Below are 144179 nucleotides of genomic sequence, written 5' to 3' on the forward strand. Positions count from 1 at the left end.
AGTGAGTGGCAGTACTGCTGGCTGACTACAAAGGAGGGTACACAGAGAGAGAGCGAGAGAGCTGGTGTGTTTAAAATTGTATTTGTATTTTTTTTAATATAAACCTAATATAAAAAAGTATGTGGACACCCCTTCAAATTAGTGGATTCGGCTATTTCAGCCACACCCATTGCTGACAGGTGTATAAAATCGAGCACACTGCCATGCAATCTCCATTTACAAACAGTGGCAGTAGAATTGCCTTACTGAAGAGCTCAGTGACTTTCAGGAGGAATAATGGTCTGTGGCTGTTTTTCATGGTTCGGACTTCGGCCCCTTAGTTCCGGTGAAGGGAAATCTTAACACTACGGCGTATAATGATATTCTAGACGATTCTGTGCTTCCAACTTTGTGGCAACATTTTGGGGAAGGCCCTTTCCTGTTTCAGCATGACAGTGCCCATGTGCACAAAGCGAGGCCCATGTGCACACAGCAAGGCCCATGTGCACAAAGCGAGGTCCATACAGAATTGGTTTGTCGCGATCGGTGTGTAAGAACTTGACTGGCCTGCACAGAGCCCTGTCCTCAACCCCATCAAACACCTTTGGGATGAATTGGAACACCGACTGAGAGCCAGGCCTAATCGCCCAACATCAGTGCCCGACCTCTCTAATGCGGTTGTGGCTGAATGGAAGCAAGTCCCCCAGCAATGTTCCAACATCTAGTCGAAAGCCTTTCCAGAAGAATGTAGGCTGTTATATCAGCAAAGGGGGAGGAGGAACAACTCCATATTAATGCCCATGATTTTGAAATGAGATGTTCGATGACCAGGTGTCCACACACTTTTGATCATGTAGTGTGTCTTAAAAGACAATTCCGCCACTTTATAACCAGTTAAAAGGAGATGATTGAGATGATTGTGGACTACAGGAAAAAGAGGACCGGGCACGCCCCCATTCTCATCGACGGGGCTGCAGTGGAGCAGCTTGAGAGCTTTTAATTACTTGTATTTTTTTTAAACTCCATTGTTGGTTAGGGGTTCGTAAGTAAACCTTTCACTGTAAGGTCTACACGTTGTGTTCGGCGCATGTGACTAATAACATTTGATTTGATTTATTATGCTGCTAGTATATATACACTACTGTTTTGATGTTTTATCGTGATTGTTAGTCATACTGCACAGTTCCTAGTTTTTGTCATTTTGAAGCTTCTGTATTTCCGTCGTCTACTGCATACTACGATTCCATAGTAGGTTATAGGTTATTCAATACAAAATATAGGCTGTTTGGAAAGGGCATAATGTCTTCCAGAGATGCAACTTTGCTGGATTACATTAGTGGAAACAAAGACTGTTCTCAGGGTAGATCTGGCGGTTTTGACTCGAAGAAGCAACTTTTTTTTTACTGGGATGACAGGGCAGCTAAGGTGAACAGTTATTAGAGTGTGAGTGCCATACTCTTGTTCTGTAATACAAAGTCTGCAACAATAACAGAGGATGGACCTACTACAACTCCAATAAGTAGGGGTGCAGCTCTAACTCTCTCGCTCTCTCTCTCTCTCTCTTTATCAGTGCCCGTATTCTTATCTGCTCCCATCCATTTCTCTACACTCATCCTCCCTCCGGTTTATCTCCTCTCCCTATCCCCATTCAATTACCTCCATATCTTTTCTCCATTTTCCAATATCATCTATCCAATTTACCCCCCCCCCCCACCCCTATCACCATTTTATCCCCCTCTCCTCTCTTTCTACATCTTTTTGCCATTACCTGTGTGTGAGATGGGTCCTACTTGGGGTATAAAGATGCATCTCACTTCCCCTCTCAGTCCCTCTCTGCCCTTTCTACCCCCCCCCCCCTCGCTTTCCCTTTCTGTCCCCTCCTTCCCTCTACCCACCCTTTCTTCATCTGTCTCCTTCCCTCTCCCTCTCCTCAGTTCCTCCCCTCCTCTGTCCCTCTCTCCCTACTGTTACCCCCCCTGTGCAGTATGGTCTTCTAGCGTCCGTGTGGAGTTTTATTGGAGATAGATTGAAACGGGTGGAGCTGTAATGAGATGCCTCTACTGCAGGAGTATGAATCTCCATCTACCTCCATCTACCCATGGTTTTCTGAGGTCCATCATGCACATACACATGCACACACCAGGGGCGAACCGTGACTGTTGGAGCTAGGCCCTCAGTTGCGGAAAAAGATCTGACCGTCATACACATAGATGGCTGTGTATACAGAGCATGACTTGAGACCTTTCTTTTGCAGACCTAATGTAGGAGAAGCAATTCTTTGATGACAGAGTCGAACGGTCCTAAGCCACGCCTCGGCTGCAAATATCGATAGCGGGAACCACGTCAGAAGAAAACGCGATTGCGTCGTTTCCACGAAACATTTGCCAAAACAAACAGTCACTCATATAGAGGCGGAATAAATTCCACCACACAAGTACTCGAATTTCTGTGTTGTTGCAGAAGTAATCCACCCTGGACAAGCAGAACTGCATGTCAAACTCCCTGTTCCGCAGTATTCCAAACAGCACGTCGGAGTATGCAAATATGGAGTAGAACGCGGATAGCAGAAAGCAGAACTCGAAGCTTGTCGGGGCTCATCGTGTATCCATCTGCGCCGAGAACGGTGTCTTCATCAGAGTCAACGGGATGGTCCGCTATGTATTCAAAGAGTTCAATGAGTTCTCCCTTTTTTTCATACACTGTGCAAATTAAGCGTGAGGAGAGGTTCCATCCTGTTGGCGCCACTCTGGGTAGTTTTCGCTGGCGTATTTCATCCAGCAGTTTTGTTCGTTTGACAGGTCTTGATTTAAAAACAAGATGAGAAAAAAAATAAAAAATCTTGCATTTTTTTGTTTACCAACACCTTGTGACATGACCAGATTAAGAGTATGTGCATAGAAATGAATGAACAGAGCTTGTGGGATAGACTCTTTCACCTTGGTTTGTACTCTGTTTATACCATCGTAACACTTTGCCACAACTTTGACCTTGCATTCACACTCCTCTAAAAAACTGATAATTCAAGCAGCAACCACTTCTGCCAGATTATCCTCAGTTACATCCTCAAGATTTGAAAAATCTTTCCTTCCCGCCACCATCAGTAGTGTAACGCAACACATAAGACATTTGGGCTACATTGCTGATGTCTGTCGTCTCGTCAAACCATGGTGGTTACAAAGGGGGTTTTCATGACATCTGTCATTACATTCGCGACTGCGTGTATTAGGTCATTTTGGATTTTGCTGGAAGTGCCTGTGAACACCGTAGGCGTAGCCAAATGGCAGTTTAACGTGCTGTCATACTCAGCCAAGAAATCCAGTATTTCCAAGTAGTTTCCATTATTAGCTGATTCTTTACCCTCATCATGTCCTCTGAATGCTAATTCTTGCTAGCTTAAAAACACAACCATATGAATAATGCGCTTTAGAATCTCCCTGTTGTGCCTGACTTTATCATTGTGAGCAAGTGTCTCATTGCTTCCGCTGCTCGTTAAGAAGAAGGTCTTCTCTTGTTTCAACAAATGTTTTTAAACTCACTGTAGCTCGCCGGTGTGAAGTTGAGTTTTGGTGTCGAAGTGCTGACTTTGTCAAATAAGCTAAATCTTTGAAACCAGTTGTCGTTATAGGCAGACTATCACATTTGACCTATACTGTAGCCCATATGGCTGATATATATATATATATTTTTAAAGGACTGAAGACAGAAAACAGATCACTTGGTTCCATTTCAACATATTTAACATGCATAAATGAAATCACAAAAAACTTTTCAAATGTTCAAATCAAAAAGCTATTGCACAGAAAAACGTGGACAGATGGGCGCATCGCAAATTCAGAACCGCTGGACAGCAACATAATGAACTAAAGCACTGATCATTGGGAAGGAGTTAAGGCTTGATCCATACATGAAATAATGAAACAGGTAGCCTACAAAACCTAAACAATCCATATGTTCAAAACAAAAAGCCTGATTAACATGACATCAATAACGCAGCCACATCCCGAGTCCCCGGTGCCGACACGCTCAGAAATCAAATGAGGGTTTAATATTTCGTTTAAAAGGTCTGACTAAGGCCAAGAGAACAAGAAACACTTCAATTACAAAACAGAAATCCACTTTAGGTAAATACTTGTGATACTTTTAAGGAAAACAAAAACTACTTAGCCTATATTTGAACACCACCACAGCAGCTTTGCTATTCAGCAAATGTACAATTAAGTAGCTTTGTTTTGTTATTTGGCTACATGAAGAGATCGAGGGCCCATCTCCCGCAGCCCATATCTTCCAATGCATTGTGGGAAAGTGTGCATCGAATTCTACTCGATGAAGTGCCGATATGAGTTTAACGTCCTGTATTTAAACCCACATGCTATAAAACTTTCTATCTTCGCATACTGAGAATGCGTCATGCGCAAAATTTGTTTTCCGCTATTCGTTTATTTCGGTAGCGCATCCCCATATCTAATTGATCAGCTGTTGTCAAAGCCGAAATTAGTATGACATACCAGGCAGGCATTGAAAATAGACTAGACTTTCAAAATGTTGCATATTAATCAACTTAATTTTTTCACATACTCAAATGGCCCACTATTTAAAATGCAAGTACGGGTATTTGGATACAAGCCAGTATCTATAGTCCTAGATTTTCCACAAAGTTACACGACCCCAAATCCCCCCCCCCTCACCCTTTTTCCAATCCCCCCCACATCAGCCCGTGCCACTTTTGCTGATTGTGTTGCGATGGGATGATTAGGCCCCCCTCCCCTCATGTCATGGTGCGGTTCGCTGGTTCACACACACTGCCATCAAAGCATACGGTCCTCTGACCGCGCTCCTCCTCCGCTTCTCTTTCTCTCATTTCTCTCTCTATTAACAGCATCACGCTTACTTCGCACTTCTGGGCGCCAGTATGTGATGCATTATGGATGTGTGTGTCTGGCGTGGGATGTGTGTGTGACTAGCGTGTGTGAGAAAGAGCTCTTTGATCTGGAGAGCCTGTCTTAAAGTGTAGAGAACACACACACACCAGTGTTAAAGATGGCCATTAGAAGAGCCACTGTGCCACCTGGGGACTCATCAAATATTGACCATCTGTCTGGAATTGCGGCTCGAGCGGAACACACACTTCTCTCTCTCTCACACACACACACACACACACACAAACACATTCATACACACACACCAGTCGAGTGTAGCGGAGAACACTATGAGGGTGCTTGCTGTTGGTGTAACACTAGGCCAGCTCAGCCTCCCTCCTTTGGGAACTCTGGAGCTCTCTCAATGTTCTTAATGCTTTGTATACTCAGTGTGTATATGGAAGGCATAAGTTTGTTGGTCATGGCAACAAAACGTTTGACAACCCCTTTTCGAGACTGAATCAACTTTTCAAGTACTCCCTGTTGTCCTTTACTATACTCACACACAGCGCGCGTACACGCACACAAACGCACGTACACAGATGCCTACTGTACACATACACACACACCAGTAGAGGCTGCTAAGGGGAGGACAGCTCATAATAATTTCTGGAACAGAGCAAATGGAATGGAAACCATGTGTTTGATGTTGTTGATACCTTTTCACTTATTCCGCTCCAGCCATTACCACGTGCCTGTCCTCCCGAATGAAGGTGCCACAACCTCCTGTGACACTCTCGCAAAATGAACAACAAAATGTACGCACACACACAGCTGCCTACACACACACACACACACACACACACACACACACATATGGTCTATCAGCATTTACACTCATGTTTGCTTATCCCGCCTCACCGTGAGTGTGTTTGCACGTCCGTGTGAGTGTTTTAGTGTTTGTGTGTGTGCATGTGTGTGTGTTTTTCTGAAAGGGTGAGGGGACGGATTTTGGAGTTTAGAGGAGCAGAAGTCTAAGTGTCAGAGCACAAAGTGTCTTTGTATCTGTGCTGAATTATTTGTGATATTGTGACTGTGTTGTGCTTTCTCTACAAATGCAGTCTATAGGCTAAGCAATGTTTTTTATACAAAAATACTTGTTACATCACTATCTGTCTGCTTTCTGTTGCTGCAGTGTTTGTCTGAGACATACTCCAAGGCAGACACACATTCAGATGCACGACACAAACACAGAGGGAACCGTTGTCTGCTATTTTTCTGTCGTTTTCTGTCATGTCGAATTTAGCATTAGTAAGTTATATCAATGTTTCAAGTTTTCAAGTTTACTTAAATTGCAAGCCCTGCCCAACAGTGCAGTATTTCATATAAAAATATTATAACTCAAAACTATTTTTAAAAACACGAGGAATATGTAGAAGAATGTCAGTACCAGTACCAAATGTACAATGTTCAGGGATACTGGAGTATTTGCGGTATATATGTAGATAGATACTGTTTTAGGAGAAAGTGATTTTTTATTATTATTATTAACAGTATGGCAGCAGGGTGTGGGTGTGTGTGCGTGCGTGTGTGTGTACATGCGTATGTGTGTGTGTGTAGGTCTTATAGGCGATTATACAGTACATGTAAAGAGGGCTGAAAAGTGACTGGTATCAGTAATATATAAATACTTCTGGTCATATACTAAAGGTAATACAGTTGAAGTCGGAAGTTTACATACACCTAAGCCAAATACATTTAAACTCAGTTTTTCACAATTCCTAACATTTAATCCTTGTAAAAATTAATTGTCTTAGGTCAGTAAGGATCACCATTTTATTTTAAGTGTCAGAATAGTAGTGTCAGAATAATAGTAGAGAGAATGATTTATTTCAACTTTAATTTCTTTCATCAAGTTCCCAGAGGGTCAGAAGTTCACATACACTCGATTAGTATTTAGTAACATTGCCTTTAAATTGTTTAACTTGGGCCAAACGTTTCAGGTAGCCTTCCACAAGCTTCCCAAGATAAGTTGGGTGAATTTTGGCCCATTCCTTCTGACAGAGCTTGCTCCTGACAGAGCAAGCTTTTTCAGTTCTGCCCACAAATGTTCTATAGGATTGAGGTCAGGGCTTTGTGATTGCCACTCCAATATCTTGACTTTGTTGTCCTTAAGCTATTTTGCCACAGCTTTGGAAGTATGCTTGGGGTAATTGTCCGTTTGGAAGACCCATTTGCGACCAAGCTATAGCTTCCTGACTGATGAGATGTTGCTTCAATATATCCACGTCAATTTTCTTCCTCATGATGCCATCTATTTTGTGAAATGCACCAGTCCCTCCTGCAGCAAAGCACCCCCACAACATGATACTTCCACCCCCGTGCTTCACGGTTGGCATGGTATTCTTGGGCTTGCAAGCGTCCTCCTTTTTCCTCCAAACATAACGATGGTCATTGTGGCCAAACAGTTCTATTTTTGTTTCATCAATCTATTTTTGTTGTACAATTTTTGTCTCCATGTGCAGTTGCAAACCATAGTCTGGCTTTTTTTATGGTGGTTTTGGAGCAGTGGCTTCTTCCTTGCTGAGCAGTCTTTCAGGTTATGTCGATATAGGACTCGTTTTACTGTGGATATAGATACTTTTGTACCTGTTTCCTCCAGCATCTTCACAAGGGCCTTTGCTGTTGTTCTGGGATTGATTTGCACTTTTCACACCAAAGTAAGTTTATCTCTAGGAGACAGAATACGTCTCCTTCCTGAGCGGTATGACTGCTGTGTGGTTCCATTTTGTTTATACTTGCGTACTATTGTTTGTACAGATGAACGTGGTACCTTCAGGTGTTTAGAAATTGCTCCCAAGGATGAACCAGACTTGTGGAGGTCTACAATTTTTTTTTTAGGTCTTGGCTGATTTCTTTCGATTGTCCCATGATGTCAAGCAAAGAGGCACTGAGTTTGAAGGTAGGCCTTCAAATACATCCACAGGTACACCTCCAATTGACTCAAATGATGTCAATTAGCCTTTCAGAAGCTTCTAAAGCCATGGCATCATTTTCTGGAATTTTTCATGCTGTTTAAAGGCACAGTCAACTTAGTGTATGTAAACTTCTTACCCACTGGAATTGTGATATAGTGAATTATAATTGAAATAATCTGTCTGTAAACAATTGTTGTAAAAATTACTTGTGTCATGCACAAAGTAGATGTCCTAACCGACTTGCCAAAACTATAGTTTGTTAACAAGAAAAGTGTGGATTGGTTTAAAAACGAGTTTTAATGATTCCAACCTAAGTGTATGTAAACTTCTGACTTCTACATGTAAACAGGAGTAATAGTGACCAGTAGCAGGATACATAGATTGATACTAATGTTAATGGCAATCAATAAGGGGAATTATACTGGTAGTATTACATTTAATCAATAATCATTTTAGCTGCAGTTTAGGAGTGAGAAGGGGAGTGGGTGTACTGTATGTGTGTAGTGTCTGTAATGACTGTGTGAATGAGGGAGGGAGGGTGTGTGTGAGTTAGTGTGTGTATGTGTTTGCGCGTGTGAGGTAAGTGAGTGAGTGGTGTGTGTGTGTCTGAGTGGGTGAACAGGGAGTACAGGAAGTGGCTATGGGCACACATCCTGGGGTCGTGAGCTAAGGGCACTATGGGGTTGTAGTCGATGAACAGCATCCTCACATAGGTGTTCCCCTTTCTAGGTGGGAGAGGGCAGTGTGGAGTGCAATTGAGATTGTGTTGTCTGTGGATCTGTTGGGGCGGTATGCAAATTGAGAATTTGGGAACAGGAAGGATGGTAGACACCTTGAAATGTGAGGATTACCGACTGGGACAAGGAGAGGTTGAAAATGTCAGTTAAGACACCTGCCAGTGTGTGTGTGTGTATGTGTGTTGAAGCGTGTGTGTGTGTGTGTGTGTGTGTGTGTGTTGAAGCGTGTGTGTGTGTCTGAGTTAGTGAGTGTTTTGTGTGATTCCTCCTAAGTGTTAACCTGTGCCAATGTCTGTATTGCCAGGGAGAGGGAGTGCCTGTGAGTGTGTGTATTTCAGTGTGTGGGTGGTCAGCGCTCTCCTATTGGCTGAAACCCGAGGGGGTGTATTTCGGGGCTGGGCCAGGACTTGTGGGGGAGGGGCCGTGCGTTGAGTCTTTCTCTTTGCAGGGTGCTCAGTCGAGAGCGGTGTGTGTGAGTGTGCACACAACAGAGAGAGCAGACGATAGAAAGAGGGAGCTGTTCTACTCTGGTTTTTATTCATCTTATCCGTTTGTCTCCTCCTGACACCCAGGACTCCTCTGACTCTATCTAACCCAGCAGGGTGCTTTCTGTTGGTGTAACAGTAGACCAGCTCAGCCTCTCTCCTTTTGGGAACTCTGGAGCTCCCTCTCTCACCGTCTGTGTTTGCTCTCCATCGACTGGCTGATTTTTCTTAATTTGGAGTGTGTGAGAGTGTGTTTTACTCGGCAGGATTAGGCAGTCAGTATGCACTCTGGTACAAGCTGGTGCGGTGGAGGGCGTTTCACTCGTAAGTGTGTGTCGTTGCCTCTCGCTCTGTGAGCCGCACTTGAGTCTCATACACTCGTCGGATCTAACGGAACGAGCACCCACTCTTCCCAAGGATTTGGGATATTTGTATAAAGGTTTAGTCTTCCCTGAATTGTGGATACAGAGAGGGCTCCACCTTACAACTTCCCTGAGGAGTAACATCGTCTGAGCAGGTGAGAGAGGCGTACCACTGCTTTCACTGGTTATCCACATGGACTGAGGTGTGTGCTTTCGTGTGTCAGCTTTTAAATCTGTTCATGTTGTGGGTATGGCGAGTGGCGAGTTGCATAAATGGCGAGTTGCATAAACTAGAGTCTGGTTCAGAGGGAGCAGAGCTTATGTGCAGCTTTCTGCAGTAAACCATAAACCGAACTGAATATGTTGACTAGTATTTTCCGCATGGATGTTTGTCCTTGTGGTTCATGGGCAGATTCCATGTTTTGGTGCGTTTGTGTAGGTCAGTGTGCTTTTTTGGTAGTTTTCGTGTGTGTGTGTGTGTGTGTGTGTGTGTGTGTGTGTGTGTGTGTGTGTGTGTGTGAGAGAGAGATCAGGTACATGTGACTGGTCTGTGGGCTATAGCCGTGGAAAGGTTAGAGCTAAATTAACAACATTCTTCTCTGCTGAGCCACAGAATATGGAGACCTCCCCCTTGCAATATCCCCTTATACCCCCATCTGTACACCCCTCACCCTGCACCCACACCCCCTATCACATCTGCACCCTCCCCTCAGGCCCCTGCTTGCACCCCCCCATTAAGGCCCCATTCCCCCACCCACATAACCCCTATCCCACTCCTGCACCCCCCCCCCCCTCCCCCACACACACACACACAACCTTTATTGCTTCCCCATCCTAGCTCACTCCCCTACACACACACACACACCACTCTACCCCTGGGGTCTCGCTCAAACAGCTGTTACTTCCTCGACACTTTAAACACTTCGCTGGTCACAGGTTGAGGAATGGTTCCAAAAAAAATCACAACATTGACCTAAAATGAACCCTACAAATAGCAGTGTTGGGCGATTTGGAAAGCCATAGTCAGTCAATAAATAATTTAATAATACTCGTAGGAAAGGTTTTCATCTTTAGCTCACAATCTGGAGATACTATATGATTAGAAAGGTTTAAAATGTAAAACAAAACAGCACAATTAAAAGATATATGGCACATGGGAACCAAACGAGGGTGGTCTATGGTGATGGGTAGGCTGGGCTGAGAGTGGCTGAGGGGTGGGATTAAAGAGCTTATGGTTGTTAATGTATTATTGTTTTGTGACTGCTTTATGTACATGTACCATGTATGTAAAATATGTATGCTAAATGTGTATGTAATATGTATTTGTAAAATGTATGTATATGTAGCAGAAAAGCTGTCCTCTGAAAGGGGGGGTTAATAATAATAATAAACTAAAAAAATACAAGAAATCGAAGGAAAACAAAAAAATACAAACAACTCTGCTGCTTTTCTGCTCCTCTCTCCTCCCTCCACTTCTCCTCTACCCTTCCTTTCTTTCCCCCCCCCTCCCTCACTCGTCTCCTCCTCCACTTCTTCTCTCCCGTGCTCCTCTCCTCCCTTCTTTCATTCCTCATCTCCCCTGCTGCCATTTTACCATCTACCACTCTCTGGGCAACCGCTGCAACGAACTCCTGTAAAACAGTAACCAGTGTGTGTGTGTGTGTGTGTGTGTGTGTGTGTGTCAGGATATGTTTTATGCCTTAGACCTTGTATTCTCTGGACGAATGCTGTATTACTTCTCTCACTGGGTCCTTTACCTCCCCTCTCTCTCTCTCTCTCTCACTCACTCACTCACTCACTTTCACTACATTTTTCAATTCAATGTAAGGGCTTTATTGGCATGGGACACATATGTTAACGTTGCCAAAGCAAGTGAAGTGGATAATAAACAAAATTGAACCAAGCAATGCAAATGAACAGTAAATATTAGACTCGCGAATGTTCCAAAAGAATGAAGACGTTACAAATGTCATATTATGTGCAAAGTGTAATAGTTAAAGTACGAAAGGGAAAATTAATTAACGTACATATGGGTTGCATTTACAATGGTGTTTGTTCTACTCTAGTTGACCTTTTCTTGTGGCAACAGGTCACAAATCTTGCTGCTGTGATGGCACATTGTGTTATTTCACCCAATAGATATGGGAGTTTATCAAAATTGGGCTTGTTTTCAAATTCTCTGTCTTTCTGTGTAATCTGAAATATGGTCATACATTTAGCAGGAGGTTAGAAAGTGCAGGTCAGTTTCCACCTCATTTTCTGGGCAGTGTGCACATAGCCTGACTTCTCTTGAGAGCCAGGTCTGCCTACGGCGGCCTTTCTCAATAGCAAGGCTATGTTCACTGTGTCTGTAAATAGTCAAAGCTTTCCGTAAGATTGGGTCATTCACAGTGGTCAGGTATTCTGCCACTTTGTACTCTGTTTACGGCCAAATAGAATTCTAGTTTGCTCTGTTTTTGTTTGTTAATTCTTTCCAATGTGTCAAGTAATTCTATTTTTGTTTTCTCATGATTTGGTTGGGTCCAATTGTGTTGCTGTCCTGGGGCTCTCTGTGGTCTGTTTGTGTTTGTGAACAGAGCCCCAGGATGCTTAGGAGACTCTTCTCCAGGTTCATCTCTCTGTAGGTGATGGCTTTGTTATGTAAGGTTTCGGGATCAATTCCTTTTTGGTGGTTGTAGAATTGAATTGCTCTTTTCTGGATTTTGATCATTAGCGGGTATCAGTCTAATTCTGCCCTGCATGCATGATTTGGTGTTTTACGTTGTACACAGAGGATATTTTTGCAGAATTCTGCATGCAGAGTCTCAATTTGATGTTTGTCCCATTTTGTGAATTCTTGGTTGGTGAGCGGACCCCAGACCTCACAACCATTAAGGGCAATAGGTTCTATAACTGATTCAAGTATTTTTAGCCAGATCCTAATGTCAAATTGTATATTCCCTTTGATGGCATAGAAGGCCCTTCTTGCCTTGTCTTTCAGCTCGTTCACAGTGGCCTCCTCTCTCTCTCTCTCTCTCTCTCTCTCTCTCTCTCACTCTCACTCTCACTCTCACTCTCACACTCACTCACTCACTCACTCACTCACTCACTCACATTCACAAAAATTGCCCCAAAAATGTAAATGTCAAATATCAGGTTATCGGCTATGTACAGCGGTGTTATAATGTGCAAGTATAGTGCATTCGGAAAGTATTCAGACCCCTTCACTTTTTACACATTGTTACATTACTGCCTTATTCTAAAATGTATGAAATAAATAAAAATACTCAGCAATCTACGCTCAATACCCCATAATGACAAAGCGGAAAAAAAGTTTTACATTTTTGCAAACGTATAAAACAAATTAAAGATACCTTATTTACATAAGTATTCAGACCATTTGCATCCTGTTTCTATTGATCATTCTTGAGATGTTTCAACAACTTGATTGGAGTCCACTTGTGTTAAATTCAATTGATTGGACATGATTTGGGAAGGTACAAAGGTGTGCGTGTGTGTGTGTATATATATATATATATATGGTCCCACAGTTGACAGTGCATGTCAGAGCAATAGACAAGCCATGAGGTCAAAGGAATTGTCCATAGAGCTCAGAGACAGGATCTTCTCGAGGCACAGATCTGGGAAAGGGTACCAAAAAAATTCTGCAGCATTGAAAGTCCCCGAGAACACAGTGGCCTCAATCATTCTTAACTGGAAGACGTTTGGAACCACCAAGACTCTTCCTAGAGCTGGCCACCTGTCCAAACTGACCAATCAGGGGAGAAGGTCCTTGGTCAGGGAGGTGATCAGTTAGGAGGCTGCAGAATGCACAGAATAAAGCAGCAAGGATTGTTTTAAGGCGGAGATATGGTTCTTCTGTTGCAGTCATGCGCAGTGTTCTTGGTTGGTCACCAATCGACAAGATAATTGAAAAAAACATGCTTATCTTATTTTATAATATACATCATTTAAAAAGGCCAAGTTCTATTCACAATGGTATTCAGTTGGTAAGAGACAGACATTCCGTAAATACTAGGAATAGATTGTCCACCATCTATGCGAAAAAATAAATGGGCAAAAGAACATTTCGATTTAGAGCAATAAAGAAATGGAATAAATTAACTGAGCAAACTATAAACCTTTCAATATATAAGTTTAAACATTATTTAAAAACTATTTTAAATATAGTATATGGAAATGTTGTGGGGCTATAGTAGATGAAGAATCAATATTTTTTTAATATTTATTTTTATTTTTAGATTGAGTATTTGTTGGGTCATTATGCTAGTGTATTATGTATGTTTGTAACAGTGTGTTATATGTGAAAGTGTGTTTGTATTATAAATTGTATTTTAATGTTAAGGACTCTTGGAAGATTAGTCCAAATGAGGACTAAAAGAGAACCTAATCAAATCAAATCGAATCAAATCAAGAACCCAATGGTCACTCTGACAGAGCTCCTCTGTAGAGATGGGAGAAGCTTCCAGAAGGACAAACATCTCTGCAGCACTCTACCAATCAGGCCTTTTTTTACTTTACCTTTATTTAACCAGGCAAGTCAGTTAAGAACAAGTTCTTATTTACGATGACAACCTACCAGGGAACAGTGGGTTAACTGCCTTGTTCAGGGGCAGAAGAGATTTTTACCTTGTCAGCGCAGGGATTCGATCCAGCAACCTTTTGGTTACTGGCCCAACACTTCAGCCACTAGGCTACCTGCCAGCCTTTATGGTGGAGTAGCCAGACGGATGCCACTCCTCAGTAAAAGTTACATGTCAACCCACTTGGAGTTTGCCAAAAGGCACCAAAAAACAAGATTCTCTGGTCTGAAGAATCCCAGATTGAACCCTTTGGCCTGAATGTCAAGCGTCACGTCTGAAGGAAACCTGGCACCATCCCTACGGTGAAGCATGGTGGTGGCAGCATCATGCTGTGGAGATGTTTTTCAGCAGCAGTGACTGGGAGACTAGTCAGGATCGAGGCAAAGATGAACGGAGTAACATACAGAGAGATCCTTGATGAAAACCTGCTCCAGAGCGCTCAGGACCTCAGACTGGGGTGAAGATTTACCTTCCAACTGGACAACAACCCTAAGGACACAGCCAAGACAATGCAGGAGTGGCTTCAGGTCAAGTCTCTGAATGTCCTTGAGTGGCCCAGCCAGAGCCCGGACTTGAACCTGATCAAACCTCTCTGGAGAGACCTGAAAATAGCTGTGCAGCAATGCTCCCCATCCAACCTGACAGAGCTTGAGAGGATCTGCAGAGAAGAATGGGAGAAACCTCCCAAATACAAGTGTGCCAAGCTTGTAGCGTCATACCCAGGAAGACTCGAGGCTGTAATCGCTGCCAAAGGTGCTTCAACAAAGTACTGAGTAAAGGGTCTGAATGCTTCTGTAAATGTAATATTTCTGGTTTTTATTTGTAATAAATTAGCAAAAACGTATTCACCTGTTTTTGATGTTTTTGTCATTATGGGTGATTGTGTGAGGGTTTAATGAGTAGTTTTTTAAAAATGTTAATAAATTTTATTTTAAATCTGTAACTTAACAAAATCATGAAAAAGTCAAGGGGCCTGAATACTTTCCGGAGGCATTGTAGTTAAAGTACGAAAGGGAAAATAAATAAACAGATAAATTTAGGTTGTATTGTTCATGCTCCAGTGGTTTCCCTTTCCTCATGGCAATGGGCCAAAAATCTTGCTGCTGTGATTGCACCCTGCGGTATTTTCCCTAACAGATATGGGAGTTTATCCTCGTTTGATTTGTTTTCAAATTCTTTGCGGGTGTGATCTGTCGGAAATATGTGTCACTAATGTGGTCATATATTTGGCAGCAGGTTAGGAAGTATAGATCAGTTTCAACCTCATTTTGTGGGCAGTGGGCACATAGCCTGTCTTCTCTCGAGAGCCAGGTCTCCCTATGGCAGCCTCTCTGAATAGCAAGGCTATGCTCACGGAGTCTGTACATAGTCAAGGATTTTCTTAATTTCGGGTCAGTCACAGTGGTCAGGTTTTCTGCCACTGTGTGCTCTGTTTAGGGCCAGATAGTACTCCAATTTGCTCCGTTTCATTTGTTTGATTCTTTCCAGTGTATCAAATATTTATAATTTAGCTTTCTCATAATTTGGATGGGTCTTAATGTGTTTCCATTCTGGGGCTCTTTGTTGTCTGTTTTGTGAATAGAGCCCCAGAACCACCTGGCTGAGGAGACTCTTCTCAAGGTTCAGCTCTCGGTAGGTGAACGCTTTGTGGTGGAATATGTGAGGATCGCTTCCTTTTAGGTGGTTGAAGAATTGAACGGGTCTTTTCTGGATTTTGACAGTTAGCGGGTATAGTCCTAATTCCGCTCTGCGTCCATTGTTTGGGGTTTTGCATTGTACACAAAGTATATTTTTACAGAACCCTGCATGCGGAGTCTCAATTGGGTCTTTGTACCATCTTGTGAATTCTTGGTTGGTGAGTGGACCCCAGATCTCACAACCATAGAGGGCAATGTGTTTGATAACTGATTAAAGTCCCAGCGTCGTCCAGGTTTGGCCGTGTTAGGCTGTCATTGTAAATAACATTTTTATTTAACTGACTTGCCTAGTTAAATAAAGATTCACATTTAAATTCAAAGTATTTTCTCTCTCCCTCCCTCTCTCTCTGTGTGCTGATGCTTGTAATGCTTATAAAGGTTTGGCATGGATTCAGTCATTGCACTTCAGCAGTGTGTTTGGTCAGCCCAACAGCTAGCTGTGTGTCCCGGATGGATGGCGTTAACACCTGGGACACGATCAGGAGGCAGACGTTGTGGAACTTTGCAGATAGACATGTCATGAATAGAACTGTATCCACTTTTATATTATGTTCACTCTACCTATTTGTACATAATGTTTATAAACTTTGTGCAAACTCCTCTGTATGTCTTCTCTCTCTACATCGTGTTTATCACTAGCAGCACCGTATTACCAAGTCAAATTCTGAGTATGTGTAAATGTACTGATTTTGGCACGATTCCTAATTCTACACGTCAGAGAGGCGTGTTTGTTCTACATAACGTATTTCTATTCCCTGCTCCCAGTCTGCACTGATTGAATTCCAACTTCAGTCTTTTGCTTCACCGACACAACTCTGGATATCCGTGGGTTCTCCCAGTCCATTTCCCAGGTAACCTCTAGTGCCTAATGCAATATGTTAATGTGACGCTCTGATAAGAGCCACTCTTATCATACAGCATAGCTGCCACCATGGAGGAGCTTATCAGCCCATGTTAACTGGTGCAGGCTATCTGGTGAGGTGTGTGCATCCGTGTGTGTGTCTGTGTGCGTGCATGCGTGTGTTTTTTTTTTTCTCAGCCCAACCCTCTCAAAGGCCCAGCCCTCAGCAGCTGAGACGAATGTATGCATGTATGTTTGTGATTCCGATTAGACTAAGTGTCAGTGCCACAAGATATTACTTTTTATGGCAGTATTAGTTTTAAGATGAGTTAAAACTGGACCCTTCTCTTCTCGTATGAATGTGGAACAGAGATTAAACTCTGTAGAGAGATTAAACACTGTGATGTAAATGAATGTGTTTTTGCAATTTAAGGGTAATTGTGTTATTAGCACAGACATGCACATACGTGTGCACACACACACACGCGCTGCTCAGCCAGCGGTGGTCAGATGTACTCTTTGACATTGTGACCTGTTGCCATAGCGAGGGATGGTCATTAATCATACAGAGGGAGGGGGGATAGGCTTCCAGCCTCTCTAACGTTTTAGAGCGGTGGGCCAGTAACCGAATGGTCGCTGGTTCGAATCCCTGAGCAAAGAACTTAACTCCCTAATTGCTCCTGTAAGTCACTCTGGATAAGACTGTCTGCTCAATGACTAAACATTCCCCTCTGCCCTCCATGACCCATGCATGATGTATGACTTCAGAGTGACCCCTCTTTGTCCAATGGGACCCCGCAGTAAACCCTGAAGGTTCAAGCTTGTAAGTACCCTCCCCCCGGGCCTCTTATTACTGATTGATGAACTGGTGGCGTGCTCTCTGGAGTGGATGACAAAAACAATGATGATTTCATGAGTTATTGACTAACGGAGCCTGTACCTCACACTCTTTCTCATACGCCCACATTTTCTCATTAACATTCTCGCTCTCTACCTCGTACACTTTTTCTCCGTGGTTCTTTCTTTCCCTCTGCAATTTCCTCACCATATTTTCTGGCTCTCCCTTCATTTTATCCTGTTTTCTTTAGTTTCTTCGCTCTTTTGCCCAGCGGTAAATTGGCAGGGATGGCGGCAGACATTTCCGTATTAAGCCAAAATCGCTTTACTCCACCCATGGCTGATTTATGAATGACCACGCCCCACCCGCCCTCTCCTCTCTTTTCCCCATCCCTCTCTCCCCTCTAGACGCCCCCCTGTTCCTCTCACTGTAATGTTTTCTCCATTAACCCCACCTGATGGCTGTGCAAGTAATTATAAGTCTATTGACGGCCCTGTGGCCACACACAATGAGAAATAAATAACGTGTTCGCCCAAGCAGAAACACATTAGTTAGCTCTCTCCCTCCCTGCTCCCATCTCACTCACTCACTCACTCACTCACTCACTCACTCACTCACTCAAAACTCAAGGAGCTATAGGCCTTGATTTTTCCACAGAACTGCATTGTGCCTTACATCTCTCTTATTGGCTATTGTATGAGTTCTGACTCGCAGAGAGCCTTGCTCTATTATCTTCCCTTCAACAGCAAGGCTGTGCCCTTTATCCACATGCTGTGTGTGTTCCACTCCTCGTCCACTCCACTTTCACTCCACTCCCCCACCGCCATTATTATATGTACACTGCGTTCGCAAATAGAACTGGTGAATGATGTGAATAGGTTGTTGAGTCCATCTGTATTCTTCTCTGACGTATGTGGAATAGTGTATGTATGACCTATAGCCGTATCATTTTAGAGTGGGGCCATGGCCATATTATCCAGCCTTTTTTTTCCACACGGGGCATCTTCCTATAGTACATGTCAAGCTTACCGCTCTGTTGGTAAATCTAAATGGGCATGTGTATGTGACTCCTTTCCTTTCCTTCACACTTGACTCCTTTCATTCCTTCCTTCCTTTCTTCCTTCTGTACTGGTGAAAGCATTCATTTGGTTGGCGTCACACGCATCACTTTGACTCATCACTTGCTTTTATATCAGTGCAAGATAAAGTAGAGGAGAAGAAGCCACTTTATTTTGAGATGCAAACATTGGTAATATTATTATCGTTTCATAGTCATCTTTTCCAGAGGTTAGGTGTCATAGCGTCCTACATAACGTCAACCCCTGCTCCTCTGGACCTGCTGATGCTGTTAAGTTACTGAGGCAATTTCAAGTTGTTATAACTCATATTTCATTCACTTTGGAGTCATGCCACATTACTTATACTGGTATGATTTATCGCTGGTTGTTAGTCACTAAATCTCCACTGTGTGGTGTTGTGTGAGACATTAGGCAAGCCTAGGCGCCAGAATGATTTGCTGTGGTAGAGTCGAGCATGAAGACTTCTGATTGCTTGATTGATTCGAGGTCGTCGTTTGTTTGTTTACTCACTCGACTGTTTACCTCCGCAGTATGCCGAGAACGCTTGTCAGACTCGTGGCTTAGGGTGTCGGCAATAACCATTAACTAGTGTAGGTCATACTATGCTGTAACTAAGATGGTAAATCAACGTTTTTTACAACTCATTTATCGAAGGCTCCCTTTTTGATTCATGCCATGTTGTGAAAATGTCGTCCGATGCCGTTGTATGCTCAATAATTTAATTAGGAACTCTGTGTATGAAGTGCTATTACACTTCACTGTGCCTGGAGTTTAAGACCCTCTCCAAGTTATAGAGGCTCAAAGAGGGAAGGAGGCAGAGAGAGAATGGGGTTGGTAGAAGTTCAATATGAAATATTGAAGTACTTCTACTTTGTTCCCTCCCGGTACACGAAAGCATGCAGGAGGCCCGTTGAAACAACGTGTTCACATCTAAGTGTTCATCCAACATCCATGCCACATTGTGGTGTATGTGTGTGTACTTTCAAACGGAGTGGGACAAAGCAGAACACAGACACATAAAGAGATTATATAAAAAATAAAATAATAAGTTATATGATTTAACTGTTCCTCCGTACTGGTTCAGATTCTTATGGGCGCGTGTAATCACTATCAGCCAGGATATGCTCTCAATACTTTCTAATTCTGTGTGTGTGCGTGTGCGTGCGTGCGTGAGAGCGAGAGAACTGAGGTCATTTCGCTGCACTCGTTTTTCCTGTAGACATCCAAAGCAAAGAGTCTGACGAGAGAGCCTTGGTAACCATCCCTCTCTTCCACATGGATAAACAGAGAGAAATGCAGGCAAGGAGGGACGAGAGTGGGAGCCGAGTATAAAGAGAGACTGGGGAGGATGGTTGAAATAATGGCCCCCTGTCCAACATGTTCCACTCATCCTGCTCTTTTCATATTGAGTTGGGTGAAAGGTTCCAACAGACAGACCGAGAGGAGTCAGGGTGTGCATGTGTGTGTGTGTGTGAGACTTGTAGAGGTGTTGCCCCTCCTGATGCCCACCATTGTGCTCCGAAGAGATGGGCAGCACTTACTCAGTACCTATTATGCTGAACACTATAGGTGAATGTGAGTCAGGGGTCATAGAGCTGCAGAGACATGCGCGAGACTGACAATGTGGCCGATTATTCCGTTTCGTTCAGTTGATTTTAATCCATGACAACAATGTTAGCTAGTCCTTTAGAATAGGGGATAATTATGTTCTGAATAGGTAACTGGCACCTGCTTTATCCTCTCTTCCCCCTGCTCTATATAACATATGCATAGCTGTTTAAATGCTAATTAGCCACTAATAGCTCTACATGCCCCAATGCCTACATGGCTGAATAGGCTGATAGGCGCTTTACATAGAAATACCCCTGTACTGTTGTGTGAGCGATTGTGTCTGGTGCAGGTGCCCCCAATAGACCAGTACATTCTTCTCAATATGGCCCAGTACATATTTTTTGAAGGTAATTACAGTATAATGTGACACAACATAACTTTTGTTGCTGTACAAGGCACACTTACGTCCTCACAGTTGCATGGTAGAATAAACAACACTGCCACCTCTTATGCCCCAAAACTGCTATGTCGCGTTTTGAAGTGGCGTGATCTGTGTAGTACAATATAGATTGGGTTGGAGTTCCTAATGGCATGACTTTCTGTTGCTGCCCTGTGTGTCTGTAAACCCAGTGGGAAATGCTTTGTCAGCTGGCTGTGTTCCCGACCTCCCTGTACCCGTGTGTTTAAAGGAAAGGTTCACCCATTTTGGAATGTTATTGTTTTTGTTCATCTCTGAGGGATGCTCTATTGATTCCCAGCATCATGTTTTCACGTGTATCTGAGCTGTTGCCTTTCAAGCGTGCAAGAAAGTATGACGTAGCATTGCTTATAAAGCCACTCTCACTACCCCGGAGGTTAATAGGAATATGACTTTTAGATCACGAAAACCCCTGATATATGTCAGATTTCAATACTGGCCGATGTCATAACACAGAGCGTCGTCTTCTCTTGAATGAGCCATTGATCATATTTTTGCGGTTTTCCTACTTTGAGAAATGTGTAATTTTAACAGAGGGCCTAGCACATATCTTCTATTTGTCTGCCTCATCAGTCCAGGGTGCATTGCATGGTGATGTTGCATGGCTGTTGTGAATGTCAGACTCCATTCTGTGAGACATATCGATCTGCAGGTTGAACGTGGTGAGATTGGTGACTCCTCAATTGATAGTGCAGTTTGCTTAGGCAAACTACAGTTAACTAGCTACTTCACATGCTGATACTGACTTTGGTATTATTGTGTGTAACTACGTTTGCTAGCTAGCTAGCTAGCTACCTACCTAGCTAGCCAGCCAGCCAGCTCATAGAGAGAGCATTGCATTGTGGGTTTTGTAGTTGACTTGAGCCGCAACATATTTTCACATGTTGCTAACAACCTTATTATAATGACAAAATTAAACATTTGTTCACGAAAAATAGTGTTCTCTTATATTAGTGTTGTTTAACACTGTAAATGAATGAATTAATGAATTTGTGGTTCTGGATAGGTTTTTCCTTTTATCAAGAATTGTTGATCTACAGTGGTTCCTCCTTTAAAAGTTGCGTTGTACTGCGGCACACCTGGCGTGCTGCCGGAGCATTGTCATTTAATTATCAGTCATTTTTTCTGTTACTGCAAATTATTGCTAGTTTGACCACCAGAGGGCATATTTGAGAAGCATTTGATAGTATTCCATATTGGCATTACCAGAGAATTTTAAACCTTTTTTGTAATAACATAAAATATGGGATTGATTTTAAGAAATGTGGCTTATTTAATTTAATTGATATTATGCGGTTTCGATTCAAAGAAAAACAAAAACTAAACCCTCAGGGTTTCCGTTAAGATGGAATGGAAAATATGGCGCTGTACAATGTGACGGTCGGGAGTAGGCTACAGGATTGGAGGATTCTAAATTGTTTGCCTTCATTAGACAACTTTGTTCCAATAATTCCGTAAATCAGTGATATTTATTACCATAGTAATTCGTTATCGATCCAACTAAATCAACATCTGCATTTTGAAAGAGTATTTTTTTAACCATTATTTTATGAACAAAATGTGTTTATTTGTTTATTAGAATGTCTGTACTACAGAATGCGGGGCACGTGGGAGACCGGGGTTCAAATCCCCATTGAGGAGGAAGGAGTAGGCTGTTCTTGTAAATAATAATTTGTTCTTAACTGATTACATATGTGCTATTTCATAGTTGTGATGTCTTCACTATTATTCTACAAGGTAGAAAAATATTAAACATTTAGAATAATCCTGGAATGAGTACAGTAGGTGTGTCCAAACTTTTGACTGGTACTTGCTGGAATGTAAAATATGGTGCTGTGCAACATGACGGTTGGATGTATAGTACTGGGCTATTTAGCTAAATAATCCCCGCAGGGCACGAGGAAGAAGTATGCTGTCCTTGTAAATAAGAATTTGTTCTTAACTGAGTTGCCTAGTTAAATAAAGGTTACACTAAGAGCATAACATTTCTGCACCCTAATTTTCTAATTCTTGTCTAACCAAAAAATCTCATTGATTTATCAAGACCAGTCCCCATGCTTGTCTCAGAGCAGTGCTAAACAGTGAAACACTAAAATAATTGTAAGCTTTTTCTTCTAAGTTTTATATGCTCTTTAAATAAATTAAACCTACACCATTAACAGCACATTACTCAACAATAGTGAGACTCATTTTGCCTATGATAGGCCTACAGTATATCGAAACAATTTTTTTTCAATGACGTGACTCTCTGCCAATAATTGCATTTAGAGGATTGGAGGACTCTAAATGAATATCTAAGGGGCATTTTCCAGTAGGATCTGTAAGAATATCTAAGTGGCTTTTATATAATTCTAAATTAATTAATAATAATAATAATCGCTTGTTTAAAAAGTAACAATATTTTGGTTCATTTAACCTAGAATGAGCGAGAAAAGGGCAATTCTTGAACACGGTGTGAGACATTCTCACTCATTTGTAAGTAAAGCCAGTTTGTTATTTAGAATTGTTTATTTCTCGAGAAACCTAACTTGATTATTTAGCAGACATCACTTGCTTATATTCATGAAGATGATGAGCGATCGGCAAAGGCAATCTGTAATCTGCTGGCATCACGGCACGACACAGTCAGAAGACAGTTGAAGAAACTTGCGTGGACTTATGGATCGCTCGGTAAGAAATGTTCTATATATAAAGTTGAAGTCGGAAGTTTACATACATTTAGGTTGGAGTCATTAAAACTCGTTTTTCAACCACTCCACAAATGTCTTGTTAATAAACTATAGTTTTGGCAAGTCGGTTAGGACATCTACTTTGTGGATGAGACAAGTAATTTTTCCAACAATTTTTTTACAGACAGATTATTTATCTTATAATTCACTGTATCACAATTCCAGTGGGTCAGAAGTTTACATACACTAAGTTGACTGTGCCTTTTAACAGCTTGGAAAATTCCAGAAAATGATGTCATGGCTTTTGAAGCTTCTGATAGGCTAATTGACATCATTTGAGTCAATTGGAGGTGTACCTGTGGATGTATTTCAAGGCCTACCTTCAAAGTGGATCTTTGCTAGACATCATGGGAAAATCTAAAGAAAAAATCCAAACCTGCCATAAAAAAAGGCAGACTACAGTTTGCAACTGCACATGGGGACAAAGATTGTACTTTTTGGAGAAATGTCCTCTGGTCTGATGAAACAAAAATAGAACTGTTTGGCCATAATGACCATCATTATGTTTGGAGGAAAAAGGCGGAGGCTTGCAAGCCGAAGAACACCATCATGACCGTGAAGCACGGGGTGGCAGCATCATATTTTGGGGGTGCGTTGATGCAGAAGGGACTGGTGCACTTCACAAAATAGATGTCATCATGAGGGAGGGAAATTATGTGGATATATTGAAGCAACATCTCAAGACATCAGTCAGGAAGTTAAAGCTTGGTCACAAATGGGTCTTCCAAATGTCAATGACCCTAAGCATACTTCCAAAGTTGTGGCAAAATGGCTTAAGGACAACAAAGTCAAGGTATTGGAGTGGCCATTACAAAGCCCCGACCTCAATCCCATAGAAAATGTGTGTGCAGAACTGAAAAAGTGTGTGCGAGCAAAGAGGCCTATAAACCTGACTCAGTTACACCAGCTCTGTCATGAGGAATGGGCCAAAATTCACCCAACTTATTGTGGGAAGCTTATGGAAGGCTACCCAAAACGTTTGACCCAAGTTAAACATATTAAAGGCAATGTGTATATATACATACATACATACATACATACATACATACATACATACATACATACATACATACATACATACATACACACATACATACATACAGTTGAAGTCGGAAGTTTACATACACTTTAGCCAAACACATTTTAACTCAGTTTTTCACAATTCACAATTCCTGACAATTAATCCCAGTAAAAATTCCTTCTTTTAGGTCAGTTAGGATCCACTTCATTTTAAGAATGTGAAATGTCAGAATAATAGTAGAGAGAATGATTTAGTTAGGCTTTTATTTCTTTCATGACATTCCCAGTGGGTCAGAAATGTATATACACTCAATTTAGGACCGTTTTTACAAAAACTTCTGCCTTCGTGAAGGCCAACAGGTCACTGAGCAATAGTTTTCCCTTGGGCTAGCTAGCTAGCTTTTGTTTTTGGCTAGTTTGCAGTGCTGCACATGTGTTATCAAATAGGATGTTGCTGCTAATGTGTTAGCTTCTCCCTTTTCAAGAATGACTTTAAACAAGAAGGTATGTATCAAATGATCATCATCTGGTGAGTGGAACTATTTTTTTATTGCAGTGCATTTGCTGTTGTTAACCATCTATTTGAAAATAACTTATCTGTGTGAAACATTTTTGCATTGTAGCAACATGAAATCTTATAAATATCTGTTCAAATACACCCCCAGGAAGACTATGACACTTAAAGAAAGTCTGACAAGCTACCACTTAGATCAGGTCCTTTTCACTTTTTCATACATTCTTAGAATGTTTGGGAATTATGTATACTAAGGCATTTGTGAAAATTCTATAGCAATATAGAGTGGGAAAGCGGCCGTGCATTTGGACAATTTATAGACACTGCAATAAAAAATAAAAAATATCTGTCTTGTCCATGGCCAGAGTCTACACACAGACCGGTGCTCTATAGCCGATCAGAGCTACAGTAGGCCTTTACAGTGCATTCGGAAAAGATTCAGACCCCTTGTCTTTTTCAATATTTTGTTATGTTACAGATTTATTCTAAAATAGATAAAACAAAATAATCCAGATTTTTAGAGATGTTTGCAGATATACTTAAAATTAAAAACGGAAATACCTTATTTACATAAGTATTCAGACCTTTTGCTATGAGAATCGGAATTGAGCTCAGTTGCATCCTGTTTCCATTGTTCATCCTTGATGTTTCTAAATGTTCATTGGAGTCCACCTGTGGTCAATTCAATTGAGTGGGCATGATTTGGATAGGCACACATCTGTCTAAATAAGGTCCCACAATTGACAGTGCATGTCAGAGCAAAAACCAAGCCATGAAGTCGAAGGAATAGTCCGTAGAGCTCCGACACACAATTGTGTCGAGGCACAGATCTGGGGAAGGGTACCAAAAAATGTCTGCAGCATTGAAGGTCCCCAAGCACAGTGGCCTCCATCAGCTCTTCCTAGAGCTGGTCGCCCGGCCAAACTGAGCAATCGAGGGAGAAGGGCATTGATCAGGGAGGTGACCAAGAACCCAATATTCACTCTGATAGAGCTCCAGAGATCCTCTGTGGAGTTGGGGGAGCCTTCCATAAGGACAACCATCTCTGCAGCACTCCACCAATCAGGCCTTTATGGTAGAGTGGAAAGACAGAAGCCACTCTTTAGTAAAAGGCACATGACAGCCCACTTGGAGTTTGCCAAAAGGCACCGAAAGGACTCTCAGACCTTGAGGAACAAGATTCTCTTTGGCCTGAATGCCAAGCGTCACGTCTGGAAGAAACCTGGCAACATTCATATAGTGAAGCATCGTGGTGGAAGCATCATACTGTGTAGATGTTTTTCAGCAGCAGGTACTGGGAGACTGTTCAGGATAGAGGGAAAGATGGACAGAGCAAAGTACAAAGATATATCTTTGAGCGCTCAGGCTCCCCTTCCAACAGGACAACAACCCTAAGCACACAGCCAAGACAACTCAGGAACTCAACTCACAACTTAAGTTTCTAAATGTCCTTGAGTAGTATCTCTGCAGAGACCTGAAAATAGCTGTGCAACCTGACAGAGATTGAGATGATCTGCAGAGAAGATTGGGAGAAACTCTCGAAATACAGGTGTACCAAGCTTGTAGCGTCATACCAAAGACTCGAGGCTGTACTTGCTGCCATAGGTGCTTCAACAAAGTACTGAGGAAAGGGTCTGAATATTTATGTAAATGTGATATTTCAATGTATTCATTTTATTTAAAATTTAAAATTTTACCCCTTTTTCTCCCCAATTTCGTGGTATCCAATTGTTTAGTAGCTACTATCTTGTCTCATTGCTACAACTCCCGTACGGGCTCGGGAGAGACGAAGGTTGAAAGTCATGCGTCCTCCTATACACAACCCAACCAAGCCGCACTGCTTCTTAACACAGCGCGCATCCAACCCGGAAGCCAGCCGCACCAATGTGTTGGAGGAAACACTGTGCACCTGGCAACCTTGGTTTGCGTGCACTGCGCCCGGCCCGTCACAGGAGTCGCTGGTGCGCGATGAGACAAGTATATCCCTACCGGCCAAACCCCCCTTAACCCGGACGACGCTAGGCCAGTTGTGCGTCGCCCCACGGACCTCCCGGTCGCGGCCGGTTACAACAGAGCCTGGGCGCGAACCCAGAGTCTCTGGTGGCACAGCTGGCGCTGCAGTACAGCGCCCTTAACCACTGCACCACCATATTGATTTATTGTAATTTTTTTTTTTGCTTTGTCATTTTTGCTTTGTCATTATGTGGTATTGTGTGTAGATTGATGAGGGGGAAAACAACTATTTAATCAATTTTAGAATAAGGCTGTAAAGTTTTAAAAAATGTGGAAAAAGTCAAGGGTATATGGTATTATATCAGCTGTTGCAAAAGCAGCAGCTACTCTTCCTGGGGTCCACACAAAACATGAAACATAATACAGAATTACATAATTGACAAGAACAGCTCAAGGACAGAAGTACATACATTTTGAAAAAAGGCACACAGCCTACATATCAATGCCTACACACAAATTATCTAGGTCAATTAGGGGAGAGGAATTGTGCCGTGAAGTGTTGCTTTATCTGTTTTTTGAAACCAGGTTTGCTCTTTATTTGATCAATATGAGATGGAAGGAAGTTCCATTCAGTAAGGTCTCTATATAATAATGTACGCTTTCTTGAATTTGTTCTGAATTTGGGGACTGTGAAAAGACCCTTGGTGGCATGTCTGGTGGGATAAGTGTGTGTGTCAGAGCTGTGTTTAAGTTGACTATGCAAACTGTTTGTGATTGTCAACACATTAATGTTTCAGTATAAAATAAAGAAGTGATGCAGTCAGTCTCTCCTCAACTCTTAGCCAAGAGAGACTTGCATGCATAATATTTATATCAGCCCTCTGATTACAATGAAGAGCAAAACGTGCCACTCTCTTCTGGGCCAGCTGCAGCTTAACTCGGTCGTTCCTTGCAGCACTGGACCACACGACTGCACAATAATCAAGATTAGACAAAACTAGAGCCTGCAGAACTTACTTTTTGGAGTGTGGTGTCAAAACACCAGAGCATCTCTTTATTAAGGCCAGACCTCTCCCCATCTTTACAAGCATTGAATCTATATGTTTTGACCACAATCTAAGGTAAGTAATTGAGTCTTGTTCAACAGCCACATTGCCAGATTCAGCCGAGGTCGAGAACTTAAGGAATGATTTGTACCAAATATAATGCTCTTAGTTTTAGAGTCGTTCAGGACAAGTTTATTACTGGCCACCCATTCCAAAACAGACTGCAACTCTTTGTTAAGGGTTTCAGTGACTTCATTAGCTGTGGTTGCTGATGCATATATGGTTGAATCATCAGCATACATGGACACGCATGCTTTGTTTAATGCCAGTGGCAGGTCATTGGTAAAAATGGGAAAGAGTAGAGGGCCTAGAGAGCTGCCCTGTGGTACACCACACTTTACATGTTTGTCATTAGAGAAGCTTTCATTAAAGAAAACCTTTTGAGCTCTGACCAATCGTATCGAGTGGTTTCCATGACGAATTGGACGCTATACCCTAAAATGTTTGGTATAAATATTAGTTGTGAACCTAGCTATGAACCTCCTAAGCGGGTTGTATGAACTTCGAAATAGTCTGACATTAAGTAGAATATAATGGATTGAGTAGAATATAATATAACTTTGTTTCAAGGATGCAAGTCGTAAATACATGTAGTTATTACCAAGGATGAGATCCCCACATTGTAGCATGTACATTGAATATATTCACTGATCATGTACTCTACCTGGGCAAATAAAGGTGCAGGTTAGGTTTGAATGTCTGAGACATTCTTTTTCAGCCATATCCAATACCAGGAGTATCAGACTCCGGTCTTTGAATGATGCTGTATCTGCATGTATGTATTACAATTATACACTTCAACAGTGTTTATCAATCCTGGTCCTGGGACATTGTTACACATTGTAACTATGCAATAGACTAGAAACATGATTTAACTAGTTCAAGGCTGATTTCTAATCCATTTATACAGAAACAGAATTTAAAAAACTGTACACTGCACTTCCTATGCATCATGTAAATACTCTAAAACTGGTTCCTCTCAATATCTAATTTCCTTCATATGCACTGATCTGAGGACACAGGATAGGTGTAGTATTTCATAAAATTAGAGACTTATTTTCAACCAGTAGAGAATGTGAAAAGCTTTCTTGAAAGAAGTTCCTTATCCAAGTGTTATAAATACATAATGCATGCATTATAAATATTATATTTGTAATATTATAAATACAAGTTCAAATTGAACTTCAATGCACATCTGGTGTCCATTATAAAACCCGAGGAAGAAAGAGAAGGTGCAAAGAGGTGTGAGAGAGTGTAAAAGACAGAAACGGAAAGAGGTAAGACAACATATGATTAATGAATTACAGTGCTACTAAACTTAATATTCTCTCAGTTCCTCACAATTACATTATACATTATAGTTCTAGGGTTTCTAGCTGTGTCTCCTTACCAGCCTTGGGCTCCCAGTTGGCATGAAGGTTATCTTAAGAGCGGATGAGGTGGCGATGACGGGACTGGGGTTTGGCATCCTCTCTCACATCCAAACATACCTGCGGACAAGAGACAGACAGATGGATGGAGAGAGAGAGCATGATTAAGCCTTGTGTTTTGTTTATTCTAACACTGTCAGTCATCATAATCATCAGGAGGTGAAATGCAAAACTGACCTTGGATCATTAACTCTGGGACTACTACATCTCTATCTGTATTTTAATGTAAAGCATCTCTTGAATAACACTTCATGCTGACCCGACCAAGTGACCTCACACCTCTGATCATGCCGTGCCCTCTATGTAGCCAGTTTTTATTTTATTTCACCTTTATTTAACCAGGTAGGCTAGTTGAGAAGAAGTTCTCATTCACAACTGCGACTTGGCCAAGATAAAGCATAGCAGTGTGAACAGATAACAACACAGAGTTACACATGGAGTAAACAATAAACAAGTCAATAACACAGTAGAAAAAAAAGAAAGTCTATATGCATTGTGTGCAAAAGGCATGAGGAGGTAGGCGAATAATTACAATTTAGCAGATTAACACTGGAGTGATAAATGATCAGATGGTCATGTGCAGGTAGAGATACTGGTGTGCAAAAGAGCAGAAAAGTAAATAAATAAAAACAGTATGGGGATGAGGTAGGTGAATTGGGTGGGCTATTTACCGATGGACTATGTACAGCTGCAGCGATCGGTTAGCTGCTCAGATAGCAGATAGCAGTTCAGATGCGGGAGGGTTCACCGACAATGCTGATATAACCTAGAGGATTTAGGGAGAAGGGGGGACAGGTGTAAAGTGAAGGAGAGAGACTGTTATTGAGAAAATCAGGTAGTTAAAGAGAGTGTTCAACAGTCATCTGTGTGTGTGGCCTCACCTGGTGTCCACACTAAGTGGCTGCAGAGTACTTTATACTGATAAACATGCACAGACACTCGTGGACAAACAATATAGCGTAGTTATATAAATAATGAAGTGTCTTACTATTCTCCATGGTTGGTCCTTTTGCCTATTCTTTGAAGGTGGAATAAGACACAGTAACACACCTGAGCCTGCGTACAACACAATCCATCAATCAGATTGATACACGAGTGTGTAGGTGTGGGTTATAGGGTGTCTAATTGTTCTATATTTTTCCAATATGGATGACTCTTTAAAGAGCCTGTTTTGTTTTTGTACAGACATCACCCTTACCTAAACAGCACCCTCACCTGAGAAATAGAAGTCAAAGGGAGAGAAACTGGGAATTGAATATCTGCAGTTGACATAGCTAAGTAAATGGAAAAACACAATTTTTTTTACAAGCCTTTGGTCGTGTATAGTGTAGTCTATGGTGTTGCCAGGGTATAACACCATCTTCGTTAAAGTAGGAGGTGAAGATCTCCTACACACGGATTGCCTCCCATGCTGCGATGTTGGCCCCATCCTTGAAACATCCTGCAGCAGACCTCTCTGGCACATGGTGGCAAGATGCAGATCCCCTCCAACCTCATGAATTTATTCAGGACACAGTTAGCTTTCACATGCCTGAATTCCCCTAGGAGGCAGTCCCAGATGGCCCTGGTCACCCAACCATACAGTACCCTACACAGTGACTATAGGCTATTGAATTGAAGGAATCTCCAGTTGCAAGGTATCTGTAGGAATATGGAAGATAATTTTATTATTAGACTTTTACATCAGGTCATTGTGGATTACTGAAGTTTAATATCTCTTATAACAAAACATGATAACATTGGATAGATGCATGCACACTCGTGCACGTGTAGCATGTGACAACAGCATGATCATATCAAGAATAGCATCACAAATGAATACATAAGTACCGCTTGAAGCTTGATGATGAGTTGATCATTTGAATCAGCTGTGTCGTTCAAAAACAAAAATGTTCAACCCTTTGAGTCCCTAGGACTGAGAACCACTGCTCTTCATTGGGACCTCTTCATCTACAGACAGACTTTCATAGATCTCTGTATCCGAGGACAGAAGACATCACAAGAAACAGACTTCATTATTCTCAAAGTAGACAGCACTGAATGTTATGTTACTATTATCTCTGTCCTCACTACTAGGGACTGGAACTACACAAAAGTACCTGCCCTATCCAGATTAGCCTACTCTCTCACTTTGACAGTTGGGGCTGCTATCCTTTCACCCTTCTCCATGGCTGGTAACTAGCTACCGACAAATGCACATATAGATAGCTAATATGAAGTTAGGTAGCTGGTGATATTGAATCGACTTAGCTAGCTAGCTGTACAGTATGTAGAGTTTGTTAGACAGCTAGCTAGCTACATTAGCAGCTCATTTGAGTTAGCCTGCACTGTAGCTGGTGAGCTAATAATGCAGTTTAGAGCATATTACAGTGCCTTGCAAAAGTATTAATTCCCCTTTGGCATTTTTCCTATTTTGTTGCATTACAACCTGGATTATAAATGGATTTTTATTTGGATTTCATGTGAAATGAAAAAAAAATACTTAAATAACGTACACCTGTGTTGCAATCTGTGTCACATGATCTGTCACATGATCTCAGTATATATACACCTGTTCTGAAAGGCCCCAGAGTCTGCAACACCACTGAGCAAGGGACACCACCAAGCAAGCGGCACCATGAAGACCAAGGAGCTCTCCAAACAGGTCAGGGACAAAGTTGTGGAGAAGTACAGATCAGGATTGGGTTATAAAAGATTATCGGAAACTTTGAACATCCCACATAGCATCATTAAATCCATTATTAAAAAATGAAAAGAATATGGAACCACCTCAAACCTGCCAAGAGAAGGCTGCCCACCAAAACTCACGGACCAGGCAAGGAGGGCATTAATCAGATAGGTAACAAAGAGACCAAAGGCAACCCTGAAGGAGCTGCAAAGCTCTACAGAGGAGATTGCAGTATCTGTCCATAGGACCACTTTAAGCCGTACCCTCCACGGAGCTGGGCTTTTTGGAAGAGTGGCCAGAAAAAAGTCATTGCTTAAAGACAAAAAATAAGCAACACGTTTGGTGTTCACCAAAAGGCATGTGGGAGACTCCACAAACATATGGAAGAAGGTACTCTGGTCAGATGAGACTAAAATTGAGCTTTTTGGCCATCAAGGAAAATGCTATCTCTGCCTTAAACCCAACACCTCACATCATCCTGAGAACACCATCCCCACAGTGAAGCATGGTGGTGGCAGCATCATGCTGTGGGGATGTTTTCATTCGGCAGGGACTGGGAAACTGGTCAGAATTAAAGGAATGATGGATGGCTTTAAATACAGGGACATTCTTGAGGGAAACCCGTTTCAGTCTTCCAAAGATTTGAGACTGGGATGGAGGGTTCACCTTCCAGCGGGACAATGACCCTAAGCATATTGCTAAAGCAACACTCGAGTGGTTTAAGGGAAACATTTAAATGTCTTGGAATGGCCTATTCAAAGCCCAGACCTCAATCCATTTGAGAATCTGTATACTAGCGGAACCCATCCAACTTGAAGGAGTTGGAGCAGTTATGCCTTAAAGAATAGGCAAAAATCCCAGTATTGACTTTGGAGAGGTGAATAGTTATGCACGCTCAAGTTTTCTGTTTTCTTGTCTAATTTCTTGTTTGTTTCACAAGTGTAAATCAAATGATTCAACCCCCCCAAAAGTCAATTTTAATTCCAGGTTGTAAGGCAACAAAATAGGAAAAATGCCAAGGGGGGTGAATACTTTCGCAAGCCACTGTGCTATTTACCTGTGAGTAAATTTCTGAAATGGAGAATGGATTAAACTATTTACCCATTTAATAACCACATCATACAAACGTACTATGCTGGATTCTGGATGCACAATCGAACGTGCTGCTAAATGCTGCCAGCACACCCACAAGCAAGCCACTCTGGGCTTCTGGAGCGGCACACAGCAATTTACCACATAATAATGTATCCAGGGAATTAGTCATGGATTTTTTTGTTTTACCTATTTTTAAACCTATTATGAAGTTGGTTTTGTAGCATAAAATGGGAATTTGATATTTTTTGACTGATGTTGTGATTGTCTGTTTTTTCGTATCTGCAAAGTAGTTAAAACGGCGTCACTTCCACTTTAAACGTTAGGTCACCAATTACTTTGTGTGCCAAATGTGAATTTTTTTTTTTTTTTCGCAATAGGAGGTAATAGTTGTACATTTCAATTGGGAAATGCTTAATGGTTGTGTTTTTGGATTCTTATGATTGGGACCTTCTGGCTTATTATGTATGAGTTTATGGACTGCTTATTGTTTGACATCATACTGTGTGTGACTGCTGTCTTTCCATCAGCACTATGCGATGGTGTAGTGGTGCCTGGAAGTTCCCAAATGACCCGCCCAGCGAAGCAAAGGCACCCTGTGTGGAAAATCTTGTTTTCCAATAGAATTTTCAGATTTTCACTCTCAAAATCAGACCTTTTTTTATATACAAAAAGATACAGAATTTGATGGTCTAAGGCCACAACAATGCTTAAACCACATCAATCTGATTGGGTGGGCCTGTCGGGGCCTGGCTCCCCAGTGGGTGGGCCTTGTCCACCTAGGCCCCATCCATGTGTATGCCCCTGACGCAAACAGTGCATGATGACAATTGCGCAACACAAATAGCCTAGCAACCAACACTCCAGACTAAATCTTTTCAATATTTGGTTTGCATACCCATTGTTGCCGTAGTTAGCATTTACTGGTAGAAAAGTGCACAACTTTGGTTTTAGAAGTGGGATTTTTTTTTTATCCAGCCAGATAAACACTCCAAACAGCCTACCTGACCACCCAGAGGCGTTTGTATGGTCCTAAAGCACACCGTTGCCTGGTTTTGTATCACATTCCAATGATAAAATGGGGGGGGGGGGCTGGGGGGACAAAAATGCAATTTACAGTACCTTGCGAAAGTATTCGGCCCCCTTGAACTTTGCGACCTTTTGCCACATTTCAGGCTTCAAACATAAAGATATAAAACTGTATTTTTTTGTGAAGAATCAACAACAAGTGGGACACAATCATGAAGTGGAACGACATTTATTGGATATTTCAAACTTTTTTAACAAATCAAAAACTGAAAAATTGGGCGTGCAAAATTATTCAGCCCCTTTACCTTCAGTGCAGCAAACTCTCTCCAGAAGTTCAGTGAGGATCTCTGAATGATCCAATGTTGACCTAAATGACTAATGATGATAAATACAATCCACCTGTGTGTAATCAAGTCTTCGTATAAATGCTGGGAGACTCTGTCCATAGGACAACAATCAGTTGTATATTGCACAAATCTGGCCTTTATGGAAGAGTGGCAAGAAGAAAGCCATTTCTTAAAGATATCCATAAAAAGTGTTGTTTAAAGTTTGCCACAAGCCACCTGGGAGACACACCAAACATGTGGAAGAAGGTGCTCTGGTCAGATGAAACCAAAATTGAACTTTTTGGCAACAATGCAAAACGTTATGTTTGGCGTAAAAGAAACACAGCTGAACACACCATCCCCACTGTCAAACATGGTGGTGGCAGCATCATGGTTTGGGCCTGCTTTTCTTCAGCAGGGACAGGGAAGATGGTTAAAATTGATGGGAAGATGGATGGAGCCAAATACAGGACCATTCTGGAAGAACCTGATGGAGTCTGCAAAAGACCTGAGACTGGGACGGAGATTTGTCTTCCAACAAGACAATGATCCAAAACATAAAGCAAAATCTACAATGGAATGGTTCAAAAATAAAAATATCCAGGTGTTAGAATGGCCAAGTCAAAGTCCAGACCTGAATCCAATCGAGAATCTGTGGAAAGAACTGAAAACTGCTGTTCACAAATGCTCTCCATCCAACCTCACTGAGCTCGAGCTGTTTTGCAAGGAGGAATGGGAAAAAATGTCAGTCTCTCGATGTGCAAAACTGATAGAGACATACCCCAAGCGACTTACAGCTTTAATCGCAGCAAAAGGTGGCGCTACAAAGTATTAACTTAAGGGGGCTGAATAATTTTGCACGCCCAATTTTTCAGTTTTTGATTTGTTAAAAAAGTTTGAAATATCCAATAAATGTCGTTCCACTTCATGATTGTGTCCCACTTGTTGTTGATTCTTCACAAAAAAATACAGTTTTATATCTTTATGTTTGAAGCCTGAAATGTGGCAAAAGGTCGCAAAGTTCAAGGGGGCCGAATACTTTCGCAAGGCACTGTATGAATGTATGTGTGTGGGGGGGTTAATCTTTAACTGAAACGTCTTTCCTACCCTACCGGCTACCACTGTCTTTCTTCTGTGAGCTGCTCCATGCCAAAACCAGTTCAGAGCTGCACAGTCTTGCTCCCTGCAGGTTATATTCTGCTGAAACTAGGCTACGTGTGCTTCACACAGTTGAATATATTTCACATGCTTTGTCATTGTGTAGGCTACTTTGTTCATGATTGCTCTATTGTACTACATAATTGATAAGTCGTATACCTCCACTACACTACTTTGATACGCATCAGTAGGGATTCAGAAGTGAGTGTACACAATGCCCACTGAAAGTAAAATGTGTATACCCTCCACTACACCACTGGCCTTTGTGTTTTACAAAAAGTGCATTCTCCTACATGAGTGCGCTGGTATTATGGCCGCTGTCCTTTCAGAATCACAAACCTGTCACACACTGAAGGCCTATAGGTTCACCACTGTACTAACCTGTCGCACACTGAAGACCTATAGGTTCACCACTGTACTAACCTGTCACACACTGAAGACCTATAGGTTCACCACTGTACTAACCTATCACACTGAAGGCCTATAGGTTCTCTACTGTATGGACCTGCCATACACTGAAGGCCTATAGGTTCACCACTGTACTGACCTGTCACAAACTGAAGGCCTATAGGTTCACCACTGTACTGACCTGTCACACACTGAAGACCTCTAGGTTTTCCACTGTACTGACCTGTCACACACTGAAGACCTATAGGTTCTCCACTGTACAGACCTGTCAAACATTGAATACCTATAGATTCACCACTGTATGGACCTGTCACAAACTGAAGACCTATAGGTTCTCTACTGTATGGACCTGTCACACACTGAAGGCCTATGGGTTCTCTACTGTATGGACCTGTCACACACTGAAGGCCTACAGGTTCTCTACTGTATGGACCTGCCACACACTGAAAACCTATAGGTTCTCCACTGTACTGACCTGTCACACACTGAAGGCCTATAGGTTCACCACTGTACCAACCTGTCACACACTGAAGACCTCTAGGTTCTCCACTGTACTAACCTGTCACACACACTGAAGGCCTATAGGTTCACCACTGTACTAACCTGTCACACACTGAAGACCTATAGGTTCTCCACTGTACTAACCTGTCACACACTGAAGGCCTATAGGTTCACCACTGTACCAACCTGTCACACACTGAAGGTCTATAGGTTCTCTACTGTATGGACCTATCACACACTGAAGACCTATAGGTTCTCTACTGTATGGACCTGTCACACACTGAAGGCCTATAGGTTCTCCACTGCACAGACATGTCTATAATAGATAAGGCTCTTAAAATACTAATGTTTCAAGAAAGGAGTGTATATATTTGGCGTGGCAAAGCAGTTTTATGAGCTGACCGAATGGAAGCTGATAATTATTAGTTTTTTACTCGGCTGGTCTCTGTTAAGTCCTCACTGTCCGAGACCTAGTCAAGACCAAGTACAATTGTATCCGACACCGATACATTTGCACATTGGTGTTGGATACATTTGTACTCGGTCTTGACCGAGTCTTGAGTACTACAAGTCTACAACACTGGGTTTAAGGATTCAAAACAGTTGTCTGAAAGTGCCTCAAAACATGACGATTGTACATCACATGTAGACAATGCTTTTAAACTTGGATTACTGGTGAAATGAAACTTTGGGGCTCAGTTAGAAACAGTGGCATGTATTCATTCATGGATGTCAAGGGAAGCCAGGCTTCCCCAAAAAATGGTCCAATAAAAAAAATCTCTGTGCTTCATTCATTTCCCTTCAATTCGCAAGATGCTGAATGTATCTCACTGGAAAAAGCACATGAGTGAGAGAAACAGGGCCCCTATGTCTCTGTATGTGAAGACCATCTACAGTGCATTCAGAAAGTATTCAGACCCCTTGACTTTTTCCACATTTTGTTATTTCACAGCCTTGTTCTAAAATGGATACAATTGTTGTTTTCCCCATCACCAATCTACACACAATCTACACACTTTTTTTGAAATTTTTGCAAATGTAAAAAAAAAAATCTGAAATATCACATTTATGTAAGAATTCAAACCCTTTACTCAGTACTTAAATTAAGTACCTTTGGCAGTGATTACAGCCTTGAATCTTTTTGAGTATGACCTTATAAGCTTTTGCAAATTAATTTCTTAAAAATCATACAATGTGATTTTCGGGATTTTTGTTTTAGATTCCGTCTCTCACAGTTGAAGTGTACCTATGATAAAAAATTACAGACCTCTACATGCTTTGTAAGTAGGAAAACCTGCAAAATCGGCAGTGTATCAAATACTTGTTCTCCCCACTGACTACTCAAATAGAGAGGGATGCTATGTTAGCTAGCTGGCTATGACTATTCAACATTAGAACTTCCAAGTCAAGGCAATCTTTTGGTTTTATTAATTTATTGCCACGATGCTAAACTGCTTTCAGGTAGATGCAGGCAAGAGTGTGCAAGGCGGTATTGAATGGAGGTACCTGTGCACCGACCTGTACACCTACATTGTCAACTTTAATTCATAGCTAGGTTGTAGCCACCTCATGATGGAGGTGATACAGGGAGTATCATGTAGTAGTCTCAACCTATACATGTTACATTGAGTTGGGTGAATGGAATATGAATGACGTTCATCCAACATGCTGTAATAGAAATAAGGCCATGCTCAAAGAAATGATCATCCTCCCTCATCTTAAACAGCAACGACCGCCACTGGTGCACCATCACCCAACCTCACCCCATCCCACTCACACCCCAAAATATTTGTCTGCCCCTCTTTCCCATAAGTGTGGAAAAGTCTGTTCACAACCAGGCTACTTGTGATTCCCTCCCTTCCTCCCTAATCTCTGTCTCTCCCTGTCCCTCCCTGTGATAATTTGTTTTGTCCCTACTTTCACTTTCTTTATCTCTTCTCTCTCTCTCTCTCTCTCTCTCTCTTTCTTGTGAACCCAAAATATGATCTGAATGCCATTTCTCCTAAAGTGGCATAAAGGATGGCAGCGTGGCTGAAGAGAGCAGCTACAGCTAAATTCTTCTCTGACTACAGGGGCCAGGCAGGGGATGCCGAGTAAGGACAAAGTGACAAGCTAAATTGAGGCACAAGAAATAATTAAATATTTCAGGAAGGTCAGGGGGAGCAGCTGCTTTCTGCATGGGATTGGGTGTGTGTGTGTGTGGATGTATGTGTGGATGTATGTGTGTGTGTGTGGATGTGTGGATGTGGATGTGATGACTGAGGTTTTATGTTTGGTTGTTCCTATAGTTCCATTCGGACTGACATTCTGTGCAGAGAGCAGCACAGAGGAGAACATAGGCAGGGTGACATATGAAGGGAGGCAGGGTGACACAGAGGGAGGGAGGGGCAGGAAGATAGGGGAGGAGAGACAGAGGATGGAATGGAGAGGCAAGGTAAGGCTGAAGACTTAAAGACCTGCACTTTCATCTCTCTCTCTTTAACTCTCTCTTTCCTTATTCAATTCAATTCAATTCAAAGGGCTTTACTGGCATGGGAAACACATGTTTACTTTGCCAAAGCAAATTAAATAGATAATAAGCAAAAGGGAATTAAACAATATTGGTGCGGTAGGTAGCCTAGTGGTTAGAGCGTTGGGCCAGTAACCAACACTAGTTCGAATCCCTGAGCTGGTAGGTAAAAATCTGTCGTTCTGCCCCTGAACAAGGCAGTTAACCCACTGTCCCTAGGCCATCATTATAAAAAAGAATTTGCTCTTGACTGACTTGCCTAGTTAAATAAAGGTAAAAAATGTACAGTATGTACATTACACCCACAAACATCCCATAGGAATACTTTTCAAATGTCATATTATAGCTAAATGCAGTGTTGTAACGATGTGCAAATAGTTAAAGTACAAAAGGGAAAATAAATAAACATACATATGGGTTGCATTTACGATTGTGTTTGTTCTTCACTGGTCACCCTTTTCTTGTGGCAAAAGGTCACAAATCTTTCTTTTGTGATGGCACAATGTGGTATGTAATATATATGGGACTGTATCAGAATTGGATTTGTTTTCAAATTATGTGTGTAATCTGAAATAAATTATGTCTCTCTAATATGGTCATACATTTGACAGGAGGTTAGGAAGTGCAGCTCAGTTTCCACCTCATTTTGTGGGCAGTGTGCACATACTGTAGCCTGTCTTCTCTTGAGAGCCAGGTCTGCCTATGGCAGCCTCTCTCAATAGCAAGGCTATGCTCATTGAGTCTTTACATAGTCAAAGCTTTCCTTAACTTTGGGTCAGCCACAGTGGTCAGGTGCCACTGTGTACTCTCTGTTTAGGTCCAAATAGCATTCTAGTTTGCTCTGTTTTTTTTTAAATAATTCTTTCCAATGTCAAATAATAATATTTTTGTTTTCTCGTGATTTGGTTGGGTCCAATTGTGTTGCTGTCCTGGGGCTCTGTGGGATCTGTTCATGTTTATGAACAGAGCCCCATAACCGGCTGGGCAGTGTTAATAGTGATGATGTGATTGGTTTCATAAGCACTTCAACCTGGTCTAAAAGACTTGCATGCATGTGTGGATATAAAGGGGTCTGAGTCATAGCGATAGTGTGTGGTATGTACACCCCTCCACTTCTACACTTCTCTGCCTCTGTTCCTTCTATACCCACTGTGTACGTGGTCTGTATTTATATGGCTGTAGCAGGGTAAGCCCATGCGTGACTGGGGCTGTTGTGGGTGTCTGGTTTCGCAGTGAACAGATAAGGCTTCTCACCCACTTCTAACCAGACTAAGTTACCTGTGTTCCTTGGTTATTACATTAGAACAACGAGACAGATATTTCAGCGGATGGTAGTGAGAGGAAGCCCAGTGGCCGGCAGTGGGAGAAGATGGAAAAGGGGGGATTTTGTCCAACATTCTGAAAATGTTCTCATCAATGTTTATTTATTAACCTTTGTTTAACTAGGCAAGTCAGTTATGTCATGACTCTCCTGTGACGATCTGAAGGATCAGGTTACAGCGGGTCCGCTCTACAGCGTGCTCTCTCTCGTAGAGGGGGAGAGCGGGAAGTCTGCTGTTTTATGACGGCCATTAAATATGCTGCCTCTATGCTCTGTAGTGTTTGAGATTGGAATGTAAAACTATGGAACACCGAGAGACCCTTGCACATCAAAAGTTGCAATATTTAAACAGTATTTATATTTTTGAGAATGGGAGTGGTCCGCGGACACTTAAGGAACAATCCTGTCAAAGTTGTTTCATTTGGTGACCTCATGAAAGGCAGGAGACCCATATTACTGTATCTCTGTTTCTTTGTGTTTTTAATTATCAGATTTACATCTAGATGTTGGATAAAATGAATGAGTAAATATGAAACTATTTGTGAAAAGATGTGATGTTAGACTTCTAAATGATTGTATGTATTTTTATATGAAGTTTAACTAGTCAGTGGCCACGCCCCGTGAGGCCATGGAATCGGCCATTTTGCCAAACTGCTTCCTACAAAATGTACATTAGGTCAGAGAACGCCGGGACAGGGTCCCCACATTGGAATGGATACAATTCTATAGGCCATTAGGCCAGAAAATATGGAGCTGCCGCTACATGTTGAAGTGGTTAATAACACAACTCTATAGGCTCAGGAGACCAGAGGGTGTGTAGTGTTACACTGCTGGAAATGGTTCAACTCTGAGACTATCGATCACTACAGAATAAGATCAAATCTTAGACGTATAATTACTGGTCTGCAGCTGGAAATTACGTAAACCTAGTACGAGAATACCGTCAACCGCGGGAAGCATCTATTCTATGCAACGACCATCTGTACGCCTGATCTATCCATTACGACAGACACTATCCAGAATTGCTGAGAAAGCGACAACTACGAAAGACATTGACTCTCTGATGAACTGACTCTCCAGCAGACAGACCGGCGATTCCAACAGAGAAGACAACATACGGGCGTAAATATATACATTGCAATTATTTTCGAATGAGCGGCCGTTCATGTGCAAATGATTAGCATTTCAATGAATATAATTATCAACTGTATGTAGTGAATCCATTTTGTCTTTCCTGCTTTTTATCTGTCCCCACCCTTTCCATTGTCTACCAAGCCATCATACCGGTATAGCCCACTAGTGACTTATCAATGTATTGTGTTAGTACCCATATAACTATATTGTTTGTTTATGTATTTCTGTGATTTGATTAGTTAGTTCGTAAATAAATAATTAAGCCAATTTGTATATCGCTGACTCATTATGGAAACTAGGGTTTGTGCAGATATCCAAGGGTTTGCGACGTTCAGTAATGAGAACTGATGAGGTAATGATGATACATTAATACAAGACTGTACTCGATAAGATGAAAATATCTGAAGAGTCGATTCGGGAAAAAGAGACTCTATAAACATTTTCCCGTGGTTCCCCGACTTCTTAGTTAATCATGATTAGTTTAATCACATAATAATAATTACACATAGAGAATTTATTTGATAAAAAACAGTCTTCACAGTCAATGATAGTCACAGACTCGACAGTTAAGAACAAATTCTTATTTACAATGACGGCCTACTGGGGAACTGCCTTGTTCAGAACAGATTTGTACCTTGTCAGCGCAGGGATTTGATCCAGCAACCTTTTGGTTACTGGCCCAGCGCTCTAACCACTAGGCTACCTGCCACACCAATCAATGAAACATTTGATCTTAATACAGTTTTCTGTTCCCAAAACTAGAATCTTTTACCCTGTTTTTTTTACCCTTTGCCTAAGTTTTTTTTTTTTAATTGCGTTGTTTAGAATGAGTGCAAAGGCGAATTGAGTTATTGCACACTCTCACTTCAGAGTAGGCGTTTCCTAACGGGAATATGCAAATGTATGCTAGAACGCGCCAATAGGATCTCGCTAGCAAGTGCTTGGTGATGCCCACCTCCTTGCTTGTTCTGCCCACTATGACTCATTTGTTCCCATTTGAAACGATGTGCTGTGGTCTATCTTGGTTAAGTTATAAAGAATCTTTGCCTTGTTACAGGGGAGGGCCTCCAGAGAACAGACAAACTCACTCACTCGCTGGTGGAGGTGAAAGGAAGCTTAATTAGAAGCCAGTTCAACTATCTTAAAGTAAATTGCTTGTGCTGGGACGCACACTAAAAAGATCAAAGAAAGAAAGGGGGAAACAAAATAATGATAGGGACAGGGAGAAGGAAACATGGCAGATGGGCAGCTGAAAGGTTATGCTGAAAAATCTGTCAGTGCCCTTGAACAATGCACTAGAACCCTAATCGCTCCAGGGTCGCCATTGACAATGGCAGACCCTGTGAACCCACTCTCCGAGGGTCTCCGGGGGAGTTGGGATGTGCAAAAAAAACACATTTCCAATTCACACACGCGTATAATACACACACTTGTACAATAATATATAATGATATATATAGTATAATACACACACTTGTACACTTGAAATAGGACAAATATAAGCACCCACACACGCACTATCAATGTTATCCATAAATAATGCAGACTGTATTTTGCCGACGCTTCTAAATTCAGCGCCCCGAGCGGACTGTGTGTGGACGAGTCAGAGCCCGTCAGGCTATGTGTTTGTTTTCTTTGTGTCTGTTTTGTCTCTGTATATTCTATGCCTGCCTGTGTGTGTGCTTCTTTGAGTGTTTGTTTGTGTGTGAGTGCGTGAGATTGCTGTCTTTGAAGACATTTTAGCCTAATGCAATTCCATCTCAGTGGAGGGAGGGGGTGACTTCAAGCTAATTCTCTGGTAAATGTCAAACCCAGGTGCTTTGAATACATGTTTACATCATAGAGTGTTTGCCTGTGTACACATGTGGTTAACATTGCTGTGTGACCAACAGGAACTCCCCTTTGAAATGTTATGGACAAACAGTTAACATTTAACTGTTAAGTTTAGGCATTCATTCCAGCGGGTTAGGGCTAAGGTTTTTGGATAGGATTAACACACACACACACACACACACACACACACACACACTGGAAGCACAAGGTGCTGGGATTCAGTCAGGGTGTGTGTGTGTGTGTGTGTGTGTGTGTGAACCCTCCCCTTTTAACACACTCTGATACCTTGACTGTTAGTTTGGTGAAAATCTCACCTATTATCGCCATAGACATCACACGCCAGTGTGTGTGTTTGTATATGCGTGTGTCTGTCTGTGCATGTGTACTTGCGCTTGTGTGTGTCCCCTAGCCTTTTGTCTGCTGCTGTTCCCTTAGGGGTGCGTTCAGAGGCTAGCATTGATTCACACTTGACACCACATCCAGCTGCATCCACAGAGAGTGGGGTGGATCGGTGACAATGTGTTGAATGCAGCTGTAGTTCTAAAGGGTTGCTAAGTTGGACCGAGCTCATTCTGAAAATCCTCCAGGTATCTCCCAGAATAGCTTTACTGCTCACCATGTGGTGGAGCCCTATTCTGGGAAGCCCCAATGTAGCAACCCTAGATTGCTAGCACACTGGTGTGGTCGTTGTTGCGTCGCTAACTGCATTGTCAGTGGGAGATGTGCTGTGGTGTGTGCTAAGCTAAAGAGGTGGCTGTGGGAAATTGCTACTGTTGCGCTGTATGCTAAGCTAATTTAGTGTTGTGCTGCTTTGGGAGCTATGGCTACTGCTGTGATCTATGCTAAGCTAATGTAGCACTGTGCTACTTTGGGGAACATGGGTGTAATGGAGTAGAGAGAGATTACTGTTCTACATTAGCTTCATTATCTCTGTGGTCGTTCCTGAAGAGACAACAATTTTGCGTTAGCTTGTGTGTGTGTGTGTGTGGGCTAGTCACGCATGGGATTTTTTGAGGGATACAGACACATGGGTCGCACTCTTAACACACACAATTGGTCTACACACCAAACTCACTCACTGCTCTCAAACTTGGCCAAACTATAAATCTCAATTTGAGAGGTTTTATTCTGGATTTGTATATTGGAAACTTAAAAGAAAATGTATCCTTATCTTTGGCCTGTTAACTTATCGTGACTACATCCAAGCTCTCTTGCGCACAAGGAAGTAATGTCATTCGAAACAGCAATGTCAGTTTTTCAGTGTTTGCTGCTAGCAGTAAGAAGTCATCTTTTTAAATCGCCTTGTTGGAGCCACTGCTCTCCCTCTCCCATTCTCTTATTCCCGCTTCTTACTCTTCTTTATCTCTCTGCCCCTGTCTTCCCCTTGTTCTCTCTCTATTTTTCTCTCTCTTTCTCTCTCTCTCTTTTTTCTCTGATTCTTGCCTCTAATTAACTTGTGTCCGTATGTACAGCCAAGACCCTGCTTGATTGATGATGAGTCAGAGTATCAGACTTGAATGATTGGACTGCTTGATTAGAGGGCAGTGCTGTCTCTACAATCTCCCTGAGTGTGTTATCTGTGTAATATGTCAAGAGACACTGGTCTTCCCTCCCTACCTATGCCCATCTCTCCCTTCACCCCTCCCTCCCCTCCTCTTCTTTAATCTCACTTCACCCCTACTCTCCCCCAGACAGTGTGGCTCTGTTTGGGTTATAGTAGGTTTTCCTCCCATTCCCCCTGGTCGTATAGAGCTTTACAGCAGCATTTCCATTATGGGCCAATCTGTCCCAGTCATGTCACCATCAGTGGGCTGTTACCACACCGGGCTGCTGTTAACAGGCAAACAATGGCAACACACCAGCTATTAACAGTCAACAGGATGAGAAGAATAGACAGAGACCTCATGTGTGTGTGTGTGTGTGTGTGTGTGTGTGTGTGTGTGTGTGTGATTGCATGCGTGCGTGCGTGTGTGAGTGTGCGTGTGTGTACCTTTAATGCTTCAGGCCCCTGCTGTCAGTGTCTAGTATGGAGACAGTTGTGAGTATGTGTCTACTCCGAGTGCAGCAGGGCCCGGGGCCCAAAGGCAGCCATTTCTGGAGCTTTTGACAGAGGTCACGTCCTCTGTTCTCTCTAAGAAGGAGATGGCCATCTGGAAACACAGCAAGGAGGAGAGAAGGATGGGCGAAGGACATAATACATTTATTCTGTTACTTACTCTCTTTGCTCTCGCTTCCATCTTAAAATACCCCCACTCTTTTCAGCCTCCCTCTCAGTCGCTTATAATGTAGTTCCATGTGACTTAGACACTCTCAAACTCTATAATGAACTCTCATTCACTGTATGTCTGGGCAACATATTTATTTTTGATTTATTTAACCTTTTATTTAACTAGGCACGTCAATTAAGAAATACATCTTATTTACCATGATGGCTTACCCCGGCCAATCCCTAACCCGGACGACGCTGGGCCAGACAACGCTGTGCGCCGCCCTATGGGACTCCCAATCATGGCCGCTTGTGATACAGCCTGGAATGGAACCAGGGTCTGTAGTGACACCTCTAGCACTGAGATGCAGTGCCTTAGACCGCTGCACCACTCGGGAGCCCATGTGATTGAGAGGCTACAGAAAGGGAAGCTTTTGCGAAAAGATAGGCGTTCTCTGGCAAACTTGCACACACTTGAAAGCGCTGTAAAAAAAAAAATATATATATACAATATAACAAATACTAGGATTGATTGATTAAACAAACTCCTGTTGTTGTTGGTACTTTTGATCGACTTCTGTGCTACTTGTCATCCAAATCCCTGAGCATGATTTTATGTTATTTATCTTTAGCTGTAATGCTCACTGTTTCCCTGTTTCTTTCCAGGTTGAGAGAGGGAGGAGCTCCCTCTTGTATTTCCAGGCTGACCCGTGAGGTCTCTTGGTGTTGAGGAGTTGCTTTTCCCATTAAACGAAATTTCAGAGAGCGAACCTGGTGAGTAACCAATGGGAAATCTGGAAGGGCGTGTGCCTGCATGCCTGTGTGTGTGCGTGTGAATGTGCGTTTCAAACTGTAGCCTGCGAGCCTTTGTATGTTGTGGTTCAATCAGCTTCTGTGCAGCAGCGCTAGACAGGTTCTTTCTGCTGAAATAGGTGTTATCCCCTGTCTGTCGCCTGAGATTTGCTATGCAGTCCAATCAGTTTCCTTGGCCTTCTGATTTTGTGTGAAGATAATGTTTCATACACTGATCTTTACAGGAAACCTATTGATCGTAACAGTTTGTTGAGGGCTTCCCTTGAAAAACAGTTTTCCCTACAGCCAATTCTGTCAAATCAAAAGAATTTGCAAAAAACAATCAGATTCCGACAGAAATATGACTGAGACGCAAAGAAAATTCAAGGGTACAAAAATGGTCCGATTAATACTGCCATTGAGAAAATTCAAAACAAATCGAGACAAATCTCTTTCAAGGACAGTCTAGCAAAAAGAAGCATTATTGCGTTCTAAGTACCCGCTATTCAAAGTGCTCTGAACGAATTAAGGGAATTGTTCACAAACATTTGCCCATTCTAAGATCCGATGACAGTATTGGTAATGTGTTTACGGACCCTACCTTGGTTGTATTCTCGCGGGGCAGAAATCTCAGAGATCAATTGGTAAACTCTGATTTCCCCCCCAAAAAATATCCCTGCACAACTTTTATTTGCTCCTCTACCGGATGGAAACTGCAAGTGTAATGGCTGCGTTCCAATGCAATGGCACTCACAAATGTAGATAATTCGAACACTCCCAAATAGGAAAACAGATCCCAATCAAAGGTGTTATCACGTGCTCCACTAAGGCAGTTATTTGTCTTATAACTTGTCCTTGTGGTAAAAATGATGTGGGTAAAAAGAAGCGCAAATTAAAAGTGCAAATCCCAGAGCAACATATTTATCCCGAATCTTTAATTTAAAGACCCTTGCTCCCTTCGGTCTCAACTTTGACTTTGATCTGAAGCCATTCTTGTGATTGTTGTGATTTTGCTATTGTAAATGTTTGTAGGCTTATGTAGCCAAATTGTACCTATGATCGTATGCTATCATTTATGTTTTTTGTATATATTTATATCTAAGAATGAACCAATGATATCAGGCCACACCCGGCCAGGATTGCAGACACCCGTGTGTGTCCTCTGACACTATATAAACTAGTAACCGGCAGTGTTTGTCATTATACCGTGATGAAGGAAGCTTGTCTGTCGAAAATGTTGGATATTAGGTTATTAAATGATTGCATCTGAGCTCCTTTTCTTTTTCTAGTGTTCTACTCCGCTAGCCAGACCTCGTCTAAACAGGTGTTCTACTCCGCTAGCCAGCACCTCGTCTAAACAGGTGTTCTACTCCGCTAGCCAGCACCTCGTCTAAACAGGTGTTCTACTCCGCTAGCCAGCACCTCGTCTAAACAGGTGTTCTACTCCGCTAGCCAGCACCTCGTCTAAACAGGTGTTCTACTCCGCTAGCCAGCACCTCGTCTAAACAGGTGTTCTACTCCGCTAGCCAGCACCTCGTCTAAACAGGTGTTCTACTCCGCTAGCCAGCACCTCGTCTAAACAGTTGTTCTACTCCGCTAGCCAGCACCTCGTCTAAACAGGTGTTCTACTCCGCTAGCCAGCACCTCGTCTAAACAGGTGTTCTACTCCGCTAGCCAGAACCTCGTCTAAACAGGTGTTCTACTCCGCTAGCCAGCACCTCGTCTAAACAGTTATTCTACTCCGCTAGCCAGCACCTCGTCTAAACAGTTGTTCTACTCCGCTAGCCAGAACCTCGTCTAAACAGGTGTTCTACTCCGCTAGCCAGCACCTCGTCTAAACAGGTGTTCTACTCCGCTAGCCAGCACCTCGTCTAAACAGGTGTTCTACTCCGCTAGCCAGCACCTCGTCTAAACAGTTGTTCTACTCCGCTAGCCAGAACCTCATCTAAACAGGTGTTCTACTCCGCTAGCCAGCACCTCGTCTAAACAGGTGTTCTACTCCGCTAGCCAGCACCTCGTCTAAACAGGTGTTCTACTCCGCTAGCCAGCACCTCGTCTAAACAGGTGTTCTACTCGGCTAGCCAGCACCTCGTCTAAACAGGTGTTCTACTCCGCTAGCCAGCACCTCGTCTAAACAGGTGTTCTACTCCGCTAGCCAGCACCTCGTCTAAACAGGTGTTCTACTCCGCTAGCCAGCACCTCGTCTAAACAGGTGTTCTACTCGGCTAGCCAGCACCTCGTCTAAACAGGTGTTCTACTCCGCTAGCCAGCACCTCGTCTAAACAGGTGTTCTACTCCGCTAGCCAGCACCTCGTCTAAACAGGTGTTCTACTCCGCTAGCCAGCACCTCGTCTAAACAGGTGTTCTACACCGCTAGCCAGCACCTCGTCTAAACAGGTGTGCGATTCTTTCGCCTCCAGGTCCCCTATCTGTCAGCCTGCTGTCTGCCTGGCCTCCATTGCTTTGATCCAAGCACACTTAGCATGGTTTGGCTTTATATTTGTCCTCATTAAACATTTAAAACACAATCTATATTCACAGCCAGATGTGGTGATGTGTGGGTAACTTTGTGTGTGTGTGTGTGTGTGTGTGTGTGGTGTGTGGTGTGTTGTGTGTTGTGTGTTGTGTGTGGTGTGTGTTGTGTGTGGTGTGTGGTGTGTGGTGTGTGTTGTGTGTGGTGTGTGTGTGGTGTGGGTGTGTGGTGTGTGGTGTGTGGTGTGTGGTGTGTGGTGTGTGGTGTGGGTGTGTGTGGGTGGGTGTGTGTGTGTGTGTGAGAGTGAGTGATGAAGTCCCTGCAGTTATATCCAGGGGCCAGGTGCATTTAGGGTCATGAAATATTGTGTGGATGAAGGGCGGGTTGAATAAAGAGAGAACAATAAATGTATCATTCATGTGCAATTTATATTTATAGGCTATATTGAGGCTTTTCTTTCATTATTTTGGGCTATCTGGCATCATTAGTGCGTGAGCTTTAGGGCCTCCTTAACAGCTTCTACCCCCAAGCCATAAGACTGCTAAACAGTTAATCAAATGGCAACTCGGACGATTTACATTGCCCCACCCCTTGGTTTTTACACTGCTGCTACTCGCTGTTTATTATCTATACATAGTCACTTTACCCCTACCTACCCCCACACATTGACTCGGTACTGGTGCCCATATTTTATAATTTAGTTTCAATTTTATTTGTCACGTCCTCTGCATTCAACTGACCTAAACGTTTGGAAATGATCATTTAACTTTCTCGACCATAGCCAATAAACAGTGTTCAACTCACATCTGAAGGCTGGGGGAATTTAGGACCTACTGCGGATCACTAAAATATCCTAATGATTATGATCACACTCCCTCAATGAAATATTATGGCGACACTATACCAATTTTTTTTTGCAATGGTTTAGAAACTTGGGAACCAAGTCATCAGTGTGGCCCTATCGAGTCATCAGTGTGGCCCTATCACCTGAACATGTTGAAATACTGTATCTTCGTGCCTAGAATAAAAACCTCCAGGCTTCCGTCACAATTTACAAAAAAAAAAAAATTAATAATTTCAGGGGCCAGTTTAGAATAAACTAATCCCGTCCGAATCGTCCTCAGGAATAATGGACATTCTGAAGTAATAATTACATAGTCAACATTCTCTAGTAATACTAGTCCCGTGTGAATAGGTCTTTGGTCACGTGTAGTGCAATGCATACATGAGGCAAGTAAAGGGAGCAAGTGTTGAGGGAATAGGGAATGTTTTTCCTAAACAAATGAGGGCTTTCGGTGACAGAACTTTTCAGTCAGAAATGGCTGTGCTTATGTTGCAGCTTCAGCAACACGGACAGCGCAATGAAGACTGATGTTCTGTGGTGGTCGATGCAGCAGGGAGGAGAGGGAGACACAGTTACTCACTGTCTTTATTTTTTAACAACACAGTGCAGCAAGTCTGAGCCTGGCCCGGCACAATCAAATCAATTGCTGTTCGGACTCCCCCAAGCAATTTGTCTGTCTTAATTATTTAATCAAAGAGTGTGCTTAAAGCATCAGACCAGCTCAGTGAATATGGTTGATTCGATTAAAACACATAGGATGTGTCAATATATGGAAAAATCGCGTTTAAAAATGTTGACTCATTAATTGGTCGAAGGAACAGACGACTCTTGGTCGACTAAGATATATTTTAGTCGGGGACAACCCTAGTGAGCATGCATACAGTATGTGGGTGGGTGCATGTGTTCATCCTTTGTTAAACACACTCTCTCCCGGTCGTGCTGTGTGACAGGCTATATCCTGTGAGAATCATATAAGGTCTCTGTCAGGGCATTGGATCATAATCAAATTGAGCTCTAGGTGTAAACGTTCACACTGATATGTGGGTGGTGGGAATTTGATGTGGTTCACAGGCTCTCATAGGTCCGTAACTCTACTAAACACACACACACACACACACACACACACACACACACACAGCATCAAACTGGTCCTCTCCTCACAGGAGCCAGACACATCATTGCAGAGCTGACCGGTTAGGCACAATACCTCTCTCACCCTGACCCCTACCTCTTTCTGACCTCAGAACCCTGACCAGTGAAAGTGGAAGGTGAAAGTGGAAGTGAAAGTGGAAGGCGCTTATTGTCTTTACCACTGCCTGATTGGCTCTCCCACAGGGCTTAGAGGGTCAGGTGGTGTTCTGACTAAACACTTTGCACACAGGAGAGGGTAGAGTATCTCACAATATATCAGAGCCTGCTGTGCTGTGTGCTTATGGTCAGTGCCATGCAATGGGGGTTGTGTATAGGCCTCACTCAATCTAAACAAACAGTTAGCATTTATCCCTGTCAATAACTACTGGTGGACTCACACACAGGACAATTTAAAACTTCCACCCCACTGCCTCCCATCTCTATCCCTATAACACCCCTGCCCCCCACCATCCCTAAAACACATACACCGAGTGCAGAAGACATTAGGAACACCTGCTCTTTCCATGATATAGACTGACCAGGTGAATGGTAGAAGGTGCCAGGGGCACCGGTTTGAGAGTGTCAAGAACTGCAACGCTGCTGGGTTTTTCACGCTCGACAGTTTCCCAGGGGCCACTAACCTTTATTGTTTAAAGAACTTAGGAAAGAGATCAGTGTGGGTTTTTTTTCACTATGTAATCATGGAATTGGGTTGTTCAATGACACATTTATTTGTTTAAAATCTATCATATTTTATGGTTTCATTTCAGAGAGACAAATAATCATGTTTTAAAAAACATGCTATATATCTGCCTCACTCTCAAGAAATAAGTAGTACTGCTAAGTTTTACAGAGTGAAATGTAACAAATAACGACATTTTTAATAAAGAACTGTACAAATGATACAATTGTAACATTGAGGTGTATTTATTTTTTGAAAAAATAGTTACAGTAATTTCAGATCTGTATGTATAACATTTACATTTGACATTGTAGTGATTTTGTCACACCCTGATCTGTTTCACCTGTCCTCGTGATTGTCTCCACCCCCCTCCAGGTGTCTCCCATTGTCCCCATTATCCCCTGGGTATTTATACCTTTGTTCGCTGTTTGTCCGTTGCCACTTCATCTTGTTTGTCAAGTCAACCAGCGTCGTTGTTCTCGGCTCCTGCCTTTCCCAGTCTCTCCTTTTTCCTCTCCCTCCTGGTTTGACCCTTGCCTGTTCTGACTCTGAGCCCGCCTGCCCCTGACACTGAGCCTGCTTGCCAACCTGTACCTTTGCCCCACCTCTGGATTATTGACCCCTACCTGCCCTAACCACGAGCCTGCCTGCCGTCCAGTACCGTTGCCCCTCCTCTGGTTTACTGACCCTTGCCTGCCTTGACCTGTCTATTGCCTGCCCCCTGTTGGAATATTAAACCATTGTCAATTTGACGTGTCTGCGTCTGGGTCTTACCTTGAATTCTTGATACATTTAGCAGATGTTTTTAGCCAGAGTAACTTACAGTTGCATTCATCTTAAGATAGCTAGGTGAGACAACCACATGTCACAGTCAAACATACAGGATACGAACATCCCATTCCAACTTAACAATGGATATATACCGTAAAAGAAGATAAACGATTTCGATACACATCTAAAAATCTATGAATCAAACATTTGAGAACAGTCATATTTTACACATACATGAACATAACCCATAAGCAATCATTTCTGATGAAAAAACACAAATGTGAAAAATTGGTTGACATTGCGTTTTGGAAATAAACTCTTCATATTGAAAGAGGAAAAAATAGGGAAGAGATTAACAGAGAGGAGTTGTGATTCGTACAGGCTCATAATGGAAGTCTCTCCTATCCCTGAAGTAAGCATCCTCGTCCCTTCCTCACCACCCCTCTCTACACTTCTGCTGTCCTCATTGTCTCTCTTCCCCTCTTTCCGTCTGTTACACTTCTCCCTCCCCTCTCACCATCTCTAAACCTACCTCCACCCATTCTCCTCCCTCTCTCCTCTTCTCCCCTTCTAATGGCCCTTACCCCCTTCATCTTGGCCATCTTATCCACTCCTCCTCTCTTCCACCTCTCATCCACTACTCTTTCAGAGAGATAAATGCCTCTCATCTTCTGCTTTGGAAGGTAAGAAATGGAGCTTCTACTCCACTGGGGAAATAAGCTATACCCCATCCTTCATCACCCTTCTCTCCACTGCACCCCACGCCTCTCATCTCCTCCCCCCCTCCCCCCCATAAACAGTCCCTCTTTCTTCTCCCTTTTCCCATAAGGCCTACTGTCACACTTCCATCTCTCTTTCGCTCTCGCTCTCTCCCTCTCTATTCCTCTATTTTTCTCTCTCAGATGAGAAACCCTCACAGTTTACGCTCTCATACATGGAGATGTTCTCTGATATTACATGTTCTTTATGTTCATGATCTCTGTTTCTAGCGATTCATTTATTTTCTTTGAGTGCCGGCCAGCTTTGGATGATTAACTACCAAGTTAAGTTAATGATGTTGTTGTTTTTTGAAGGCACTGAGTCACAGGTGACTGACTACCTTGTGAAGCTGGTTAAGAGAATACCAAGAGTTTGCAAAGCTGTCATCAAGGCAAAGGCTGGCTATTTGAAGAATCTCAAGTATGAAATACATTTAGATTTGTTTAACACTTTTTTCATAGTTTTGGTGTCTTCACTATTATTTAAAACAGTAAAAATTAAGAAAAACCCTTGAATGAGTAGGTGTTCTTAAACTTTTGACTGGTAGTGTATATGTACACTGCCGTTCAAAAAGTTGGGGTCACTTAGAAATGTCCTTGTCCATTTAAAATCAAATTAATCAGAAATACAATGTAGACATTGTTAATGTAGTAAATGACTATTGTGGTTGGAAAAGGCCAGCATCCCTGAGACGCCTCTTCACTGTTAACGTTGAGACTGGAGTTTTGCGAGTACTATTTAATGAAGCTACCAGTTGAGGACTTGTTTCTCAAACTAGACATTCTAATGTACTTGTCTTCTTGCTCAGTTGTGTACCGGGTCCTCCCACTCCTCTTTCTATTCTGGTTAGAGCCAATTTGCGCTGTTCTGTAAAGGGAGTAGTACACAGCGTTGTACGAGATCTTCAGTTTCTTGGCAATTTCTCGCATGGAATAGCCTTCATTTCTCAGAACAAGAATAGACTGACGAGTTTCAGAAGAAAGGCCTTTGTTTCTGGCCATTTTGAGCTTGTAATCAAACCCACCAATGGTGACGCTCCAGATACTCAAATAGTCTAAAGAAGGCCAGTGTTATTGCTTCTTTAGTCAGAACAACAGTTTTCAACTGTGCTAACATAATTGCAAAAGGGTTTTCTAATGAGCAATTAGCCTTTTAAAATGATTACCTTGGATTAGCTAACACAACGTGCCATTGGAACTCAGGAGTGATGGTTGCTGAAAATGGGCCTGTGTACACCTATGGAGATATTTCATAAAAAACTGCAGTTTCCAGCTACAATAGCCATTTAGAAGATTAAGAATGTCTATACTCTATTTCTGATTAATTTGATGTTATTTTAATGGACAATTTTTTTTGATTTTCTTTCAAAAACAAGGACATTTCTAAGTGACCCCAAACTTTTGAACGCTAATGTGTAATATATACAGTACCAGTCAAAAGTTTGGACACACCTACTCATTCAAGAGTTTACCTGTATTTTTACTATTTTCTACACTACAATAACAGTGAAGACTTGAAAACTATGAAATAACACATATGGAATCATACAGTAAGCAAAAAAGTTTTACACAAATCAAAATATATTTAGTATTTTATTTTCTTCAAAGTAGCCACCCTTTGCCATGATGACAGCTCTGCAATCTCTTGGCATCCTCCACTATGCGTCGTGCTTAAGAACAGTCCTTAGCCGTGGTATATTGGCCATATACCACATATCGGCCATATACCCCCCCCCCCCCCCCCCCCCCCCCCCATGCATTATTGCTTAATTATACAACGTTTGGGTCTAATCCTGAATGCTGATTGGTTAAAAGCGCACGCCAGCGCACTCAACCTATTCCACAAGTTACCACCGGATAAATATTGGACTTTAAAATATCTCCCATTTCTTTTAGACTAGCATTTTGTTTTCAACAGTGGAGATATGTATAAACATTGCTGTCTCTCTCTGACATTTGCAACGTTGGTTCAATATTCAAATTCGAATTCCAACTGTCACATAGTAATGAACATGTGGGGGTTGGGAGTCGGGACGAGAGTGAGAGGCAGCATAGCATTTCTCAGCCAGTCGAAATCATGAATCAGCTGGCAGCAAGATTATGGATATGGAGAAAAGAAATGTCAATGGAAAAAAGGTCAAACGAAACCAAGTGCAGCTAGTATGTAGTCTTTCCAGCTTCAGTTTGAAGTTGTTGTGTTAGCTGTGTTGTTGGCTAGCTCCTCTGAACAACAGTATCCTGATGAGTGAGCACATTCTCTATGCCAGGCGAAATCGTGCCTCATTAGCTCATTGTTATGAATGTATCCAAATAAATGCCACTAGAAAATAGCTTCAACAAATTCAGCTACTGTTGTTATTCTGTCTGCACTGATTGACAGGGATAAGAACGTTGCCAGCCAATTTGGCAATGGCACATTTAGAATGAACGACTGGGTCGCGTCTCTGGCAACCGAACCGATAGAACAGCCAGCTTGGGTAGCAATCCTAGATTTGTGTTGGGACTTGTGGAAGGATGAAATAGAATGAATAAATGAATCAAAATAATGTATTTAATGAAAATATGTCAATCATTATTTGAATATGTTGGTAACCCGTTGTATGACAGTGATAATGCCCTTGAAGCCGGTGTTTGGGGGATATATTGGCACGGTTTTGCCGGCCTGAGACGACACCGGTGCCAATGAATCACTTAATTAACCCTTAAGAGTCTAAGCCCTGTCTAAGCCCAAAAATGATGAAATAATTTGATGAAACATTGTTGGGGGCCTTACTACTATTAGCCCATACTATCGGATTGAATAGCAGATTCACTACATGGACCAACAGATAGCCCCAAAAAACATGACAAGGAAGTTTGTTCTGAGGGGTCTGTCTTATGTCTGAGATAAATAAGAGAGATCAGGAAACATTTGTTATTTTTTGGACGTGTGTTTATCCCCTTATTTTTTGGCACTAAACAGTCTCCATATATACTGTACCTCAATTGTTTTTATTTTCAACGGATCCTGGGGGACCTTCAGATGAGTCTTGTGAGGCCTGTGGTCATCCTAGAGTCTCACCTTTTCACAGAGGAGTCAAATTAGAGTGTAGCCCAAACTGTTTGGACGTTACAGACAGAAGTTGGCAGATTGGCTGTGCCGACTTCAGACGAGTGCCAAGACGCATCGTGTTCGTAAGGGTCCCATCTTTCGATAGAGGGTCATAATAGCTTGTAGGCTAAACCGTTCGCACGCTACAGATTATTTTGTTAGAAGACAGATTTTGCTTGCTTGCTGTGCGGTAGCAGAGAGAACAGTCTATGACTAGGGTGGCTGGAGTCTTTGGGAATTTTTAGGGCCGTCCTTTGACACTGCCTGGTATATAGGTCCTAGATGGCAGGAAGCTTGGTCCCAGCGATGTACTAGGCCGTACGCACTACCCTCTGTCATGCCTTGCAGTCGGAGGCCCAGCAGTTGCCAAACCAGGCAGTGATGCAACCAGTCAGGATGCTCTCGATGGTGCCGCTGTAGAACTTTTTGATGATTTGAGGACCCATGACAAATCTTGTCAGTCCCCTGAGGGGGAATAGGCTTTGTCGTGCCCTCTTCACAAGTGTCTTGGTGTGCTTGGACCATGTTAGATTGTTGGTGATGTGGACACCAAGGAACTTGAAGCTCTCAACCTGTTCCACTATAGCCCCGTCGATGAGAATTGGGGGCGTGCTCAATCCTCCTTTTGCTGCAGGCCACAATCATCTCCTTTGTCTTGATCGCGTTGAGGAAGAGGTTGTTATCCTGCACCACACGGCCAGGTCTCTGACCTCCTCCCTATAGGCTGTCTCATCGTTGTCGTGATCAGGCCTACCACTGTTGTGTCGTCGGCAAGCTTAATAATGGTGTTGGTGTCGTGCCTGGCCATGTAGTCATGGGTGAACAGGGAGTACAGGAGGGGACTGAGGACGCACCCCTGGGGTGGCCCCTGTATTGAGGATCAGCGTGTTGTTACCTATCCTTTCCACCTGGGGGCGGCCAGTCATGATATCCAGGTTCCAGTTGCAGAGGGAGGTGATTAGTCCCAGGGTCCTTAGCTTAGTGATGAGCTTTGAGGTTACTACGATATATTCACCCTCTGAATGGCACACAATCCATCTCAATTGTCTCCAGGCTTAAAAATCCTCTCTCTTTCCCCTTCATCTTTACTGATTTGAAGTAGATTTAACAAGAGACATCAATAAGGGATCATAGCGTTCACCTTGATTCACCTGGTCAGTCTATGCCATGGAAAGAGCATGCTAGACCTAGAAGCACAGACAGCTCAGCTGCTGCTGCAGCAGTCAAGTGCAGTGGAGGCACGAATAAAAAGCAGAGACACGGACTGACACCGACAGATGTACTGCCAGTTGTATGTTTTGGCTCTAAATTATAGTGTAATAGTAATTAACCCTTAGGATAGTAGTTAGGCTTTTATAAGGTATTATGAGCCAATGGTCATCTGTTAAGCATTTATTCTGTCATTATTCTTCTTTATCTGGTATATGAGTCTATTCATTCACGACTAGGATGTTGCTGGGCCAAGCATGATCCCCTGGTCTTCTGGTACCAGTGCTGTGGGAAAGGAGGCTTAGCGGAGACAGGTCAGAGGTGAGTGCGGTGGAGGTAGGAAGTAACCAGAGAGAGACAGATGTACTGCCAGTTCCTTAATATGTTGGCTCTATGTGAAGTCGTGACAGACTGACAGTGACAGAAGATACAGAGACAGACTGCACAGAAGGGAGGCAACAGAGGCACAGTTGTCGTGGTGAGTTGTGCCTCCAGTGGTTTCTAAGTGTTGTATTTGTCTTAAACATGAGCTGGTTAAAAGAGGAGGAGGACCATGTTTCGCCGGTCACTGGTACAGTACATTTTGAAAAAAGCTGTACTAGTGTGCTGTCTATGTTATGTGTAAGTAACATGGGGGGGGGGGGGGGGGGGCAGGTGCGTGGGCAGGTGTGGCTAAAATGCCAGGGCAAATTGTTGTGTGTGTGTGTGCACATCTGAGATTGAGTGTCTGTCTATATGCGTGTGTGTTTTGTAGCAGTTATCTGTCTTGCTCGGTGGTGCTGAGAGCCAACCCATTAGTTGTCTCCGCGGGGGAGAAAGGCAGTGATCAGATCAGCCCAGTGTCTGCAACTCCTATGGAGAAGAGATTAGCTGTCTGGCAGTTTGTTTATCCTGCGTTTTGAACACAAGTAGCAGTCTTCCCGGCCACGCCTCCTTTTGAAGATAGAGCAGACAAGTTGCACTGAGAAACGGTGTTTCTCATAGGAAGCATGAAGGCGTTCCCGAATGTTCTTGGGAGGGCAAATACAGCCCCACCCCCCTCCTCACTATTTCCTACGCACCAATTTATGTGGAACATACGTGGGAGCCAGGGAAACCTAAACCATGTCATCTCCCTTCTCTCTCTTCCCCTTCCCACACATTTTATGCTGGTGGGGAAACCCAACCCTGAACCCTGGCCACCCCCCCCCCCCCCCCCCCGTTTATGTCGGACCCCTGTATGGGTGTTGTGGTGGGGGGACTTTAGGTTTACTGGCCAAGGCCCAGCCAGACCTTTAACCTCATTATTAGGAGATAAGCAGAGGTGTTAACCTGCATTAGTCATCTGGTTTGACAGCCACCGGATCCTGAGCCAACATCCCTGGACACTGATCTAAGGTCAGTTCCTTGCTGCCTCTCCTCTAATGGTTAAGATCAGGAATGGCGGAAGGTAAGCTGATCCTTGATTTATAACTGTGCCTATGGGTAACTTCTACCCAAAGCAACCAGAGGAGAAAGAGCACTGGAGACTACAAGAAAGCAGTGAAACCAGTTCAACTGACCTAAAGGTCCATTAGCAATGTGAAACCTTAAAACTGGTGGCTGTAGAAGTACTGTATGAATCACTATCCGTTTCATCAGCGTGTTTTCTTTTTGTTATTGGTATAGAACAGCGAGCGCTGCTACCAGTTGTTTGTGTTGTTTTTACTGGAATCGGACTGTCTTGGTTTAGCTTGGAGGCTCAATGGGAAACTGGTGCTCTAGGGACTGAGATTGAATTTCAGGATGTAACTTTTTTTTCTCTCTCACACACACATAGACGTGTACACACACACACACACACACACACACACACACACACACACACACAGTATCTCCCCACACATACATATCCCTGTGACTGGCCTTGCATGGGTAGAGACAGTATTGTTGTGCTCCTGTGTGAGAGATAAGTAGTGCTGAGACTGTACTCTCTGCTCCTCAGCTCAGTTCAATCTCCCTTCAGACTTTCTCCAGTTATTACTGCCTCTGATAAGGGATCGATCATCACAGCTTAATTTAGAAAGCAGGCCAGACGCAGGCTCCAACTAGCTCTCTGTTTAGCAAAAACAGCATTGTGTCTACTTTAATTAGAGAGCTGAACTCCCCCGTCGCATGAACTCACACACACACACACACACACACACACACACACACACACACACACACACACACACACACACACACACATGCACATACCATGGTAAGCGCACACAGGTGTTGTTAGGCCCGAGACGAAGTCGAGCTAATAATGCAGGATACTTAGTATATATCCATAAAAATAATGCCACCTGTCTACCTGTCTGTCTGTCTCATCCCAAAATGTTCATTACTATGGAACAGCTGGAGATCGAATTTGAATATTGAAACAATGTTGCAAATGTCAGAGAGACAGACCGCGAGGTTTATACAAATCTCTGCTGTTGAAAACCAAACGCTAGTCTAAAAGAAATGGGAGATAATGTCTAGATGCTTTTTATAGCGAAGATCAAGTTTATAAATTGCGTGGCTGGGCTGATGAGATGGTGGATTGCTCAGTGAGATGGAACAGAGTAAATAGGCATTTCAACTTCATAGCTTTAGCTGGTGGTAACTTGTGGAATAAACACTGGCTGAAATGAGGTTTTAACCAATGAAATTCGGAATGTCTGAATGTAATTTTATTCAAACAATACATTCTAATTTGAATTATCCACACCCTACAGGAAGCAGAATAAAATGTGAATTGAAGGAATTCACACACAAACACACACACACACACACACACACACACACACACACACACACACACACACACACACACACACACACACACACACACACACACTGTTTAATCATCCACTCTTTGGAATCAGGTTAGACAATGAGAGAGAGTCTTGCATTCCTGAGCTCCAACCAACTCCTGTCTTTTGTCACAGATGGTTAACCGTGTGCACGGTGAAACCCCTCCCCCTTTCTCTTGTTCTCCTTCCAGCTTCTCTCGCCTCTTTCTCTGAGAGAGAGACTTATTGAAAGCGTGGCTGTCCACAACAACGTGGACTTGCAGCTACACGCTTGGTAGACACTTGACACACAGAGAGGAAACGATTGGAGCTTACACAAACACGCCGGTCGAAAGAATGTGCAAAGGTCACAGCGGCTTTTCACTATCGACTGTGTGGGTCTGTGTTTGTCCACTCGGTGTGGTGTGTATGCCGGCTTTGTTTTCACCGTCAGCTGTCAATGTTCTTGTCAGACCTACAAGCACGTCTCACAGATGGAAAGGTGAGAGAGAGACAGAACAAGAGTGTGTGTGTGAGAGAGGGACGGAAAGAGAGGTGTGTGTGTGTGTGTGTGTTCCTGTGTGAACAGGAGTGAGAGGTGAGCAGCACTCCTCTGTTCTCTCCTTCCGTTCCCCCTTGAGTGAATAGAGCATTTGTGCTGTCATTGTAGCCCTTCTGTACCCTTCTTTTACTTCTGTCCCTCTCTTCCTACAGTATCTCTCTCTGTTGTCGTCTACCTACAGAATGTTTGTGTCCTGCATCTCTACCTTTTTCTGATATCTTTTCTCGCAATTATTTTCCTTAAAGGGACTATCTCCTAAAAGTTTTCCCCAGGAATTTGACCTTGGTGTGCTGTGTTTACTATCTTGGATGTCCTTCTCTAGACTGTGTGTGTGTGTCCTCTGTTATGTGTTCTGTCTTTGTTTTATGTTGTTACTGAGTCATCCAGAGTGAGCCGTCGGAGGCGACAGTATGTTAGAACAACAAAGTAGGGCAGATGGGACGAGGTAACTATCTCTGCAGTTGTTGTTATTTCTGCAGGCCATTGAAGGATACTCAACTTCATCTGTTGTAGCGTCACTCTCTACAGGGGGCTGAGGAGGACGTTGTGTGTGCCTGTGTGTACGCCTGAGCATGTTTGTGAGTATTAGTGTGTTGGCGTCCGTGCGTGTTTATGCATAACCAGGTAAATTATTGATTGTAAACTGAGGTGAGATTAGTTAGTCTGTGATCTAGCGTAACCTTCAGCTTTAGTGTTTATCAAATCAAATCAAATGTTTTTGGTCTCATACACATGGTTTGCAGATGTTAATGCGAGTGTAGCGAGTGTGCTTCTAGTTCCAACAGTGCAGTAATGTCTGACAAGCAATCTAAAAATTCCCAACAACTACCTAATACACACAAATCTAAAGGGGTGAATGAGAATATGTACATATAAGTATATGGCTGAGCGGCATAGGCAAGATGCAGTCGATGGTATATACATGTGATATGAGTAATGTAAGATATGTAGACATTATTAAAGTGCCATTATTTATAGTGGCATTGTTTAAAGTGACTAGTGATCCATTTATTAAAGTGTCCAGTGAATGGGACTCAATGTAGGCAGCAGCCTCTCTGAGTTAGTGACTGCTGTTCAGCAGTCTGATGACCTTGAGATAGAAGCTGTTTCTCAAGCTCTCGGTCCCAGCTTTGACCTGTACTGACCTCGCCTTCTGGATGATAGCGGGGTGAACAGGCAGTTGTTTGGGTGGTTGTTGCCCTTGATTATCTTTTTGGCCTTCCTGTGACATCGGGCACTGTAGGTGTCATGGAGGGCAGGTAGTTTGCCCCCGGTGATGCATTGTGAAGAACGCACCACCCTCTGGAGAGCCTTGCGGTTGAGGGCGGAGCAGTTGCCGTACCAGGCTGTGATACAGCCCGACAGGATGCTCTCGATTGTGCATCTGTTAAAGTTTGGCAGGGTTTTGGGTGACAAGCCAAATGTCTTCAGCCTCCTGAGGTTGAAGAGGTTCTGTTGCACCGTCTTCACCACACTGCCTGTGTGAGTGGACCATTTCAGTTTGTCTATGATGTGTACGCCGAGGAACAACACTTTCCATCTTCTCCACTGCTGTCTCTTTGATGTGGATGGGGGGTGCTCCCTCTGCTGTTTCCTGAAGTCCACAATCATCTCCTTTTGGTTTTTTGACGTTGAGTGAGAGCTTGTTTTCCTGACACCACACTCCGAGTGCCCTCACCTCCTCCCTGTAGGCTGTCTCGTCATTGTTGGTGTTCAAGCCCACTACTGTGGTAGTGATTTAATTGGAAGCGTGCATGGCCACACTGTTGTGGGTGAACAGGGAGTACAGGAGAGGGCTGAGCGCACACCCTTGTGGGGCCACAGTGTTGAGGGTCAGCAAAGTGGAGATGTTGTTTCCTACCTTCACCATCTGGGGGCGGCCTGTCAGATTGTCCAGGACCCATTTGCACAGGGAGAGGTTGAGACCCAGGGCCTCCGGCTTGATGATGAGCTTGGAAGGTTCGATGGTGTTGAATGCTGAGCTGTAGTCAATGAACAGCATTCTTACATAAATATTATTTTTGTCCAGATGGGATAGGGCAGTGTGCAGTGCGATGGCGATTGCGTCATCTGTGGACCTGTTGGGGCGGTATGCAAACTGAAGTGTGTCTAGGGTGGCCGGTAAGGTGGCGGTGATATGATCCTTGATTAGCCTCTCAAAGCACTTCATGATGACAGAAGTGAATGCTACGGGGTAGTCATTTAGTTCAGTTTTCTTTGCCTTCTTGGGTACAGGAACAATGGTAGCCATCTTGAAGCATGTGGGGACAACAGACTGGGATAGGGAGCGATTAAATATGTCCGTAAACACACCAGTCAGCTGGTCTGCGCATGCTCTGAGAACGCGGATAGGGATGCCGTCTGGGCCAGCAGCCTTGCGAGGGTTAACATTTTTTTTCATTTACTCACGTCAGCCACTGACGGAAAGGGCGCAGTCTTTGTTAGCGAGCCGCGGCGGTGGCACTGTATTATCCTCAAAGCGGGCAAAGAAGGTGTTTAGTTTGTCTAGAAGCGTTCTCCTTCCCCTGTGTCCCTGTGACAGCTGGGGTTTAGCTCAGCAAACAATCCTCCATATTGTAAACAAACATTATATGATTATGACATTGACCTTTTATTCAAACTAGAATTGAATGACCTTAACCAGGATTTGCTTTTCTTTTTTACTAAGGCTCTGATTGCTTACACACACTCTCTTGCTGTGTGGAGTCTGTGTGTATGTGAGAGAGTCCTTGCATTCATGCGTGAAGATTAACAGATTTTCACACAGTTCAGAGAAAGCCAAATACACCTTACACACTGCTGAATCACCTTTTTTTCCCATTAGGAGAAGAGTTTCTTTACATTTTTCAAACCATATTCTGAAAGTATTTTTTTCTGGGCCTCTGTGATCGATACCGATGATCTATGATAGATAAGAGAGAGGTAATGAGTCATAGATCATGAATATTTGTCCAGAATCCTTTATTTTGCTTCTTGCTCTGTCTCTCATGTTTCTGCAGGCTGCTGCAGAACTTTAGTTAAATTTAAACAACACACTTTCTCTCTCTCCTTCTGGCCCTCAGTAACCTGAAAACCATTCCCACCTAGAATTCCTAGACTAGAGTCCTAGACTGTAGTCCCTCTTTTTTTTTTTTTACCTTTATTTAACTAGGCAAGTCAGTTAAGAACAAATTCTTATTTTCAATGACGGCCTAGGAACAGTGGGTTAACTGCCTGTTCAGGGGCAGAACGACAGATTTGTACCTTGTCAGCTCTGGCGTTTGAACTTGTAACCTTCCGTTTCCTAGTCCAACGCTCTAACCACTAGGCTACACTGCCACCCCACATGCCATGTGTTTATAGTACTACATGTGCTTTCTATTCACACTACCGTTTAAAAGTGTGGGGACACTTAGAAATGTCCTTGTGTTTGAAAGAAAAGCACATTTTTGTCCATTAAAATAACATCAAATTGGTCATTGTTAATGTTGTAAATGACTATTGTAGCTGGAAATGGCTGATTTTTAATGGAGTACCTACACAGGCATACAGAGGCACATTATCAGAAGCCATCACTCATGTGTTCCAATGGCACGTTTTGTTAGCTAATCCAAGTTTATCATTTTAAAAAGCTGATTGATAGTTAGAAAACCCTTTTGCCATTATGCTAGCACAGCTGAAAGCTGTTGTGTTAATTAAAGAAGCAATAAAACTGGCCTTCTTTAGACTAGTTGAGTATCTGGAGCATCAGCATTTGTGGGTTCAATTACAGGCTCAAATAGCCTGAAACAAAGACATTTATTCTGAAACTCGTCAGTCTATTCTTGTTCTGAGAAATGAAGGCTATTCCATGCGAGAAATTGCCAAGAAACTGAAGATCTCGTACACAGCTGTGTATTACTCCTTCACAGAACAGCGCAAACTGGCCCGAACCAGAATAGAAAGACGAGCGGGAGGCCCCAGTGCACAACTGAGCAAGAGGACAAGTACATTAGAGTGTCTGGTTTGAGAAACACAAACCTCACAAGTCCTCAACTGGTAGCTTCATTAAATTGTACCCGCAAAACACCAGTCTCAACGTCAACAGTGAAGAGGTGGCTCCGGGATGCTGGCCTTCTAGGCTGAGTTCCTCTGTCCAGTGTCTGTGTTCTTTTGCCCATCTTAATATTTTATTTTTATTGGCCAGTCTGAGATGTGTTTTTTTTTCTTAGCAAGTTTGCCCAGAAGGCCAGCAACCCGGAGTCACCTCTTTCCTGTTGACATTGAGATTGGTGTTTTGCGGGAGACAATTTTATGTTAATTTAATCGACAAAAAAATGTCCTTTTCTTTCAAAAACAAGGACATTTCTAAGTAACCCCAAACTTTTGAATGGCCGTGTGCGCTCGTGTGCTTTAACTACCACAAGACAAGTGTGTAAAGACTGTAGAGTGGTTGCGACTTTAAAGGAAAACTCCACCCAAACACTGCCTTTTGGTATTTGTTTCATTAGTCCGTTATTGATATAATCCCAAAAATGTTTTGCATGTCAGCCATCAAGTTTTCAAGATTTGTCACTTTCCAAAATACCGGAAATCTGGCCTGTATGATGCATTTTGCATCATATGATGCTGGGTTTTGCAGTTGACCTTTAATATCTCCCACTGATAATCAAACCCATTGTTTGTGAATTGTTGAGGCTGTGAGCTATCAACTTGGATTGGCACTGGATAAGTATTAATCTTTCCATTACCAGAACAGTAGAAGTGCTCTGAAATAGGACTGAGGGCGAGATGGGAGTAGAGGGGGAAATTAGGAAAATAAGGGACTTTGAGACACAGACTGATGAAGGCTGATTTTAGAGGGTGGCCAGACGAGATGACACATATTAGCTCGGGTTCAAATGACCAACAGACCACTTGACCTTTTCCACTCTGTACTTTCCTCCGTTCATCTTTCCCTGACTTGTCTCCAAGTTCCTCATAAATATCTAAAAGAAATAACAAAGACAAATAGAAACAAATTTGTGTTGATTTGGCACTCAAGCATCAGTTCATTACCCATGCCCCAACACTGTCAACCAAGAGTCAAGACTAAACCAATTCACCTTGGTGGTGTGCAGATTGGTTTATTAATATTATTCTTAACGATTTCACACAAAATAAAACAGAAAAAAATAACAACAATTTGTCCGTAAAACTGTATATTCAAAGTATTATGAATGAATTGTGGTTCATTTGGTTGTATGTCGTAGTGTGACCGATTTGACTAATTACATCCCCAGGTCGCTGCTGTAAATGAGAATGTGTTCTCAGTCAACTTACCTGGTCAGATAAATAAAACATTAGTACTGTACAACGTTGGCGCACCTCTATTTGATAGATTCACGTTCTGACCCTAGTTCTTTTGTGTTTTCTTTGTTTTAGTGTTGGTCAGGACGTGAGCTGAGTGGGCATTCTATTGTCTAGTTTTCCCATTTCTATGTTTGGCCTGATATGGTTCTCACTCAGAGGCAGGTGTTAGTCATTGTCTCTGATTGGGAACCATATTTAGGTAGCCTGTTTTGTGTTGGGTTTTTGCGGGTGGTTGTTTCCTGTCTTCTGTCTTTGTGTCAATGCACCAGATAGGACTGTTTGGGTTTTTCACCTTTGTTGTTTTGGTATTTTGTAGTGTTCACGTTTATGGTCTTTATTAAACATGTTGAACTCTAAACACGCTGCGCTTTGGTCCGATCCTTCGTCCACAGAAGAAAACCTTTACAGTGGGGAGACCTGAGGTCAACCTGCCTCCGCCTCATCTCGTACTTCTGAGTGGGAGACCTTCCCTGGCAGTAGCCTGCCTAGCTCACAAACTACAATCAGGGCGCCCACTCCGACAAGGCTAATTGACCCACAGTCCCACACGGTGACATGATATCATTGTCGTGACGTGCAAATGAGCGATTCGAAATTTGATCGCACAAATTACGAGTTTTATGGTGCGGGTGCCCCGTACCACCCCCGGCAAGATGCCCACATCGCCTCTACGTAAATCCGCCACTACTCACACTCGCACACCCACAAAAACAAAGAAACACACACACTCTTATGATAGCAGTCAGAGCTGCAGCAGATGTGATATGAGCAGCAGAGTCTAACTGTCTAAACTGCAGTTTCATGTTTCATGTGAAAACTCCCTGTTACTGCGAAGTGTGTGAACCATCATATGAGCACAGATTATTGAACGGGGTGATAATTGTGTTTCTTACCCTGCTCTCAGAGAAATGCAGAAGAGAGAAAGGTGTGTGTGTGTGTTGCGTCTCTCTGTCATCTCCCCCGACACACGCCTGAACAGACTCCATTACTGTATATTGCCCCAAGTGACATAAAGCCTGATTTGACCTGATTTGAAGTGAAGAGAAGTGATCTAGGGAGGCTGCAACAACAATACATGATGACACACAGTCAGCCAACCAAACGCTAATACAAACATTCACACACCCACCCGAAATTGCTAATAAATATAGAAAATGCGCTGTAGGCTACAGTCAGAGAAGGAGCAATGATTTTTTGACAGGGGGTGCAGAATCGTTTTTTGCCTAATTTAAATATGTTTCTGCTTATAATTTCTGACATTTTGGTAGGCTATTTGTTAGTCAACTTGTCTGTAATTAGATACATGCAGCTTCCCTTCTGTCAGTATATGTTGCCCTTGAAGACCAAATAAACCTTTGCTCACCAGAATGTTTATTTTAAAAAGATTTATATATATTTAACTAGGCAAGTCAGTTAAGAACAAATTTACAATGACAGTCTACTTGTAAAGCCCCCCTTGGCCAAACCCTCCCCAAATGACACTAAGTCAATTGTGCGCCGCCTATGGGACTCCCGATCACAGCCAGTTGTGATACAGCCCGGGATCGAACCCTGGTCCTTAATGACGCCTCTAGCACTGCGATGCAGTGCCTTAGACCGCTGCGCCACCCGGGAGTCTACACTGTTAAAAACAAGTGCTTTAAGGCCTCCCGGGTGGTGCAGTGGTCTAAGGCACTGCATTGCAGTGCTAGCAGTGTCACCAGAGACTCTGGGTTTGAGCCCAGGTTCTGTCGCAGCCGGCCGCGACCGGGAGATCCATGGGGCGACGCACAATTGGCCTAGCGTCGTCCGGGTTAGGGAGGGTTTGGCCGGTAGGGATATCCTTGTCTCATCGCGCACTAGTGACTCCTGTGGCGGGCCGGGCACAGTGCACGCTAACCAGGTTGCCAGGGGCACAGTGTTTCCTCCGTAACATTGGTGCGGCTGGCTTCCGGGTTGGATGCGCGCTGTGTTAAGAAGCAGTGCGGCCTGGTTGGGTTGTGTTTCGGAGGACGCATGGCCTTCGACGTTCGTCTCTCCCGAGCCCGTACGGGAGTTGTAGCGATGAGACAAGATAGTAACGACTAACATTTGGATATCATGAAAAGGGGGTAAAAATACATTTTAAAAAGTGCTTTGTAACACCAAAACTAGTGGCGACTGAGCCGCCACCAACTTGAAGGAGATGAAACTTTAACTTTGGTGGAGTATTGAAAAACATTATCCTGAGATGTTTTGAAACATAGCATGGTGTGTTGTAACACCACTTAAGTGTTGTGTGCAACACCTTGCCAGAGACTGGGAGCACTAAAAATAAATTATTAAAAACACTATTTTGGTGTTTCGAGTCCTGTTTAGTGCCGAATTAGATACCTTCTCTTTTGGTGTCGTTTCCTCACTCTAAAGCTCCTAAACACCATTACGATTAGAATCCCTTCTAATGCATAATTAGATCCCTTTTTCTGAAGTGTTTTAATGTTTAACATTGTTTTATGTATTTGATAATTTGCCATTGTATAACATTTTGGCAGGTATTGTCAAGCTCAGTGTTCAAACCATCAACACTAACTGGTTGAACAGCAAAACTGTGGGACTCTGCACTTGCCCTCTTTCATTGACAATCATGAAGGCTTGAATGGGTGCTGTCTTCATTGAACATCAATTTGCCTGATGGTTTTGATATCCACTCATCATGATCGATTACACCTCATGGCACAACGAGCTTATTACTCATATAAAATGTATACAACATTGTGTGAAAGAATGATTAAGTCTAAAAATATTTTTTAAAGGTATTTTGGTTGTATTTTGACACTATTGGAACAGTCATGAAATGACAGAGGGGATACAGATAGGTGGGAGAAACAGACTGAAGGGTTGGAGCGGGGAATTTAAGCCCCGTCTTCGGTGGATAGAGAGGGGTGACATGTTTAAGCCGTGTGCGTTATTGCTAGACCACAGGCACTACACGACTTGCATTCATTTTTCACGTTTGAGTTCATTTCAATTAACCCCAGAATAATTTCTTGCAGTGTGACTGTGTGGTTGAGTGTGTCAAATTCCAACAAAATGTACCATTTTACTGCCCTCCTGTTTCTAATCTTAAAAAAATAAAAGAAAGGTGGAATTCCACAACAAATATTCTCCATCGGTCCTTGTCATCAATCAATATTTAGGCTATAAACCATTGATTGTATGAGAAACAGTTTTTGTGTTTTCGATGCTGTCTTTTATATGCACTAAAACCCTCAGTGTTTTCACAATACTCTCCTCAAAACAACAATATTAAGGTTGAAGAACCACTTTGGGTGTTTCAGAGTACTTCATTTATGTTTAAAAACACATTCTGTGCATTAAAACACTTGCATTGGGTTTACATTCAAACAACCTCCAAACACCAGATCTCAGCTTAGTTTTCATGGTTTCATTACACAATCATGGTGTTTTGAGGCTTTTTACTTTTACAGTGTAGTTGACATCGCAAATCTGTGCTCTTGGGGACCTTCAATGCTGCAGACATTTGTTGGTACCTTTCCCCAGATCTGTGCCATGACACAATACTGTCTCAGAGCTCTGCGGACAATTCCTTCGACCTCATGGCTTGGTTTTTGCTCCGACCTGCACAGTAAACTGTCGGACCTTATACATACAGGTGTATGCCTTCCAAAATCATGTCCAATCAATCGAATGTACCACAGGTGGACTCCAATCAAGTTGTAGGATGATGATCACTGATGATAGGATGATGATTCTGTTTTGTATTATTATTAACTTTGCAAACATTTCTAAAAACCTGTTTTATGGGGTATTGTGTGTAGGTTGATGAGGAAAATGTTTTATTAAATCAATTTTAGAATAAGGCAGTAACGTAACAAAATGTGGAAAAAGTCAAGTGGTGTGAATACTTTCCGAATGCATCGTATTTATTATATGTATATATAGTTATATTCCTGCCTCTGACATTGCTCGTACTGATAATTCATAATTTCTTAATTTTTCTGGATTATGCGTGTGTTTTATAAATGCTGTATTATTATTGCTAGGTATTACTGCACTGTTGGAGCTAGAAACACAAGCATTTCACTGAACCTGCAATAACATCATTTGTAAATCTGTGTACTCGACCAATACACTTTGATTTGATTTGCCTCTCTCTATCTCTCTCTTTCTCACACACACACACACACACACACACACACACACACACACATAAACAAGAAAACAAACACACACACACTAGTACACACTACTCACACTCGCACACCCACAAAAACAAAGAAACACACACACTCTTATGATAGCAGTCAGAGCTGCAGCAGATGTGATATGAGCAGCAGAGTCTAACTGTCTAAACTGCAGTTTCATGTGAAAACTCCCTGCTGTTATTGTGAAGTGTGTGAACCATCATGTGAGCACAGATTATTGAGCGGGGTGATAATTGTGTTTCTTACCCTGCTCTGAGAGAAATGCAGAAGAGAGAAAGGTGTGTCTGTACTGCGTCTCTCTGTCATCTCGCCCGACACACGCCTGAACAGACTCCATTACCGTATATTCCTCAAACATTCTGTGCATTAAAACACTTGCATTGGGTTAACATTCAAACACTCTTCAAACACCAGATCTCAGTTTAGTTGTCATGGTTTCATTACACAATCATGGTGTTTTGAGACTTTCTACTTTTACAGTGTAGTTGACATCACAACATTGTTCTCTGTCATCTCTGCTTCTTTCATGGAGCAAAGACGTTTAGGGACCGGGGAGAAAATGCAATAATATTTTTTTTATTATAGTTTTTTTTATTTTTATATTTGGTGTATCAATCAGCCAGGTCACCCGTGATACAAGTTAGTATTTGATGTCCATCCATGTCTGAGGATGTCTGGCGATGACGTGTAAACCGTCCGCTAGGAGCAAAAGTTAGCGCTGTTACCTTCAAGTAGGTTTCGGTTTTGCTCGGGTGTTGTGGAGTGGGATGGGCGTAAGCATCTGCCTCTGGTGCCAAAGGTTGCATGTTTTTAGCCTATCCCAAACCTTAACCCTTTACCTTAACCATTTGGAGGTAATGCCTTACCTTTAAAAATTCTGAGTTAATACCTAAACACTTAAAGACTTCGAAATGTGATGTTTGAGAAACATAGATGAACATCTAATTCTGACTTGAGCTTGTTGGTATCAATTTACTGCAAGAATTGCTTATTTCTGCAGGAGTTAATGTTCAGACTATGTGAGAGGTTATAGACCTACAGTCATTATCCAGATTTCAGTTTCCATTTAACTTATCTGAACAGTAGGCTACAGTTCCCTTGACGTGTCATAGGGCTATTTGAAGTCTCCGTCTAGTGTCTGTCGAATTCATATAGTGCCTCACACAAATCACACACACAACATAGCCGACACTGCTACCATCCTCTTTTACCACTTCACCAAATATTTCCCAAAAATACATTTTCTGGCCCCTCCCTACTCTTTATTTTTAATTCTCCATTTTGCAGCATTTCTGTTATTGAATTAAAATCTGACATTGTACTTTTTTGCCTCAGTGGAAAGACATTCACTTTTTCTACCCGTTTCCAAAAGCTTGAGGGGATTGGTGTGTAGGCTATTTGGCAGATGTCAAGTTAGGCCCTAAAGCTTAGGTTTATGCACTAATGCCAGACCTCAATGTAGCCTATAGGCCTAGATGTAAATTGCACAAAAATTATGCATTTATAGATTTTTTTTTTCTGTACTATTTTCTCTTTATTCAACCCGACAGCCACCCGCCCGACCCGCAGATATAACTGCGGGGACTGCAGGTTATGAGTCAACCCACGTATCAAACACACACACACACACAAACACAAGACAGGTCAAACAAATGCAGAGGGACCCAATCCGTCTGTGCCATAGATACACTCACAGACATACAGACAGGGGTAAACGTATCCACTCTGAATGGATGGTCTGGTTTTCAATCAAGAATCTAATCTCAAGAGTGTGTGTAAGCGCGCGTGTGTGTGAACCCTGAGCTGAGGTCAAAATAGAGAAAGAGAGTAGATGATTAACTGTCTCTGTTATCATGGTTCTCTGATGCAGGAAGCGCCAAACTGATTATGCCCTAATCAGAGATATCTCCCTTCCTGCTTAGCTCAGTGCTAAAAGGCCCTTCACTTTTAATGGGGAAGCTACCGATAAAAGCCTTTACACAATGGCGTCAGCTCTTAATTGCACTATTACTTGCATTATATGTTTCTCGTGTTTTATTGACAGCCATGCTTAGAAATACAGGAACAGGCAGGTTTCCCTTGGCACCATTCACTATGCTCTACAATAATGTGAAATAGAAAACTTTGGCTGTTTTGTACCTAACTAATTAAGAATTTCTGCTTTGGAGGACAATGCATGAAGTGTTGTACTCTGTTTGGTTTTTATTCTTTTTTCCAACAAATCTCGTGGTCTGACTGCAGTATTCGACTTTTGACCATAAACACAGACATTTTGACGGTTAAGCTTAGGCATTCATTCCATATGGTTAAGATAAGGGTTAAAGTTTGGGGTAGGATTTTAAACCAGGGTTTGGAACCGGTTCAGGGAACAGAGCCAAAAACTGGAAAATAACAAACTTTTTCAAGGAACAGAATCAGAGCCAGTAACGGAAGTGATCTATGCTGTTCCGGAGCAGAATCCTTGTTTTAAAAGCATGGGAACCGGTTAATCACGTTGTTTTATGATCTGGGCGGGAGGGAGGGAGGGAAAAAGAAAGAGATTTACACCTGTGGTGTAAATCATTTCAGAATGGGTTTATCTTCAGCACACACACACACACACAGAGGAAAAACACATGAAAGATCAGAGAGAAAATAAGAAAGATTCAAAAGCAGATATCTTGCAGTATTTATCACTTGATGCAGCCAAGGGTTTCTGGGAAAAAATCCCCTTCCTGATATCACCTTGACCAGGTGTTGTAGCTCCAGGGCGTAACCTCAATACTATGTGGATCACATGAACTATTACTCTACTTTAACAGGCAAAGAGTAATAACTGTGCCCAGCAAGGAAATGTATGGGGTATTTGACGCGAATGTAGTTTGAGGTTATAGTTGAATCAACTGTGGATTTGAGGGGATTGTTGAACTATCCTTTTAAGGCAGGGTTGGCCAACCCTCCTGAAGAGGGGCCCGTTGAGGTGGGTGGTTCGGTTGAAACACCTCTCGCCTTTCTGTATCTGCAGGCCTTGGCTCTCTTTCCCTATCCAAAGTACAACATCTCTCAACAGCCCTCACTTACTTTGACTGTTTTTTAAAATTGTATTTATTAAACTAGGCAAGTCAGTTAAAGAACAAATTCTTATTTACAATGACGGCCTACCTGAAGGCAAAAAGCCTCCTGCGGGGACAGGGGCTAGGGCTTAATTTTTTCTTTTTTTTTAAATAACACACATCAGACGAGAGACCTAAGACGACAACATTGCATGTCAGCAACACATGAAAGCACAGCATGGTAGCAACACAACATGACCACAACATGGTAGCAACACAAAACATGGTACAAACATTATTGGGCAGAGACAACAGCACAAAAGGCAGGAAGGTAAAGACAACAATGCATCACGTGAAGCCGCCACAGCTGTCAGTTAGAGTGTCTGAGTCTGAGTGAATGAAGAGATGGAGATAAAACGGTCCAGTTTGAGTGTTTTTTTTTGCAGCTCGTTTCAGTCGACAGCTGCAGCGAACTGAAAAGAGGAGCGACCCAGGGATGTGTGTGCTTTGGGGACCTTTAACAGAATGTGACTGGCAGAACGGGTGTTGTATGTGGAGGATGAGAGTTGCAGTAGATATCTCAGATAGGGGGGAGTGAGGCCTTAGAGGGTTCTATAAATATGCATCAACCCTTGGATCTTGCGATGGGTATACAAAGATGACCCATTTACAGAGGAGTATAGAGTGCAGTGATGTGTCCCATAAGGAACATTGGTGGCAAATCTGATGGCCGAATGGTATATAACATCTAGCCGCTCGAGAGCACCCTTACCTGCTGATCTATAAATTACTCCATCTAGGATTGTCATCTAAATCAGGGACTGTGAGCCAGCTATGGCTTTGGTTGTTGTGTTATTAATGTTACTAATAGCATTTTCTATAGAATGATACTTTTGGTTACTATACTGCACATGTCGGAGTTGCTCTCCAGCATGTTGTGGTATTGTTGCTTCTCTCTCTCTCTCTCTCTCGCTGGCATTATCAGCAGTGCTCTTTGTCCTTGTCGTTTTAGAGTCTGCTAGCTGTAGGCGCTGTGACGAGAATGAGAGACCTTGAGCAAACACACACACACACCTCGAGCAACCAAGTTAAGCGCCTGTTTTAAGTAAAGTTGCACACTGAAGGGCAGGATGTTCATTTGACAGTCTTGTGTGTGCGCACATGTCAAGTAGATGATAACCACAGGTTAGCGTTTTTCATCATGTATCTTGTTCTGGAGTCTGCTCTGCAGAGTGGTCACAAGCTGGTACAGTCATAGAATCAGATTGTAAACCTTAACCAAACTGCTAACGTTAATGCCTAAACCTAACCTTAAATTAAAACCAAAAAGCACATTTTTGTTTTCATGAACTTTTACAATATAGCCAATTTTGACTTTGCAGCTGGCCCATTTAGCAGGAATCGCTCAGTTCTGCCTCCAGGACAAGACTCATCCCAATAAACGTCAACCTGCATGAAAACCTGGGTCAAGGAGCGAGTTCAGTTTAATCTCACCCCTATACCGTCCACCCATTCCACTTTCTCCTCCCTCTCTTCCCTCTCTCACCAGAGTTTTCACACCAGCGAAGCACAGGCCAGACACACTCTTCTTTTCATAAACTCTCAGATATTTTTTGACTTCTCTTCTTTAATTGGCAGCTGCATCCAATCTTGTTTCCTTCAGGCCTGCATCTAATTAAAGTGAAACGTGATTAATTAAGCTCATCATAAAACAAAGAGAGGACCTGGAACTCTTATAGCCTTTATAGATAGAGGGAGGTAGAGAGGGAGAGAGAGAGAGCGAGAGTGCCCGCACTTATTGCCAATTGAGCCTGGCTGTGATTAAACTGTGTGTGTATGTGCGCGCTTGCATGCACGTGTGTGTGCGTGCGTGTTTGTGCATTCATGCGAGTGCTTGTATTTGTGTTATGAGAGTGAGATGACATCATATTTTAATTGTGCCCCTGGCATTTCCGTGTCCTAACTTCTGCTTTGCTTGAATACAAACTGCACTGTTATGCCACTAAAGCATTTTGTGATAGCATCATGCTAACCTTCTCCCTCCTCTCTTTCTCCTCGTCTCTCCCTCCAGATGAGAGGATGCAGCAGGAAGCGTATGTGAGACTGAGCCCCACCTGAGCCCTCACCCCCCGCCCCCGCCCCCACCCGGCCGTCCCATCATGCACATGCCGTTTCGAGGTCGTCTGAAGCTGCTGGTGGCATCTCTGACCGCCGTCATCCTGCTCACCTGGCTCTACCTGCTGGCTGGGAACCTGGAGAGTAAGTAGTACCGGCCCGTCGCCATGGTTACACGACTGACCGGAACTACTTTTCCACTGAGCTGCAGAAGAAAGGAATAAGAAACACATGTATGCATGTACTGTAGCTACTTTAAAAACACATTAAACAACAGTATACAGATGCCGTATCTTAATTTGAGCATCCTGTTGTTTCAGGAATATGGAGATTGCAAACTTGTAGTGCATTCAAGGTTTAAAAAGGCTTCTAAAGTTTGTCATTTCCATTTTGAAATGCCAGACTCAAAATAATGTTTACGACCTCAAAATAACAATAACTGTAACGACCCTTTGTTTACTTTTTTCAAATTTATTACCCCTTTTTCTCCCCAATTTCGTGGTATCCATTAGCTACTATCTTGTCTCATCGCTACAACTCCCGTACGGGCTCGGGAGAGACGAAGGTTGAAAGTCATGCGTCCTCCGATACCAACCCGGAAGCCAGCCGCATCCAACCCGGAAGCCAGCCGCACCAATGTGTCAGAGGAAACACCGTGCACCTGGCAACCTTGGCTAGCGTGCACTGCGCCCGGTCCACCACAGGAGTCGCTGCGCCACCCGGGAGGCCCTTGTCCGGCATCAGCCATTGAGGAAATGCTTCCTTGAAATCAATGAATGCTTCTTCACTGCCCGTGTTGCGCTCACGATGCGTCACGTCCAATGTCAGCGTCCAAGCTCAAGAATCACAGAGGTTAAATTCTCGATGGCTGACGCAAACGTTAATTCTATCTTGTGATTTGAATTGATGACAAATAAAGACGATTTTGGTTGCACATGGCCACGACTATACACCACTGGTTATTGTAAGTCAAGAAGCTACTACTACTAGCTAGCTAGTTACATTGACTAGCTAGGTTCAAAAGCAGCGTCTGAAATTAGGGGATCATTTAGTACAACCACTAGCAGTAGTTTAGTGACTTGGGAAAAACTGGACCAAAGCTATTATACTTACGCATAATCGTTGAATATGGTACAGTAGGCAAAATAGAATAAAGGCTCCTCTCTCAAAACAACAAACTCTGTGTAGCAGGTAAAACTTCACATTGACGTGACGCTGATGGCAAAGCAACACAATGCATATAGTGGAGCTGACGAGTAACACTACAATCAGACCCGGCAGCAGAAAATGATCAGCTAGGGGAAATCAGGTTTTATATAATTCTAGAAAATATTTGCAAAAAAAAAAGATAACGAACAGGTTTCTGTGCCAATGCACCCCACAACCAATAAACAAAGCATACTGACTTCGGGCATTTCTATATGATGGTTTGCATTTTCAACACCACAATAAATAGATGTCAATCTCGACAAACATAAAATGCATCCCTCCATCCCGACCTAGGATTTACTTGCCAATCACCGAATGTCATTCAAGTTTTGGGTGTTTTATAAGAGATGACTCTTTCCGTTAATCAAATGTTTTGCTGCACAGTTGGGTTTGAGTTGAATGGTTCAGTAAATACAAATACATATACACACAGTACAACAATTTTTCAAAGTGACCGGGATTTCACAATTAAAGTCAGACTTATTTCCATTGTGGTCCCTATTTTCTTACATAGATACATAATGAAATGTCATAGATAGAGACACATTGCAGAGACGCAGACAAAAAAAATGCTCGCCTCTAGATGAGTATGAGTTTAAGTACAATTCTTACAAGCTTGTTATTCTTTAGATGTTTGGGGCTGCTGGTGAAACACTGACCTAGCACACTAGGGTGTCCCTATAGCGAGCTTTCCATCCAATTGGTGACAGATTTTCATATAAATATGAAAGAATCTGCATAAAAACAATAGTTTCCCATCAGAGTTGTGTTTCCATCACATTGACTTGTTGCGTAAAAACATAGTCCACAAAAATAACTTTTGCGGTTAGAATCCCGTAGCGGAAAAAAACAAACAAGGTAAATTACTTTCCATCCATTTAGTCCTACTGATGGTTTTGTCTCAAAAAAAATGCGTAGGTATGGTGAACATGCCCACTCAATATCAAGCCATTATGAGGAGGCTAGAATTATATTTTGGACAAACGTGCGCATATAAAAGGCCATACATTTTTAAAGTTTAAATTTAGGCTACATTGAAGCGTCAGGTTCTAGGTGTACAAGGAATGGCCGCTCGGATTTGAAGAGGAAGCAGAGCGTGCGTTCAGCGTTCCCGAATAGCTGAGCCTGCCGAGAGCGTACAGTTGTATAATATGGCCACATTATTATAGGATGACTTGGGAGAATGATGATCTGCAACACACGGCACATCTCAGTATCAGAAGTAAGAATACAGCCAGAATGGTCTGCTACTGTGCTTTTCTAGACCTTAAAAACTGTCCACCCACAACTGATCCAAATGGAACGAAACATTTAAAATCACAGGGCTTTTACGTCATTATTCAAAGGACATTTTCACTGCAGCCTAGAGTAGAATTTTGTATTGCCGCCTATACAAGATCATGTCTTCAATGTTATTTTATGCACAATGATGCACCTGGCTTCTCGACTGCCTATCAGCTATTCCTATTTGTTCTTGTGGATTTATATTGAAAATGTATGCAGCTTTGAGGCATGTGAGGCATGATTACCAGTTAGCCTCTTGCAGATCTTGACAAACGGTGCATATACCACTGTTGTCACTATGAATGGTGGATAGAGGGCAGGATAGACTGGTAGACTACATTGAGTACACCAAACATTAGGAATACTTATGCTAATATTGAGCTACCTGCTGTCCAGGCTCTGTCGCAGCCGGCCGCTATCGGGAGACTCATGGGACGGCGCACTATTGGCCCAGCGTCGTCCGGGTTAGGGAAGGGTTTGGCCGGCAGGGATGTCCTTGTCCCATCGCGGCACTACCGACTCCTGTGGCAGGCCATGCACGGTCAACAGGTGTACGGTGTTTCCTCCGACACATTGGTGCGGCTGGCTTCCAGGTTAAGTGGGCATTGGGTCGAAAAGCAGTGCGGCTTGGTTGGGTTATGTTTCGGAGGACCTTCACCTCTGGAGTCCGTACGGAAGTTGCAGCGATGAGACACTGTAACTACCAACTGAAAACCACAAAATTGGGTAGAAAAAGGGGTAAAAAAACAGAATAAATAGTTGTTTGAGACGTGACCTACATCTCTCTTCACATAGAAACTGTAATCTCCATGAACCACTATCGATCGACCCGAGCCCCCCCGCCCCTCTTTTTGCCCTCAGAACAGCCTCATTTCGTCAGGGCATGGACTTTACAAGGTGTTGAAAGTGTTCTACAGGGATGCTGGCCCATGTTGACTCCATTGCTTCCCACAGTTGTGTCAAGATGGCTGGATGTCCTTCGGGTGGTGGATCATACTTGATACACTTGGGAAACTGTTGACTGTGAAAAACCAAGCAGCGTCGCAGTTCTTGACCCAGAACGGTGCTCCTGGCACCTGTTCAAAGGCACTTTGTTTTTCCCATTCACCCTCTGAATGGCACGCACCCATTTTATGTCTTAATAGTCTCAAGGTTTAAAAATACTTTAATCTGTGTCCTGCCCTTCATCTATACTGATTGAAGTGGATTTCACAAGTGACATCAAGAAGGGATCATAGATTTCACTTGGATTCACCTGGTCAGTCGGTCATGGAAAGAGTACGTGTTAATGTTTTGTATAATCAGTGTATATTGATTGACCTGGGGTATAGTAAAAGTTAGCATGCAGAAAAGCGTAGTGCATAAGGGAAGTACCAAAACAACTTGATATACAGTGCCTTGACTTTTTCCACATTTTGTTACGTTGTAGCCTTATTCTAAAATGAATTAAATAAAACAATTTCCTCAGCAAATGACACGCAATACCCCATAATGACAAAGCAAAAAATATTTTTTTTATTTACATTTTTGCAAATGTATTTAAAACAAAAAACGGAAATACCTTATTTACATAAGTATTCAGACCCTTTGCTATGAGACTCGAAATTGAGCTCAGGTGCATCCTGTTTTCATTGATAATCCTTGAGATGTTTTTACAACTTGTTTGGGGTCCACCTGTGGTAAATTAAATTGACTAAACATGAAATTGAAAGGCACACACCTGTGTGTGGTCCCAGCATAAGGTCCCACTGTTGACAGTGCATGTCAGAGCAAGAACCTAGCCATGAGGTTGAAGGAATTGTCTGTAGAGCTCCGAGACATGATTGGGTCGAGGCCAAGATCTGGGGAAGGGTACCCAGCCAAACTGAGCAATCGGGGGAGAAGGTCCTTGGACAGGGAGGTGACCACTCTGACTGAGTGACCATATGGGCGAACCTTCCAGAAGGACAACCACCTCTTCAGCACTCCACCAATTGGGCCTTTATGGTAGAGTGGCCAGACAGAGGCCACTCCTCAGTAAAAAGCACATGACAGCCCGCTTGGAGTTTGCCAAAAGGCACCTAAAGACTCTCAGACCATGAAAAACAAGATTCTCTTGTCTGATTGAACTCTCTTCACGTCCTTGAGGAAACCTGGCACCATCCCTACGGTGAAGCATGGTGGTGGCAGCATCATGCTGTGGGGATGTTTTTCAGGGGCGGGGACTGGGAGACTAGTCAGGATCGAGGCAAAGATGAATGGAGCAAAGTACAGAGAGATCTCAGACTGGGGCGAAGTTTCACCTTCCAACAGGACAACGACCCTAAGCACAGTGGCTTTGGGACAAGTCTCTGAATGTCCTTGAGTGGCCCAGCCAGAGCCTGGACTTGAACCTGATCAAAACTGTCTAGAGAGAGATCTGAAAATATCTGTGCATCGACACTCCCCATCCAATCTGACAGAGCTTGAGAGGATCTGCAGAGAAGAATGGGAGAAACTCCCCAAATACAGGTGTTCCAAGCTTGTAGCGTCATACCCAAGGAGACTCGATGCTGTAATCGCTGCCAAAGGTGTTCAACAAAGTACTGAGTAAAGAGTATTTATGAATATTTATGTAAATGTAATATTTCAGTTGTTTTATTTGATATATTAGCTAACATTTCTAAAAAAAAAAATTACAAAAAAAGTTTTTACTTTGTCATTATGGGGTAGATTGATGAGGGAAAAAAACTATATAATACCTTTTAGAAAAAGGCTGTAACTTAACAAAATGTGGAAGAAGTCAAGCGGTCTGAATACTTTCCGAAGGCACTGTAGGGGAGGCACATGCAAACAGATGTGGAAATGTGGCTAGTCAATTATATAAATAATCCTGCAAAAGAGCGAATGTAAACCAGGGACAAAACACACTACCCTCCCCTGTGCCCGATAAAAAATAAAAATAAAAACTTCCCAATTTCGATCTGTCCCTAACAATTCACCTTTCCTCTTGCTGCAGGAATATAATATTTCTGTGTGAAACTGGCTCAAATTAAGATACGGCATCTGTACTAACAATCTTGTAGGCTGTTCGAGATTCCGAGATATCTTCGTCCGAGAATGTGGTTAAGTATCCTGTTGTAAACAAAAACGATAGACCCTGGACGTACTGTCATACACTCCTAAAACCAATTTATGAAGTGCGCCAAAATTCATAAGCGCACACATGTGCATGCAAATCCTCTCTCACACATACTGTACCTAAGATGACTGATGGGGTGTTATAGTGCAGTCTGTTCACTTCAGCTACACACGAGAGGACAAGGCTTATACAGTATCTGTGTCAGTATTAGGTCTGACTGTCTACATATCAGTATTTCTCTCTCTCACTCACTTTCCTCTGAGCGACCAGGAACAGGTTGTGAACATTCCCCGAGTGCCACATTCCAGCTGTCAGCTTCCTGTGTTTTACAACTCTACAAATGAAAGATTTTATTCAACCCTAATCTTAATTCCCCTCTATCCCCTCCTCGCCCCCCCCCCCCCTCCAGATGGGCGTTCTCTCCTCCTGTCCCCCTGTTTGTCAGAGACCCCCGAGGCACGGGTTCTAGAGCGGGCGGTTCTAGAGTCGCGGGTGCGCGAGATGGAGGAGGAGAACCGGCAGATCCGCCTGCAGCTCAGCCAATTGCAGGGCACGGCCGGCCAGCCCGCCGACGGTGGTAACTATGGCAACGCGGCCTGGGGGGCGTCAGCTGACACTGGGCCCGAGGATGTGGAGAACACGGCGGAGGAGAGAGCCAATCACACAGAGTGTCCCCGTTCGCCCACCGTACTGAAGTGTGAGGTGAGTCAGGATCAAATACTTATTTTAGCGCAGCTCTGTGTTTTTTACCTGCGTTAGTTTAGCTTCACTGTTTGGTCATTGGCGTTAAGTTGATATGTCAAATCTACTGTCATTGGTGTTTATGTGTTTTGGATAAAATAACATAGACATAGTTCCAAAAAAATATGGCTGTAGTGCTAAAATGTAGGGAGTTGATATTCGCAACAGTGTTCTGCTTCTCTCTTTTCTGCACAGCTGATCCATGTAGCGTGCGTGTGTGCCGGTCACAACGCCAGCAGAGATGTGGTCACCCTGGTCAAGTCCATCCTGTTCCACAGGTAACACAACAGAGCTTCACATACAACTACACCTGCTGCTTATAGCTACAGCTCCACTATAGAAAGAAACGGCAGTTGTTTGTTCGACTCGATGAATCCTGTGCCAATAAGGATGAAGTCAATTCGGAAGGCCACTTGTAAAAATGAGAATGATTTATTCATTCATTATTGGAAGTTTAGGAAATGTTCGACCCTTCATAATCAGAGAGATGAAGCACTTGAGTAGCTCTTGGCATATGTTTCTCTCTCTTTCTCTTTCTCTCTCTCTCTCTCTCTCTCTCTCTCTCTCTCTCTTGCTCTCTCAGGAAAAATCCTCTCCATTTCCACTTCATCACAGACGCAGTAGCCAATCAGATCCTGAGTTCTCTGTTCCAGTCCTGGATGGTTCCGTCTGTACAAGTTAGCTTCTACGACGCAGATGAACTCAAGGTAAATGCCAACTATGGTCCTCAGGAGCCTGAGTGTCTGCTCTACCTTTTAAATCCGTGTTTAGGAAAACAATGGCGTGCACTCTTTGAGCAACCATTGACATAAAAGGGGATTCCACCCCTTTCCAATCAATCAGTTGGCAGGAGTAAGAGAAATCCAGTAGACACTTCACAAGGACTGGAGACCATACTTGCTCTTATTACATTTTCCTTGTTCTACATGCTCTTTACTCCCTCCTTCTCTTCCCTTTCCCTACTCTTACAACAGTGATGTGTCACCTCAGTCCTTCTACTCCTCTGGCCTCTCCGCTCAGTCACTGTGTGTCTGTGTAAATCGAAAAATGGTGTGTGTGTGTGTGTGGGTGGGTTGGAGGGGGTGTATGTATGCATGCGCTGTGTCTTTTGTGTGTGGTATGTGTTGCGTGCATGTACTGTTGGTGGTTGGATGTGTGCGTCTAGCTTTGGCTCTTTTGCTATTGACAAAGGGTTGATAAAGTAACATGTTGTTGCTCAACTCCCGTAACAACCTGGCCTCGACCTGTAATATGACTTGGTTCCGTCTCTGTCCCCATCATCAAATTCTCTCTCAGCACTCCGCAAGCTTAGCAGGAACAAAAGCTCCTTGTGCTCTCAAATGTCTCAACCTACTCACCGTTTTCATTAACTCAGTTCAAACAGAGAAGGAAACACTGCATCTTCTGAGCTGATTATGTTTGCAAATGATTCACTTATGCAGATCCCGTTCTGTAGAATCAAGAGGCATAAATTATCAGACATGGTTGCCCAGATGCATGCCGAGAGTTATGCAGGTTTCAGTATTCGTTTGGGTATCCTGGGCATAAAAAGAGATGCCATTTTTTAAAGATTGATGCTATTAAGTAAACAGCAGTAAAGCTCCAATTGCTTCACCTCTGCTTTAAAGGGACTTTTATACTAAAGGGACCTTAGGAAACGGATGGGTGTCTGAGCAAGTTAGCTATTTAAAGGAAGGAGAATGCCCTTATACACCTGACAAAAGAACCACAGTGGTGTTTGCTTCTAATGACATTATTTTTCATACCTTGCAACTTTATGTTCCGTTTCTTTTTTAAATCAATATTTGTGAGGTCTAAAGTGGTTCAACCTCGCTCTTGCTTTCTCTCTCCATCCCTCTGCCGTCTCTTCTCTTCCAGTCTGAGGTGTCATGGATACCTAACAAGCACTACTCAGGTATCTACGGCCTGATGAAGTTGACCCTAACCAAAGCGCTGCCCTCTGACCTCACAAAGGTCATAGTTCTGGATACGGACATCACCTTCGCCACCGACATCGCTGAGCTCTGGGCCATCTTCAGGAAGTTCACTGGTACGACCTTTGACCTTGATAAACGTTTCTGGTTGATTGATTGAATAATGAATTCATTGGTTGAGTGATAAAGCAAATTAGTGAATTGTACATGTTTTTATGCTATAAAGAAAAATCCCTTGAGGGCAAAAATGCCTAGAGAACAAAAATTATATTTGATAAACTAGTAGTTGAAAAGCTGTCTATATGCTGAAGAATACACCTCATTACCAATGATAATCAGCATTTTAAAATCCGGATGAATGATGATTGGTGATGCTGTGATTGCAGACAAGCAGGTGATAGGTCTGGTGGAGAACCAGAGTGACTGGTACCTGGGGAACCTGTGGAAGAACCATAAACCCTGGCCCGCCCTGGGACGAGGCTTCAACACTGGGGTCATCCTGCTCTACCTGGAGAGGCTGCGACGGATTGGCTGGGAGCAGATGTGGAGGCTGACCGCCGAGAGAGAGCTAATGAGCATGCTCAGTACCTCGCTGGCTGACCAGGTCTGTTTATTTACTTTTATTCTATTCTAGTCTATTCTTTTTATTCAGAATATTATTAAATACTCTTTAGATCATTACTTTTCTTAACAAATGTTAATATAGGGCAGGGATCGTCAACTAGATTCAGCCAATTTCTTTCTTTTTTCAGAGGACCGGAACATAATTGCAAATAATTTGTAGACTGCAAATTGACTGCAAGAAGCCCAAACAGATATAATGTTAGACTAAAACATCATCATTTCAGACCTTACTCACATTTGCATACAATCAAGTGACTCTCTGTTATGCGTGGAAATAATTGGGAAGAGATCACTTCACTTGAAGTTGATTTCCTGATGTTTTTACAGTCTTCTATGTCCAACAATAAAAAATTAATATATATATACAGTTGAAGTTGGAAGTTTACATACACCTTAGCCAAATACATTTAAACTCACTGTTTTAGTTCAGTTAGGATCACCACTTTATTTTATGAATGTCAAATGTCAGAATAATTGTAGAGAGAATTATTTATTTCAGCTTTTATTTCTTTCATCACATTCCCGGTGGGTCAGAAGTTTACATACACTCAATTAGTATTTGATCGCATTGTCTTTAAATTGTTTAACTTGGGTCAAACATTTCGGGTAGCCTTCCACAAGCTTCCCACAATAAGTTGGGGAAATTTTGTTCCATTCCTCCTGACAGAGCTGATGTAACTGAGTCAGGTTTGTAAGCCTCCTTGCTCGCACACACTTTTTCAGTGCTGCCCACAAATTTTCTATGGGATTGAGGTCAGGGCCTTGTGATGGCCTCTCAAATACCTTGACTTTGTTGTCCTTACGCCATTTTGCCACAACTTTGGAAGTATGCTTGGGGTCATTGTCCATTTGGAAGACCCATTTGCGACCAATTTTTAACTTCCTGACTGATGTCTTGAGATTTTGCCTCAATATATCCACATAATTTTCCCTCCTCATGACGCCATCTATTTTGTGAAGTGCACCAGTCCCTCCTGCAGCAAAGCACCCTACAACATGATGCTGCCATCCCCGTGCTTCACGGTTGGGATGGTGTTCTTCGGCTTGCAAGCCTCCCCCTTTTTCCTCCAAACATAATGATGGTCATTATGGCCAAACAGTTCTATTTTTGTTTCATCAGACCAGAGGACATTTCTCCAAAAAGTACAATCTTTGTCCCCATGTGCAGTTGCAAACCGTAGTCTGGCTTTTTTTATGGCGGTTTTGAAGCAGTGGCTTCTTCCTTGCTGAGCGGCATTTCAGGTTATGTCGATATAGGACTCGTTTTACTGTGGATATACGTTTGTACCTGTTTCTTCCAGCATCTTCACAAGGTCTTTTGCTGTTGTTCTGGGATTGATTTGCACTTTTCGCACCAAAGTACATTTGTTTCTAGGAGACAGAACGCATCTCTTTCCTGAGCGGTATGACAGCTGCGTGGTCCCATGGTGTTTATACTTGCGTACTATTGTTTGTACAGATGAACGTGGTACCTTTAGGCGTTTGTAAATTGCTCCCAGGGATGAACCAGACTTGTGGAGGTCTACAATTTTCTGTGGTCTTGGCTGATTTCTTTTGATTTTCCCATGATGTCAAGCAAAGAGGAAATTAGTTTTAAGGTTGGCCTTGAAATACATCCACAGATACACCTCCTATTGATTCAAAATGTCAATTAGCCTATCAGAAGCTTCAAAAGCAATTACATAATTTTGGGGAATTTTCCAAGCTGTTTAAAGGCACAGACAACATATTGTATGTAAACTTCTGACCCACTGGAATTGTGATAAAGTGAATTATAAGTGAAATAATCTGTCTGTAAACAATTGTTGGAAAAATTACTTATGTCATGCGCAAAGTAGATGCCCCAACCGACTTGCCAAAACTATAGTTTGTTAACGAGAAATTGGAGTGGTTGAAAAACAAGTTTTAATGACTCCAACCTAAGTGTATGTAAACTTACGACTTCAACTGTATATACAGTATATAAAAATGTTGGGGTACAAATAAAACCACCCTCGGCCAAAATTCGACCCACGGGTCGCCAGTTGGGGACCCTGATATAGGGTAATCTTATGCCTCAAAGCATACTGTGTATGAGGCAAATGGTAATGTAAGTGTGTAAGACATCTCAAATGAACATTTGGTGCATGTGTAAATGTGAATGTTTACTATTGTGTGCCAGAGTTCTATATGATTTTAATGTCAAAATGAGTGTGTATAATCAGCAATCTTGAACCTAAAAGGGTTCTTCGGCTGTCCCCAAAGGAGAACGCTTTGAATAACCCTTTTTTGGTTAGAACCCTTTTGAGTTCCATGTAGAACCCTTTACACAGAGGGTTCTACATTGAATCCAAAAGAGTAAACATGGAACCAAAAAAGTTTATCCCATGGGGACACCGAAGAACCCTTTTGGAACCCATTTTTCAAGGAGGGTATTACACAGGTGTTTAATGTGAGTGGGTAATCTTGTGTGCAGGACATCTTTAATGCGTTCATTAAGCAGAACCCAGTCCTAGTGCATCAGCTGCCCTGCTTCTGGAACGTTCAGCTGTCTGACCACACACGCTCCGAACAGTGCTACACAGAGGTGTCTGACCTCAAGGTAGGGCTATGCAGTGAAATACACACACATACACACACACGCGCACACACTCAATATAGCAAAATCCCTCACTTATTTCCTTATGAATGTACTGCGTCTAGTCATCTGGCTACAGGTCACCATGGTAACATGTTTATGTCCCGTGTCAGGTGATCCACTGGAACTCTCCTAAGAAACTTCGTGTGAAGAACAAGCATGTGGAGTTCTTCAGGAACCTCTACCTAACCTTCCTAGAGTACGATGGGAACCTACTGAGACGAGAGCTGTTTGGCTGCCCCAGCCATGCCACCTCAGAGAGTGTACAAGTGAGTAAAACATTACCTTAACGTTAACCATAATTATGTGATAAATCAAAACAAATCAAATCACATTTTATTTGTCACTTGCGCCCAAATACAACAGCTGTAGACCTTACAGTGAAATGCTTACTTACAAGCCCTTAACCAACAATGCAGTTTTAAGAAAATACCTTTAAAAAAAGTAAGAGATAAGAATAACAAATAATTAAGAGCAGCAGTAAATAACAATAGCGGGGTTATATACAGGGGGTACAGGTACAGAGTCCATGTGCGGGGGCTCCAGTGTTGAGGTAATTTAGGTAGAGTTATTAAAGTGACTATGCATAGATAACAACAGAGAATAGCAGCAGCGTAGAATGGGGGGGGGACAATGCAAATAGTCTTGGTAGCCATTTGATTAGATATTCAAGAGTCTTATGGCTTGGGGGTAGATGCTGTTTAGAAGCTTGGCTCTCCGGTACCGCTTGCCGTGCGGTAGCAGAGAGAACAGTCTATGACTAGGGTAGCTGGAGTCTTTAACATTTTTTAGGGCCTTCCTCTGACACCGCCTGGTATAGAAGTCCTGGATGGCAGGAAGCTTGGCCCCAGTGATGTACTGGGCCGCACACACTACCCTCTGTAGTGCCTTGTGGTTGGAGGCCGAGCAGTTGCCGTACCAGGCAGTGATGCAACCCGTCAGGATGCTCTCGATGGTGCAGTTGTAAAACCTTTTGAGGATCTGAGGACCTATGTCAAATATTTTACGTCCCCTGAGGGAGAATATGTTTTGTTGTGCCATCTTCATGACTATGTCTTGGTGTGCTTGGACCATGTTAGTTTGTTGATGTGGACGCCAAGGAACTTGAAGCTCTCAACCTGCTCCACTACAGCCCTATCGATGAGAATGGGGGCATTCTCGGTCCTGATTTTCCTGTAGTCCACAATCATCTCCTTTGTCTTGATCACGTTGAGGGAGAGGTTGTTGTCCTGGCACCACACGGCAAGGTCTCTGAACTCCTCCCTATAGGCTGTCTCATCGTTGTCAATGATCAGGCCTACCACTGTTGTGTCGTCAGCAAGCTTAATGATGGTGTTGGAGTCGTGCCTGGCCGTGCAGTCATGAGTGAACAGGGAGTACAGGAGGGGACTGAGCACGCACCCCTGAGGGGGGCGCCGTGTTGAGGATCAGCATGGTGGATGTGTTGTTACTTACCCTTACCACTTGGGGGCGGCCTGTCAGGAAGTCCAGGATCCAGTTGCAGAGGGAGGTGTTTAGTCCCAGTGTCCTTAGCTTAGTGATGAGCTTTGAGGGCACTATGGTGTTGAACGCTGAGCTGTAGTCAATTAATTGCATTCTCATATAGGTGTTCCTTTTGTCCAGGTGGGAAAGGGCAGTATGGATCTGTTGGGGCAGAATGCAAATGGGAGTGGGATAATGGTGTTGATGTGAGCCATGACCTGTCTTTCAAAGCATTATCTACAGACGTGAGTGCTATGGGTCGGTAGTCATTTAGGCAGGTTACCTTAGTGTTCTTGGGCGCAGGGACTATGGTGGTCTACTTGAAACATGTTGGTATTACAGACTCTGACAGGGAGAGTTTGAAAATGTCAGTGAAGACACTTGCCAGTTGGTCATGCTCGGAGTACACGTCCTGGTAATCCATCTGGCCCTGCGGCCTTGTGAATGTTGACCTGTTTAACCTGGGATATGTTGGACGCTAGCGTCCCACCTGGCCAAAAGCCAGAGAAAATGCAGAGCGCCAAGATCAAATATATTACTATAAAATATCAAACTTTCATGAAATCACACATGTAAGATACCAAATTAAAGCTACACAGCGAAAGCAAACAATGCTATTATCTGAGAGTAGCACCTCCGTAAACAAAGAGAGAAAACATATTTCAACCCTGCAGGCGCGACACAAAACGCAGATATAAAAATATAAATCATGCCTTACCTTTGACGAGCTTCTTCTGTTGGCACTCCAATATGTCCCATAAACATCACAAATGGTCCTTTTGTTCGATTAATTCCGTCGATATATATCCGAAATGTCCATTTATTTGGCGCTTTGATCCAGAAAAACACCAGTTCCAACTTGCGCAACGTGACTACAAAATATCTCAAAAGTTAACTGTAAACTTTGCCAAAACATTTCAAACTACTTTTGTAATACAACTTTAGGTATTTTGTAAAGTCAATAATCAATCAAATTGAAGACGGGATGATCTGTGTTCAATACAGGAAGAAAACAAACTGACGCTAACTTTCTGGTCACGCGCCTCTATCTAACAGTACCCTTGAAGTGACCCTCGTTTTGAACAGGACTGCTTCTTCATTCCACAAAGGAAAAACCTCAACCAATTTCTAAAGACTGGTGACATCCAGTGGAAGCGGTAGGAACTGCAAGAAGATCCCTTAGAAATCTGGATTCCCAATGAAAAACTATTGAATAGAGAGTGACTTCCTCTGGGTTTCGCCTGCTACATAAGTTCTGTTATACTCACTCACAGACATGATTCAAACTGTTTTAGAAACTTCAGAGTGTTTTCTATCCAAATCTACTAATAATATGCATATCTTATCTTCTGGGGATGAGTAGCAGGCAGTTGAATTTGGGCATGCATTTCATCCGGACGTGAAAATACTGCCCCGTCACCAAGAAGTTAAAGGTCTTACTCACATCGGCTGCGGAGAGTGTGATCACACAGTCATCCGGAACAGCTGATGCTCTCATGCATGTTTCAGTGTTGCTTGCCTCGAAGCGAGCATAGAAGTTATTTAGCTCATCTGGTAAGCTCGTGTCACTGGGCTGCTCTCGGCTGTGCTTCCCTTTGTAGTCTGTAATAGTTTGCAAGCCCTGCCACATCCGACGAGCATTGGAGCCGGTGTAGTACAATTCAATCTTAGTCCTGTATTGATGCTTTACCTGTTTGATGGTTCGTCGAAGGGCATAGCGGGATGTCTTATAAGCTTCCGGGTTAGAGTCCCGCTACTTGAAAGCGGTAACTCTACCGTTTAGCTCAGTGCTAATGTTACCTGTAATCCATGACTTCTGGTTGGGTTGTGTATGTACAGCCACTGTGGGGACGACTTCCTCAATGCACTTCTTGATAAAGCAAGTGACTGATGTGGTGTACTGCTCAATGCCATCTGAATAATCACGGAACATGTTCCAGTCTGTGCTAGCAAAACAGTCCTGTAGTTTAGCGTCTGCTTCATCTGACCACTTTTTTATTGACCGAGTCACTGGTGCTTCCTGCTTTACTATTTGCTTGTAAGCAGGAATCAGGAGGATGGAATTATGGTCAGATTTTCCAAATGGAGGGCGAGGGAGGGCTTTGTATGCGTCTCTGTGTGTGTAAAATGCCATTGAAGCCGGTGTTTGGAGGGTATATTGGCATGGGTGTTGCGGCATTGGTGTTGCGTGTCATCCTCCAAACACCGGCTTCGAGGGCATTAGCACTTTTAAACAACAGGTTACTAACATATTAAAATAATTATTGACACATGTTTTTTTTTTTTTTAAGCAGAGACACAGAGCTACAAAATGGTATATTAAACATTGGACTTTTAAGTTGATAAATTTGTAACCTCACTTTTGCGAAAATGGCCAATGTTTTGGTACCTACTGGCGAGCTCTTCTTTGTCTACAACCATTCAGCATCGATGACACACTCTTAAGCTTTAGCCCCACCCATCTCATTAAGAGTTGATCCGAGCGTTCTGTCCTAACAACAACAGTCAAGCACCCAATCTAACAGCTACTTCCAACCACAAATGAGAGAACAGCTCATTGACCATTTTACTCTGGTTAGGCTGTTTATATGTTGGTGACTGCAACTGTGCTGCTTGCAACAATTTACAACAATTTACAATGTTTACTGACACTGACCATATTCAACGGGTGTTGAGTGTTCATAAATTCGTCAGTTATTCTGCACTCTGGCACACTCAGACGAGAGTGCTCTGAAATCGGATTAGATAGCCAGAGCAAATTTACCAGCCAAGTCTATCAACAGTTGTTGCAGTTACATTCTTTTGTTAAGACATGTAGTTAGCTAAACAATGAACCATAATCCCAACTCATGACATTACTACCCTGCATGAATCTGCAGGTAGCTAACCAACCAGGTCCAACGCTAGCTACTGTAGCTAACATTAGGCTATAACTAGTAAAGTAAATGCCTTTGAGAAGTTAATAATAAGATCATACACGTAACAGTAGCTAGTGAGCCAGCCAGCGAACATTACAATTTAATTTGAAATGAAAACGACTTTGTCAAAATTAAAAACGTGTAATATCTGAAAATGTGTCTAGCTAGACTATCTTCTCCGTATACATCATGGATGGATGCCTCTCCCTGTCACGGATGCCATGGTTGCCCTTCGTTTGAAGATGTAATCCAGAGACATGTGTTTTCTCCATCTCCTTAGCTATCATACTCTAATTCCACTGATTTCAAATCTCAGTCCTCCAGAAAGTGGAAAGCAACACTTATGCAGTTCTACTATGTGATACATTTAAAAAAGCTGTGTTTGACAGGATTACCTACACATACTGACCAGCTCAAATAGACAGAAGAGTGCTATATGGCAGACCAATCCGAACTCATCTTTCGGCATATCCAGCCCACTCGTTATCTCAGCCAATCATGGCTAGCGAGAATGTTGCTCGCTTTTTCTGTGGCTAAACCAACTGGGCCCGTAATTGAACAATTGTATTCATATTTACAGATGGCATACAAGTCTGTTATTAACGCACATGAAAGTTCATGTTCCAACGCATTTTGATTAAAAAAGTTTACATTCAATTGGCTCTCCTGTGAAATAGTGACCCGCGACATTCACCTAGTTTCCTGAAACGATTCTCATATTTTCATTAAAAACGTTATTTTGGGCCTCCCGGGTGGCGCAGTGGTTAAGGGCGCTGCACTGCAGCGACTCTGGGTTCGCGCCCAGGCTCTGTCGCAACCGGCCGCGACCGGGAGGTCCGTTGGGCGACGCACAATTAGCCTAGCGTCGTCCGGGTTAGGGAGGGCTTGGCCGGTAGGGATATCCTTGTCTCATCGCGCACCAGCGACTCCTGTGGCGGGCCGGGCGTAGTGCGCGCTAACAAGGTCACCAGGTTTCCTCCGACACATTGGTGCGGCTGGCTTCCGGGTTGGATGCGCGCTGTGTTAAGAAGCAGTGCGGCTTGGTTGGGTGTGTTTCGGAGGACGCATGGCTTTCGACCTTTGTCTCTCCCGAGCCCATACGGGAGTTGTAGCGATGAGACAAGATAGTAACTACTAACAATTGGATGCCACGAAATTGGGAAAAAGGAAAAATCAACAAAAGGAAAAATAATGACACAAATTCTAATTTGGGTTGGTTTATGGAGTTGTGAAATAAGCCGTGTCCTTGTCTTCTACAAAGGATAGGAAAGGTTGTCAGATATTATAAAAAGTAATTGCAGATCCCCTAATGGAGTAGCGTATTTTCCCTAGCTCGAGATGTTGCATAACTTCCTTTATCCAATGGTTAAAAGTAGGATCCTTCCACTTAAATCGTATAAGACGTCTAGCTAGAAGAATAGTAAATGCCAGCATGTAAATTCCAAGAACTGTTTAGAGGGGCCTCCTGTGGTGACAATCCAAATAATGCAATGAAGGCATTATTATCAGTATCCCAGTATCTTAGAAAACGTCTCAAAAAATTGATATCCAGAAATCTGTCAATTTCGGGCATGTCCAAAATGTGTAATAGAAAAGAAAGGAGCCTGCTTACATCGGTCACGAGTGGGATCTATTTCTGGTCTAATCTTGCCTTTGACCAATGCAGCCGATTAACTATTTTAAATTGAATTACAACATGTCTTAGACATATAGATGAAGAATGTATTCTCTGAAGCATATTCTGCCACGTTTCATCTGTAAATTGTTCACCTAAATCCTCTTCCCATTGGTTCTTAAGGTTCTTAATAAGAGAGTACAGGGAATCCAGATTGTGTGAGTTTAACTTGTTATGGCTGCAATCCCAATATCGGGATAAGTGTCATCAACAACCGCTGAATAGCACAGCGCTACATACAATAAATATTACTATAAATATTTATATTCATGAAATCACAAGTGCAATATAGGAAAACACAGTTTAGCCTTTTGTTAATCCACCTGTCGTGTCAGATTTTGAAATGATGCTTTACAGCGAATGCAATCCAAGCGTTTGTGTAAGTTTATCGATCGCACAATAAAACATTAAGTACACTTAGAAAATCAGAAAAGCAATCAAATTAATCGTTTACCTTTGATGATCTTCGGATGTTTTCAATCACGAGACTTCCAGTTACACAACAAATGTTCCGTTTGTTCCGTAAAGATGATTTTTATATCCAAAATACCTCTGTTTGTTTGTCGCGTTATGTTCAGAAATCCACAGGAAAGAGCGCTCACGACAACGCAGACAAATTCCAAATAGTTTCCATAATATCCACATAAAACATGTCAAACGTTTTTTATAATCAATCCTCCAATTTTAAAATATATAACCGATAATATATCAACCGCAAATGTCTTTCACAGTAGGAGAGGGGAAAACAATGGCTGTCCAAATTCTGTTTCGTAAGCAAAACTCATGTGACCACTTGACGCGATGTTATCGTTCTGGCTCATTTGTCAAAATAAAAGCCTGAAACTATGTCTGAAGACTGTTGACACCTTGAGGAAGCGATAGGAAAAGGAATCTTGTTCATATCCCTTTAAATCCAGCAAAGCGAGGCTATGGAACATGAAGTTTTCAAAATAGGAGCCACTTCCTGTTTTGATTTTCCTCAGGGTTTCGCCTGCAATATCAGTATATATACTCTCAGACAATATTTTGACAGTTTTAGAAACTTTAGAGTGTTTTCTATCCAATACTAATAATAATATGCATATATTAGCAACTGAGACTGAGGAGCTGGCCGTTTACAATGGGCACCTTTTCATCCAAGCTACTCAATACTGCCCCTGCGGCCATGAAGTTAATAATGTATAGATCAAGATTACCCCCCCCTTTGATATAAGGGTTCACTTTAAAAAGAGAATATAGAAAGGAGGAAGGTGGGCGTGATGGGAAGTTACTGGAGTATGAAGATACAAAACTACGCAATTGCAGGTATCTAATGAAATGGGATCCAGGAATTAAACTTTTGTACTAACTTTTCCAAAGATGAAAAATCCTTACCAATGTACAAGTCGTTCAGTGAGGAGATCCCTTTTCCAGACCAGAAATGAAACGCACGGTCTAATACTGATGGAGAGAATGTATGGTTCTTTAATAATGGGGCAGAAGTTGAAAGTTCACCGAGATCAAACGATTGCCTGAACTGTTTCCAGATTTCTAGAGAAATCCCACCTGTGGACGTCGGGCCCTCATACCACCCTCATGGAATCTGTTTCTGACCGTTTGAGCAGACACATGCACATTTATGGCCTGCTGGAGTAATTTTGCAGGGCTTTGGTAGTGCTCCGCCTGCTCCTCCTTGCACAAAGGCGGAGGTAGTGGTCCTACTGCTGGGTTGTTGCCCTCCTACGGCCACCTCCACGTTTCCTGATGTACTGGCCTGTCTCCTGGTAGCGCCTCCATGCTCTGGACACTACGCTGACAGACACAGCAAACCTTCTTGCCACAGCTCACATTGATGTGCCATCCTGGATGAGCTGCACTACCTGAGCCACTTGTGTGGGTTGTAGACTCCGTCTCATGCTAACACTAGAGTGAAAGCACTGCCAGCATTCAAAAGTGACCAAAACATCAGCCAGGATGCATAGGAACTGAGAAGTGGTCTGTGGTCACCACCTGCAGAACCACTCCTTTATTGGGGGTGTCTTGCTAATTGCTTATAATTTCCACCTGTCTATTCCATTTGCACAACAGCATGTGACATTTATTGTCAATCAGTGTTGCTTCCTAAGTGGACAGTTTGATTTCACAGAAGTGTGATTGACTTGGAGTTACATTGTGTTGTTTAAGTGTTCCCTTTATTTTTTTTTAGCAGTGTATTTTGTTAGAAAGATAGGAATACATTGAAGTAAGTATAAAAGCTTGAGTAATACATTAGTTTTAACAATGCTAATTCTTCCCGGCCAAAGAAAGAGAAAGTAAATCCCGCCGTTCAAGATCCTGTTTCAGGCGGAGTATCAAGGGAGGGAAATTGGCGTTATAGAGATCTTTTAAATTGTGCGTGACCCAAATTCCCAAATATGTCTGTGTAGTCACTCTGAAGGGCACATAGCTAAAATAAGTTTGCATGGCAGAAAGATTAATAGGCACCAATTCTGTTTTTTGTAGATTAACTTTATAATGAGGTGCGATTTCACATGGCAAAGAAAATGTGCTCTTTCGTCAGGACACTATTGTTCAGAGGAGCTAGCCAACAGCACAGCTAACACAATCACTTTAAACTGAAGCTGGAAAGACTGCAAACTTTGTTTTACCTTCTTTCTATTGGCATTTCTTTGTATATACCCATAAAAATGATGCCAGCTGATTTATGATTTGGACTGGCTGAGAAACGCTGCCTGCCTGTCTGTCGCAGTCCCGACTCCCGAACGTTCATTACTATGGGACAGCTGGAGATAGAATTTGAATATCGAAACAATGTTAAAAATGTCGGAGAGAGACAGCAAGGTCTATACAAATCTCCGCTGTTGAAAACGAAATGTTAGTCGAAAAGAAATGTGAGATAATGTCTAGATGCTTTTATAGTGGAGATCAAGTTTATAAATTGCCTGGCTGGGCTGATGAGACAGTGGATTGCGCAGTCAGATGGAACTAGGTAAATAGGCATTTTAACGTCGTAGATTTAGCCGGTGGTAACTTGTGGAATAGACACCGGCTGGAATGCGGCTTTAACCAATCAGCATTCAGGATTTGCACCACCCATTGTATAACATTTAACAAACCACTCCCTAACACCTCAAGTAGGTTTTAACATTCACCATACCTTTATTCACTATACTATCATGGACATCCAGACAGAATACAACAGAGTGTGCAGGTGTGCCGCATGCTCTCATGAAACCATGTTAGCCTATTAGAGGGAATATTTACAATCTGAACATGGGTTTTGACCTCCCTCTGTCCATCCCTCTCCAGTTACAAGGAGCTCTGGAGGAGCTGGATGAAGACGACCAGTGTTATGACTTCCGGCGGGAGCGAATCACAGTGCACCGCGTGCACCTCTACTTCCTGCAGTACGAGTACACGCCCACCGGTGACGACACGGACGTCACACTGGTCGCACAGCTCTCCATGGACAGGTGAACACTCACCTTATAGCTCTGACCCTACTGGCCTTTGGTTTACTAGTTATTGGAGATGTGAGCTTGAATTCATTATCACGTTATGGCTAATCAGGAGGGCACCTCTCCACAAATACGATTTGTATTTTGCTTATTTCTCTACTTCTTCCTCTTCCCCCTTCTCCATATTTTCTTCTCTACTTCCACCACTGCTTTTACTATCATTATACATGCTTGTGATACTATACTACTCTGTTTGTAATTTATGTCATCTCTATTTCTCTCAGGTTACAGATGCTGGAGGCCATATGTAAGCACTGGGAAGGCCCTATCAGCCTGGCCTTGTACATGTCAGACGCCGAGGCCCAACAGTTCCTGCGTTACGCCCAGGCCTCCGAGGTGCTGAAGAACCGTAAGAACGTGGGATACCATATCGTTTACAAGGAGGGACAGTTCTACCCTGTCAACCTGGTGAGAAATGTGGCCCTGAGGAACGCCAACACACCTTATGTGTTCCTGGCAGACGTGGACTTCCTGCCCATGTACGGCCTCTATGATTACCTCAGGTGAGTCGTAGTTCTTCCCAAAGATGTTCCATCATAAACATAGACAGAACACTGGCTGGGATTTTTTATTTATTTTTGTCATTTAGCAGCCATTTTAATCCAAAGAAATGTACAGACAACATATGTATGATGTTCATATATGGCCCATGTGGGAGTCGAGCCCACAGCTAAGGTGTTGCCAGCAATGCATTCCTACCAACTAGTGGCAGCTGTGGCTCTAGCTGATGAAGAGTATTCATTGTAAATGAATGGTTTCTCTATCGTACCCCCACAGAAAGTCAGTGGTCCAGTTAGACATGGCCAACACTAAGAAGGCTCTGGTGGTAGCAGCCTTTGAGACTCTGCGCTACCGCCTATCCTTTCCCAAATCCAAAGCCGAGCTGCTCTCCATGCTGGACATGGGGACCCTCTACACCTTCAGGTACACCAGCACTAACAGCTCACCCCATTGGTCAATCTGGCTTGTAGATCAGGAGGTTTGAATGGCCCTTCTGAAATAGACCCAGATGACATAACTTGGAACAGCCATCCTGATGTTGATACTATGTTTGTTACATTGATACATTGAAGTCATTTGATAATATATACGGTACCAGTCAAAGGTTTGGACACACCTACTCATTCCAGGGTTTTTCTTTATTTGTAATATTTTCTGCATTGTAGAATAATAGCGAGGACATCAAAACTATGAAATAACACATGGAATACTGTAGTAACCAATTTTTTATTTATTTGTTAAACAAATCAAAATATACTTTATTTTTGAGATTCTTCAAAGCAGCCACCCTTTGCCTTGATTACATATTTGCACACTCTTGGCATTCTCTCAATCAGCTTCATGAGGTAGTCACTTGGAATGCTTTTCAATTAACAGGTGTGCCTTGTTAAAAGTTCATTTGTGGAATTTATTTCCTTCTTAATGCATTTCAGCCAATCAGTTGTGTTGTGACAAGGTTGGGGTGATATACAGAAGATTGCTCTATTTTGTAAAAGACCAAAGTCCATATTATGGCAAGAACAGCTCAAAAAAGCAAAGAGAAATGACAGTCCATCATTACTTTAAGATATTAAGGTAGAAAGTACACTTTAGAAAATCCCTAGGTGTGTCCAAACTTTTGACTGGTACTGTATCAAAATAGCATACAGAAATACCTTATTTACATAAGTATTCAGATCCTTTGCTATGAGACATCCTGTTTCCATCGAGTCCACCTGTTTTAAATTCAATTGATTGAACATGATTTGGAAAGGCACACACACACACACCTGTCTATATAAGGTCCTACAGTAGACAGTGCATGTCAGAGCAAAAACCAAGCCATGAGGTCGAAGGAAGTGTCCGTAGAGCTCCAAGACAGTATTGTGTCCAGGCACAGACCTGGGGAAGGGTACCAAAACATTTCTGCAGCATTGAAGGTCCCCAAGAACACAGTGGCCTCCATCATTCTTAAATGGAAGAAGATTGGAACCCCTAACACTCTTCCTAGAGCTGGCCACCTGGCCAAACTGAGCAATCGGGTGAGAAGGGCATTGGTCAGGGAGGTGACCAAGTGCAATCTCTGTGGAGATTGGAGAACCTTCCAGAAGGACAACCATCTCTGCAGCACTCCACCATTCAGGCCTTTATGGTAGAGTGGCCAGACAGAAGCCACTCCTCAGTAAAAAGCCACTTGACAGCCCACTTGGAGTTTGCCAAAAGGCAACTAAAGGACTTTCAGACCATGAGGAACAAGATTATCTTGTCTGATGAAACCAAAATTTAACTCTTTGGCCTGAATATCAAGTATCACGTCTGGAGGAAACCTAGCACTTTCCCTACGGTGAAGCATGGTAGTGGCAGGGACTAGGAGACAAGTCAGGGTGGAGGGAAATATAAACAGAGCAAAGTACAGAGAGATCCTTGATAAAAACCTGCTCCAGAGCACTCAGGACCTTAGACTGGGGCAAAGGTTTACCTTCCAACAGGACAACGACTAAGCACACAGCCAAGACAACGCAGGAGTGGCTTCGGGACAAGTCTCGGAATGTCCTTGAGTGGCCCAGCAAGAGCCCAGACTTGAACCCGATCTAACATCTCTGGAGAGATCTGAAAATTGCTGAGCAGCGATGCTCCCCATACAACCTGAAAGAGCTTGAGAGGATCTGCGGAGAACAATGGCAGATACTCCCCAAATACAGGTGTTCCAAGCTTGTAGCGTCATACCCAAGAAGACTCGATGCTATAATCGCTTCCAAAGGTGCTTCAACAAAGTACTGTTTAAAGGGTCTGATTACCTATGTAAATGACAAACATGTTTTTGCTTTGTCATTATGAGGTATTGTGTACAGATTGATGAAAAAAAACTAAAGATTTAATCCATTTTAGAATAAGTCTGTAACGTAACAAAATGTGGGGGAAAAGTCAAGGGGTCTGAATACTTTCCCAAATGCACTTAATGCAATCTTGTTCAAAACTATTACTAACACACCTGCACACTTCTCTTTCTCCTTGCCTTCCCCAGGTATCACGTTTGGACCAAGGGCCATGCTCCTACCAACTACGCCAAGTGGCGGACAGCCACCACGCCCTATAAGGTGGAGTGGGAGGCGGACTTTGAGCCCTATGTAGTGGTGAAGCGGGACTGCCCTGAGTATGACCATCGCTTTGTGGGCTTTGGCTGGAACAAGGTCTCCCATATCATGGAGCTGGATGCACAGGTACAGTATGGAGGATAATGGTGGGGAGTTAAAATATAATATATTTATTTTCCTCCAGTACACATTATCACACCACAGTACATTTGCACACATTGGGTAGACCAAACAACCATAGCAGACAAGAGGGGCAGACAAAGAGATGTAGTTAAAGTCTGCATATGCTCATCTGTTTATGGCTTGTTGAGAAGAAAAATGTTTGTTAAAGTTATTGTTCACATTTTATCCTCAGACTCTACTCCCAAATAATCTGCACATAATAACTCCTTTTAAATTTAATTCAAAACCTCAACTCATCTTTGGAATTCAGTTAAGGTTATGCTAATGATTAGAACAGATTTGATTCGCAGTAGACCCCTGTTATTAGGTTTAATGCTTTCGCTAAGTCAGGAATAATAGCTATTGTAATGGCCCATAAATCAAAGTCGAGCCGTGACATTTCAGTGTTCAGCACCTCAGAGCAACGAACGTGACTTTGTTTCTCGAGTCTTAAATTATTCAGTCACAGCCGGGACTGCAGATGAGTATTAGCTACGTAGCTAAAATGTGTTGCCTGTTGTACATGGACCGTGTCCAATAAACAAATAAAATAAAACCCGTTTTCACCCCTTTCCCACCCCCCAGGAGTACGACCTGATGGTTCTGCCCAATGCGTTCATGATCCACATGCCACACGCACCCAGCTTCGACATCTCCAAGTTTCGCTCCAGCCCGGGCTACCGCTACTGCCTGCAGACCCTGAAAGAAGAGTTCCACCAAGACCTGTCCCGGAAGTACGGCGCAGCCGCCCTCAAGTACCTCACTGCTCAGAGGAACATCTAAACCAGGACTCCCAAGGGCCCCTGGGCTCCATATCTAGGGCCCCAACGGCCCCACTGGCCCCCATGCTCTTCCCTGGCAAGTCTGAAGGGGTTTGGGAATATTGGTAACTATCCTCCAATATCTCGACTAATCTTGGATATCAAGATGGAGCTTTAAAGTCTTGTAGAAATTTCTGGAGATGTGTTAAACTTTCTGGTGTGGTTTGGGCTGGGATGACCCACCCAACTATGCTAGAATGGATTATGGCCCAAACTGGAATAAAAAAAAATGAACCAAACAGAACAGACATGACAGTTGTCGCAAGATGTTGGGCTCACTGGGAAGACGTTCCTCTGAGAGGGATGAGTGGTTAACTGCTTTAAGTCTGGGAGTAAGTGACGATTATCATGATTTGTTCTGACAATCAGGGCCTTTTCTGAGGAAAATACATTTCAAAGCGATATGACCACATGGGATATCTGTACCTGGAACTCAAGGACAGGACATTTGGGAAACACAGAACTGAAAGAAAGGGAAGTTGCATCTTCCCTGGTCTCTTCAAGGGGACGAATCGGAATCACGTTCGGAGTGACTAATCGAACTGGATAAACGTTTAAGCCTTATAATTTTCCATTATATTTAATAAGATATTTAATGATATCAGTATTTTTCTCAATGTAAATGATTAGCAATTAATAACAAACAAATATGGCATATATATGTTTTGATTATGATGTTGCATTATAATTACATTCTATATCCTTTCTCTATTTTTGGGCCCCCCTGAAAGGAAAGAGTATGTCCTTGTTTGAAAGCCTCTGAAGGCTTGAGCGGGGAGAATAGCCAGGCATCATGGTTAAACTGGACATTGTGTATGTGTATGCACTCACTGACTAAATGAGCTGCTCACTAAGTCACCATGCTATGTCATACTACATTCTTACCACTCAATGTCATATACTTTTCTCTTTCCTCTACATCATACTAATATCATCATGCATCAAAATAATATATACATACAGTATCAGTCAAAAGTTTGGCCACACATACTCATTCAAGGGTTTTTCTTTATTTTGACTATATTCTACATAGTAGAAGAATAGTGAAGACGTTAAAACTAGGAACCAGCACATATGGAAACATGTAGTAACCCAAAAAGTGTTAAACAAATCAAAATATATTTGATATTTCAGATTCTTCAAAGTAGCCAGACTTTGCCTTGATGACAGCTTTGCACACTCTTGGCATTCTCTCAACCAGCTTCATGAGGTAGTCACCTGGAATGCATGGAGGAAGGGGAATAATTTAGGTGTACCTAATTTGTGGAATAAATGTTCTTCTTAATGCGTTTGAGCCAATCAGTTGTGACAAGGTTGGGGTGGTATACAGAAGATAGCCCTATTTGGTAAAAGAAAAGTTCCATATTATGGAAAGAACAGCTTAAATAAGCAAAGAGAAACAACAGTCCACCATTACTTTAAGATATGAAGATCAGTCAATCGGGAATATGTCAAGAGGTTTGAAAGTTTCTTCAAGTGCAGTCACAACAAACATCAAGCGCTATGATGAAACGGCACTCATGAGGACCGCCACAGGAAAGGAAGACTCAGAGTTACCTCTGCTGCAGAGGATAAGTTCATTAGAGTTAACAGCCTCAGAAATTGCAGCCCAAATAAATGCTTCACAGAGTTCAAGTAATAAGACACATCTCAACATCAACTGTTCAGAGGAGACTGTGAATCAGGCCTTCATGGTTGAATTTCTGCAAAGAAACCATTACCAAAGGACACCAATTAGAACACGAGACTAGCTTAGACCAAGAAACACGAGCAAAGGACATTAGACGGGTGGAAATCTGTCCTTTGTTTTTTCTTTGTTTTCAACGCTGTGTTTTTGAGAAACAGAGTAGGTGAATGGATGATCTCTGCATATGTGGTTCCCATCGTGAAGCATGGAGGAGGAGGTGTGAGGGTGCTTTGCTGGTGACACTGTCGGTGATTTATTTAGAATTCAAGGCACATTTAACCAGCATGGCTACCACAGCATTTTATAGTGATACGCCATCCCATCTGGTTTGCGCTTTCATTTGTTTTGCAATAGGACAATGACCCAACACACATCCAGGTTGTGTAAGGGCTATTTGACCAAGAAGAAGAGTGATGGAGTGCTGCATCAGATGACCTGGCCTCCACAATCACCTGACCTCAACCCAATTGAGATGGTTTGGGATGAGTTGGACTGCAGAGTGAAGGAAAAGCAGCCAACAAGTGCTCAGCATATGTGGGAACTCCTTCAAGACTTTTGGAAAAGCATTCCATGTGAAGCCGGTTGAGAGAATGCCAAGTGTGCAAAGCTGTCATCAAGCCGAAGGGTGCCAACTTTGAAGAATCTAAAATCTATTTTGATTTGCTTAACAAATGATATGCTTTTTTTGTTGTTTACTTCATCATCTCACGTGTGTTATTTAATCGTTTTGATGTCTTCACTATCATTCTACAATGTAGAAAATAGTCAAATAAAGAAAAACCCTTGAATGAGTAGGTGTGTCCAATCTTTTGACTGGTACCGAATAGGTGTCAATATTAAGATTTTTGTTTTTCCTTCTGCATATATTTATCCCCTCTAAGCCAAATATGCACCCAACTTCAGTCAAAAATACAAGTCACCACTGATTGGGACCATCGCAAACAGACCCCCAAAAAATCAAAATAGCAACAACAAAAAAGCATCTCGCCAGAAATGCAATGGCTGAAAATAAACGGCCTGTTGTTGAATTGTTAACAATCACTACAGAAATGCCATGAGCGATTGGAGCATTACCAGTGCCATGTCGAGATGAGTAATACACTGTATGCTATGTGCCATCTACTGTAACAAACCTTGTCATCTACCAAACAAGCCGTTCTCCTTTTACGATGAACCTTTCCCCTTTTCTTTAAAACTTCATTCCTTTTTCTATTGACCCATTCCTTGTTTTTTTTCCGTATACCATCAGGAAACCCACTTCTGTTCTCACAAACCATCCCTTCTTTCTCTAATCCCAACCCCTTCCTAAATCTCTATATGCTACTACTACTGTTTTGAACTCTATAGTACACATAATCCATGGGACAACCGGGCAGTAACAAATCAACCTTTCAACCCCAATGAACCTACCACTCCAAATGCCAAATAATAGGTAAACGCCTAAAGTCACGAGAAACGGCACAAGTGTTCAAGCCTATTTGCTACTGTAATGACTTTGTAATGACTGAATGGTTACATATAATGCCACTATGGGGTCGGCACATACAAGACAACTATGGGATGGGCACATACCCTGCATCGTTACTATGGGTTAGGTATATACACAGCTGCCATTCAATTGGCTACCAAGGAATGGATCAAGACACCACCTCTCCCTGCCACCTTCCATGCCTCCCACAACCCCTGTCGACTGTTCTGAGTGCAGTAAATGCTAGTGCCTTTGCTGTATTGTGTAACTGGATATTGATTGTACTGCTGTACGTTACCAATGGGGCCTGAGGATAGTCAGGCACTCTATTTATTATTGTCGACTCAAATCAATCATATTTTTCTATGTCGGGGACAAAGTGCTTTAAATAAATATGCCCTTTTTCAACCAGTTTGTCTGAGGTTTGTCTCCATTGGAACATAAGTGGAACGGATTGAAGGATATGGTATCACGACTATAAGTGTGGAGTTATATACACATTATTTATTTTCAGAGTTAATTGGTTTTAAAACATCAAGGATTCTCCCCTCATTAATGTTTTTATATGGAGACATAATGTCTGCAATGACTTCACACACACACACACACACACACACACACACACACACACACACACACACCACCAAAGAGGGAAAACAAAACAAATTGTAATTCTCTGTCAGCTGTTTGTTATCTTCTGTGACATTTATTACCAGCCTGAAAATTGAATTGTCTCTTGTAGATGTACTGCTTGTCTTAAGGAAATAATCGGCCGCCAGGCAGGCAGTTTTCTTTCACCAAAAAATAGAATAAAAATAGTTTAGCATTTCTTCATATCCACTTTCCCATCTCCGATATCTTCAGAAAGAACTGTGGCATGATTATAGTAATCTGTGAAAACAGTTGTGTGTCACTCCACTGCATAAGCAATAAAAAGTCTGATATTTTCACATTACAAAAGGTAGAATGGATCACCGAGATGATCTATTAATGGGCATTCACTCACAGAAGGCACAACTAATCTGCAAATCATCATCACCTAAGTATGACATGAATTGCTGAATACGGATCATTCAAAGATTAGTGGGAAAAAGTCAAATACAAATGATATACTTACACTAAACATTTAAAAAACTTTGTAACAGGGGCCATTGTCGAACTAAAAGACTAGACATAATGCAATAAAGTATCTGTATTTTCCTTACGAGAACGAAAAACGATAGATTGGGCTGATCTAGCATAGAGCTACAGTGTCGTTAATGGCCTTTTCAAGGAGCCACATCAGACAAGTCCTATCAAACCATTAGACTGATACATTAGGTATTCACAATTAAAAAATGAATTATCTTCAATTACATTTCTTGACCTTTTAATGATCCTGGTAGTGATAACCAGCTTAAAGACTTGTTTGACCTCTCAACATATACAGGGACAAGTTGTTCTGAAGTTCTTCCAAGCCGATTGGAGGGAAGAGATGTAGGGCATCTTGAATGGATGCGATGCTTCTTTCAAATTGAATTAAACACTTTATGTAAACCCTCTTTGTATGGACAAATTTACACCACCCTCACTTTCTCCTTCCCTCCATCCGTCCCTCCTTTCCTTCCTCCCCCTCTCTTATCTGCTGGCTAATAATGGAGTAATTGCTGGATGTGGTCCTTTATGACGTTATGAATCATCTCGCCCACTGCACACATTAGACGGGCCTGACACAAGCACTCTTAATATAACAGGAGGTCACATAAGACCAACCACGTAGAGGCGTACTGGAAGCTTCTCAAGAGGAGAGGCAGCAACATAAAGCTTCAAAAAATCCAGCAGAGGAATGTACTCTTGCTTTACATTGAATTTCAGATAGGTGTTTATGAAAACGCTGACTCTATTTGGTTGTTCAAACCTGCTCTAATTTGTGATTCATGAATGGCTGGCAAAATTGGTTTGTTTCTAGTTATGAAATGCTCGACGTGGAAGCACGGAGGTGAGCTTGAGCGCTATATTTTTTTACCCATGTTTGTTTAGACTCCTTTTGTTTTTGTTCCATTTGCTTTGCAGAAGCTTAAACCGTGTGCTAGGCTAGATATATTTAGAAAGAGTTGAGCCTTTGTGCTCCAAACAGACACAATCTGGAGTTACACAACAGTTTCTAAGATTGCCTATCAATTTACAAAGAGAAGGAAATGATTCAAAGTGTTGCAAATGAGTTGGATGATGTGATCAATGATGTTCTGTTTTAGATATATTTTCCCCCAGTTTCCAACAAACAAAGGGGTCAACAATAAAGTTAGCAAACTGTAAACTTGGAAAATCTAGAGGGTAAGCAGCAAGATTCGCCTGAGGGCAATTTTTTTTAAATTATGATAATTTTTACACTGCAAATTGATCTCAAATAAGCCCAAAATAGATTTGAAAATAGTAACGTCATACCTTGATTATCTTGAGACACGATCATATATGTCTCTTTTTTTTAAAATGTGTGGGAATACTTGGGAACAGATTTCCTTAATTAAAGGAATTTTGGTGATTTTATAGTATTTTTTTGTACAAACAACTGCCTATATAGATAGGCCCAAGCAAGTCTCTAATTATTGGTGTCCTTTAGGAGTTGTTTCTTTGCAGCAATTTGACAATGAAGGGCTGATTCACACAGTCTCCTCTGAACAGTTGATGTTGAGATGTGTCTGTCTGTTACTTGAACTCTGGGAAACATTTATTTGGGCTGGAGTTTCTGAGGCTGGTGACTAATGAACTTATCCTCTGCAGCAGAGGTAACTCTGGGTCTTCCTTTTCTGTGGCGGTCCTCATGAGAGACAGGTTCATCATAGCACTTGAGGATTTTTGCAACTGCACTTGAAGACATTTTCAAAGTCCTTGAAATGTTCAGTATTGACTGACCTTCATTTCTTAAGGTAATGATGGCCTGTCATTTCTCTTTGCTTATTTGAGCTGTTCTTGCCATAATATGGACTAATATGGTATTTTCCCAAATAGGGATGTCATCTGTGTACCACCCCTACCTTGTCACAACACAACTGATTGGCTCAAACGCATTAAGAAGGAAATAAATTCCACAAATGAACTTTTAACAAGGCACACCTGTTAATTGAAATGCATTCCATGTGACTACCTCATGAAGCTGGTTAAGAGAATGCTAAGAGTGTTTAACACTGTCATCAAGGTCAAGGGTGGCTACTTTGAAAAATGTCAAATATCAAATATATTTTGATTTGTTGAACAATTGTTTGATTACCTCATGATTCCATATGTGTTATTTCATAGTTTTGATGTCTTCACTATTATTCTACAATGTAGAAAATAGCAAAAATAAAGAAAAACCCTGCAATGAGTAGGTGTGAACAATCGTTTGACTGGTACTGTATATAAACTCAGCAAAAAAAAGAAACATCCTCTCACTGTCAACTGCTTTTATTTTCAGCAAACTTAACATGTGTAAATATTTGAATGAACAAAACAAGATTCAACAACTGAGACATAAACTGAACAAGTTTCACAGACATGTGACTAACAGAAATTGAATAATGTCCCAGAACAAAGGCGGGGTCAAAATCAAAAGTAACAGTCAGTGTCTGCTGTGGCCACCAGCTGCATTAAGTACTGCAGTGCATCTCCTCCTCATGGACTGCACCAGAATGAATGTCCAGTTCTTGCTGTGAGATGTTACCCCACTCTTCCACGAAGGGGGGGGGGTGTCGTGTCCCTAGCCCTCACCATCCGATCCATGTCTCAGATGTGCTCAATGGGATTGAGATCCGGGCTCTTCGCTGGCCATGGCAGAACACTGACATTCCTGTCTTGCAGGAAATCACGCACAGAACGAGCAGTATGGCTGGTGGCATTGTCATGCTGGAGGGTCATGTCAGGATGAGCCTGCAGGAAGGGTACCACATGAGGGAGGAAGATGTCTTCCCTGTAATGCACAGCGTTGAGATTGCCTGCAATGACAACAAGCTCAGACCGATGATGCTGTGACACACCGCCCCAGACCATGATGGACCCCCCCACCTCCAAATCGATCCCACTACAGAGTACAGGCCTTGGTGTAACGCTCATTCCTTCGACGATAAACACGAATCCGACCATCACCCCATGTGAGACAAAACCCCAACTCGTCAGTGAAGAGCACTTTTTGCCAGTCCTGTCTGGTCCAGCGATGGTGGGTTTGTGCCCATAGGTGACTTTGTTGCCGGTGATGTCTGGTGAGGACCTGCCTTACAACAGGCCTACAAGCCCCAAGTCCAGCCTCTCTCAGCCTATTGCGGACAGTCTGAGCACTGATGGAGGGATTGTGCGTTCCTGGTGTATCTCGGGCAGTTGCTGTTGCCATCCTGTACCTGTCCCATAGGTGTGATGTTCGGATGTACCTATCCTGTGCAGGTGTTGTTACACGTGGGCTGCCACTGCGTGCTGTCTTAGGCATCTCACAGTACGGACACTGCAATTTATTGCCCTGGCCACCTCCTTGCAGCATGTCTATGGCACGTTCACGCAGATGAGCAGGGACCCCGGGCATTTTTCTTTTTGCGTTTTTCAGAGTCAGTAGAAAGGCCTCTTTAGTGTCCTAAGTTTTCATAACTGTAACCTTAATTGCCTACCGTCTGTAAGCTGTTAGTGTCTTAACGACCGTTCCACAGGTGCATGCTCATTAATTGTTTATGGTTCATTGAACAAGCATGTGAACAGTGTTTAAACCCTTTACAATGAAAATCTGTTATTTGTAAGTTATTTGGATTTTTAGGAATTCTCTTTGAAAGACAGGGTCCTGAAAAAAGGACATTTATTTTTTTGCTGAGTTTATATTATTTTACAAAACACTTTGGGGGTTCAATCACTTGCGGGCTGTTTTTTTTTCCCGTGGGCCACCTGTTGTCCACCCTTGATACAGTATGATTACTCTCTGTGTCATTTTGTGCCACAGTGCTGGCAGACAGTCCCAGACATGCGAGATGCCAAGGAGTACTGGAGATAGACCCATCAGGGGACAGAGTGGGTGGCACCAGTCTCATTATTGGTGTCAGCTGTGGGATCGATGTCCTACCTCAGAGTCTCCAAATAAAAATGAACTCCCACAACCGCCCCCCCTCCACACTCCTCTTCCACCGCTGCCTCCACTGAATCAATGGCAATAACCTCTCCCTCTCTTTATTTTCCCCTCCGTTTGGTCAATAAAGTGTCCCCTAACAATCCATCCCACTCTACTGTGATTGTGCCTCCCGGTTGGGGGAATGAAAATATACCTTTCATACTTTAAAGTCTTTATTGTCCTATCCTATAGAGATACTCTTATGGAGCAGACTATTTGTTTACTGGAGGATATTATTATATTTGTTTAGCGTGTTTCTGGAAGGTTTATTTTGTTACTTGATACCTGTAATTCCAGGCAATTTCTCTCCTCTAGGCTACCTGGATCAATATGGAGATGGGGTCAAAGGGCGCAGGTCGTGAGGGGTGGCGGTGGCATTTACAGTCATCAACAAGGGTCAGGAGAGCGTCTAGATCTATAGCGCCTTGTAATTGTTTTTCTCCAATTGGATTCTTGCAGCTAGAGCTGATTATGGATACAATGACTTGTTTATTGTTCTGAGGTTCAGTTCACTGATGCTTATGGACTCTGTTTTGTTTTGCACGCCTTGTACAAAATAATAAAATGCAGTACGACAGGATATTTCTTAAAGTAGCTCTTTATTAGCTAGCTATAACTGGCATGTTTACGTGTCTCATACCATGACCAACCGAAAATGACCTCACCACCTGGTTGGTCTTAACCAATCAATCGCAGTATGTGGCGGTAAAATGCATCCAATTACAATTCAGTATGTTTACACATATGAGATCCCACTTCTTTTAAAACAAAAATATATATATATTTTTTTTTACATATTCTAAATGTTCCTTTTGAATACATGCTCTGTAGTTTGAACTCAAGGTAAGTGACCATTTATACTGCATACTGCACCAACTAAATCAACATAACAGACTCTGAAAAAGAAGAAAAGAAGAAGAATTCTCAGTAACTCAGCTTTCACTCTAGCAATGAAATCTTAAAATTTCAAACAAATACAATACCAAAGCATTTCAAGTCAACTTTTCAAGAACAAGAACAATCAAGAACTCTTTTAGGGCAGCTATCCGCCTATACCTTTTGACATTTCACAGGTCTAGGACAGCCCTGGGCTTGACCTTTCTTCCTGACCTTGTGTGATATGATCCTGAGCATGCATGTTGTTGTCTATGCGCATGTTTTTCATGCATTTCCGTTTAGCTGACAACCTCCGGCTGCAGCTGCTGGTTGGTGCTGGGAAGGGTTGAGCGAAGTCTGCGGCTCATCAACAGCTGGGCTGGTGATTTGAAGTTGTCAACTGGAGTGTTGCGGTATTCAAGGAGACTGAGCCAGGGGTCTCTCTCGTCTGCTTTTGCTTTATCCATGAGTGATTTAGCAATCTGCAAGGATTTTTCAGCAAGGCCATTACTTTGAGAGTAATGCGGGCTTGTGGTGACATGTGAACTCCCGTGCTTTTGTGAAGGATTCAAACTCATTTGATTTGTAACAGGGGCCATTGTCAGACATTAAAGTCTCTACAATGCCGTGCCTAGCAAAGATTGCTTCCATGATTCTGTATCACAGCTGCAGATGTGGTGCTGTGAAGTTTGTCAAGTTTGAAGTATCTGCTGTAGTAGTCCACTGTTACGATGTAATCTTTGTTGTTCCACGACCTGTCAGGGTTGGTCTGGGATACAGTGAGGTAACATTGGCTCTTAGGTGTTTGAGGGGCGTTGTTCAAGACAGGTGGGGCATTTACCAACAATGTCCTCTATTTGTTTGGCCATTCTGGGCAAAAAGCAATTTTTCAGCATGGATCTTTGTCAAAATCTCTTCTCTGAGACTGGTAGGAATGATGATTTTCTCTCCTTTGAAAATAATTCAGTTGATCTGTGATAGTCCATCATGATGGTTCCATAACTTTGAGACAATCAGAGGGAATTTTCTCATCTCCTTAGGCCATCCATCCTGTATGACTTTCCTCAGTTGTGTGAGTTTTGTGTCCTTTTCTGTTTCTGCTATTTTTGTAGTTGAAGGATCATTCTATGTAGCTTTGGCGAGGCTTGCGGCTAGTGGTTTCTTTATGATTAACTCGAGGACCTTGTGGTTGGATTCCACAATGACTTGTCATCCATATACAGTGGGGAGAACAAGTATTTGATACACTGCCAATTTTGCAGGTTTTCCTATTTACAAAGCATGTAGAGGTGTGTATCAATTTGTATCATAGGTACACTTCAACTGTGAGAGATGGAATCTAAAACAAAAATCCAGAAAATCACATTGTATGATTTTTAAGTAATTCATTTTCATTTTATAGATTTTTTGATTTCACAGTCTGTGAGAGATTTGGAAGCGCTAGCCGATGGGCTTTCCTTCTTGCAGTAGCACTGCACCTACACCCACTCCTGGTTCTCTTGTGATCAAGTCTTTCACTCTCTGGAAAGCAATGTCTTGTTGCTTGTCCCAGAGGAACTCACTGGACTGCTTTAGCAGCTGACGCAGGGGTGCACTGGCTTGATTCCATTCGCTGTGAGAAGATGTCCGAAGTAGCTGACCTCTGTAGTGCAGACTGTGCTTCTCGGGGTTGAGCCGGACTCCTCTCTCGCGGGACCTTTGCAGCATTGCGCGAAGGTTTCTGTCGTGTTCCTCTTTGGTTCGACCACAGACAAGGATGTCGTCCACAATTGCCACAACTCCGTAGAGGCCTTCGTACACTTTGTTGATCCTTTGCTGAAACTCGTCTTGGGCTGAGATAATACTGAAAGTCAGGCGACGAAACCTGTAGCGTCCAAACAGTGTGTTGAATGTTGTGAGCTTAGATGACTCTTCTGTGAGCTTGATAGCCCAGTAGCCTGATCTGGCGTCCATGACACTGAAGTAGCGTGCTCCCGTTAGCTTGTGTGTGATGCCTTCTAGCGTCGGTAAAGGGTAATGGGGGCGTTTGATAGCCTTGTTCAAGTCTCTTGGGTCGAGACATACTCGGAGCTTGCCTGTGCGTGGTACTCTCCACCACCACTAACGCGTTTACCCAATCTGTCGGTTCTGTAACCTTGGTGACTATGTCAGATTGCTCCATGCTATCCAGCTCTTTCTTCAGACGGACACAGAGAGCAAGAGGAATCTTTCTCGGTGGGTAGACCACAGGGGTTGCGTCTGGGTCAAGGTGAATGTTACATTCTCCTGGGAATAATCCTATTCCTGTAAAAACATCAGCAAACTCCTCCATTTTCAGTCTCTACTGGTGCTGTCACTGATAAAATTAGCTTAATGAGGTCCATGTCTAAACATGCTTTAAGACCTAGCCCTGCAGGTGCTCTAGTGTCAACAACGTAAAAGTCCAACATGTGCATGTGCCTTTTACTAGGAGCTGTTCACCACCATAACCAGTCAGTCAGTCTGCGCGTGGTGGGCTGTAGCTCGCACTCAGATGTCAAGCTGCAGCAGTTGTTCAGAGGAATAATGCAATATCAGTATTTTACTCTTTGATTGACATTTTATCTTCACTCACTGTGTGTACTGTTTTTTGCATGGTAAGCTCTGCACACTTTTGCAAAGTAAACCCATTTCCCACATTTAGTACACTGTTTGCCTTTAGCTGGGCAATTTCCCTGTTCGCCATGTACTTTGTATCCACAATATCCACATGTTTTGGGGCTTTTTGAGTCTGCTCTGTTTTGGAGTTCTGTCTCTCCCAGTTCTGAAGTGCGCTCTCTAGCCACCGGAGGTGTCTTTTGATGTCTGCCTGACTGCCTGCACTCCTTGTTCACGTGATGCGCTCGTGCTGCAGCCCAAAATGCTTTTCATCTGAACCTGTGCTAGCTCGTGAGCTCTGGCTATGTCGATAGCTTTGTCCTGCATTAGCTCAGAACCAACATTCAAAAGTTTCTCACTCGAGGTGAGTGTATTCCAAATACAATACGGTCCCTGACTTATCCTTGTTTGCATAATCACAGTCTTTCACAAGCAGACACAGCTCCGTCACAAACTGTTCAAACGATTCGCTAGCTCCCTGTACTTTCTCATGGAATTTGTACCTAGCGAAAATCCTATTGGTCTTCGGCACAACATATGCTTCAAAACGATCGTAGTATGCTTTCAGTACCTTTGATTCAGCCTCGGTAAGTGTCCATGTGTTGTAAATATCCAGAGGAGCAGGTAGCTGTGCTTTTCCTCTTCCCCTCTTTCCTTCAGAGGACCCGTGAACATTAGCTCCACATGCTGTTTGAACTTACGCCATGCATCGGGTAAGTTTGTAGACTCCCAGTCCATTCGAGGTGAAGGAACTCCATCTTTTAGTCCTTTCACTCTGACACCATGTCTTGTTTTGCACGCTTTGTACAAAATAATCAAATCCAGTACGACAGGATATTTCTGAGCGTAGCTCTTTGTTAGTTAGCTATGACTGGCATGTTCACATGTCTCATACCATGATCAACAGTAGATGACCTCACCACCTGGGTGGTCTTAACTAGAGGTCGACCGATTATGATTTTTCAACGCTGATACCGATTATTGGCCGATTCTTTTTATTTGTAATAATGACAATTACAACAATACTGAATGAACACTTATTTTAACTTAGTATAATACATCAATAAAATCTATTTAGCCTCAAATAAATAATGAAACATGTTCATTTAAATAATGCAAAAACAAAGTGTTGGAGAAGAAAGTAAAAGTGCAGTATGTGCCATGTAAAAAAGCTAACATTTTAAGTTCCTTGCTCAGAACATGAGAACATATGAAAGTTGGTGGTTCCTTTTAACATGAGACTTCAATATTCCAAGGTAAGAGGTTTTAGGTTGTAGTTAATATACAGTAGTATTTATAGGACTCTCTCTCTCTATACCATTTGTATTTCATATACCTTTGACTATTGGATGTTCGTATAGACACTATAGTATTGCCAGTGTAACAGTATAGCTTCAGGTCCCTTTCCTCGCCCCTACCTGGGCTCGAACCAGGAACACATCGACAACAGCCACCCTCGAAGCAGCGTTACCCATAGCTCCACAAAAGCCGCGGCCCTTGCAGATTAAGGGGAATAACTACTCCAAGTGTCAGAGCGAGTGACGTTTGAAACGCTATTTGCGCACACCCAGCTAACTAGCTACCCATTTCACATTGGTTACACCAGCCATTAGGCTGATAGGCTTGAAGTCATAAACAGCGCTGTGCTTGTGAAGAGCTGCGGGTAAAACGCACGAAAGTGCGGTATGAATGAATGATTACAAGCCTGCTGCTGCTCAGTCAGACTGCTCTATCAAATCAGACTTAATTATAACATAATAACACACAGAAACACGAGCCTTTGGTCATTAATATGGTCGAATCCGGAAACTATAATTTCGAAAACAAAACGTTTATTTCAGTGAAATACGGAACCGTTCGGTATTTTATCTAACGGGTGGCATCCCTACGTCTAAATATTCTTGTTACATTGCACAACCTTCAATGGTATGTCATAATTACGTACAATTCTGGTAAATTAGTTCGCAATGAGCCAGGCAGCCCAAACTGTTGCATATACCCTGACTCTGCGTGTAATGAACACAAGAGAAATGACACAATTTCACCTGGTTAATATTGCCTGCTAACCTGGATTAGTAGTTATAACTAGTGATTATGATTGATTGTTTTTTTATAAAATAAGTTTAATGCCAGCTTGCAACTTACCTTGGCTTCTACTGCATTCGCGTAACAGGCGGACTCCTCGTGGTGTGCATGTGGTTAGAGCGTTGGACTAGTTAACTGTAAGGTTGCAAGATTGGATCCCCTGAGCTGACAATGTGAAAATCTGTCGTTCTGCCCCTGAACAAGGCAGTTAACCCACCGTTCCTAGGCCGTCACTGAAAATAAGAATGTGTTCTTAACTGACTTGCCTAGTTAAATAAAGGTCTAAAAAATTTAAAAAATCGGAAATCGGCACCCAAAAATATCGATTTTTAATTGTCACGAAAACTTGAAATCGGCCCTAATTAATCGGCCATTCCGATGAATCGGTCGACCTCTAGTCTTAACCAATCATAGCGCAGTATGATGTGGCGGTAAAATGCATCCAATTACAATTCAGTATGTTTACACATATGAATATTACAGACTCCATTGACATTGTGAAGTTCTGTATCTTTTTCAAGGTGGCTATGCAGATACATAAACCCAAGTTATGCATCTAATATGTGTTCTTCTTCTGGCCTTCCAACACCTTCTTGAACATCTAAACAGCAATTTAAACTAAGTGCAGGCTCTATCATCAGATGGGTCTTCTGTTGCTTAAACTGCTATAAAATCAAGTAAACCTGATTATTCTATTGATGTCATCTGAGTTAAAGTTCTAAAGATTAATAGTCGTTTGGAGAAGGAAAAAGGAAAAATGACAGCCAAGTTTTTCCATGAGCTTCAATCAGTCTGGACTTGACTGATTACTGTATGTGAAAAGGCTGTTATTGATATATTTTGAAAGGTGTGTTTGGCCTTGTCTGGGTGTTATTATGTATAAAATTGGCATTTAGTTGCCGAGGAGAGTCTGGAGTGCGCCTGCCATCGAACAAACACACACACACACACACACAAGCGATGGATAAAGATAAAGTTTTGCTCGGTGAACAACACGTGAAGTGTTTACCAATGTAAAAGCAATGAAGTGTGAGTCATATGAACAGCAGTTTGAGGTGAGATCAGGAGTGTAGTTTACCCACTTTTTTTGTTTGCACAAAAGTATATGGAGCGTTACTTGTTTTTCACTGCAACCGGTGATCAGAGTTACCCACCTATTTTTTTTTTTACAACTACAAAGCTGGGTGAGATTGATGTCCTGTTGTTACTTTGTCTCTTTCTCAATTCAGGTAAGCCTTGATTCCTCCACATCCTCTCTCATCGCCTCCTCAAAACAAATTTGTGGAGAAGGTCCGAGGGGAGGGAACTTAGGCCTTCTCCAATACAGTTGAGGAGGAAGAATTGAGGATGAATTGAGAAAGGGCCCATAAAGTACTATGTCATGGTCCATTCAAACTAAAGTCTTATAATCAAATGTATCTATTAGCAGCAAGCAGAAAATCTGATTATTGGGGAATAACTGGAATCTCCGGAGACTGGGATTGACTAGAACATGTAGAAAGATCTGCATTGTGTCACGAACCAGCTCGTAATCCGTAACAAAGAGGGAGACAATGTGGAGATAAGGAATAACAAAAATATATTGATTAACTGAGGTAACCTATATACAAATAAACAGTCAGTAATCAGTAGTGTAAGTGAGTGGTTGCGTGTATAGATGGGATAATGAGGAGTGTTGAACGATGCCAAAGCAAACAAACCGGCCACAAAAATGCCACAGCCAAAGTAAAAAAAAGTGTGTCTGCATGGAGAGAGTCTCCTCAATGAATAGGGAAAGAGGTGTATTTATCCCGGAACACACCCGAAGCCCAGGTGTGTCTCATTTCGCTGACGACCGTCACGGCTCCGCCCACAGACATCCTACATCCTATTAAGGAAAACAAGAGCAAAGAGAAAGAATTCGGCAGACAGAGTAGGAGGGTCGTCACAATTGGCCCAGATAGCCCTCCGGCCCATAATAGAAGAACATCTTATATCATCAACAAGTTACATATTATTTCCAGTGGTGTGTATTCATGGATGCAAAGGGAAGCCAGGCTTCCCCAAATATTTGACCAATAAAAGAAATTGAATCATAAAATCATTTATCTTTCGGCTCTCCCTGTGTTTTCATAATTGTACGTCAATGGAAACAGCGCCCATCTATCTCAGTATGTGTAGCCCATGTCTCTGATGCTGTCTTGACCAAAAGAGTTGAACATGTTGCCGCCTTAGCATTTTATTGATTGATGCCAGCAAGCATTTGGCCTCCCTTGAATCAGTGTTGCGCTCAACTGTGGGTTGTCCTGATGCATCAAAAGCCCCCCAAGAGAGGCCCGTTTGGATTTGGCTTCAAACCAAGCAAATCACTTCCTTTGAAAAACACAATTGTCTGAAAAAACGTGTCTGTTTCTTGTCTGCTTGTGTTGACGTGCTGCGGTTGCTAGCTTGCTAGATGTAACCTAATAGGCTCACGTTAGCTAGCTAGCTAGCTGAGTTGGTTCATTGTTGCCCATGCGAGGAAGTCAGGCTAGCAAGCACTTTAGCTAGGTAGCTTATGACAACCAAAACTAAAAGTGTACTGTATGACAGAGCCATAAACCGTTTTGCCAACATGAAAGAGAAGAGGATGGCATTGGCGTTCAACTAGTCTATAAGTAGGGTGAGTAAAAACAAAACAAAAATGTTTTACTTGCATGCCCACGCATACATACATACACAGAAATGAATACCATGGACATCACATGACATTTAGCAACATTGATTGGAATAAATTGTTTTTGGTATCTTTAAGTTTGTTTTCAGTGTATTAAAGTAAGCATATTTAGCCTTGTTGATTTGATGATGTTTAAGTGGAAATGGTGCAGGGATAGCCGTGCTCCTGTTGTCGTTGTGCTGACTTGCAGTATCTCCGTGATTCTGAATCAGTAGTTGTTGAAAACATTAACTTGCTTGACAATGCTGTAGGTGATAACTATTTTTATGCAATATTTGCTATGAGGACTTCACCAGACAGATGTTGCTCTCGGTTTTGTGATGAAACAAACGTACGTGTATTTGAACTAACTCCGCCACTCTGTGACTGTTGTATTTTTGTTGTCACGGCCTTGTTGTATATCACGTGGCGTATGAATGAATTGGTTATAGAGCAAACCGCGCAATTATCATAACATAGGTTGTAGTATGTATTTTTACTGGATTGGCTTCCTCATTGATTTTACCCACACATGACTACTGATTGTAACATGCTGTAAAATGATTGGCCGCCCAGTCCTGCCCCTCAGTGTGTGTGTGTGTTGGTGTAGGTTCTCCATGCTCCAGACCTCCAATTACAAGCCAAACCCCTCATCTGGTACACAGGCCAAAACACCTGTTCACAACAGCTGCTGAGATGTCTAGGGAACATTTTTGTGTTTGTGTCCTGAAGACTCATGTCTGAGGCCAGAGCTAATACCTAGACATACTGGACGCAGAGGCATACACATAATATCCATGAGTTCATCTGACTTTGGGTAAGTAGACAAAGAAAAACGGTCAAAATCTCACACCATCCCTGAAAAGTCTGAAAGGTTATATCACTAACTGGTCTGTGATCCGGCTTTTGTTGAGCCAGGTGAGATGAGGTGAAATGAGGATGACTTTGTTCTGACAAGCCTGTAAGAGATGAATTCTAGAGGCTTTTTTTTCCAACTCACTAGATTTTATCATGTATAACATGCTTTTCTTAGAACTCGAAATTTCTAAAATACATTTCAAAATGTTACTCTTTTATTGTGCCTTTGTGTTTTGTTCATCAGAGATATGAAGCAGAGAACAGAGAGTGTGCAGAGGAGAAAAATAAAGAGAGAGAGAGCAAACAGACCATCAGAGAGCTAGGGCTTTTAATAATAATCTGTCTCCGACGGCAACGTTGGACGGTGAAAAGCTGATTGATGTGCTATGAGATCATTACAATAATTAAACACTCAGATGCTCTTATCAAATGGTGTTTAATTTGACGCAGCGTTACGATGCGTAATGGGAGAGACAAAGCGTGTGTGTTAGCCAACCTTCATTAGACTAATTGAACAGCACACTGTCAAGCCAAACACTGTTAAAATCAGCAAACAGGCTAACAGTTTAGCGAAGCGCTACAGAAAGCATCTCGCATCCGCCCTCCAACACATCAATAACACTTCCGCTGTGTCAAACTTAACACTTACGGCAGCCGGAGTGTGTGTGTGTGCGTGTTTGTTTGTGTGTGTGTGTGTGTGTGTGTTACCTACCACAGCAGTAGCTGAGGCTTCCTGTCAAAACTCTTTTAACGTCATCTCGTATTTTCTCTCTCTCTTTAACACATCCATCCATCTTTTTATCCTGATCCCTCCATCTATCACCAAGCTGATAAATATGTGTCCATAGCTAATGGCAAACTGTCTCCCAGCCAAACCCCTCTGTGGGTGGTTACAGCTCTTCCACATTGATTAAAGTATACAGGGGTGTTCTATCTACATCCTCTTTGTAGTGATTTGTGTTATACCCGGCTCCTTTCAGCTGAAAGTTTTTGTAGTTTTTTTTCTCCCAGTTGGTGTAGATATTTCCTAAAAACACTATGGTGTTCACAAATATTTACCCTCATTCTATTCGGCGATAGGACGTAACAGACTAAAGATTTCCGGTCGCTGGCAAGCCACACCCAGTCATTTCCTGGTAAAATAGAAATCTTTGGTAACTAGAAAACTTATCATAATTTAAAAGCCCAGGGTCTACAGTGCATTCGGGAAAAGTATTCAGACCCCTTGAATTTTTCCACATTGTGTTACGTTACAGTCTTATTTCTTCCTCATCAATCTACACACAATACCCGTTAATGACATAACAAAAACTATATTTAAAAAATTAAAAACTGAAATATCATATTTATATAAGTATTCCGACCCTATACTCAGTACTTTGTTGAAGCACCTTTGGCAGCGATTACAGCCTCGAGTCTTCTTGGGTATGATGCTACAAGCTTGGCACACCTGTATTTCGGGAGTTTCTCCCAATCTTCTCTGCAGATCCTCTCAAGCTCTATTAGGTTGAATGGGGAGCGTCGCTGCACAGCTATTTTCAGGTCTCTCCAGAGATGTTCGATTGGGTTCAAATTAGGGCTCTAAATTGGCCACTCAAGGACATTCACAGACTTGTCCCGAAGCCACTCCAACGTTGTCTTGGCTGTGTGCTTAGGGTTGTTGTGTAACGGCTCTCGTCGGAATGAGTGGACCAATGCACAGTGTGGAAAGTGTTCATGATTTTATTTATCAAAGAAACACTCGAACAAAGTAACAAAACGAAAGTGAACAGTTATATCAGGTAAACAAATACTAAACAGAAAATAATTACCCACAAAACCCAGGTGGGAAATAGGTTGCCTAAGTATGATTCCCAATCAGAGACAACGATAGACAGCTGCCTCTGATTGGGAACCACACTTGGCCAAAACAAATAAATAGACAACATAGAATGCCCACCCAAATCACACCCTGACCTAACCAAATAGAGAAATAAAACGTCTCTCTAAGGTCAGGGCGTGACACGTTGTCCTGTTGTAAGGTGAACCTTTGCCCCAGTCTGAGGTCCTGAGCACTCTGGAGCAGGTTTTCATCAAAGATCTCTCTGTACTTTGCTCCGTTCACCTTTCCCTCGATCCTGACTAGTCTCCCAGTCACTTCTGCTGAAGATCATCCCCACAGCATTATACTGCCACCACCATAGGGATAGTGCCAGATTTACTCCAGACGCTAAGCATTCAGGCCAAAGAGTTCAATCCTGGTTTCATCAGACCAGAGAATCTTGTTTCTCATGGTCTGAGAGTCCATTCAGTGCCTTTTGGTTTTCATGTGCCTTTTACTGAGGAGTGGCTTCGGTCGAACACAAAGGCCTGATTGGTGTAGTGCTGCAGAGATGGTTGTCCTTCTGGAAGGTTCTCCCATCTCCACAGAGGAACTCTGGAGCTCTGTTAGAGTGACATCGGGTTCTTGGTCACCTCCCTGACCAAGGCCCTTATCCCCTTTTCTTTGAAATGTAGAAAGAAGCACTTTAATTATGTTAGTGGCCATGTCCGAATAGCCTTACCTGAGTTCTAAATAGTAGTCATTCTGGGTATGTGAAAAAAAGGAAAATTGAGTATGCTTTAAATGGCAGGCAATCAAACTAATGTTGCCTTGTCATCTAGTAGAATTTGCTGCACACTATTGAGGAAGAGAATCGTATTTAGAGACCCACGTGTAACTGACAACAGCTGATAATTAGCTGGGGGACACGCTGTACCAAAATGAATTCATGTAGGGAATCAAGGAAATTGCACATTAGATTACGCATTCTCAGGGTAAGCCTAGTATGCTGATATTTGTTGCTTACTGTATTTGTTTTACTAAACAGTACTTTTGTCACGTGTGCTCCCTCCCCGGCCGCGAGGTCACCAAGCTGCTTGTTATGGCGCACACCTGTCACCATCGTTACGCGCACCTGTGTGTCATCAGACTCATCTGGACTCCATCATCTCCTTGATGACCTGCCCTACATATGTCACTCCCTTTGGTTCCTTCCCCAGGCATCGTTGTTTCTGTTCCTGTGTCATGTCTGTGCGTTGTTCGTGTTTTTTATTTTGTATTATGTTGTGTTTATATGAAAACACTCACTCCCTGAACTTGCTTCCCGACTCTCAGCACACATTGTTACAACTTTCTAAATAGTATATAATACTATTGAATACTACAATTAGTAGTAGCCAAGCCAGATTTCAGACACAGCCAGAGTGTTGAGAAAGGTGCAGACAACAACTTGACGTGTGATGTAAGTGCCTTAATGTGTTTAGAACCCAGGAAGAGTAGCTGCTGCCTTGGCTCCCTAATAAATACTATACGAATGAATTTTAATAAGGAGCTACAGTACCAGTAAAAACTCATTCCAGGGTTTTTCTTTAGTTTGACTATTTTCTACATTGTAGAATAATAGTGAAGACATCAACACTATGGAATCATGTAGTAAACAAAAAAGTTTAGATTTGAGATTCTTCAAAGTAGCCATCTGTTACGGTTTTCTTCTGGTGAAAGAGAGGACCAAAATGCAGCGTGGTTATCTTTATACATCTTTAATGAAAGATGAAAAATACAAACAATTTACAAAAACAATAAACGTAACGTGAAAACCGACAACAGTCCTAACTGGTGCAAAACACAGAGACAGGAACAATGAAATACCCAAAGAATATGGCTGCCTAAATATGGTTCCCAATCAGAGACAACGATAAACACCTGCTTCTGATTGAGAACCACTCTAGGCAACCATAGACTTACCTAGAATACTATACTAAACACAACCTCATTAATCTACAAAACCCCTAGACAAGACAAACACATAATCACCTATGTTACACCCTGGCCTAACCACAATAATAAAGAAAACACAAAATACTAAGGCCAGGGCGTGACACCACCTTTTGCCTTGATGACAGCTTTGCACTCTCTTGGAATTCTCTCAACCAGATTCATGAGGTAGTCACCTGGAATGCATTTCAATTAACAGGTGTACCTTGGTAAAAGTCCATTTGTGGAATTTCTTTCCTTCTCAATGTGTTAGAGCCAATCAGTTGTGTTGTGACATGGTAGGGGTGGTAAACAGAATATAGCCCTATTTGGTAAAATACCAAGTCCATATTATGACAAGAACAGATCAAATAAACAAAGAGAAATGACAGTCCATCATTAGTTTAAGACATGAATGTCAGTCAATCCTGAACATTTCAAGAATTTTGAAAGATTCTACTAAGGCAGTCGCAAAAATCCTCAAGCGCTATGATGAAACTGGCTCTCATGAGGACCGCCACAAGAAAATAATACCCAGAGTTATCTCTGCTGCAGAGGACAAGTCAATTAGAGTTATCAGCCTCAGAAATTGCAGCCCAAATAAATGCTTCACAGAGTTCAAGTAAAAGACCCATCTCAACATCAACAGTTCAGAGGAAACTGTGTGAATCAGACCTTCATGGTCGAATTGCTGCAAAGAAACCACTACTAAAGGACACCAATAAGAAGAGACTTGCTTGAGCCAATAAACACGAGCAAAGGACATTAGACCGGTGGAAATCTATGCTTTGGTCTGATGAGTCCAAATTTGAGATTTTTCGTTCCAACCACCGTGTCATTGTGAGACACGGAGTAAGTGAATGGACGATCTCTTCATGTGTGGTTCCCACCGTGAAGCATGGAGGAGGTGGTGTGCTGGTGTGGGGGTGCTTTGCTGGTGACACATTTATTGATTTAGTGATTTATTTAGAATTCAAGGCACACTTAACCAGCATGGCTACCACAGCATTCTGCAGTGATACCCCATCCCATCTGGTTTGCGCTTAGTGGGACTATCATTGGTTTTTCAACACGCCTCATTTGTTTTTCAACACACCGCCATACTGTCTAAGGGTTATTTTACCAAGAAGGAGAGTGATGGAGTGCTGCATCAGATTACCTGGCCTCCACAATCACCCGACCTCAACCCAATTGAGATGGTTTGGGATGAGTTGGACCACAGAGTAAAGGACATGCAACCAACAAGTGCTCAGCATATGTGGGAACTCCTTCAAGATATGTGGGAACTCCTTCAAGAAAGCATTCCAGGTGAAGCTGGTTGAGAGAATGCCAAGAGTGTTTATAGTTGTCATCAAGGTAAAGGGTGGCAACTTTGAAGAATATAAAATATAGTTTGATTTGCCTAACACTTTTGGTTACTACATGATTCCATATGTGTTATTTCATAGTGTTGATGTCTTCACTATTATTCTACATTGTAGAAAATAGTAAAAATAAAGAAAAACTCATGAATGAGTAGATGTGTCATATTTTTTACTGGTACTATAAATCTTCAGCCTTGTAGACGAACACACTACAAAGGCCTAAAATGTATATTACATAACATGTACACCTAAATAAAGTCCTACAACGATTTTTGTGTATTTTTATAACGATCTACTTCGTGACATATGCATTATTTGACATGAGGACCAGTGCCCAGATGCACAAAACATTCTTAAGAAGAAATTTCTTCTTAACTGCCATTTTTCCTTAACTATAGACCTAAGAAGAAAGTGAAGCGAAGTTGCTTTTCCTCCAAAAGGAGTATTTCTCATGTTTCTCCTTAAGCAAAAAGTTCAGCAGAAATTAAATTCTTGAAAATCAAGTTATTGAAAATGTTATTGCGCTATTTCTTATGTTTCTCCTTAAGCAAAAAGTTAAAACAAAATTTGATTTTTGAAAATACATTTATTGGAAATTGCCTTAAACTCAGGACAGTTATAGAAAAAGCTCATGAAAGCAATAGATTTTTTTTATTCACTCACACACTTAATCTGAAAGTTTCAGTATTGATTATTTTAAACCCAAGAACATGTTTCAGAACAGTAATATCACTAAGAAATATGCTAACATGATTGCCATTGCTAGCTAAATAGCTAGCTAAAATGGTTTCCTAGCAACAAACATCTTATGAAGATTTGTAAGAAGATATTTGGGAAGTTCGTAAGAAAATCATAAAATCTTTAGATATTGTTAAGGAACTGCACTTACAAACTATCTTATGAACTTCTTAATTTTTTTATCTTAAGAAGCTTCTTAAGTTTTTGTGTAAGAAGTGTTTTGTTAATCTTCGCCCAGCAGTGGAGCGTTATTTCCTTTAAAAAACCTTTGGCCAAAATGGGATTTGAACTCACAGCTGTCACATCCCACAAACTACAAACCTAATAAAATACATCTATTTAACAAGAACACCATCATCTTCATATTTTTTAATGATGTAGCTATGAATGTAAGCATATAATCCTTCTACATGTTTGACTTGTGTTTGCCAGACGGCTAATTGTGCCAGGTTTGCCTATGAGAAAAGTAAGCAGCTAGACACTTTAAACCAAACGTCTTAACCTCAGGTAGGACCCAGTATAGACCCAGTGTTTCCTCACGCCATACAGGACGAGAACATTCCATAGACTTAGATAGACGACTCATCTTTGTATCTGTCCTATTAAGGCATCTGTGAGATTGGACATTGTCATTGACGCCATCTCCATTTTGAGGTAGTCAATTTTCTTCTTCTACTACTTCTATGAGTTGGTAAATAAACTGAAAGGGTGCATACTGCCACCTGGAGTGTTTTGTTTGAACAGGTATAAAGCCAAGCAGTTATGGAATGTTTGCTCACAAGTATAATTCATTGGCTAATCCCTCCTGATGACCTCGATGGAATTATGTGATCCTTCCTTAACCCATAGGAAGTCCCACCCAGTTGACTATACTTCAAAATGGCGATATTCCTTAATGGTGCCACCCATTAATTTTTGCGGACTACTTTCCTTTGGATTATTACACAGAGGAACAGCTGAACTGTATTTCATTATTTCATTTCTTGCAACGGGATTTTTGGGGGAGGGGATTTTGGGACTGAACTCAATAGAACATGTACTTTTATTGTAAGACAAAGGCATTGTTGTTGCTCAACTACTAAAACAGAGACTTCTTAAACATTTGAGTTCATTAATAAATTAAATAACATTTAGATTCGATTTTTATTCATTTTAGGGTATTTTGGTTTGATGTCTTTATGCCAGCTGATTTATTTGTGAATACACAATTCTTTTCATGACATTCCCTCGTTTTTCTTTTACAGACGAGGGCATTTTTTTTACAGGGTTTCTCCGAGTTAATCTTGGTGGTGTTGTCAGCATATGTCTGTGAAGAAGCAGAGTGGAGAGCAATTTCCCAGGGGCTCCAAACTCTTCTGTCCTGGGCTGGGATGGTCTCGGCTGGACTAGGCTGGGGAGAGAGTCAATGAGGTGGGCAGAGGGACAGTAATGATGTGCAATATTCTTTCCAGTTGTTGACAGTATGAGGACATGTTCTCGGAAATACACTAACATACAGTATATTTTTGACAGAATGGGTTTCAATAATATGGATCGGAGGATGAGGTATACTGGAAAACAGTACGATCTAGAAGAAAAAGAAACGCACACCTATTTAGGCGAGGTGCTGGCTAGCGGAGTAGAAAACTTGAAAGAGATCCGCACACTCTAGGAGCTCAGATGCAGAAGTGTAATTACCAGCTGTCTTCATCAGGGTATAACTGGAAAACTGGAAATCAGTGACAAGTGTTACTCCTAGCTAAGTAAATAAAGTGATTCAAATAGTGTACTCCCATTACCTAATTGTATTTATTATTAATCGCCATCCCCAGCTACTCTTCCTGTGGTCCAGCAAAATGAAGGCAGTTATACAATTTTAAAAACATTACAATACAATCACAAAAGATTTCACAACATATTAAGTGTGTGCCCTCAGGCCCCTACTCTACTACCACATATCCCCAACACAAAATCCATGTGTATGTGTGTGTATAGTGCATATGTTATCATCTGTTTGTGTTGGTTCACATTCCCCACTGTTCCAAAAGGTGTATTTTTATCAGTTTTTTAATCTAATTTTACTGGTTGCATGAGTTACTTGATGTGGAATAGAGTTCCATGTAGTCATGGCTCTATGCAGTACTGTGCCATAGTCTGTTCTGGACTTGTGGGGTACGCATGGGTGTCCGAGCTGTGTGCCAGTAGTTCAAACTGTGTACAGTGCCTGGCAAAGTATTCATCCCCCTTGGCATTTTTCCTATTTTATTGCATTACAACCTGTAATTTAAATTGATTTTTATTTGGATTTCATGTAATGGACATACACAAAATAGTCCAAATTGGTGAAGTGAAATTTTAAAAATTACTTCTTTCAAATAATTATATAAAAGAATAATTGGAAAAGTGGTGCGTGTATATGTATTCACCCCCTTTGCTATGAAGCTATGGTGCAACCAATTACCTTCAAAGTCACATCATTTGTTATATAAAGTACACCTGTGTGCAATCTAAGTGTCACATGATCTGTCACATGATCTCAGTATATATACACCTGTTCTGAAAGGCCCCAGAGTCTGCAACGTCACTTAGCAAGCGGCACCACCAAGCAAGCGGCACCATTAAGACCAAGGAGCTCTCCAAACAGGCCAGGCACAAAGTTGTGGAAAAGTACAGATCAGGGTTGGGTTATAAAAAAATATCCAATACTTTGAACATTCCACGGAGCATCATTCCTCACCATCTTAGATAAGCATGCTCCGTTCAAAAAATGCGGAACTAAGAACAGATATAGCCCTTGGTTCACTCCAGACCTGACTGCCCTCCACCAGCACAAAAACATCCTATGGCGGACTGCAACAGTCCCCGCGATATTCAACTGTTCAGGGAAGTCAGGAACCAATACACGCAGTCAGTCAGGAAAGCAAAGGCCAGCTTCTTCAAGCAGAAATTTGCATCCTGTAGCTCTAACTCCAAAAAGTTCTGGGACACTGTAAAGTCCATGGAGAACAAGAGCACCTCCCCCCAGCTGCCCACTGCACTGAGGCTAGGTAACACGCTCACCACCGATAAATCCATGATAATCGAAAACTTCAACAAGTATTTCTCATCAGCTGGCCATGCCTTCCTCCTGGCTACTGCAACCTCGGCCAACAGCTACCCGCCCAAGCCTCCCCAGCTTCTCCTTTACCCAAATCCAGATAGCAGATGTTCTGAAAGAGCTGCAAAACCTGGACCCATACAAATCAGCTGGGGTGACAATCTGGACCCTCTATTTCTGAAACTATCCGCAGCCGTTGTCGCAACCCCTATTACCAGCCTGTTCAACCTCTCTTTCATATCATCTGAGATCCCCAAGGATTGGAAAGCTGCCGCAGTCATCCCCCTCTTCAAAGGGGGAGACACCCTGGACCCAAACGGTTACAGACCTATATCCATCCTGCCCTGCCTATCTAAGGTCTTCAAAAGCCAAGTCAACAAACAGATCACTGACCATCTCGAATCCCACCGTACCTTCTCCGCTGTGCAATCTGGTTTCCGGGCCGGTCACGGGTGCACCTCAGCCACGCTCAAGGTACTAAACGATATCATAACCGCCATCGATAAGAGACAGTACTGTGCAGCCGTCTTCATCGACCTGGCCAAGGCTTTCGACTCTGTCAATCACCATATTCTTATCGGCAGACTCAGTAGCCTCGGTTTTTCTAATGACTGCCTTGCCTGGTTCACCAACTACTTTGCAGACAGAGTTCAATGTGTCAAATCGGAGGGCATGTTGTCCGGTCCTCTGGCAGTCTCTATGGGGGTGCCACAGGGTTCAATTCTCGGGCCGACTCTTTTCTCTGTATATATCAATAATGTTGCTCTTACTGCGGGCGATTCCCTGATCCACCTCTACGCAAACGACACCATTCTGTATACTTCTGGCCCTTCCTTGGACACTGTGCTATCTAACCTCCAAACGAGCTTCAATGCCATACAACACTCCTTCCGTGGCCTCCAACTGCTCTCAACCGTTCGCTGCCTGCACCCGCACGCCCGACTAGCATCACCACCCTGGATGGTTCCGACCTAGAATATGTGGACATCTATTATTACCTAGGTGTCTGGCTAGACTCTAAACTCTCCTTCCAGACTCATATCAAACATCTCCAATCTAAAATCAAATCTAGAGTCGGGCTTTGTATTCCGCAACAAAGCCTCCCAAACTTACCATAGTAAAACTGACTATCCTGACTATCCTACCGATCCTCGACTTCGATGTCATCTACAAAATAGCTTCCAATACTCTACTCAGCAAACTGGATGCAGTTTATCACAGTGCCATCCGTTTTGTTACTAAAGCACCTTATACCACCCACCACTGCGACCTGTATGCTCTAGTCGGCTGGCCATCGCTACATATTCGCCGCTAGACCCACTGGCTCCAGGTCATCTACAAGTCCATGCTAGGTAAAGCTCCGCCTTATCTCAGTTCACTGGTCACGATGGCAACACCCACCCGTAGCACGCGCTGCAGCAAGTGTATCTCACTGATCATCCCTAAAGCCAACACCTCATTTGGCCGCCTTTCCTTCCAGTTCTCTGCTTCCTGTGACTGGAACGAATTGCAAAAATCGCTGGAGTTGGAGACTTTTATCTCCCTCACCAACTTCAAACATCTGCTATCTGAGCAGCTAACCCTTCGCTGCAGCTGTACATAGTCCATCGGTAAATAGCCCACCCAATTCACCTACCTCATCCCCATACCGTTTTTATTTATTTACTTTTCTGCTCTTTTGCACACCAGTATCTCTACCTGTACATGACCATCTGATAATTTATCACTCCAGTGTTAATATGCAAAATTGTAATTATTCGCCTACCTCCTCAGGCCTTTTGCATACAATGTATATAGACTCTACTTTTTCTACTGTGTTATTGACTTGTTTATTGTTTACTCCATGTGTAGCTCTGTGTTGTTGTCTGTTCACACTGCTATGCTTTATCTTGGCCAGGTCGCAGTTGTAAATGAGAACTTGTTATCAACTAGCCTACCTGGTTAAATAAAGGTGAAATAAAAATTAAAAATCCATAATAAAAAAAATGTAAAGGATATGGAACCACAGCAAACCTGCCAAGAGAGGGCCACCCACCAAAACTAATGGACCAGGCAAGGAGGGCATTAATCATAGATGCAACAAAGAGACCAAAGATACCCCTGAAGGAGCTGCAAAGCTCCACAGCGGAGATTGGAGTATCTGTCCATAGGACCACTTTAAGCCGTACACTCCACAGAGCTGAGCTTTACGGAAGAGTGGCCAGAAAAAAGCCATTGCTTAAAGAAAAAACGTTTGGTGTTCGCCAAAAGGCATGTGGGAGACTCACCAAACATATGGAATAATGTGCAAACCCAACAGCTCTCATCACCCCGAGAACCCTATCCCAGTGAAGCATGGTGGTGGCAGCATCATGCTGTGGGGATGTTTTTCATTGGCAGGGACTGGGAAACTGGTCAGAATTGAAGGAATGATGGATGGCCTAAATACAGGGAAATTCTTGAGGGAAAACTGTTTCAGTCTTCCAGAGATTTGAGAATGGGACGGAGGTTCCGCTTCCAGCAGGACAATGACCCTAAGCATACTGCTAAAGCAACACTCATGTGGTTTAAGGGGAAACATTTAAATGTCTTGGAATGGTCTAGTCAAAGCCCAGACCTCAATCCATTTGAGAATCTGTACACTAGCGGAACCCATCTAACTTGAAGGAGCTGGAGCAGTTTCACATTGAAGAATGGGCAAAAATCCAAGTGGCTAGATGTGCCAAGCTTATAGAGACATACCCCCAAGAGACTTGCAGCTGTAATTGCTACAAAAGGTAGTATTGATTTTGGGGGGTGAATAGTTATGCATGCTCAAGTTTTCAGTTTTTTTTTGTCTTTTTTCTTGTTTGTTTCACAATAAAAACATGTTTGCATCTTCAAAGTGGTCAACATGTTGTGTAAATCAAATGATACGAACACCCCAAAAATCTATTTTAATTCCAGGTTGTAAGGTAACAAAATAGGAAAAATGCCAAGGGGTGAATACTTTCGCAAGCCACTGTCCATCCAAGGACTAGCCGTGCTTCCCTGTTCTGAGCCAACTGCAATTTTCCCTGGCAGCTGACCACACGACTGAACAGTAGTCCAGGTGTGACAAAACTTGGGCCTGTAGGACCTGCCTTGTTGATAGTGCTGTTAAGAATGCAAAGCAGTGCTTTATTATGGACAGACTTCTCCCCATCCTAGGTACTGTTGTATCAATATGTTTTGACAGTTTGACAGTTTACAGTTTACAAACCAGGGTTACTCCAAGCAGTTTAGTCTCCTAAACTTGCTCAATTTTCACATTATTCATTACAAGATTTAGTTGAGGTTTAGGATTTAGTGAATGATTTTTACCAAATACAATGCTTTAGTTTAGAAATATTTAGGACTAACTTATTCCTTGCCATCCATTCTGAAACGAACTGCAGCTCTTTGTTAAGTGTTGCAGTTATTTCAGTCGCTGTGGTATCTGACGTGTATAGTGTTGAGTCATCCACATACATAGACACACTGGCCAGTGGCATGTTGTTAGTAAAGATTGAAAAAGGTAAGTGGCCTAGACAGCTGCCCTGGGGAATTCCTGATTCTACCTGGATTTTGTTGGAGATGCTTCCATTAAAGAACACCCTCTGTGTTCTGTTAGACACAACTCTGTATCCACAATATAGCAGGGGGTATAAAGCCATAACACATATACATTTTTCCAGCAACAGACTATGACCGATAATGTCAAAAGCCGCACTGAAGTCTAACAAAACAGCCTCAACACTTTTATATCATCAATTTCTCTCAGCAATCAACAGTCATTTGTGTAAGTGCTGTGCTTGTTGAATGTCCTTTCCTGTAAGTGTGGTGAAAGTCTGTTGTCAATTTGTTTACTGTAAAAATAAATTGAATTTAAAAAAAGTTTACAAAGGGTTGGTATTAGGCTTGGTCGGCTATTTGAGCCAGTAAAGGGGGCTTTAATATCCTTAGGCAGGTGAATGACTTTTGCTTCCCTCCAGGCCTGAAGGCACACACTTTCTAGTTGGCTTAAATTGAAGACATGGAGTGGCAATAACGTCCGCTATTCTCCTTAGTAATTTTCTATCCAAGTTGTTAGACCCCGGTGGTTTGTCATTGTTGATAGGTGTGAGGTTATGAATTTCAGTTCAATAAATTATGGAAGTAGTGCAGTGAATGCTGCTCCACTGTATCTGGTATAATGCTCACTCATTCTCTCCCTCTTGTTCTCTTTTCCTCCTCTCCTTCTCTTTCAAAAACCATGGTAATGCAGTATACGATGTGTTGACCTCATTCAATCCTAACCCCCCCCCCCCCCCCCCCTATCCTCTCTCTGTGTTTCTCTCCACCTCTCTCCCTGTGCTATTCTTGGCTCTGTGGTCCAAAGCTAGGGGCTTTAAATGGGTCCTGTCCTGCTTCTGTCCTCGCCCTCTGGGTGACCATGGAGACAGATGGTCCTGCCCTGGGTGGAGATGTAGGATAATGAGGAGACTGGTGATGTCACTGGGGCTCTAATGCACATCTTAAACGTACGATGTGACTTGTTATATGTATTTTTTGCTTTCATGTAAGCGGTTGGCTAGCTGGGCCAAACAAATGTCGTTTGTCAGAAATAGTTTGAACAGAATGCCCCAGAGGCACAGTGAAAGGATTTGGTTCTGTTTTAAAGTTTTTAGATTATGTCTGAACTCGATTGTCCTGCCATGCGTGACTCAGCTGAGGCCATGCAGATGTCTGCTAAGGATGTGTGTGTAGTCAGCAGTGAATCTTACACACACAAACACACACGAGTAGGCATACACACACACACACACACACACACACACACACACACACACACACACACACACACACACACACACACACACACACACACACACACACACACACACAAGCTGTGACTTTTAAACTCTTGTCATGACCGAGACTCCATGAGACATCTCATCCCTTCCATTACAATAGCTGACCTTTTAGATGATGCTCTGGGTCACCATGTCAACCCAAACAAAAATCATATTAAACACACAAGCTAAAAAGGGCATTCCGTGAATGGATTGGGAGGATTTGGCAAAGAGCAAAATTGGCAAATTTTCCATCCCCGTGTCGAGCATGGGAGATTAGAAAATCATTAAGGCCTGTAATCATTGGGAATCCTGTTATCTGCGGATTAAGAGAGGGATATGGAGGGATGAAAAGAGGGATAGAGGGATGAATAGAGGGATATGATAGCTGGGGACTGGTTGTCAGTGGGCAGAATTTGGGAACAGAATCACAACTGTTGTTGAAGAGCGATTCTGTAGCCAATCTACAATTTCACCCGTTTCTGTCTCATTTCAATACACTTTAGGCTGTTCATCTAGGAATGACATTTATATAACAATACAGATTAACAATGTTGCTACCAAATTACCACAGAGAAATTCAGCCTGAAGTATCATAGGTGGTTTCTAACCATTTTTCTCCTTAATAGGAATGTTTGCCTTAAATGATAAAGGCTTGGGCCCAACTGTTCTCTGTTGAATATGAGCCTTTGGGGAAAAAAAACACTCTGGAAATGCATTTGAATCATATCATAATTGAAAAGATGGAGGCTTGGAGAGAAATTTCACTGTTCTGATAACGATGCAGCAATCATTGTTGGTTTTCCGAGAAGGAGCAGTAAGGATTCCATTTGCGCCCATGGGAGAATTCCATTGTAGCCATGACAGTAAGCAGGAAGGCTCTCGCTGGTGAATGGGGCAACGGCAGACGGCACTCGCACCCATAATTAATCTTTCTCCACCTCTATGTCCCTTCGTCTCCACATCCCACTGTCCCCTCCACACCACCATTTTCTCTCCATCTTTCGAGCTCCATCGTTTCCGAGGTGAAAGTGGGTCATTTTGAGCGTGGGTTCTGAAGGCTGAATGGCACCTCTCGACGGGAGAAATAGTTGTTCAACCAAGCTTTTATGACTTTAAGATAAGCATAAATGTAAGTATAGAAACAGAATAGACATTTTATTATTGGTTAGTTCATCCATCTTTTGTGTTCAAACCTCCCCGCTGTGCTCCATCCCTGTAGGGAATCTCCCATTGTTAGGTAGAAGATAGTCACATAGAAGGTCTATTTCAGGTTGTTGGAGAAGAATAGACTGTCATGGTATCCTCAATTCTCATCTCCTCAGTTCGTTAATCTCCCGTCAGTGAGGGAGGCTGTAGATTCATTTCAAACAGGAACCTCTCACTGAGCCTCTCTGAGGAGCTCCATTAACAGATTAGATCATTGTTAAAGTCAAATGGATTAATTCAATGGGTTAAGTTTAATGTAGAGTTGGGTTTTTTTCAGTGTAAAGAGTAGGAGACATGGATTGTTTCCTCTTGTTACATGTGTTACCATGAAAGCTTAAAGTGAATATTTTATTAAATATTTCCCCATACTAAAATAAATCTTGCTATATGAGCCATGTTACAATTCCCACCGAATGGGTGTTAGAAGTGGGATGACAGCATGAGGCCATCGGAACGCACGGCCGGAAGTGTGAGTGGGGCCATAAGGACGTACCTTACCATTCAGGGAGAGCAGTGTATCAATCCTCTCTATACACTGTAAGCCATTTTACAATTCCCACCGATTGGGTTAACCCAAATGGTGTCACGAATCCCGCTTCCTGAATCTGTGTTTGCCTGTGTTTCTGTCCTGGAGTGTGTTTCCGGTGTCCTGGAACGCACCCTGTCTGGTTGCCGGGCGAATTAGCTTGTTGGGAGATCGATGTTCACCCGCACCTGTATCCCATCAGTAATCTGCACACCTGTCCTGATCATCACCTCTCCCCTTCAAAAGCTCTGACCTGACATCCATTCCCTGCCGGATCGTTAGCCATGAACAGTATGTTGTGCCATAGTATCAGCCTCAAGTTGGATAGAATTTGTTTTGTTGTTTTTTACGTATTGCTTGCCTTAAACTTACCTCCGTTTGTTCTGTCTTCAGTTACTCACCCGGATCATTTACCCCATTCCCGCCTGGTCGTCTGAGGATTCCGCTACCCCATTGGATCCACCTATTTACTCCCATCAACTCACCACCGCTGCCCGCTACGCCACCTGGATATATCTACCCATTCACATTCACTTGTAAATAAATACTCACCTTCTTCCTACTCTCCTTGTCCTGGTCTGCTTCTGGGTTCGATTTTGAAAGAACGTGACAGAACGATCCGGCCAAGGATGAACCCAGCGGACCTGTACTCTGTTTGCCATGCCATTACCCAGCAGGGGAAGACATTGGGACAACACAAGACGGCGCTACAGGAGATAGCGGGTTCAATTCAGAACTTATCTGCTAGCTTGACACAAATCCAGGATCAGCTCAGTTTGCCGGCGATTCATTCACCACCTGTTTCACCCATCTCACCTGCCGTGTCTGGTGCGGTTTCCTTCCGTGAACCCAAGGTACCGACGCCTGATAAATATGAAGGGGATTTGGGAAGATGCCGTTTTTTTCTTATGCAGTGAGGGTTAGTGTTTGATCTGCAGCCCCATTCTTACGCCACTGACAAGGCTAGGATAGCCTTTGTTATTGAACTGCTGCGTGGAAGAGCTCTGGAATGGGCTTCAGCCGTTTGGGAACGACAGGAGACCTGCATGGCTTCATACCAGGAGTTCACGGGAGAGATGAGAAAGCTTTTTGACCATCCAGTCTGAGGTAAGGACGCAGCTAAACGTTTGTTCACTCTTCACCAAGGAGCTCGCAGTGTGGCAGACTTGATGATCGAGTTCAGGACATTGTCTGTGGAGAGGGGTTGGAATGAGGAGTCACTACAAGCGGCTTTTTACCAGGGGTTGTCGGAGCAACTCAAGGATGAGCTGATATCCTATCCAGAGCCTAGTGATCTAGACAGCTTGGTCACCTTAGCTATCCGGGTAGATAATAGAGTCCGAGAGAGGAGGGAGAAGCAGTGGGGTCCATCTAATCAATCTGAGACTCGGTTACCATTCGGGTCAGGAAGTGGACCAGAACAGGTTGATCATTTTCCTTCACACGGGATTAGTGGAGGAGTCCTGCCGCCAGATCCTGAACCTATGCAAGTGGGGCGACACGGGTTAACTAAGGACGAGCGCCAACGTAGACGTGAGACCAACAGCTGCCTCTACTGTGGTAGCTCGGGACATTACATCTCCGTTTGTCCTCAGCGCCCGTTAAACTGCTCGGCTCGTTAAGTTTGGGAGGTTTGTTAGCGAGCCAGTTTCAACCTCTCAAGAGCCCTGTCAGACCTCGTTTTCCTGCTACCCTCATAAATAAGAATCAGAGTTTAGCGATTAACCAGTTGCATCTCTAGGGGCGCTATTTCATTTTTGGATAAAAAACGTTCCCGTTTTAAGCGCGATATTTTGTCACGAAAAGATGCTCGACTATGCATATTCTTGACAGTTTTGGAAAGAAAACACTCTGAAGTTTCAGAATCTGCAAAGATTTTGTCTGTAAGTGCCCCAGAACTCATTCTACAGGCGAAACCAAGATGATACGTCAACCAGGAAATGAGCAGAATTTCTGAAGCTCTGTTTTCTAATGTCTCCTTATATGGCTGTGAATGCGACAGGAATAAGCTTAGACCTTCTGCCGTTTCCCCAAGATGTCGGCAGCATTGTGACGTATTTGTAGGCATATCATTGGAAGATTGACCATAAGTGACTACATTTTCCAAGTGTCCGCCTGGTGTCCTGCGTCGAAACTGGTGCGCAAAGCCATGTGCAAGTATTTTTCCATTTGTTTGAGGGGAGAAACCATGCTTCCACGAACAATATATCATTGAAGAGATATGTGAAAAACACCTTGAGGATTGATTCTAAACAACGTTTGCCATGTTTTCAGTCGATATTATGGAGTTAATTTGGAAAAAAGTTTGCGTTTTGAGGACTGAATTTTCGTTTTTTTTTGGTAGCCAAATGTGATGTATAAAACGGAGCTATTTCTAATACACAAAGAATCTTTTTGGAAAAACTGAGCATCTGCTATCTAACTGAGAGTATCCTCATTGAAAACATCAGAAGTTCTTCAAAGGTAAATGATTTTATTTGAAGGCTTTTATGTTTTTGTTGAAATGTTGCGTGCTGGATGCTAACGCTAATGCTAACGCTAAATGCTACGCTAGCTAGCTACTTTTACACAAATGATTGTTTTCCTATGGTTGAGAAGCATATTTTGAAAATCTGAGATGACAGTGTTGTTTACAAAAGGCTAAGCTTGAGAGATGGCATATTTATTTCATTTCATTTGCGATTTTCATGAATAGTTAACGTTGCGTTATGGTAATGAGCTTGAGTCTGTATTCCTGATACCGGATCCGGGATGGGTAGATCAGAGAGGTTAACGCTTTCATCGATTCAGGTGCCGATGACAGCTTCATTGATGCCGACTTAGTGGAACAGCTTGGGCTTTCCAAGGAGCAATTACCGGAAGCCATTGAAGCAACCACTCTGAACGGCAGTATTCTGGCACGGATCACTATGAGGACTGAACCGGTTAAGATGTTGTTGTCGGGGAATCATTCAGAGGTTATTTCTTTTTTCATTTTGCATTCCCCCCATGTTCCTCTGGTTCTTGGATACCCCTGGCTAAGAGAACACAATCCTTCGTTCGATTGGGTGACTTGTAAGGTAACTAGTTGGAGCATTGAGTGCCATGCTAACTGCCTCAGGACTGCCTGTTCTCATGCTGTTCCCAGTCGGGTCAGTGAGTCTGCTCCTCCTGATTTGTCCTTGGTTCCTGAAACATATCACGAGTTGGGTGAGGTGTTCAGTAAGCAGAAAGCTCAGTCACTTTCTCCCCACCGACCTTATGATTGTACAATTAAGCTGTTCCCTGGAGCTGCCTTTCCCAAGGGACGGTTATACAGTATTTCTCGACCTGAGCGGGAAGCCCTGGAGACCTACATAAAGGAGTCTCTTGCTGCAGGTCTCATTCGTCCCTCGTCATCACCCCTGGGAGCTGGATTTTTTTTTGTGAGTAAGAAGGATGGCTCTCTTCGACCGTGTATTGATTATCGGGGGTTGAATGATATTACGGTCAAGAACAAGTACCCCTTGCCCTTGATGAGCTCTGCTTTCGATTCTTTACAGGGTGCTACTGTGTTTACGAAGCTTGATCTACGCAATGCGTATCATCTGGTTCGGATCAAAGAGGGGGAGGAGTGGTTGACTGGATTCAATACACCTATGGGACATTTCGAGTACCAGGTGATGCCGTTTGGACTTTCCAACGCTCCAGCAGTGTTCCAAGGTTTGGTGAATGACGTGCTGAGGGATATGATCGGTCTGTTTGTGTTCGTTTACCTGGATGACATTCTGATTTTCTCCAAGGAGCTTTCCAGCCACTTCCAGCATGTTAAGCAGGTCCTGCAGCGGTTATTGGAGAACCGTCTGTTTGTGAAGGCAGAGAAGTGTGATTTTCACGCCCACACTACATCCTTCCTCGGGTACATCATCTCCAGGGGTGAGATCAAGATGGACCAAGAGAAGGTTCGGGCAGTTCGGGATTGGGCCCGGCCCGGTACGAGATTGCAGCTCCAGAGATTCCTGGGAACTTCTATCGGAGGTTTATCCGTGATTACAGCCGGGTGGCCGCCCCTTTAACTGCTTTGACGTCTTGCACCAGAATTTTCTGTTGGGCTCCTGAGGCAGACCGAGCATTTCTGAACTTGAAGAGCCGATTCACCAACGCGCTGATTCTCTCTCAACCTGACACTTCCCGTCAGTTTGTTGTTGAGGTGGACGCGTCTGATGTGGGGGTGGGCGCCATCCTGTCCCAGCGTAGCTACACTGACGGTAAACTCCATCCCTGCGCCTTCTACTCTTGTCGTCTTTCACCAGCTGAGAGAAACTACGATGTGGGTAACCGGGAGCTTCTCGCTGTGAAGCTTGCTTTGGAGGAGTGGCGTCACTGGTTGGAGGGAGCGGAGCAACCATTTGTGGTCTGGACTGACCACAAGAATCTGGCTTACGTGCAATCGGCTAAACGTCTCAACTCCCGTCAGGCCAGGTGGGCTTTGTTTTTTGGACGCTTCAATTTTTCCCTGACGTTCCGACCTGGGTCGAAGAACGGCAAAGTGGACGCCTTGTCCCGGATGTTCTCCAAGACGGATGAGAGTGGGGCCAAGACTGAGACGATTCTTCCCCAGAACCTTGTCGTGGGAGCCGTTACATGGAGGATTGAGGAGGATGTGATGGCGGCCCTTCGGACGCAGCCCGGGCCCGGTAACGGTCCACCCGGTCGGTTGTTCGTGCCTGAGTCGGTCCGTTCTGCTGTTCTTCAGTGGTCCCACGCCAGCAAGATAGCTTGTCACCCTGGCGTTGCTCGGACTATGCCGCTACTGCGCAGACGATTTTGGTGGCCTGCCATGGGAGAAGATACCCGGAGGTTTGTTGCCGCATGTCCTGTTTGTGCTCAGAACAAAAGTACCAATCGGCCCAGCTCTGGGCTTCTTCACCCCTTACCTATTCCTCGGCGACCTTGGTCGCATCTGGCCCTGGATTTTGTCACGGGATTGCCCCCTTCTGTTGGGAACACGGTCATTCTGACCATTGTGGACAGATTCAGCAAGTTTGCTCATTTTGTCCCTCTCTCCAAGCCTCCATCTGCCACGGAGACGTCCGAGATCCTGGTTAGGGAGGTTTTCAGGGTCCACCGATTGCCCAGTGACATTGTTTCTGACCGTGGTCCTCAGTTTACCTCTGCTGTCTGGAGATCCTTCTGTTTGGCCATTGGAGCTACAGTCAGTCTCACTTCTGGATTTCACCCACAATCTAATGGTCAGGCTGAGAGAGCCAACCAGAAGATGGAGTCCACGCTGCGTTGTCTTGTCTCCTGCCAATGACCCAGGTTTGCTTCCCTTCCCCGCCATTGGCTACAGTATGAAATTATAAAAATTATGTTTTAATGAATGTAATTGATCAAGACTATCTTAACACACTGTATTGTGATGATAAGCTCCTATTGAGCAGTAAACGTTTAACCCTCATACTACCAACTGGGGTCGTTTTGATCCCAGGGCCATTTTTTAAAAATCATATCCCAAAGGTTGTTTATTCAATTCTTAAAAATGTTTAAATTGTTCTTAGTAAATCTAAATCATGTTTCTGTATCAATATGGATTTGTTTTTATTTTTAATTCAAGCAAAAATCACCTAATTCCGTCTATAGTAATTTGATAGATGGAACCATTATTTGAATGCAGGTTTCTCTATACAAAATAACAAGTTATCCAAACATACCACCAGAGGGTGGGGGGACCTGTATTAGTGATTTTGACCAGATAGACAGATCATCTGCAGAGATATGCAATACCAGTCAAAAGTTTGGACACACCTACTCATTCAAGGGTTTGTCTTTCTTTATACTATTTTTTACAATGTAGAATAATAGTGAAGACATCAAAACTACGAAATAACACATAATCCTAATCCTGTAGTTACCCAAAAATATTTTAGATTCTTCAAAGTAGACACCGTTCACTCAGCGGTCCAACTCATCCCAAAACATCTCAATTGGGTTGAGGTCGGGTGATTGTGGAGGCCAGGTCATCTGATACAGCACTCCATCACTCTCCTTGGTCAAATAGCCCTTACACAGCCTGGAGGTGTGTTGGGTCATTGTCCTATTGAAAACCAAATGATAACCCCACTAAGCGCAAACCAGATGGGATGGCGTATCGCTGCAGAATGCTGCGGAAGCCATGCTGGTTAGGTGTACCTTGAATTCTAAATAAAACACTGACAATGTCACCAGAAAAGCACCCCCCCCCCCCCACCCTCACACCTCCTCCTCCTCCCTTCACACCTCCTCCTCCATGCTTCATGGTGGGAACCACACATGGAGAGATCATCCGTTCACCTACTCTGCGTCTCACAAAGACACGGCGGTTGGAACCAAAAATCTCAAATTTGGACTCATCAGACCAAAGGACAGATTTCCACCGGTCTAATGCCCATTGCTCGTATTTCTTGACCGAAGCAAGTCTCTTCTTCTTATTGATGTCCTTTAGTAGTTTCTTTGCAGCAATTCCTCTATGAAGGCCTGATTCACGCAGTCTCCTCTGAACTGTTGATGTTGAGATATGTCTGTTACTTGAACTCTGTGAAGCATTTATTTGGGCTGCAATTTCTGATGCTGGTAACTTTAATGAATTTATCCTCTGCAACACAGGTAACTCTGTGTCTTCCTTTCCTGTAACGGTCCTCATGAGAGACGGTTTCATCATAGCGCTTGATGGTTTTTGCAAACTGCACTTGAAGAAACTTTAAAAGTTCTTGAAATGATGCGCACTGACTGACCTCCATGTCTTAAAGTAATGATGGACTGGCATTTCTCTTTGCTTATTTGAGCTGTTCTTGCCATAATATGGACTTGGTATTTTACCAAATAGGCCAATCTTCTGTTTACCACTCCTATCTTGTCACAACACAGCGGATTGGCTCAAACGCATTAAGAAGGAAAGAAATTCCACAAATTAACTTTTAAGAAGGCACACCTGTTAATTGAAATGCATTCCAGGTGACTACCCCATGAAGCTGGTTGAGAGAATGCCAAGAGGGGGTGGCAGGTAGCCTAGTGGTTAGAGCATTGGACTAGTAACAGAAAGGTTGCAGGCTTGAATCCCTGAGCTGACAAGGTAAAAATCTGTCGTTTGGCCCCTGTACATGGCAGTTAACCCACTGTTCCAAGGCTGTCAATGAAAATAAGAATTTGTTAATAACTGACTTGCCTAGTCAAATAAAGGTAAATAAATAAAAAATCAAGAGTGTGCAAAGCTGTCATCAAGGCAAAGGGTGGATACTTTGGCTCCAGGTTATCTATAAGTCTTTGCTAGGTAAAGCTCTGCCATATCACAGATCATTGTAGCACGCGCTCCAGCAGGTATATTTCACTGGTCATCCCCAAAGCCAACACCTCCTTTGGCCGCCTTTCCTTCCAGTTCTCTGCTGCCAGTGACTGGAACGAATTGCAAAAATCACTGAAGTTGGAGACTTATATCTCCCTCACTAACTTTAAGCGTTAGCTGTCAGAGCAGCTTACCGATCGCTGCAGCTGTACACAGCCCATCTGTAAATAGCCCATCCAACCAACTACCTACCTCATCCCCATATTTGTTTTTGTTTTTCTGCTCTTTTGCACAACAGCATTTCTACTTGCACATCCTCATCTGCACGAATATCACTCCTGTTTAAATTGTAATTACTTCACCACTATTGGCCTATTTATTGCCTTACCTCCTTACCTCATTTGCACGCACTGTATACAGATTTTTCTATTGTGTTATTGGCTGTACGAAACAGGAAATGTTACATAAATACCAGAATTCCTATAATATCCTACAATATTCAATGTGTGCAAATTGTTATGGTATTTGGGGTTGCTCTAACATTTGATTTACAGCGACATTAAGGATTTGACCATGCTTTTTGAAGTGTCATGCCATAGGCCCTACCACTCTCATTGTTTCACTAGGAGCGATGCTAATGCCGACTGTGGGGTAAGTAAATAAAGAGACTTACGCCATATTGTTGGTCATTTTGTCTCTCAGGATCAATGGATGAATCAATTTATGTCAATATATGAATATTGTTGGTGTACAAGCACTTTTATTTCTCTAAAATGTTGTTCGCTTACATCCCTGTTAGTGAGCCTTTCTCCATTGCCAAGAGAATCCATCCACCTGAAAGGTGTGGCATATCAAGAAGCTGATTAAACAGCATGATCATTACACTGGTTCAGTATGTGCTGGGGACAATAAAATGCCACTAGAAGGTGCAGTTTTGTCACACAACACAATGCCACAGATGTCTCAAGTTTTGAGGGAGTGTGCAATTGGCATGCTGACGGCAGGAATGTCCACCAGAGCTGTTGCCAGAGAATTGAATGTTAATTTATCTACCAATGCTGTTTTAGAGAGTTTGGCAGTACGTCCAACTGGACTCACAACCACAGACCAATTGTAATCACGTCCGTAACTCCGCATCTTCAACTGCAGGATCGTCTGAAACCAGCCACCCGGACAGCTGATGAAACTGTGGGTTTGCAAAACTGAATATTTTTTGCACAAGCTTTCAGAAACTGTATGGGTGTGGTTGGAGGCGTGGCCAAACCTACAGGTGCCAAACCTACAGGTGCCATACCTACAGGTGCCAAACCTACAGGTGGCATCTGGGGTAGGCCATCATTTCAAATAAGAACTTGTTCTTAACTGACTTGCCTAGTTAAATAAAATGAAAAATAAATAAATACATTTAGGCTTTAAAAATAGGAATTTAAGTCCTCTTCTCCTATATTGAACACTGTTTTGTCGGAAAATATACATGGGATACTTCAGAGCCACCTGTGTCCATTGGACTTGAATTTATGTTGGATTATGGACTTCATTACCTTTTTGTGTTTTTAGAGGGTTTTTCAATTATGTGTTTTATATCAATATTTTGTTGATTTGCCTATCAATTTACAAGATGGTCAGTTTAGAATATCTGTAAGTCTGACAGTATAGGAGTGTTTGGGAAATGTACAGTGCCTGCGGAAAGTATTCAGACTCCTTGACTTTTTCCTGATTTTGTTAAATTACAGCCTTATTCTAAAATAGATTTTTAATCCCTGAAGAAATCTACACGCAATACTAATTTAATTTGCTATGAGACTCGAAATTGAGCTCAGGTGCATCCTGTTTCTGTCTACTTGAGATGTTTCTACTACTTGAATGGAGTCCACCTGTTGTAAATTCAATTGATTAGACATGATTTGGAAATGCACAAGCCTGTCTATATAAAAAGGTCCCACAGTTGGCAGTGCATGTCAGAGAAAAAACCAAGCCATGAGGCGGAAGGAATTGTTCGTAGAGCTCCGAGACAATGTTGAGGCACAGATCTGGGGAAGGGTACCAAAAATGTCTGCGACATTGAAGGTCCCCAAGAACACAGTGGCCTCCATCATTCTGAAATGGAAGAAGTTTGGAAGCACCAAGACTCTTCCTAGAGTTGGCTGCCTGGCCAAACTGAGCAATCAGGAGAGAAGGGCCTTGGTCAGGGAGGTGACCAAGAACCTGATGGTCACTCTGACAGAGCTCTAGAGTTCCTCTGTGGAGATGGGAGAACCTTTCAGAATGACAACTAGATCTGCACACCAATCAGGCCTTTATGGTCGAGTGGCCAGACGGAAGCCATTCCTCAGTAAAAGGAACATGACAGCCCGCTTGATGTTTGCCAAAAGGCACCTAAAGACTCAATATTCTCTAGTCTGATGAAAACAAGATTGAACTCTTTGGCCTGAATGCCAAGTGTCATGTCTGGAGGAAACCTGGCACCATCCCTACAGTGAAGCTTGGTGGTGGCAGCATCATGCTGTGGATAGGTTTTTTGTGGCAGGGACTGGGGGACTAGTCAGGATCGAGGCAAAGATGAACGGAGCAAAGTACAGAAAGATCCATGATGAAAACCTGCTTCAGAGTGCTCAGGACCTCCGACTGGGGACGAAAGTTCACCTTCCAACAGGACAAAGACCTTGTGCACACAGCCAAGACAATGATGGAGTAGTTTTAGGACAAGTTTCAATGGCCTTGAGTGGCCCAGACAGATTCCAGACTTGAACCCAATCGAACATCACTGGAGAGACCTGAAAATAGCTGTGCAACTCTCGACACATATCCTGACATAGCTGGAAAGGATCTGCAGAGAAGAACAGAGAAGAACTCCCCATATACAGGTGTGCCAAGCTTGTAGCGTCCTACTCAAGAAGAACTGACGCTGTAATCGCTGCCAAAGGTACTTCAACAAAGTACTGAGTAAAGGGTCTGAATACTTATGTAAATGTTTCAGTTAAAAAATATTCTATAAATTAAAAAAAAACATCTTTGTCAGTATGGGGTATTGTGTGTTGATTGATGAAGAAAAAACAAATCATTTAAACAATTTTAGAAGAAGCTGTAACTTAACAAAATGTGAGAAAAGTCAAGGGGTCTGAATACTTTCCAAATGTACTGTGTTCCTAGGTTGTGGGTTCACAGTGGGCACATGTGTGGTGTTTCGTTTAGTTTCTTTGATCATTTTAAACAAGGTACACAAAGTATGCATTTGATTAAGAATCAGAGGAAAAATACAAAAACGTCAACAACTTATTTTCATTGTGGTCCTTTTTCACAATAGCATTTGGCATGTGTGGCAGGATAATAAAAAAACAGAAGCTAAAAATGGCAGGTGAATTTTGTTATATAATGACATAAAAACACAACATATACATACCATACACAAAGGAACACTATTTGGTCATCATCGATGTGCTAGAAGGGATTGCTCACAGAGGCACACTATCCATTAAAACCTCTTGGTACTACCCATCCGGGAGCGTTGTCATCAACTGACACTAATTAGCATAACGCAATGGACATAAATATTACTAGAAAATACTCCTATTCATGAAATCACAAGTTAAACACAGCTTAGCCTTTTGTTAATCACCCTGTCATCTCAGATTTTGAAAATATGCTTTACAGCCAAAGCAAGACAAGCATTTGTGTAAGTTTATCGATAGCCTAGCATAGCAATATGCTAGCAGCAGGCAACCTGGTCACGAAAATCAGAAAAGCAATCAAATTAAATAATTTACCT

The 144179-nt window shown here is 42.6% G+C and overlaps 1 protein-coding gene across 1 annotated transcript; it reads left to right on the forward strand.

Annotated features, from left to right (window-relative positions):
- Positions 1-9005: 9005 nt before the first annotated feature.
- On the forward strand, positions 9006-103833 carry LOC139385079 (xylosyl- and glucuronyltransferase LARGE2s-like). Its single transcript, XM_071130124.1, has 15 exons — positions 9006-9552; positions 46068-46175; positions 75092-75279; positions 81138-81430; positions 81665-81747; positions 82053-82176; positions 83348-83519; positions 83790-84007; positions 86483-86608; positions 86758-86913; positions 96008-96171; positions 96441-96719; positions 96994-97140; positions 99221-99416; positions 100038-103833. Exons 3-15 carry the CDS (start codon positions 75180-75182, stop codon positions 100233-100235), a joined length of 2256 nt encoding a protein of 751 aa, XP_070986225.1. The 5' UTR covers positions 9006-9552; positions 46068-46175; positions 75092-75179; the 3' UTR covers positions 100236-103833.
- Positions 103834-144179: the final 40346 nt, after the last annotated feature.

This window comes from Oncorhynchus clarkii, chromosome 26, assembly GCF_045791955.1.
Source record: "Oncorhynchus clarkii lewisi isolate Uvic-CL-2024 chromosome 26, UVic_Ocla_1.0, whole genome shotgun sequence".
Classification (NCBI taxonomy): Eukaryota; Metazoa; Chordata; class Actinopteri; order Salmoniformes; family Salmonidae; genus Oncorhynchus; species Oncorhynchus clarkii.

Excerpts from the sequence above, each read along its gene's own strand:
- LOC139385079 (XM_071130124.1), top strand. The coding sequence starts at position 75,180 with ATGCACATGCCGTTTCGAGGTCGTCTGAAGCTGCTGGTGGCATCTCTG. Across the intron at positions 82,177-83,347 it reads ACGACGCAGATGAACTCAAG|TCTGAGGTGTCATGGATACC; the intron begins GTAAATGCCAAC and ends CTTCTCTTCCAG. Across the intron at positions 86,914-96,007 it reads CCACCTCAGAGAGTGTACAA|TTACAAGGAGCTCTGGAGGA; the intron begins GTGAGTAAAACA and ends ATCCCTCTCCAG.